The sequence below is a fragment of the Lepisosteus platostomus genome, chromosome 13 (assembly GCF_059453375.1).
Source record: "Lepisosteus platostomus isolate fLepPlt1 chromosome 13, fLepPlt1.hap1, whole genome shotgun sequence".
NCBI classification, from domain to species: Eukaryota; Metazoa; Chordata; class Actinopteri; order Semionotiformes; family Lepisosteidae; genus Lepisosteus; species Lepisosteus platostomus.
In genome coordinates this window covers 28,094,771-28,238,949 of record NC_142623.1, presented here as the reverse complement: position 1 = coordinate 28,238,949, position 144,179 = coordinate 28,094,771, and the positions used below count along the sequence as shown (strand labels likewise).

General features: G+C 36.7%; 5 protein-coding genes across 15 annotated transcripts; 1 reads left to right on the top strand and 4 right to left on the bottom strand.

The window, feature by feature from the left end:
• Positions 1-60,268: 60,268 nt before the first annotated feature.
• Positions 60,269-82,911, bottom strand: LOC148650312 (PRELI domain-containing protein 2-like). 2 transcript variants are annotated; one of them, XM_088603985.1, is made up of 7 exons: positions 82,695-82,911; positions 82,121-82,215; positions 79,062-79,119; positions 77,663-77,736; positions 75,794-75,954; positions 70,260-70,365; positions 60,269-62,117 (listed from the first exon to the last, which is right to left on the bottom strand). In XM_088603985.1, the coding sequence occupies exons 2-7, from the start codon at positions 82,193-82,195 to the stop codon at positions 62,061-62,063; spliced, it is 531 nt and encodes a 176-aa protein (XP_088460111.1). In that variant the 5' UTR covers positions 82,196-82,215; positions 82,695-82,911; the 3' UTR covers positions 60,269-62,060. The 2 variants fall into 2 exon arrangements, with proteins under 2 accessions (XP_088460111.1, XP_088460110.1); XM_088603984.1 differs by lacking the exon at positions 82,695-82,911 and having other exon boundaries at positions 82,121-82,346.
• A 652-nt stretch (positions 82,912-83,563) lies between these two features.
• grxcr2 (glutaredoxin and cysteine rich domain containing 2) lies at positions 83,564-86,645 on the bottom strand. Its single transcript, XM_088603983.1, has 3 exons — positions 86,111-86,645; positions 84,634-84,852; positions 83,564-83,871 (listed from the first exon to the last, which is right to left on the bottom strand). The coding sequence occupies exons 1-3, from the start codon at positions 86,522-86,524 to the stop codon at positions 83,698-83,700; spliced, it is 807 nt and encodes a 268-aa protein (XP_088460109.1). The 5' UTR covers positions 86,525-86,645; the 3' UTR covers positions 83,564-83,697.
• sh3rf2 (SH3 domain containing ring finger 2) lies at positions 83,767-117,133 on the top strand. 8 transcript variants are annotated; one of them, XM_088603976.1, is made up of 10 exons: positions 83,767-83,892; positions 88,614-89,038; positions 99,029-99,298; positions 103,021-103,311; positions 109,726-109,859; positions 111,314-111,484; positions 112,660-112,916; positions 113,383-113,705; positions 114,028-114,305; positions 115,546-117,133. In XM_088603976.1, the coding sequence occupies exons 2-10, from the start codon at positions 88,655-88,657 to the stop codon at positions 115,754-115,756; spliced, it is 2,319 nt and encodes a 772-aa protein (XP_088460102.1). In that variant the 5' UTR covers positions 83,767-83,892; positions 88,614-88,654; the 3' UTR covers positions 115,757-117,133. The 8 variants fall into 8 exon arrangements, with proteins under 8 accessions (XP_088460102.1, XP_088460100.1, XP_088460104.1 ...); XM_088603974.1 differs by lacking the exon at positions 83,767-83,892 and adding an exon at positions 87,123-87,374; XM_088603978.1 differs by lacking the exon at positions 83,767-83,892 and adding an exon at positions 87,127-87,374 and having other exon boundaries at positions 99,029-99,247.
• plac8l1 (PLAC8 like 1) lies at positions 116,968-120,518 on the bottom strand. Of its 3 annotated transcripts, XM_088603987.1 has the most exons (5): positions 120,054-120,518; positions 119,315-119,372; positions 118,791-118,950; positions 118,264-118,400; positions 116,968-117,948 (listed from the first exon to the last, which is right to left on the bottom strand). In XM_088603987.1, the coding sequence occupies exons 3-5, from the start codon at positions 118,915-118,917 to the stop codon at positions 117,817-117,819; spliced, it is 396 nt and encodes a 131-aa protein (XP_088460113.1). In that variant the 5' UTR covers positions 118,918-118,950; positions 119,315-119,372; positions 120,054-120,518; the 3' UTR covers positions 116,968-117,816. The 3 variants fall into 3 exon arrangements, with proteins under 3 accessions (XP_088460113.1, XP_088460114.1, XP_088460112.1); XM_088603988.1 differs by lacking the exon at positions 119,315-119,372; XM_088603986.1 differs by lacking the exon at positions 120,054-120,518 and having other exon boundaries at positions 119,315-119,746.
• A 133-nt stretch (positions 120,519-120,651) lies between these two features.
• Positions 120,652-142,751, bottom strand: lars1b (leucyl-tRNA synthetase 1b). Its single transcript, XM_088603973.1, has 33 exons — positions 142,736-142,751; positions 142,308-142,414; positions 141,080-141,201; positions 140,384-140,471; positions 140,014-140,094; positions 139,743-139,880; positions 138,932-139,093; positions 138,597-138,709; positions 138,150-138,213; positions 137,996-138,063; positions 137,319-137,544; positions 137,145-137,232; positions 136,444-136,520; positions 135,482-135,535; positions 135,141-135,281; positions 134,751-134,828; positions 134,347-134,432; positions 133,537-133,602; positions 133,195-133,277; positions 132,945-133,083; positions 131,676-131,888; positions 130,605-130,662; positions 129,597-129,660; positions 127,613-127,796; positions 127,291-127,381; positions 126,875-127,015; positions 126,465-126,605; positions 125,714-125,824; positions 124,399-124,509; positions 123,259-123,363; positions 123,009-123,104; positions 122,346-122,478; positions 120,652-121,617 (listed from the first exon to the last, which is right to left on the bottom strand). Exons 2-33 carry the CDS (start codon positions 142,311-142,313, stop codon positions 121,415-121,417), a joined length of 3,531 nt encoding a protein of 1,176 aa, XP_088460099.1. The 5' UTR covers positions 142,314-142,414; positions 142,736-142,751; the 3' UTR covers positions 120,652-121,414.
• Positions 142,752-144,179: the final 1,428 nt, after the last annotated feature.

Genomic DNA, 144,179 nt, shown 5'->3' with positions numbered 1-144,179 from the left:
ACTTCACAGGGATAATCCCTTATTTAAACCACCCAAAAAGCCACTGTGTATTGCTTCAAAACCTGTAAATGGGCAACAACTGCATAAATACCTTTCGCTACTTTCTGTGACAGAACAGTTTAAAGAGGAACTGCAACACTATTTTGATATTTTAGGGTTAGAAGGAACCAGCATTGATGGGCGCATTTGAAACCACAATAAAAGTAAAATGTAAACAGTAACTTATAAAACCTCCAATTTATATCACAAAATAGACCAAACTTCCCAGTATGCATAGTGCCATATTCTGCAATTCAGAAAAAGGCAACAAAACTTCCAGTAACATGAAGGGGCCTTATTATGTCATAAATAAGCAGGCTTGTGAATACATGTACATCTCTTTTTATCCAATAGAAATATTGCTCTCGAGTTCAGGATGATTTTGCCGACAATAACTTACTTGTTAACAGATCACATTGAAACATTTCTGCGGTGAAATGTCTGCTGCATAACCTGTACTTATTCGTACGGAAACCACATTAGTCGTTATGGTGACTAGTGAGTGGGAAGCGGCCGCTTCACATCACACTTCATGGAAACTCTCACTCTTACCTGTGACAAGACAGGGGTTTGCATCAACATGGGGACCTAAAGTACTTTCACAAACTTCACGATTTTGTGCTTAATTCAAAATTTGTCATTTTTTCTATACTGTCAATTAATTCATTTTGTTACCAGGATTTAATAACCAGTCTGAGAAATTGGGACTGCAGTTCCCCTTAAAACAGACAGTACAACTAGCCATCTGCTATTCATACTCATGGCTTCACAGCTGCACCAGGTACCTACAGTATGTAATCAATATCTCCAATTACAAACTAATTACTGAATCACATCAATCTTCTACCATAATTATTAACCAATATGGTTAGAATTGCCCATTTGTGAAGCAAAACTATTTGCAGAACAAAAGAATTAGTTCCCAAAAGCATTGTTGTGTCTACTCAGTTTTACTTACAGCTTTTCAGCCTGATAACATTTCAGATACTCACTTTCAATTATAATGAATTAGAAGACGCAAAGGTGGTACCCAGAGGAAAACTATTACTCTGCATTCAAATTACCTTGGAACAATTAAACCTGGATTCCTCTTTGGTTGTGGAGCCTTTTAGAAGTAGAAGTAGAAGAACAACCTTCCTTTTAGAAACATACCCTGAATACACACAGTGCTTTCAATTCAGCCTACCTAGAAACTCAAAATGCCTGTTTCACTTATTGCTCTGCTTCCTGTGTGTGTAATGGGTTGTGACATTTCTTGTGTCTGTGCTCTGTACTTTCACAACAAAAATACCTGCAAGGGATTTTATCTTCAGTTGTGTCAACCAGACAAAGTCATACATGGATAGATTTTAAACTGCACTCTTTTTAAAGTGTACTATTCCTCACAGCTCCCAATGTGAACACTGCATTAGAAGTGCTCACAGTCCAACGAGTGAATTTCCAGTGCTGCTAATCTTTCCAGATACTTTATCATTGTGTTATTTTCATGCACAATAAATAAAAAAGCCTGCCAGAGCAGGTTTAAGCCTTAAATCAGGCCAAATTTTGAAAGATCACTTTAGCAAGCTTCCTTTTTTGGAACAGTTGATTATTGCAATTGATCTTTGGGAAAAAATCCTTGGACCATTATGACATTGTAATGTTCTGCAACAGGCCTATGCAGCTCATTGAAACCAGAAACTACTGGAGTTTTGCATAGTTGAATTATAAATTTGTTTATTTTTTGGCATTTATTGTAAAAAGTCCAGATTTATAAGCTCTTTCCAAGAGGATCATTACTCCCAGACAATGAAAGCAAACAAAATGCATGCCAGAAAATTACTTTTCAGAAAACAAAAGTCTGTAGAATAGGCTTTTGGAAGACATGCATCAAAAAGCCGAATCACTAAATGTCACCAGTTTACAGATTTATCTGTAAGTGAAGCCATATCCCACTAAATGGTGTGCTCTCTTATATAAAAGGAATACTACATTTTTAAATCCCTAAAACCAAACAACTGCAAAGTGGTACTAAAATTTACATTCTGTACAGACATTTTACAGTAGAGAATAATATTTTCCCTTCCTGTCCAAAGCCTCTGCACAGGATGTGGTACATTCTATGATTCCTGAGAAATGTAATAAATATACAATAGTAGTAGACCAGGCATTTTCCTCTTAGAAAATACCTATTGGGACAAATAAGCTAGCAGAAAGAGGAAGCGGTCTTGCCCTTAGAATCAAAGGCAGTCTTCAGCTAAACTAGATCTTGCGAGTTAACGATTTACTGACTTTGTGCCACAGAAATACTGTACAGTTTGTGGCTGACATTGAGATGTGTGGCTGCTGCCAGGAGGAAAGGTAGGACGGAGAAAACAAACACCTTTGTCATTGTTTGTCTTAGATTTAACCTTGAGGATGAACAAATGTCAAATCAGCTCAGTGCTCCTCTTTTTCTCTTCATACAGTACATTGCTGTAACATAAATATCCAATAATTGCATCAAGGTTTTTTTCAGAAAACCCTAATGATAGCTTGTTTACTCTTTTACATTTTGTTTTGCGTTAAATGCATGGAATAATGAAAATAAATATTTTGGCCTCAAATGAACAGCACATTGTCATCAGCACAGCAAACAGTCAGCAGGACTCCTGCAGCACATCTGGGACCTTATTATTAAATCTAGCATAAGGCCAAGTACAAAGTCATCTGATAACAATGACAGCAACCCACAGAGGTGTGTCGGCCTGTCATGTGTTACTTACAGCAAGATAACCATGATGAATTCACTTGGCCTTTGGATTTCCAACTGTGGTGGAGCTGGCCTATTGATAAGTAAAGAGAAAAAGTCATATTGTGAAAATAAATGGGTTTGCCCAGCAAGGAAGCAATAGAGTTACTCTATTTATTCTATAATTCTTTCAGAGAAATAAAAAAATGTAAAAGTTGCCTCATTGCTTTGCCAGATTCTTAATGTGGGTGAGATACAGGGTGAAAAAGGAAATGATAACTTTTTATTCCAGAAAGGAAACTGCTGTGAACAACTATAAAAATATCTAGTCTTTCTGTGTGGATTATACTGTATGTGCAAGATCATGTGGAAAAACAATTCCTCATACCACTTTTTAAAGTCAAGAAAAATGAGCCGTTCCTTTGTTTATTAAAAGATAAAGAGGTGTCTCATAAAAGAGAAGGTAAAAACAAATTATTTCCATTGTGATCAGCTTACAATCTGAACTTTTTCTGTTTATTACTTTTCTATTAAGTAATCTTAAATTCAGGATTTCCTCATGCATGACTACATACCCAGATCATGAAGTCAATAGGAAAAGGAGGCAAAAGGAAGTATACATAATAAAAAGGTACAGTATTTCAAAACAGCCTTACATATATAGTTATTGTTAGGTTCAGACCCTATGGCTCTTAAAAAATAGTTGTCCATTGTACATAAAACTAGTTCTTATTTTATGTAAGAAGAAATTTCTATAAGACATTTCAATTTGAAAATCCCAACAGATGTTTACTATTTATTTGTAAATACAAATGTTCTGAATCCAAGAATTTACTCAAATATAATCCTCAACAAAGTCAGGAAAAGCAAAAGACATTAAATTCCACAAGAACTCTTCACCGTTACCATGCTACCCACGTCTGTTTGGACTAATTATAATTTAAATTTTGGGCTGTTGTTATTGTTGTAGTAGATAATTGGTATGTACATTCTCTCCAGAATTGTGGTCTCCACTTCTCTTCCACAAGATGACTTGAAATAAATAAACAAGCAATTTTACCCTTGATTCTTTTCCAGTTCCCAAAACACACAATCACAGAAAGTCCAATCCTACAAAAACTAACTATACACAACCTGGCATGGCACAGACAACAGATGAGAGAATTTGTCTAAAAAAATGTACATTTCAGCTGCATGGCTCTACAGTATGGGCTGTTAGTTACATTGTCTGGAGAGCTCTGAAATGACAAAATCCTCTGCAGTTACCTTGATGTGACGTTTCCCAAAGCATTACCAGTGAGCTAAGAAAGCACCTCTAGCCGGAAATGCTAGCTGAGTGCCAAATACAGACTTAAACAACCTTTTCATAAAATGCAATATGTCACAGATTGGTTTCCATTTAATTTCAAACTTTTAATCAGCACATACAAAAATAACTTGCTTTCGTGAAGAAAAAAATAGTCTATAGTGTATAAAAATTCAATATATTCATTTTATGCAAACCCTTTTTTCTCTAGGAATTAAAAACATATCAAATGACACATTTTTTTTAGCTGAACTAAACAGAAAAGACAACAGAAGAGTCCTGGGAGAACGCTATAAGCTATATTTTCTGCTCACTCTAACTCCCATCTCAGGGGTCATATGCTGTATTTGGCCCCAGATAACACCAAACCTTCAAATCACCTGCCAATCACAAATTCCAAACGTCTCATTTACTGCTTGTGTTGTGTTTACCAGAGGCCTTTCTCCTCTACTGTCACAGAACTGCCAGGTACTGTATACTGTATGGACTAGTTTTGGAATTTGCAATTAGGAAGCTGGGTTGGAGTTTGGATATTGTTCAGGCCTCAGTCATCAAGCTGCTCCTAATGAACAAGCAACCGGATCCAGACTCTACAGTGCTAGAGTGTGCATGTGTCAGCACTGGAGGCATATTGTTTGTAAAAAAAAGTGATCAATTAAAAGAATACAGCAGTTGCTGACTAGATTTATATGAATATGTATTGTAACCATTGGCAAACCATCTGGAGATGCAGCATTTAGTTCAATTGGTAAAGCAGGGATACTTTTATATGACGGACATACTGTACAATTCCAATTCTCAAGGGCTGAAGGAGCTTCTGGTTTTTATTCCATAGTTTATCTTAATTACTTAAATGAGCTTTGAAAAGGGTGCCAAAATATTGCATTTTCAGGTTCATAATCATTTCTTAATTGAAAAGCACCTATAAAACATGGAGGAAGGGACTAGTTATTTTACTGTAATACTTACTCATTTCTCTCAATGTAATGAAAGATACAGTAGCTACAGTATGCAATTTGATGTCTTTAAAATGATCTTATATAGGATCTTTTTTTTGTTAATTTTGATAAAATTGAAACATTGGATAAAGTGAAGACTCCTGGCTAAATTTTATAAAACACAACAGGCCTGTTAATATTTATGATAGTATTGAATACTAATTGGCTGAGAAGTGAGAAAAAGATTCATAACGGATCAATCATTATGTTTTTATGTTTTGACTGGAGTTTGAAAAGTCACTTTGATTAGAATATGACATTTTTACCTAATTCTTCCAGTGGGTGAACTAAAAGAGACATTAAATCATTTTATAGTTAAAATTAATAAACCTAAATCTAATCCCTCAAATAAAAGCTAGTATAGAGTACTTGTATAGAAAGGAAGAGCATAATAAAGTTCTAATACCCAAAAGAGGATTATGAACGATTACAGAACATCTTTGTAAGTAATTGTTGAGCATCTGTAGAAGTTCTCACTAGACCAATGCAGCTTGTTTAATTAAAATTCTGGTGAAAAGCACAAAAAGGCTTTCTGCACTAACTGCGGCAGTTATAAGTTAATTTCTAGTTCAAGTCCCTCATGTGGTTCAAATGCGAGTCAGCAGAATCTTAACTAGTTTCAGAGAGGAAGAGTGAAAAATAAATTCAGCTAACATTTCTCATTGAACAGAGGTAGCCCCCAGATGTGCAATACATTCCATTAGAAATTTTTCACATGAGGTTTAAAAATGATTTCAGCTGACTGCAGGACTAACCTCTTTATTCTATATTTGTAAGAGAGCCGATTGATTTTGGTACAGAGAAGGAGTAACGAGACATGCATAGACTAATGTGTTGAAGAAGGCTTCAGCTTTTCCAGCCAGATGAAGCCTGTTTTACTGCAAAAGCCATCTTACATCATCACTGGTTACCAGTCAACTAGAAGCAAGAAGTGGCAGAAAAATTCACAACCATTTTAATTAGAATGAAAGGGAGTAGAATCTGAACAAGTTCTTAAAAAGATCTACATAGGAATTAGAGTTAAAAAGAGATCTCAAGGGATAAACAAAACATCAATGAATTGGGTGATTAAGTGCTTCTACCTAAATGCCAGGAGTAATACCATAACAATGCAAGAGATAGAAACTACTGCATTACCAGGTCATTATGATGTAATTGGAATCACCGAGGCATGGCTAACAAAGACTAATGCTGAAGAATACGACATTAATGGGGGGCTCAGCATTCAATAGAGACAGGAAAGACAGAAGAGATGGAGGTGTCTCATAAACTATGAGTCAGCCTTATATAAACTTTCAAAGGTCATAGCATTAGGAGCAAGCTACAGACTGTCGAATTCAGAAATCAATTAAAATGCAATCTTCTAAAATGATAGTTTAAAAAGAATAAAATAAGAAAATGTTATCATGGTGGATTTTAATTTTCCTCACATAGAATGGGAAAAAGCAATAGGGGCATCAACAGCTGAACCTGCAATGGTTTAAAAGGCTGATAATCAGAGCATCTGCTAGAGGAAATGCCAGTATTAATCTAGTCTAAGAATGGTCATACTGATCTTTGGGAAATGGAGCTGTCAGATCTATTACCAAACTGTGATTATAATTTGGTATACATTGAATTATAGTTTGAAACTGTGACGTCTGCATGGAGTCAAAGAACCAGGTTTAAATCAGCAGAAAATAGACAACAACATTTTAAAAATCTTCTCCATAAAGCACAGAACACAGTCTTCCCACAACTGAGGAGATTAAAGTTAAGAACATAGTGGCCCAATGGTTTAATAAATCAATTAATAAAAAGTTAAGCTTTATCCTAAAGGAGTATACAAGTCTGCAGCACGGTGATAAAACAAAACAAGCACATAACAGTACGCCGCTGCAGAAACACTGCTTGTGAACTGCTTATCAGACACTTTGCAGTTTTTTTATTTTTATTCTGAGGAACAGCCTAGCTGCCCAGAGTACTAAGGGAATGATCAGAAACGTTTGAGGCAGGCTTGGGTGAAGTGGGTTTTCTTTTTTTTCACACTGTGATTTTGTGCCTTGCATGCACAAAACAATCTGGGTCTCAACGGGTTTTCGAGAGAACCTGGCAATGTCCAGAGTGTTTTACATCCAAAGGTCATTAAGCCAGGCGATCACACATCCACCACTAAGGATAACGGCTGCCAACCCTTCTTGTCTTAATTCTGCTCTTGGGGGCCCCGTGCAATTTCTATTTACCTCAGAGCTGTGCTTTGAACTGCCGCAGATTTGTTCACCCTGAAGTGAGGCTCAGTAACAGGTTCGTGTAGGATCTCTTTTAACAGGTTTTACTTTTATAATTAGAAGGTCAGCCTTCCTAAAAAAATAACGCACAAAAAGAAGAATAAAGGCATTCTTAAATTCTTAATATGCAATTATCATGCACATCAATCCATTGGTCTAAACTGAATACTAATATTTTATGAATCTACTCCACAGTGTCCATAAGTTAAGGCTCGAGTTTTTTCATCTTTACATTTAAGCTTGGAGCAGACCCCCAAAGGGAAACCAATTTGCAGCTGTGGAACAGTGAATCTCACAGTCCTAAAACCAGAATACTAGAGGCTTTCAAGTGGCTTTTGACAGATGGTAGTCAAAAGAGCGACACAGACAATCTAGAAAGTTGGCGCAGACATACAGTAAGATTGGTAATGACTGCAATTGAAGTGCAAGTATAGTCATCTAAAGAAATGGATGTGTAGTACTTTCAAGAGAGAACTTCTCCTTTTACAGTGTACATACAGTAAACTGGGCTGATTAGAAATTCGCAAGAGCAAACTGATTTTTAATTTGACTTTAATAAAGTCTGCCTTCATGGTGCTTTAGTAATTTCAGTAATTAGTTGTTGTAGTGCAAGTTGAAGAAATCTTTACTGTTTTTTGACACTGTTAATTCTAATTGTGTATTTAATTTTGATGCTGCACAAGTATGGTTTAATGAGTTCCAGATGGATTTGTATAGAGCTCTTATATAAATCAGGACAAAGGATAATATTAGACTTTGCTTCATTAAGGAACAATCGTGCGCACACACAGACTAAATACACTGTATGATTTGGAAACATTTTGAAAACTATTGTATTTTTGTTCATTTTCGTGTTAAAACAGGGGCTGGTATTATAAAACATATTTTCTTGGGTTAATATCACTGACAGTCAGAGCCTCACACTGTGTAAATGATTTAGGTACTGTACTTTTCTAAAACAATTACAGCAAAAAACACAATCACAGAATGTGACACAGAATAATTTTGTGAAAGTACTCTGGGAGGCCTTTTGTTTGATTTCTTTTTCTAGGAATTAAAGTCTGTTGGGAAGATTCCTGAAGCCTGACAACTTTATTTTCCAACAAGCTATAGGACTTTTCTGTATCTCTGACTCAAAAGTGCTCAGCTTTTCACACCTAGCGTGCCACAGGACACTGCTTCATTCTCTTACTCAATGACTGTTCTACTTGTCTATACAGTCACTGCTAAGGAATTAGTCTACACTCTATATGGCTTTCCTTTTGTATTCTAAAATTAGCCCTCTCCATGGTATCTCTACGTATCTCAACTAAACCATAAGGATGGCAGTTGTGAGTGACATGCAGTCTGGAATAATACTTCTAAAACGTTGCTAATCCATTTTAAACTAGGAATGATAACCACTGTTCTAACTGGTCTGAAGCTGAGAGGAGACTGAGATACCTTTTATACCTTCTTGGTTGCATTTCTTTACTTACATTGTTGTTATGGAAAGAAATGCAACTAGATTACATGCTGCTAGAGCAAGATTTGTAACAGCATGAGGTGAGGGGATGGCAATGTTCAGGCAAGATGGCTGTTTTGGTCACTATATTACCAGAAAAGCTGTGGGGAACGCCCTGCTGTCTTCAGTTACCTGACCATCTGGGAGAAGAGAAGTGGTCAGGCAATGATTTAAAGGTCACCAGGAGAGAACAGAGGGACCCTGTGTGAGGCAGTGGACAGTGAACAGTGGAGAGTGGACAGTGGACAGCTGATGATAAGCAGTTGAAGGTGGACAGTAGACAATGGACATCAGAAAGTCCCTGTGTGAAACTGTGAGTCTTTTTGCATGAGTATCTTACGAACGGTCTTGGAAAAAGAGAGTTTTTGAGAAGCCAGTAAGCCACTAAGTAGCTTACCTGTCCAATATATATAGTGAGGGAACAGAATAATGTTAGGAGCTTAAAGATGAGCTTTGGATTTTGTTTTGTGTATTTGTATTTTCTTTGCAACACTGATGGAGAGGACCAGTTCTGTACCTTACAGCTGTTTATCTGTTTTTCTGAGACCTGCCTATTAAATGATACCCCTGCTCCTGTGCTGCAGTGCCCCAATGCTGTCTTGATTCCCTTTCTTCTTTTCTAAGTTTATTGAGCACCTATTGTATATCATTCTTTTCTGTATATTGTCATTTAAAAAAAATCTGAAACTACATTTCTAAATTTCAGGTTAAACTCTCATCAGTACAAAGCTTCTTAGAGATTTTTTGCCTTTATCTTTACAAAAAAATAAAATGATACAGCTGAAACAAATGTTCAGTAAATACAAAGAAACAATTTAAATTGTCTTATAAGTTACAAGAAAAACAAATATTAATTTCACTATGGTTTTGTTTTCTGACAGATAATCTGATCCCTAATGTTTTAAAAACAGTATTTTACTATCTGACGAAAAGGTTTGAGAGCTTTTAGGTATCCATCAAACTAATTAAATCAATAGATAAGTCAAGCAGGGTGGCATGGTGGTGCAGCATTGCTGCCTTGCAGTACTGGGGCCCAGGGTTCAATTCCTAGGGTGCTATCTGTGTGGAGTTTGTATGTTCTCTGTGTGTTTTTGGTTGTCTCTGGGTGATACAGTTTCCTCCCATGGTCCCAAAACACTGGTAGGTCAATTGGCTTCTGGGAAAACCGGCCCTGGTGTGAGTGTGTGCATATTTGTGTCCACATGCAGGAGGCACCCTGCCTCATGCCCATTGCTTGCTAGGATAGGGCTCTAAATCTGTTGAAACTATGAACTGGATGAAGCAGTTAAAAATGGACAGATGGATATGTTAAGCATATTTTTACTGCATATTGTCAAAAAAAGCTTGAAGGATGGAAGACACAAATTCTAGGTCCAGACTCCAAAACTTCCAAAACCATTGAAACATATTTCTGATTCATTAAAGATCATTTTAAATTGACCACTGATACAGTATGCCTACAGTATATGTATATTTGTATGTGTATGTGAAGTCAAGCAAAACCACTCCTACCCGAGACAGGTATCAATTGAAGTACAATGTTTCTGAAGATGTATTGAGCAGAAAAGGAGTTTTGAGAGAAAAACATAAAAAATATTCAAAAACCACATTTCCCTATCAATGCTAAAATGTTGTTAAAGAATAAGCACAACAGTGCCATCTGTAGGTAGGCTGATGGTGTTACAGCTACATTTGGTGCTCTAGGAAAGGCCTCAGTGGGAGAATAAAAACAAAATGAACTCATGTAAATATCATGAATAACAAAGGAGGAAAGATCACAGAAACTTTAACAAGACACAAACCTTAATTTCAAGAGTTATTTGGATTTGTAAAGATTCCCATCTTATAACTACCAAATTGTTGTTATCATGGAAAGAACTTGTAAAAGTGATCAACAGTGGCAGGAAAATATAAATGTTCTGAATCAAAGTGATTTGATGGGGACGTGCAATGAAAAATGACAATTTAAAGTGAAGTGAATACGATGTGACTAAATTAATGTCACAGCTTCCATACACTGTTTGTACAGCCTTGCCAGTCATTTTGTGTTACATATTAGGCCACTAGGCCATCTACATGAATTTAGGTCTACAGGAAGCTAGGTCAGATGAAAGAGAATAGCATGAGAAAGCTTTCTGTTAGGAACTTGGTTTTCTAGAGTTCCTGCTCTGCCCGAGCTGTAGAGTCACAGGATAAGGAACAAGAATATGTCACCTCAGCCACCTAGGAATAGCTTTACAGTATTGGTACAAAAATTGGAATTGCTGGCTATGCTGGCTTTCTGGAGATAGCTTTTGAAATATTAAGTTGCCATAAACCCACAGGGATATCTATCAGTAGACTAATGCTGCCATGAAGCCTGTTTTTATTGAGACAAATTGCTTTAGCACCCCAGACCTGCTTTTATCCTAGATGCGACACGTTTCAAAATTTATATCCTTCACAGCATCCTCGTCATATATCTTTGTTTTGAAAGTAGAACATTTTCTATATCAAAGCCATTTGCTCTGTGAAGTTAGAGTATGTGGGGGAGTGAGAAAGGGGACAACAAAAAGCAACAAAAAAACTAACCTGAGGTCTGAGAACACGTGGTATATTGATAATAATACCATACTTTCTGTGCTAGGAAACCTTTAGGACCAGTTAGAACACAAGATTAAAAGTTTTAAAAAAGTCAGGGTACTGAGTTCAAGAATATAGCTGGGTAGATTTTGAAGCAATATGTAGATGTATTGTAGCTCCGGGTCTCAGTCTGTCATGTTCTGCCCCTTCATTTCCACTTGTGTCCCCTGTTTGTGCTGCACTGCTAGTCCTGAATACAGTCTTTGGCAATTACAACATAAGAAAGGTCTGCTTGCAAGAGAGGGCCATTCGCCCCATCTTTTGCATTTGATAGCTTACAGACGTAGTCAAGTGAATCTAAAATATCATCCAGCTGTTCCTGAACTTCAACCACCTAGCTTGGAAGTATTACAGTATATCTGTAGCACCTCGTTTTTAAGTATTTTAAGTACTTGAACCTGGTATCTTCATAGTCTTCCCTTCTCTGTTTAAGATTGACAAGAATGAGTTCCTTTAACGTCAGTATAGGATATTCCTTCAAGTCATTTAGGACAAACTTAGGACAGCCTTACACAAATGTATTTTCTGTAATGTAGAGACCACCAATGTACATGGGATTGCAAACGAGGTATTACTATTTTTTATGGGAATATATTTTTGCATATTACCATGGCTAGAGCCAGGCAGAGCCCTCTTCCTCAATGGTTCAAAAGGGAAATGGGGCAACAGCCAGCCAGTTGTTGGAGAATTTGGCAAAGGTTTAAAAAATGTGTCTTTTCCCACCCTAGTGAAGGGGGAACAGCAGTAGCAGGAGTTCCAGCTACGAGATCTCTGGGGCAACGAAAGACTGCACAGCAAAATACAAAATACAGATCAGAGAAGCCTGGCGATGAAAGTGACTTTTTATGAGTTTGTTATTTTGGCTGTTTGTTTTCATTTGTTATTTTTACTCCGGAAACATGAGAGTGCTGGGTGAAGATTTGTTTTTTTGTGTGTCTTTTCTTTTGACATTTGTAAGGCTGCTGTCTCACCATGAAAATAAACAGCACATTAGTGTTATTTTTTCAAATAAGTGATGTATAAGCTTTTCCTGAGCTTTAGTTGTCACAGTGACTATGTTTCATTTCATTTCATTTCAGCATATTCCCTTGGTTTAAAAGTCTTCACTGTTAAATACTTAACCAAAATTTAGTTGGTCCTTTTTTTATTGCAATCCAACATTTATTAGGGGTGTAACCCCGGTGTGCTGGCCAGATTTTCCATTGGCCCTTACCAATCATGGCCTCCTAATAATCCCCATCTATGAATTGACTTCATTACTCTGCTCTCCTCCCCACTAATAGCTGATGTGTTGTGAGTGTTCTGGCATACTATGCCTGCCGTCGCATCATCCAGGTGGATGCTGCACATTGGTGGTGGTGGAGGGGAGTCCCCATCACCTGTAAAGCGCTTTGAGTGGAGTGTCCAGAAAAGCACTATATAAGTGTAAGCAATTATTATTATTATTATTATTATTATTATTATTATTATTATTATTAGAAAGGAATTCATGTGTCATTTTAAACTTAAATATTTTTCTGTTTCCAGCCTCATAACATGTGGAAAAGCAGTATCCATCTATTATCAGAAACCTGAATATTCCTAATATGCACCACAGAAACCTGGAGCTGTGAAAAGAATTGGCATATAGCATATGCAGTAATTCTATCAGAACTGTTTAATGCTGTAATATGTGCCCTGAATGTGATGCATGGTTTTCTTGTTTTTTTGTAATTACAACATTCTTTGTTTAAATAAACTGATAATTGCTACATGGTGTAATCTTGTAGGAAGATAGTTTCCCTGTGAATATCTATAGCACATAACTATCAATCTACTGGGAGAATATTATGAATATGGATTAAAGCAAAGACAAAGAATACTTTGTATGGAACATGTTTGTCTGACAAACATGACCCCAACACTGTATATGTCATCCTAATACCATCCATACTAATAAAACAGTCCTATCTCTATAAACTTGTTGTTCCCATGTCAGGTATTTCAATCATTAGTTATCCAAGGCCATAAATTGCTGTGACTGAATTTAAGGGAAGACTTATATATAGTGAAAACACTTCACAAATTGCAGCTGCAAATAAGCAAAAGAAGATAAATGAATGACAGGCCAAAATTAAATACAGTCCTGCCAGCAGATTTAAACACCAGCTTGCCAATTTATCAACACACTTGTTAAATAAATAGTCAGTGAGGCAAACAGAGAACTAGAAAGAATGAAATATTTTCCAGAGAATTTAGCCATTATTTCACTATGGCCAGAAAATAATGAAATCACTTTAAAGCTATTGATTTAACGTTAATGTGCAAGGCTGCAACTTCCTGATGCTTATCTGTTTTAGGGTCACATTTATACATTCTCTTACAGTTAGGCAAGAGAACATCCATTAGCTACCATGAATGTTTAATGAAGATTAAAATTGGCATAAATGACTGGCCTGTGGCAGCCAATGGTATTTACTGTACTACATTAAGAAAACACAGAATCATAGACAAGAATTGTAGGATTTATTTTGGATTGACCCAAACTTAATTTTGTGGAGACTATATAGTACTCTACTGTAACATTTTTGTACTGTTGTTTTACTACACTTCACATTGTATTACATCAGTCTACATGTTGTTGCATAACTGCTGGACTGTTCTCTTACGGGCAATACCTGTGAGAGCTATTTACTTTACTTTATAATAACGGTTCTGAATTACTGTATAAACACAGGTAGAAAATAAAATATCTAACGTTAAAGTCAAAAGAATGCTGCCTTGGCTGTTTGCCTTAAAATAACAAGTCAGGCAATAACAGTTAAAAAGAACTGCCAAGATTGTCAAAATCCATTACCTCTAACTCCTAGTGGCTGTCTAGAGCACAACCAATAATATCCCCTACTTAAGTCTTCTCCCACTGACCAATTAGCTAGGGAGCGCCTTTTATCTTAGGTTAGGTTCCTACACACTGCTTAAGACACATTCATACGTCCAACAATCCAGGCATAGATTTTCTATCCACTTCGTTCAACACTGGATAGTGGGGAAGCCAGAGCATATCCCAGAAAGCAATGGGTTTTAAGCTTTTACTTCAGATAATAAAATAATATTTTTAAAACATTAGGGATCAAGTTATATTATGTGTTAGGAAAGAAAACAATTCCTTCTTACAAAGGGTTGTAATCTCTGCTCAACACTACAGAAACTCAGATGACCTGATGGTCTAAACCACTGTAAAAGTACAGACTTTTACTTTTACTGTTGATGTTATTAATACCCCTGTGGATGCCACAACTCAATATTATGGCTACTGGGTACTATCAGGAGTATAGTTCACTGCATGTCTAGCTAAATATAGATGGTTCTTATATAATTATTCTTAGAGGTAATTGTATTCCATTTAAAAAAAAGAAGAATAATTTATTGAGAACTGTGTTCGAGAGTGATGAATTAATACATCAAGATGGTGTAATCTGCATTAATAACCCACCACTGAAGTCAACGGAAGCTGACATTTTTTTGTTACTGATGTACTTTCCTTTCTCTATAAAATGAATGACGTAAAACATAATAACTACAGATCCGTGCAAAGGGCACGTCATTAATGAATGCCCATTAACTACGAATATTTCATAAGTAAGGTCTGAATATTCATCGATGCATCTCTGTAGCAGTCTACTGTAATCTGAACCTACTGTATAATTAAGATATTTTAAACCTTACCATTGTTTATCATGAATTCCTCCAAATATGGTAAGATACTAATTATTGCAAGGAGACAAAATGAACCTAAAAATGAATAATTGGAAGAATTATTTAATTTTTCCAAAACAAATGAATTAGTATTTACTTTAAATTGCTTATCTAGACAAATATTACAGCATGAATAGTGAAAATTAACAGCCACTCTACATATTTAATCTTCAGTGCAATAAAAGCAAGAATTCCTAGTGTGAAAGACATTCTTTAGAACATCCAGAATTAAATGGTACTTATCTATCACAACAGTAATCATGTTTTATAATACACTAAACAACAATGTCTTGGACTGGTTATGCAAAGAATTCAGATTATTCAGATCTTAAACTGGGTTTGAGTCATACAGTACAGTATGTTACTTTGTTTCCATCAACGTCAGGAAAGAGGAAGACACTGAAAATGTGGGACTAGAATTTTCCAAAGATTTAGATCCCATTTATAGTTTTATATGGAGGAGGGGAGGCAAGGAAGGCTCAGTTATACTGATTCATCTCTGGAAATACAGAAATAAAGATTACATCACCATAAATCTAAAAATGTTGGCACAGATCATAAATCTGATATGGTTTTAGAGGCTCTAAAAGTGAGTGTGTTTTTAATAGATATTTATATATTCATTTTAATAGCTGTTAAGCAGGGAAAGAATCCCTCACTGAATTAGATATCTATTCTTTTAAAGTGTTAAGCCTGTTAGTTGTAGGAGTGTGTTCTTGGTGTCTAGTCATCTGATTTGGTGTCATTTGCTGATGTAAACTGAAGAAAAAATAAAAACACACACACAAACATATTGATACTTAAGGATTACCAAGGTTCACCTCTCTGTAAATGCAGTAACTATAGAACAAGATGCAAGCTGCCTGCTGACAGGCTTAAGCGCTGCAACTGGGCATGAGTAATATTACAAAGCAGCAGTATCTTTAATACCTGGAACTGTAGTAATCTGTCCTCAGAATTTGTCTATACAGAGTGCATCTCATGCTGGCATTTGCAGAGGAGTGTTACAGACATAACTAGGTTGATTTTGTAGATGACTGTGAATCAGTGAAGTGGTTTAAATTAAAATGCAAATTCCATCATTCCTGGATTCCTGAGGAATTATGGAATTTGCATATTTCCTGGTCTCAGCGTTAGTTACTGTATACACACACTTTACTGAATTGGCTTCAATTGACTAAACTTCAGTTAATACCAACAGATTTTCCTTAAAGCGAGGTTTATAGGCCATCAACAGCAAAGAGATTTAGTTAGGGTTCTGGACTTCATATAGAAGTGTTAGAGGCCCAAAATCTGTAATTCAGCTGTTATACTTTGCTATATAAATGTGTTTTAATTTGTAGCAAATATCAATTCATTTCATGTACTGTATCTGGTTAACTAAAGTATTAAATTAAAAAAGACTGAAATATCCATTGTTTTATGGCTTGGTTGTAAATACAATTTGATGCATTGTATAATTACTAGCACTGAAAAGATTTGTATCAAAATACAAATAAGAAATCACACTGTACACTTCTAAAGGTGCAAACTAAAACACTAATAAATAAAAATGTCAACCTATAGTATCTGCAAATTAAAATGTATTACCTGATGTTGGCCTTTAATTTACAAGAGTCTCCTACTTTCTGCAAAGTGAAAACAAACAAATATGTAAGTACTGGTTTTGATTGGCAAGTGACTTGGTATTTTGATTTAACACAGACGTTAGTGTTGTGTATGCACGTTTGCAAGGCAATATCTAAATTTGCAAGGATCAGAAAATGTTGGTATGAGGTTGCCTGTGTAATCCGGAATTGTCCTGAGGGACCTTGAATGAGTGTGGTGTTAGATATGTACTTGCAGGTGATACAGCGAGCTCTGTTGCAGACGAAAGTACCTGGTGTGGATGATTGTTGAGGGCGGTCAAGGGAGCTGTGAAGAAGAAGGTTACGCAGATTAGATGGTCGGTGATATGAAATGGTGGAGCGGTCAGAAAAGAGGGCCCCAGTGATCAGCCTGTAGGATGGAAAAGTTGTCGTTAATGGTCCTGGGAATAGAAAGTGTGTTGGGATGGAAGGGAAGCACCAAAGTAATGCGATTAATAGGCCGGGGGTACCTGATCGAGTTGATGGTCTGGGGGCTATTTTTGGCTTGGATGAGGGCCCTGTCAATAACATGGGTGGGGTTGATGAATAAAGATGCAATTTGAGTGCTTGGTTCTGGAAATCTATGTCATCACTGCAGAGTCGTCTTAGCCAAAGGGAGTGTGAAAAAGGGAGAGAGTTTTTAGTGTGTTTGGGGTGAAATGAGCTGTACAGGAGATAGTTGTGTGAATCCATGGGTTTTTAATACACTGAAGTAGAGAGAAAGATGTTTGGTAGCTTTTTCAGAGAGAAAACTGAAATCTGGTCAGAAACCATTTAATCCATAAAAAGGGAGGATAATGTCATGATTGTTATATTTAACATACTTCAAATTAATTATACCATTTGAATAAATAGGTTACACATTGGAAGAGGCAAAAAGGCTATATAGATCCAACAGAATAAAAAACGTCTAGGCTAGGACAGTTTGCCCTTTGGAAAAATCTATACTAATAGCTGCCATTCAAGACTTCTGTAGTTATTATAAATGAAATGTCTTTCCAAGATTACCTAAATTGTTTTTGTGATATTCAATTAAATAATATAATATTACTTACTGTATGTTGATTTTTGGATGCTGCAACTTTGAATATTTACCTAATGAAGGATTAGCTATCAAAAGAACAAGTGACCAAAGTCAGGATTGTATTAAAATAATGATTTACATTGATTATTTTCAGTTCCTAGTTTCCAAACAGGTATTTCGGCTACTTTGAACTACATATGGTAATGACAAGTAGAAAATTACATGAATGACACAGTACACAAAGTGATGCATATGTCCTTTGTGAAAGAATTTAAAAGTGGTGGAAGGGTGTGGTGTTGAACCATAAAAAATAAAAGCAAGATTATAATTGAACAGAATCTAAATAATTATTTACTTTGAACAAAAAAAATGATTTAATGGTCTTCCATGTATTTCAGAGTTTTAGACACCACTGAAAATGACTGTATTTTAAGCCTTTTACAAACCACCAAGTCAGATGAGAGAAAGTAATGTACATTTTCCCAAAACAAAATGTACTTTCATTACTCCATGTTTTGTAGATACTGTATGGCTAAAGTATTAACATCAGGCCTTAAATTCTCCTATTTTAATCAGTACTGGTTTTATATTTGGATGCTCAGTTAGTGTGGTCTCAGAGGGTTACAAGACGTGTTGTTTTTTGAAGAATGGAGAGCAGATTGTGTAAGAAGTGTGAGTGAAAGGTAAGATAACTCCCCCTGTCACTGCAAGGTTATGAAAGTCGCTTCTGCAGTCGCTGGGCTCTCGGAATCAATGAAGCAGTCATAAAAGGAATGAATGCAGATAAGTGTAACCTTTATAACTCACAGGAAGAGGAGGCTGATGAGACCAGAAACAAAATTATCGTGCATTACATGAAAACTAAACTCGCCCATTGATTTGAGCCGCCGTCTGCAAGTGAAGACAAGAGGAAGCAGGAGGAAATTTTTGGTGAAGTGCTTCACTTACCACGGAAATCACAATTGTTTTCCTTCTCTCTGCGGTCTTGATCTTCATTCCATGTGCAATCAAGAACACATCATGGCGTGAAATTTGTTTTTACCTCATGATATTCCTGAAAAAGTGAAGACGCATGCCTGTCACTTACTGAAGCTATTTATTATTAAAAGAGGTCTAGAAATGTTGCTGTGAAACAGCATATCATCGTGTCATATACTGTACATAGGAATGTACAATTGATTGCACTGCTTCATACTCCATACGCCCATAATTCCCATTTTTAAAATTAACACTTTATGTGTAAGGGTCATTCTCCTCATGAGAAATACCACAGCAATTTGCATCCTAATAATTTAACACAAAACATTATCATTTTCTACTAGCAGAAAATATCCAAAAATATTCCTCTTATCAGAAAACTATAGATATCAAAACAGAGGAATCAGTTATTATTGTTTACTTATTAGCCTATTCCAAATTTGGAATGTTTGTTAGCAGTTTCCCTAGAGAGGATTTAGTAAGCAACACAGACTCAGTTTTTAAGCTAAGAAAATTAGTTGCATTACATTGTGCCAGATATTTAATTTCAAATGGTAAATTCATTTCTGTCACTACTCTTTAGCATATACAATTTAACTCATTGTATAAAAAGCTACTGCATTTAAGTTAAATCCTTGTAAAGAAACGGAGCTGTACATCTGTAAAGAGATCTTTGAATAACATCAACACTTGCAAATGTTTAGGTACTGTACAGTAGTTCAGATGCTCTAAAATATAATCATTTTAAAATGGTAGCTATTATGGAACCCCTAAGTACAATGGTAATACGTAGTATCTTTAAGTGAATTAATAGTCCAGTATTCTACAGCTGAATGAGTATTTTAAATATTGTACAGCTGAATGAGTGTTTCAAGAACATAAATTTAAATATTTTTTAAAAATACATAATGGTAATGCTGAAGAAAAGTGAATGAAAAGCAGGACTGATTTGTAAAGCAATAACTGGGAAGATACAATAAAAACTGCTGAGTATCTAATCAGAGAACATCTTCCTAAGTGTAATTATTTGGATGATTAATTTATTAGTAGTCATGACACCATATGATTAGAAAAACAGAATCATATGAATTACAAAGCATATGTGTCACGACTATAGTCCCCCCTCCTTAAGGGTGTTCCAGCCCTTTCACTAAAGACTTCATTCCATGCACCTGCGCCCTATTCCCTGCCCACCTTATAAGCCAGGCGCTGACGCTCTTCCGGGCTCTGCATCTGATTTCCGTATCATGCGAGTCCGGGACCTGGAAGCGCCTGGTCCCGTTAAGGTTTTAACCTCCGTTCCTGTTCCTGTTCCCCGTCCGCCGGTTCCGACCCGGCCTTCGTGGTTTTAATTCCGAGTTCTGATGGATCTCCTGGTTTTGGACTTACCTTCGTGTTTTGGATACTCTATGGATTACTCTTTGGGATTGTTAGCCTCGGCCACACCTCCCCCGTGCACCAGCGCACCTTGGACACGCCCCCCTGTCTTCAGCCCCGTTTTCCTGCATGACGTTTCCCCAGTGTTCCCCCACTTCGTCGGATTGTGTCGTCCGCATAGGGTCCAGAAAGAACTGTTCGTTACAATATGATTTTCTAGAAAGCATTTTTTTTCTATTTGTATTATTATTTTCTAGTCACCAAATAGTTCATTTTTTGCTTGTTGAATTGCAGGAGGCAGACATAGACAAAGGTAACAATAACTGATATGTCTTCTGACAATTTTCTTTTTTTTTCTCTGTATGTCGGACAAACAAAGCTGTGCCAAATGGTAATTCAGGTATAGCAATGAAAAGAAAGCCATAATGGCCAATTTATTCCAATGGATTTCAACAACTGGAGGATCTAAAAAAAAACATTCAGCGCTGTTTATATTTGATTACAGCCGCTGATGTTATGGAGATTTCACTGAACATATGTTGGTATATTTCTTCATAAAAATTGTTAATTATACCTAGTCTTTTCTTTCTGTTCAATAAAAGCAATCAGTACTCTCTGATTGTAAAGCACTGCTGTCACGGGCATTCCCAGATAATAAACGCAGGTGCTTTACTATCAGTTCCATCAGCCTTACTGATTGCTTTCTGAAACAGACAATTTTGCTCCAATAGAAAGATTAATCATTTAAATATGACTGAATAAAGAATGCTGAAAAACTTAATAAGGAGCTCATTTCTTTGAAAACCAATTTTGGGCCCTTATCCGGGACCCACCCCCCCCAAAGAAAGCCTGTTTAAGTGCCATAGTGTAGAAGGAAATATTGAAATATTTAATTCTGTATCAATGTAATTTTGGGTCACAGATCTTATATCATCTTATAAATCCATTCATTTTCTAAGCACGTCTTTCAATTCGTGGTCGTGGGGGAGCTGGTGTCCTGGCAAGCAATAGAACAAGGCAGGGCACACCCTGGATGGGATGCCAGTCTACCACAGGGTACACACTGACACAAACATGCACACACTCACACCTGGGCCAGGTTTCCAGCATGGTTTTGATCAGTGAGAGAAAACTCGCATGAACATGTGAAGAACATACAAACTCCACACAGGCAGCACTCCAATCTAGGGCCCCAGTACTGCGAGGCAGCAATGCTAACCACTGTCACACCATGCCCTCCATATGATGCTTCCTTCTTTTTAATGTTAACATTTATATTATTCATTAATTCATGAAATCATAATTGTTAAATAATCACATCACAGATTATTACAGTGCTGTCAAAATGCTCAAACAGCATTTTTCTAATATCACTTCTGGCAAAGTGTAAGATGTAAATTATAAACGTTATTTGATGTTGAACATCACATTCTCAGAAATTAGATTTCACCTGGCTTTTTCTATTGCTGCTTTCGAAATCTTAGAAATACGGAATGGCTGCACATTGTGAAATTGGTAATCTTGAACATTCTAAGAATATAATCGAATTATAATAGGCTTGCTGCAATGCTGTTGTGCACCAAGCACTTTCCGTTTCTCCAACAGTTTATATATCCATTGGACCTTCAGTTGTTCAACAACAATAACCAAAAGCTTTCAATTTAATCTTCATGGAGTTGAAATGAGCAAATTATGCATTTCCAAAGCCAGTTAATGGAATACAAAAATATCTGTCTGTGCAGCATGGAATTTTGTATGACCTACATGGACATAGTATTTTTTAAATCTCAAATGAGTGCTGCCATACTTTCAGTCTAACACACAAATTTAAATAACTACAGAATAAAAAAGGTGTGGGAGCTGAATTGTTAATCTGCAGCACCAAAATTGCATTGAGGTTGAAGGATTATGATTCCTTACTGCAAAAATGAGGCCAATGTTTCAAAACAAGGTTCACAGTCTGGTTACATTACTATGCACAACACCATGGCTCAATGTAAACACTTATGTAGAAGGTTGAAATTTTTACTGTGGGCATAAAACTACAATAGTACAAATTGCATTTCTAGCATGCACAATTTAACTTGGCTCTATAAAATACAAAAACAGCACAAAATTGTGGTCATCATATCAAAATGAAATACCCTGCTGCTTTGTAATCGGCCCAGTAACTGAATCTCTTTAGTCTTGAATGGGGGAAAGTATGAAGGGGGCTTGACTCAAGTTTTCAAAATCCACAGAGCCAACTCTATGTCCCTCCTCAAGATCGAGAGTGAAATCTGAACTGGATAACAAGGGTGAGAACTTGGGCAAAAATCACTCATACAACAGAAGATGTGGCACTGCTGTTTTACTCTTCTTGAGCAAGGTTCTTCACTCAAATTGCTCCAGGTCAATGCCTAGCTGTAGAAAATGGACACAAATTGAAGTCATTTTGGATAAAGGCATCAGACAAATTAATAACAATAAAGTGTCTGGAATAAGCTATTGAGTAACATTTTTGAAGCAGGTACCCAGGAAGTCTTTATAAATGAGTGGATGAGATCTACTGTAGTGTGGCCAGATGAGCCAGACTGGATGAATGACTTCTTCTCATTTGCAGCCTTCATTTTGGTCTTCTGAGGATGTAATCTGCTATGTTGGCAAATCAAAGTAAAAATCAATATAATTTAACGATTGAAAAAGTCCCAGGACATAATTGGAAGAACTCTTATTTCAGTGCAATCTATGCTACACTCAAAGACGTTGACCACATTGGAACTGTGAATCAACTTTCTGCTAGTGGTGCTGACGTGAAACATGGATCTTCATTTGAACAAATACTCATGTATATTATATTTTGTCTCAAACCACAGCCTTGTTCCACATTCCAGAAAACTTATGACAAGAGACTCAGACACATATGGTACTCTGCATTATTTCTCCAAAGTGCAATTGGAGCTGAATCAGAAACTAAACTAGTAATCTAGCCTTTTACAAAAAAAATAGTTTTTGCTTGTTCAAGACAAATACATTCAAGGTTCTGATTTTCCTTACACAAAAGTCACATTTGCAGCATTCCAAATACATTTTTCACTTTGAAATGTGAGCCGTGGTATTCTACAAAACAGTGGGAATACATCCCTCAATTTTAGCAAATGTAACTGTAGGCCTGTTCCTCTTTTCTTGTCAGAATCAAAGTCGTCTCTATTGTCTTTGCATTCAAACGTAGAATTCCAATTAGTGTGTATTCAGCACAATACATTTGAATGGCTACATTCAGTCTTTTCTTCACCTAATTTGTAATAAAAAGAGATCCCCTGTAGTTTATTACATTGCATTTCTCTGCAGTTTTTAGTCTTCATGCAGCCAAATGATTCCCCTTGTGTTCCACAGGAGCTCTAGCTTCCAGCATTGGAAGCATACAGTTCCCCTCAATGATAGGCCACAGACTCTTGCTTTGCCTAGGGGGTGGCTCACAATGTACTGATTTATAAGGCAAGAATACTTAAAGGCAAAACAGTGACAGTCACTTGAGATGCATTAAACTTGAAGATCACATTGCCTGACATAACCTCTCTTTTTCCCCACTGGAAGTGGATGGATAAGACTGCTTAATGGTAGATTTAAATTTTGCAATGTGTGACCTAATATATATTTTTTTAAGTATGGAGGTTTGTATTTCTAAATACACTACAGATCTTTAGTGAAGTGATAGAGTAGAGCAGCATAAAATAAAGATTGTTGAGATCTTAACAGTGGAAACTCACCCTATCTCAACAGATAATACTGCCTTTAGGCTGGCAATTTAATGAGGATAAGAAAGGATCCATAAGAGAGCTCCTGTGAGATACTTTGAATAGCTTTGGAAACTGCAGACATTCCCTTTCCTCTTATTAACAAGCAGGGACTTTTTGGAAAGATAAAAATCTCAGAATTGCACAATGAACAGCCAGACAATTGAGTTATGCGCAGGAATGACTGAGTGTTGGACTTTCTTTTTAAGCTTCACAGACAGCACATGCATCATGGGAAAGGCTAACAAAAGACGATTGGGCATATTCAAATCCAGACGTACACTTAAAACACTTATTATGGCGAAATACAATAGAGCAACCTACACATTAGATAGATATTTTATTAATCCCTTGAGGGAAATTGCAGTGCAACAGCAGCCTGGCACAGTCAACACAACACAATGTAATGAAATTATACAATAATACACAATACAATACAGTAAGTACAGTCAGTGAGTAAACGTAAAAAAAAATGGAGTATAACAGAATTGCTCACAGAACAGAAGAAACAAGACAAGCCAGAATGTACAGTACACAAAAGATGTATTGCACATTATAAATATATTGCACAAATCCTTAGCATATATTGCACAAAAATCAGTTGTAAACAGGAAAACCAGCTGTAAACAGAGAATTCATGTTTAGCCCAAAAAACAGGTCAATGTTGCCCCTGCCCAATCAAGCAGTGTTACGATCCCTGCTTCCCGGCAATGGAGTTCGGTCAGCAGGAGAAGGCGTAGACCACTTTGAATTAGGCAACCTATCGCATCACTTATTCACCACAATCTCATTATATATTTAAGCACAGTCTTCCCTAACCTCCTCACTCAGTATTGGTTTTCTGTGCGAGCTTCATTGCTGCTTTACACCTTTTTCTTCTTTACACCTTTTCAGTTTTGAACTGCTTTTCTCCATTTGAACTATGGCTTTTGGATTATGGCTTGGCTTTGAAAAGTACTCTCCCTGTTTTCAGACTTCTGTCTTTCTCCATTTAACTACGGCTCTCAAATTATGGCTTTGACTCGGCAATCACGCTCTCTCGATTTAGGATTACTGGCTTCCCCTTCTGACTTAGTTTTTGGAATTGTGGAAAAGATCTTTTGCAGGATTATTTTTCAGCTCCTGCATTAGAGTTCACTTGTTAGTTTCAGTTTTATTAGCCAGACTCTGGATACGGATGCGTTGTAGACTCTTATGGCAGAAGGCAAGAATAACCTTCTGTAGATCTCCCTGTCGCACCGTGGTTGGATCAACCTATTGCCGAACATGCTCTTCATCCTCAAATGCATGTAATAGAGGGAATAGGAGACGTTGTCCACTATTTTGGACACCATTCTCCTCTCAGCCACTACCTCCTAGGGGTCCAGATCAGACCCAATGACAGAACTTGCTCTTTTGATGAGTTCGTTCAGCCTGTTAGCATTCCCTGCTCAAACCCCAGAGCCCCAGCATACCACCACATAAAAAACGGCACTTGCTACAACTGTTGATAGAACATATGAAGCATCTTACTACACACATTGAAGGACCTGAGACTCCTAAAGTCGTCGGCTCTGGCCTTTCATGTAGATGGCCTCAGTGTTCTTAGTCCATTCCAAGCTATCATCGATGTGAATGCCCAGGTATTTGTATGTCAACTATCTCCACACCACTCCCATGGATGCAGACAGGAGAAGTTGGACCCTCTTCCTCCTGAAGTCTATCACCAACTCCTTCATCTTTGCCACTTTCAATTGTACATCATTCTCCCCACACCACTCCACAAAACTGTAAATCAGTCCTCTGTACTCTTCCTCCTGCTCACCCTCAGTACATCCCACAATTGCAGAGTCATCTGAGAACTTCTGCAGGTGGCATAACAAAGTATAGAGGGTGAAGAGGAACAGAGAAAGAACTGTCCCCTGAGGAGCCCCTGTGTTACTTACTACCTGTTCTGACACACAGTTCTGCAGTCTCACAAACTGTGGTCTGCTCATCAGATAGTCGGTGATCCATGAGATCATGGAGGTACCCACTTGCATCTCCTCCAGTTTTCTTCCTAGCAATAAAGGCTAGATAGTGTTGAAAGCACTGGAGAAGTCAAAAAACATAATCCTCACAGTGCTGTCTAGTGATGAACTAACCAGAGTGGGCCAAGACGAGCCTCTCCAGTGTCTTCATGACATGAGAAGTCAGCACTACCAGTTTTTATAGTCATTGAGGACGGTGGGGCGCCCTTTCTTTGGGACCAGGACCAGGCATGAGGTTTTCCAGAGAACAGGGACTCTCTCCAAGCACAGGCTCGGGTTGAACAGTCACTGAAGCACTCCACTCAGCTGATCAGCACTAGCCCTCAAAAGTCTGGGGCTGTAGCTGTAGGCGGCCGTGGTTGTGGGGGGGATAGAGGAGGTGTAGTGCAGTCACAGCTGCGAGGGCTTAGGGAGCGTGTGGCTGCGGGGGGATGGGTGGTGAACCACAGAGGGCCCTGAATCAAATCTATTAAAGAACTGGTTCAGCTCATTGGGCATCTCTAGGTTCCCCTGAGTTACACCCCCAGTCTGTTTGAAGCCAGTGATCTCTCTCATACTGTTCCATATGTCCCTCACCTTATTCCTTTGCATTTTGTTCTCTACCTTCCTCCTGTAGAAGTCCTTACTCTTCCTTAACTTCTGCTTTAGTTCCCTTTGTACACGCCTAACCTCCCTGTCCCCCCCTCCTAAAGGCTTTCTTCTCGTCATTCAGAAGAGCCTTCAGATCGCTGGTGATCCAGGGTTTGTTGTTGGGAAAGCAGTGCACTTCTTTGGGGGGAGAGGTGTTGTCCACACAGACGTTAATGTTAATCAGTAACACAGTCCACCATGTTGTCCATGTCATCTCCATGCAGCTCGCAAAGCACATCCCAGTTAGTAACATCCAGAGCACCACATACTGTAGATCCTCCATAGCCTCGAGACCATCTCCTCACAGTGCTCATGGTCACAGGTTGGCGCTGGACAATAGGTTTGTGTAGTCGTGTAAGCAGGACAAGGTTGTGATCTGATCTACCAAGGGGGGGAAGGGCAGTGGAGCTATATGCATCCTTATCATTAGCATATAGTAAGTCCAGTGTTTTATTGTCTCTGGTTGTGCACTTAATAAACTGGTGGAAAGTAGGCAGAGTGGTGGAAATAGAAAGATGAATAAGTCCCCTGAAATAGCCATGAAAGCACTAGGTGTTGTGTTTGTAGCATGGCTGTGACAGTGTGTATAGCGACACACGCTGCCTGTGCATTTGCCATAGGCAGAATGTAAACAACAAAGATGACGCATGTAAACTCCCATGGCAGATAGTATGGACGCAGTCCGATAGCAATCAGTTCAATGTCCAGGCTGCAGAAGCGCTCCTTATGTGTACTGTGTGTCCAGGATTACACCATCTGTTGTTAACAAGCACCGCAAGCCTCTTTCCTTTCCTCTTGTCGTTCTCAGTGGTGTTTCTGTCCGCCCACACTGTCTGAAAACATTAAACAATACTACAAACTAATTTTAGGGACATCTGGTGAAATTCTGCATCAAGTCATTACAAAGTTCAAGATAGTGGTCAATACTATCAAATGTGACATGCAACTGAGTCTGGTTCAATGCTTTCGCTCCCCAGTTCAAAGGCAGGACCCAACTGCTTACACTACACGAGAAACAGTATGGAAGTTCCCCTTTTTGTGTCCACTGCAAGTGTGCTGAATAAGAATGATAGATACCCCAGGAGACTTGGCATTAGCAGAGAACAGCCTCTTATCAACCCAACCAGCATTTCTTTATGTAAATTGGGTGAAGTTAAATTATTAAAATGGATTCAATTAAAATGAAATTATGGGTCTTGATTCTTCTTAAAAAGACAGACCCTTCAGCTTTAACTCATTGATTTAATAAAATACATTTAATTACCTTTGAATAAAGAATAACAGGACCAACAATAATATCAGGTAAAATATTTGTAAAAGCTGACATATGTCACTAATTCTGCACATACTGTATGCACAGCAGTCATCTTCATTTAAGATTCTAAAGCAGTTGCTGATTATTATATAAAGTTTAATTTGAACTGAGCTGTGGATTTATATAAAGACTATTATGGTTACAATACCTTGAGTTCTTCAAGTGTGTGTCTGTGGTAGAATTCTGCCAGAATAGATCAATACGGGTGTATGGGATGGCCTGCAGTACAAAAATAAAGTTTTGAAAATTGATATTTCAGTGCAAGTGTACACAAAAATCCTTTTCAGCATATTCTTGCTCTGTTCCCCTTGATCTCATGGGAGCTACAGCTCAGAAACAATGTATGCTGAGTATTTATAGGATTACATTGCTCACTGACTTCAATTCATCCGAGGTTTAAGATAAACGACCAAGCACCCAGCTCTGGTCTTTCAACGTGTTCATTATTTTCTGAAGTTATTTTCCCTGCAGTACTAATTCTGTTCTTATAATGGGGTTGTAATCGACTAAGTCAGTGAATCCATAACAACATGTTGCTGTAAATTTAGAATCGAGGGCCTCTTTTTGTTGTTAAGGTTTTCATAATAAGCCTCATGCCCTGGACACAGCATGATCTCGCATTGCACTTGTTTAAAAGGTCATTAAGAAGGATATATAAGACAGATGGTTGTCAAATTAAAATACTGTGTGGACCATTAGAAATCCTAAATACAAAATTATATCTAAAATGATGGAGCCCCTTACATATGTATACGTACAAAAATGAAAGGGTTGCACACTTTTCAGTTGACATATAACTATAATCCAATGGCTGCAAAAAAAAGAATGTGTTTATTTTTCTAGAAAAATATTTTTTTGGAATGAATTCACAGGTGATTTTAAGAATATGCTGGAAGTTGTGCATGTTTTCATCCAGTACTTTTATTGAATCACATAATGGCTATGGGTGTTTTGTACATAATATAAAAGTCCAGGTAGAATGGGATATTTTAGAATATAAATACATAATCAATAATGCCGCATTGTTTGGGTGAAAAGACTATAGAGCAATTTGGAAAATATTCTAATACATGAATGGAATAAGATACTTTCTTTCTGTGCTCAAGTTGTTGTTGTAACTAGCTAAAAGCATGAGTAACCTAGGGTGTTCAGTGAGTAGGGAGTAACTACAGGCTTTCAGTGACTGTACTCTTGCAGACACAAAAAAGCCATTGCTAGAGTTTAGAATTGGCCTGTACTTTGCTCATTACCACATTCGTCATTCTGTTGCAATATTATAAGGATATTATATATTAGCATATAGATGCCCACCTAGAAAGACAAAACAAGATTTATGGAAAGTTTAGTTCCACCAGGACTTGCATGTGAAGAAACTAATGAGGTATAGTGTCACGCCATGTAGTTGTCCCCAGGCAGCATTCTTATCATCACTCCTATTTGTAGGATCAGTACACAGTGCTGTGAGATTAGTACCTGGAGCTGGTAACTAATCGTGATGCTGCTTACAACAGGCACATTGTATCTTCTTTAACAGAAACTGCAAAACAAGAGTATTTTATTTTAATGGAGTGGAATGACTTATTTTTCCATTCTGCACAGGTAAATGACAAAGCTTAGGCTCTTATATTGTCTCTCTGCAAAATAGATGTTTTTTTTGTTTCCTTTGGAAGGTTGGTGTTATTAAAAGTAGTATTGTGTGTGTGTTATCAACAGAACTTAGAGCTCACTGCCGAGGTGCACTAACGTTTATAGAAACCTATTTAACGGCAACAATTTGTTTTATTTCATGCTATTACGAATGCTTTATTGCTAATATAAAATCTTCAAATTGGTACAAACTAAGGCCATTGCAAAACCTGAACAATAAATAATGAATAATGCCATATTACAGTACATATTGCACCATAATGCTTTTTTACATGGCATTAATTTATTCTTGTAGAGTACCAGCTTCATCTCCATCTCAGAATGTAGTTTACAGCTGAACAAGAAAAATATCCATATAAATAAAGCATTGCAGTACAACACTATACTACAGCCATAAAAGAAACATATAAAAACTGGAACTAAGCTAGAAAGCAAGAGTATATTAATTTTTCTGTCAAAAAAAATCAGAAGCACTTTCTGCTCAAAGATCTATTTAAATATATTTTTGATATCATAATTATTGCTTAGGCTCCAGCTCTCCTGCAACCCTGTATTGGATAAAGATTTTTTTTTTAAAAGATGGAGGGATAATTATTGCTTGTCTGATCCCCACAAGAAAAATCTTCTTGAGCTATAGTCAAGATGTAGATTCAGTTGGAATAAAATAATACTGCAAATATATTGATTCAGCCTATTAAAACACTGAACCATAAGTAAGCTAGAAACTTCCATATCCCATTGTACTGATAAAGTCATTAATACCTTTTTTCACCATTTGGAAATATGTTCTTGCATATTTCAGAGAAATTGTGAATCACTGGAAGTATGATTTAAAGTACAATAATTTAACAGTATTTACATTTTTAATCAGCAACTTTTCTTACAGTATATAGTTGACACATGCATCGTAGTACTTTCACTTTAACCCTGACCAATTTCAGCTCTTCATTTACTTTCAACTGGATATATATGTTCACTATTTTTTTCTTCGTAATCCAAATATTGAAGGTAAAATATTTGAGTTCTAGGATTTTTAAAAGTGGAAGGATCCGTTTCAAGTTTAGCTTTGTTTTTTTCTTTATTTCTTGCCAGCGTGACCTATATAATTATGCAACACGTTTATATAAACAATTCAACTGAGCTATTTCATTTATTATTTACAACAGAAAAGATTTAACAGACATTTTTTCCAGCTTTTAGCAAACACCTATTGTGCACTACAGAAGAGGACTGTCTGATGCAGTAGAACCAAAAAGCAAAACTCAGCCTGGGAGAGCACTTATATAGCCAAGCCATTTTTCCAGTGCTGAAATTCATCCATTTTTAATATCAGAAGTAAAATGTATCCCATTATAGCCATGCTGAACCCAATGGTGATGCATTTCAGGTCAGGTTAAGATCAAGTATGAGATAGTTAAATCATTGAAAAAACACCTGAGCATTAAAGCCAAAGACTAAACATGTAGTAACTGGGTCAACAAATATAGGATTTCTCTAGGTGACTGAATGTGATGTTTGTTTTTATTCTGCTTGCCTACAAGACTTGTACCTTACATTTTCTACCACTGAATAGTGTAGGTGTGCATAAGTTCTTTATTTTATTGTGTTGTATTTGATTAAATTAAGAGCTGGATTAAATTTTTATCTTTCCAAAGATGCATTTTTACAGGATTATGTTATACAGTTCAGACCTGCTAAGTGCACATTAAATTGCAATGCATACTTTGATTCACATGATGTTTGTTTTCAGTATGAAGACAAGAAAAAACAAGCTAGCTACATGCAATTCATCAAAATTCCTTGCTCACTTAAATTCCCATGTTAAGTTCTACTGCCCATAATTACATAAGTGCCTTGTTCAAACCATCTTTCATTCATGCTTACATTAAGCAAACTTTACTTTGTAACCCCTGCTGATTTTAAAAGAGTTTAAAGTGTTTTGTGGTGGGCAGACACACACACAGTAGTTTTTTTAAAGCTTCATTTTGACTGAGATCTGAATATTGTGGCATATCATCATAATAATAAACTTTATTTTATATAAAGCCTTTAAAGGTGGCTTCTCAAGGCGTTTTACAAAATTAGAACAATAAATAAAAAGAATACACAAGATAAAACACAATTACAATATACAGAGGAGGCCGTGGATGGTGGTACTAGGAAAAGCGGAGGGGTGAAGAATGGAACCAGTTAAGTAAAGGCTCTTCTAAAGAAGAAGGTTTTGAGTCTGGATTTGAAGGAGTTTAGAGAAGGTGACTCTGATATCCGTGGGCAGAGAGTCCCAGAGCTCGGGGGCATAACAGGAGAAGGCCCTGTCACCCATACAATGTAAATGGGCTTGGGGGACAGTTAGGAGACCAGAATTAGAAGATCAAAGGTTGTGAGGTGGGGAGTAAGGCGATAATAGTTCAGACAGGTACTTAGGTGCCAAGCCATGCAGAGCCTTATAGGTAAGCATGAGGATTTTAAAGTCCACACGGAATTTGACCGGAAGCCAGTGCAGGGACTCCAAGATAGGAGTAATGTGATCACTTGCACTAGACCTGGTCAGGATCCCGGCTGCTGAATTTTGGACATACTGCAGTTTGTTCAAAGTAGATTTAGATACCCCAGCAAGTAGAGCATTACAATAGTCAATTCGGGAGAATACAAATGTGTTGATCAGCTTTTCAGCCACAATTAGAGATAGCATAGTGCGTAGTCTAGCGATATTTCTGAGGTGAAAAAAAAGATGTTTTGACAATATGTGGGTCGAATGTTAAGACAGAATCGAATATCATCCCAAGGGTTTTAATTTTAAACTGAAGCTCGAGTACATTGTAGAACCATCTACAGATAGGGTTACAGGATTGACTTTACAAGTTGATGGTGGGTGCCAATAAGCATGACTTCAGTCTTGTCACAGTTAAGATGAAGGAAGAAGGAAATTTGGAGTCATCCAAGTCAGGGATGCAATTAGATAGAATAGAGACAGCCACATTAGTGTCTGGTTTGGTATGGATGTACTGTATATTTGAGTATCATCATGGGAGAAGGTGTTTTTCTTTGTGTTCTTAAGACATCTTACATATCTTTTTTTCATTTCTAAAATAAGATGGTGCACTCTGTAATTTATTCACATGGCAGTTTGACTATGAGACATGTTTAATATAATTATTTTTCTAATGAAATATCAGGTCAATTGAGGTTTTCTTGTTGAGGACAATCTAAAACAGACTTCAGTTTAAAAGCACTGAAAACATCATCCTAAAAACTACAGTACTTATTTAGGTCATGCTTGTTTGTCTGACAATTATCTCTGCAGTTCTGTCAAAATTGGAATAAATGAAAAGACAAAGATTATTTATGTGTATCCCTATTACATTTTGAATATAATGGCATAGAAATGAATTGTTGAATCCAAATCTTTCAAACCATCAAGGAAATTGTGGTATTAATTGTACTTCTAAAACAACCAACTACTGTAAACTCTTATCCTAATTAAATAGATCTTTAATTCTGTTTTAAAAGAAGATCAGTTTGTTTCCAACAGTCTGGGGATGTGTTTCTAATAACCACTTACATATGAAGGTGTAGCTGAAAATACCCAGGTTATTGTGGGTTATAAAACTTAGCTAGCTAAATGAAAATAACGGACCTGAATCAACTATTTCTGGTTTATTGAATGGAGCATGTCCTACACTCTGAATGAGGGTCTTTAGAGGGGGAGACATTTCTATTCTATAATGCTCTCTCGTAGGTTCTATAATGCTCTCTCACTTTTCACCAGGCAATCATTTGTCTACATGGGACTGGTGACAATCTAATATGTAGAACTTCATCATTTGCCTTCTGGAAATTTAAATAGACACTATCATGGAACAAACTCTGTTTATATCCATCACTGCTCTTGCTTGCTCAAAGAAGTCTAAAAAAATAGTTAAACAGGATACTTTCTAAACCTTTTCTAAAAGGGATAATGTTGGTGAGATACAGTAACTACAACAAATATTCTGCTTTCTCTGGGTACAACTGCTTCTTTCTCACATCAGCCCTGAAAGATCTTGGCTTCGAGTTTATGAATAACAATTTGTTTCATTTGAGAAGAACAGGGAACAGATATATCTTCTGGCCCTAATGTAACAATTATTTAAAATATTTGGCTTTTTTGGTCATCTACAATTTCCCCTTTACTGTATATCTTTATCTCATCTCTCAATGTGCTTTTGCTATTATAATGCTAGAAGAACTGTTTTATATCACTTTTGACTTTGCAATATTTTTTCAACCCCTTCTCTATTCTTTCTAATGTCTGTTTTGATCTGACCTTACAGCTGCCTAAACTCTTTGTTTCCGCATTTCAGCTTTGTTTCTTCTTGATTATTAGAACTGTTATAACATTTAGGCCTCCTGTGCTTTGCTCAACTCAGGTCCAATTATTTCTCTCAGGGCTCAGACATGTATTTTAGAATACCAATCACAAATAATTTATGACATGGTCCAGGCTGGGGCAGCACAGTGGCATGGTGCCTCGCAGTGCTCAGGCCCTTGGCTCAATAGGGCTTCTGGGAAAACTGGATCTTGTGTGAATACAGTACATGTGCATTTGTATTTATTTGTGACATATGATGGACTGGCTTCCCATCCAGGGTGTATCCTACCATGTGCCTGTTCCTTATTGGGATAGGCTCTGCCTCCCCCACAACCCTATATTGGAGAATGCAGTTAGAAAATGGAAACATGGTCTAGACTGCAACTGGCAGTATTATATCTGCTTTATGGGGGTGAACCCATATTCTAAATGAACATTTTTAGTATCCAGGCCGTCACAGAAGCATCACAAAGAAACCTTTGAGAGTAATATTAGAAGCAGTCATGTGAAAGAGTTTGGATAAATTAATACACAGCAGCGTTGTGAGGTCAGAGAAAATAATCTGTCATGTTTGAGACTTCCAGAAATGTGGCTGAAATTAGTTGAATGATGAACTAGGCAGATACAGCTTAGGGGCTCAATTAAGAAACATTTTGCTACAGCATATGGATCTATACTGGCTCATCTGGGCGCAATCTAAAGTGCATTTTACAAGCTACAGCGTAAAAAAAGGTGTTGACCAGTCAAAATAATAATACATGCATTCGCACAGGCTCAACTAATGAATATAAATTAATCGCAGTATTCATTTTTTAGGTCAGTTAGCAGCATGAATCATGCCTCAGATATTTTCATAGATCCAAGAGCAAGCCATTTTAAATTAAATCACAGAAACACACTTCTACTCAGATTAATATCACATTCATAGACACATTCCAAGCCATGGATTTGCTTTTTTTCAAAAAAAATAAAATCCCTCTAGTCATTGCTGCCTGCTCATAATGCTTCTTTTAGGGTAATAATAGCAAAGTAGGCACCTCAGGCAATAAAAACTAAATTTACCAGCTTTGTTATATTAATCATCATACATTATAAGTAAGGGATTATAATTATTAATTAATGCTCTGTTGGATTTGAGATTCCCAAATCAATTCTAGAATGTCTCTCTTGTTTCTTAGTTTCTTATTTGCAGTTTATTGGAAGACCTAGATCTATGTCTTTTATTATGTATTTTTAAGGTTTGGTAGTCCAAAGTGTTATCTCAGCTTGCTATTTATGCCATTAAATCTTCTGCAGTGATAGACAGTCCCCCCTACTGATTCAGAAACCCAGTGACACAATTAGTGTGAAGCAATGAAATCAGATGTACAGTAGAAAACAGAAATCTTCAATGAAATACACAATACAATTAAAAGCAGGTAATTACAGTAAATATTTATCCAGTTAGTTGGCTTCAAGTTACAGTAAGTGTAGATGGTGGATTCTGTTTAAAACATTTACCTCCATTTTGACTTTTTAGTGACACCTGACATTACAGCCTCATAAAAAAAAATCATTTTCTGTTTCTTTATGCTTCTTCTAGAGCAATCAACAATATAAATGAATCTTCAATTGAATGAATACAATAATTCATTTTTACCTCATGGTTCTTAGCTCAATTAATTTGATATTTCCTTTTATAATTAGCCTAAATTCTACAACTTTTGACTGGAAAAGTTTTGAAAATGTTTTACTTAATGAACATTAGTTTAATTACAATTAATTAACTGCAAATTTGCCAGGCACAAAAATAAAGGCTTATCAAAGTCCTGAATAGCATAATGAGGAAGCCCTATTTTAACAGAAGTTACCCTGGTTAAATAGAAATACATGAAGGAAATGCAATTCTTAAATGGCCACAATATCTTAAAATGTACCACATTTTCTTTAACATAACTTCAACATGTTTGCCAGGATATGTTTTAGACTCAAAGAGGATGTGAACAGGAATATACTCACACAGTAGCAAAGTACATCACTGTAATAGTACATCCTCATAGATCTGGAGAATGAAACATAGAAAAGAAACAGACAAAAAACTTGAACTTGGATTAATACTTGAAATGGGATCCTGCTGAACAAAATTGATTGAAAAACAGTTTGACATTGCCCCCAGACACTGTCAGACAAGATCGCTAGTAGCCCTCAAGAAGTCTTCTGAAAAAGTCAGATGAAAACATGAAGGCACCAGAAACACCAGAAATATGACTACACTGTATCAAAGAAAAAGATTAAAAAGGCGAAAATAAAATGCAAACTGTAAAGAGTTGGTGTGTATATGTGCATGTAGAATACAGGTGTGTTAGTTATTTGAACAGCGATAGTGGCAACATTTTAAAATAATGAGAAATGTTCACTATGATTTGTAGGATGTTTGTGGTCACCATCTGATCAACTGAATTTGTTGCCAGAATGTTTTCAGAAGTCAGAAGAAATCCCCAATATATCCAGGTACTATTCCTATGATATTTATTTAGTATCCATTACAAACCTGTGGCCATTATTGAAAGTGTAACCTACTGTATATGTTTGAGAGTTATAAAAGTAATATAAGTGTGTGTGATATTTTAATTACTATTCACTATGGCATTTTCATATTGCTCAGCATGGAAACACACACTACAGAATGTACAGAGTAAAACAGACAAAAATGTATAGTTTAGACAGCACAGTTGGACAAATTCCATAAAGAGCATCTCTCAATTCCACCTCAGGATAAGAGAGACAGAGCAAATATTTTGTTCAGAAATTGTAATCAAAGAGTTGTTTTGTAGATTGGGGGAGGTGGATTTGGATGGTTGAAGTCAGCAACATTTTATTGCACATGCTTTATTCCTTATAACTCATAGAAAAGACATTACTCATTATTTAACTGCTGCATTATGTAAGGATTAGTGACTAAAAAATGTACATTATTTATCAGGAACTATATTTTTAGATACCATGGAGAGGCAGCAGAGCAGTCAGAAGACTAGAAGAATGAAAGAAAAATGGATATGAAAATGAAATAACTCAACTTCACTATATACATAAACAAGACTCAATTCTTCACCAGGAAGGAACAAAATTACACACATAGTCTTGCCATTAGTCTTTATGTCACTCCCTTATTCACTATCAACTACAACAACATTTATCGCATCTGTATCGTTCCAGTCAAATACTTAAGTATCTTTTGAAGTGAAATTCTGCTAAGTGTAGCAAATTGGATGCCAGTTTCTGATCAGAATCTCAGGCACTGAGTAGCTGATCCAGATAAACATTTCACCCACCACATCCAGAAGAACTGTCTCTTGTTTTACAGTTTGAATGCTGTTGTGAATCTAATTCAGCTGACTTCTTACATCATATGAGTTCGTACACCCGGGAAGGGCATCATCCTGCAAATTAAGGTGAGATTAGCATGGAGGATAGTATTATTTTTTGATTAAGTTCTAATTTTCTGCAATCCTACCAGCTAACCTTGCTTTTCAGGTGAAAGCTTTCTTCTTTCCCTTGAACCATAACATAAGTGGAGCTTTTGTCAAACCTAACAATACAAACTGCAGAAGTGTGTCCTAACTCCCAAAATGTCACAGTTTTATTACGGATTTCTTTATACTTCAGCTGCACACTTAGTCGAATGAGAGAGGACATAATTATCTGAAAAGCATTAGGATTTGCACATTGCCAATACCAGCAAGATTAAATATGGCTTCTAAGACCATTCAAAATATATCTGCAAAATTTAGGGCTCACAAAATGCTAGGATTTTATGTCACATGGTGAAAACGAATGTGTTGCCAAGAATCTGCAGAAGCAGATTCACCAATATGGCTGGACTGCTTGTTCCAGACCTCCACAACCTTTGTGTAAAAGAGTATCTCCTGTTTTCAGTCTGAAATGCATGTCTGCAAAGTTTTCTACTTCTATGATACTTGTGTTCCTTTAAAGAAGTCCTCGAGATTGATTTTGTCCACGCTGTTTATATCACTAGACTACTTAGATCCCTTGTAAGTCTTCTCTGTTCAACAGTGAAGAGCTCCAGTTATTTTAGGCTGTTATCTGTTCTTTCTTTCCTGGACTGACTCCCAAGAAGAAATCTTTTTTGGAACAAGGAGACCAAAATTATACAATATTCTAAATTAGGTCTCACTAATCCATAGTCCAATTTTAGCATTAAAAAAACTTGAATATAAATGTTATTTTTTCAAATACTGTACATGTCCTGAGACTTAGCCTGTTTTGGTGAGGCTATAAAGGCCAGTGATGGTCTTCCTCTGATAGCACTGTAGATCAAGCAGGTAGCTACTTCAGCATGCATAGGCTGTAAAGGAACAAGTAACAGTTTATTCCATGCTGAAAAGAGAAGAAAGGAAACAACGCTTTGGCTGTGGAGCTTTCTTCTGGTGTGAGAGACAGAGTCAGCAGAGATTATATAGCATAGGAAAACAAAAACCGGGAGTGGAGAGGAGGAGGGAGCAGGAGGGAAGCAGAGTGGGCACTCAGGTGGTGCGAAGTCAAGAGGGGTGAAGAGAGGTGTGAAGTCAAAACCTGTAAATGAACAGAGAGGATTAGAAGGAAACACTGTTGTTGAGAGAAGGGGGAAGATGTGAACCTAGTTTCAGGATAATTTTGGTTTCGGGTGTCTTTCTGCTATGGGAGTTAAGAAACCCTTCTTTGAGAACGTAGATGGAGAGATCAGTATGATACTGGCTGTTAGAAGTGAAATGAGAAATTATAGGCTTGGAGGAATCTTTGATCCTTAGTGCCCTAACATGTTCTCTGAAGCGGTCTCCAAGTCTCCTTCCTGTTTCCCCAATGTACTGTAGATAGCTGGGCATTTTCTGCAAGAGATGCAGTAAATATGGTAGCCGGAGGTACTCTGAATTGTCCAGAGAGGCCTTGAATGAGCCTGGTGTTAGATATGTATTTGCAGGTAAGGCAGCAATAATGTATTCAGTATGAGGACCAATTCAGCAATTCCTATATAATCTCTGCTGACTTCCCCGTCTTTCTCACACCTGAAGAAGGCTCCACAAAGGAATAAACCTTTACTTGTCTTCCTTTGATTGCAAGGAAATGTATATCTTTTGGTTTTATTGAGCTAAAAGAGAGGCAGTAATAGCGAAACACAGAGGAAACTCTTGTACTCAGACTTTCCATGACTGACTTCAACCAAAAGAAAATATAAGATAAAAAAACATCACATACAATATAAACAAACATAAAGGTTAGTTTACACATACTGAGATCTAGAAAACTCATAACTGACTATTTCAGAGGTGAATTATTTTTATCATCTCCAGCATTCAGCTTCAATTTAGTTAATCTATAGTCATATTGTTTCTTCCACACTTTCACCATATTCAAAATACATATATCTGTATGGTGTGTTTTGGGAAATAATGCAGAAGAAACTGTGACTGAGCTTTACTCGGTAATTGCTTATTTTCTTTAACATGTCTACAATATTTCCTTAGCCTCTATGTAAATGCATTTCTCAGACTGCATTCACTCACATACGGTATGAGATGTTTCTGCTGCTAATCCCTAGCCACCTTTCCCTGACTTCATAAATCAGCAGCGATTAAAATGTCCACATGTCTTGCATGTGAATTATGTGACTTTAAGAACTGTATCTATACAATTCTTCACATTTAAAGGAAAAACATTGAGAACCCTTTTTTAGCACAAGTATTAAGAGAAGGAGTGAGCATATCAGATGTTGGAGAGCCAATTTCACAATTGCTAATTTACACGATACCTTATTTTTAATCCTTTAAGTACTGAGATACTGTACAGGAGTCCTTTACATACTCTGAACATACTCTCATTTGCAATGGCAACATGGATAATAACAGTGGTGTTTTACTGGAATAATGTGAGCAGAGTACCTTGCTCCCACCTGGATCTGAACCCAAGAGCCCCCAGTCCAGAAGCCTAAACTACTACTTCCCCAAGATGCTACCCTGAATAAGGATAGTCATTCCTGGCTCATTGCTTCTCATCAACCACAATAAGCATTCAACAGAAAAGTTCAAATTTGCAGGCCCCAAAGTCTGACAAAGTCAATATAAGACCTTTGGAATTTTTTTTTATTTTACTGTTTGTATTCTTTCTCTTACTGAATACCAGTGCATTGTACAGGTATGCATACTTAGTCTTGTTGTCATAGACTGAACAGGTAATCACACCTACTTGATGTATACGTCTTTCATTTTATTTTCTTTTACAAGAGCTCAAAGGCAAAGTCTAATCCAGGCCTCATTGCAATAAGTGAACTGGGAGCATTTGACTGTTCCCTTGGATGCTGGCCCATACTCATACATCTGTGTGGATTGAAGCAAATGTAGCAAAGTACCCTTCTCGGGGGCACAAGGATGCCTTTTAGTATCTACAGTGGAGACTTGAACACATAACCTGACAATTATGAATCCAGAGGCTTACCCTCTACTCTGTGCTGGTCCCCCGGTGGATGGGAAGGAAGATTAAATATAGAATCCTTGCGTGCAAGACTTTAGCATAGCTGCATAGAAATTATATGGGTCAATTAGGAGTGTTAAACAAAATACTGCGTTTTCCCTGTGGAAACACATTGGAAAAAATGTCCACCTAATGCAGTTACTATAGACTGAGCAGTTTCCCAACAGTTGGCATATATGGAAAATTAAAGACCTTTATTTTCACGATTTTTTCACAATGTAGGGGCAGTCGACAGCATCTTTATTTTTTTGCATGATAAAATGGCTCAATCAATGATGGTTTTACAGACAATTAGGAATACCTAGGTGGCACTAGCTTTGTAACAGAGGCCTGCTGTTTAGCAAACTGCTAACATGATACCAAGCCAGCAGCAGGAAAAATGAACATCTTTACCTTATTAGTATAATGTATCTTGGAGCTCTGGTTTGTATACGCACTGCACATGCATCTAAGAAGAGATCCTGTTTTTTTACAGATACTGTATGTTATACAAAGTTATTTGTTCCCATTTACTATGATATTAAGATATAATCAAGATTAAGCTACAAAGGCCTTGAGGCTTATTTTTATAAATTAAAGGCAAATTCTTTTTAGAAATGAATCAACCACACTGATGCACCACACGCCTTAAAACACTGCAGGCCTTTCATTTCATTAATGTAATATATTATTAAGGCTGTCAAATAGAAAACCCATTACAACTTTTTAATAGATTTCTAAACTGTTGCAAGGGTTTGTGATTTAAAAGACATATTGTAAACTTTTTTGTAAAAAAAGACATTGGACAGGAATAAGGCAGCATGGTGGTGCAGTGGTTAGCATTATTACCTTACATCACTGGGGATTACCTACAGTACCTGGTACACTATCTGTGTGGAGTTTGCATGTTCTCTTGTTTGCGTGGGTTCCCTCTTGGTGCTCTGATTTCCTCCCGCACTCATACCAACATATTGGTAGGTTAATTGGCTTCTGAGGAAACTTGCCCTGGAGTGAGTGTGTGCTTATTTGTCTGTCTTGCTTTGTAACTGTTGCTTGCTGGGATAGGCACTAGCTCCCCTGCAACTCTGAAGTGGAAGAAGCAGTTACAAAACTGATGGATATGACAGTAATGACGTTCCAACTTCTAATTACAGAGTAATTTGTTGTTTAATTACCTGTTTGGCCTATTACTGCTGAGTTTGTGTATTTCATATCTACACAATACTCCCAATGAAGCATCTGGTTACATTCTGATACAAGCCAGAGACGTCCGATGGCGATTTCCAATGTATACTCTTACTGGTTATGAATCGTCACCTCAGATACTGTATTGCAGCTGGCTGAGGCCCACTGGTGAGGACAATAATGCAGTTTTTGAGATCCACTTACCAATCAATGAAAATTATACTTACACTAAGAAAAGTGAAGTGATATCTTGGGATTTGGTGAATGAAAGTGGCATGTGAAATACAGAATGAGCAAAACCAAAGAAAATCTTGCAATATCTATGGTAAGGCACACTGTTGTAGATGTTTAATACAGTACCTCTTATCTCTCTCAGTGTGTTCTGCAGGTTAACACATACTGTATGACCATTCTCAGAGAGCTGCCTGCAAGGGAATTCTAGGCAGCAGAAGTAAACAATACTCTTGGCAGTTTTTTAAGACCATTTCTAAGTAGATAACCTCATGTCAGCTTAGTTCCACCATCTGGTATAGGTTCACTCAAGGGTGATTATGAAGCATTAAGATCTCCAAGCTTTTTATATGCTAATTTCTTGCATCTCATTGACATCATGATCCTCATCATGGCCATTTCTACCCTTTAGAATTTTGTTTGACTAAAATATACTGTTGTTTTTAATATATTTCATAGGAAATTTCTAATAGAAAATACACCATGCTTTAATAGATAAGAAGGGACACCGCAGTACACAAAAATAACACAAATTTAAGGAGATAAGATGTGGGAAAACAAGCATTCCTCACAATATCCACAGTGTATCCTTGTGTCAAGGCTAATCACAAAGAGGTCATGGCCAAGCTCTGTGGGCTTGGTTCTAGTCACAGACTGCACTGGTGAAACACTAGACACTGCGCAGGGCACAGCAGGAGTGCAGAGGACAGTGAGAGACAGGACATGCATGAGACATGGAGGGTAATGGGATGTACCTATTTAGGGGTGAGGCAAGTATAGTAGTTGCACATTTGGAGGTTGCCAGGGGTCACAGGGGCATCCTGGGCAGGAACACTGAGCCAGAAGGTGTGTAACAGCTGTGTTGAAGCAGCCTGAGGAGCAAAAGTGTACGGAGGCCTTGTCTCCACATACTGCAGGATTGCTGTATAGTAATCAACAGGAATTTCTCCAAAACCAAGATCCAGTGAGCAGAGTGCAATGCAATGCAATGCAAGGCCAGTGCAATGCTCCCTTTTATGAATGGAATCAAGTAAGAAGAAAGAGGCAGAACATGCTTCAGGTGAGAAAAAAAGCAAAACAAAGGAAGAAGAATAAAATAGAGAAATGTTGAGAATTTTCTTTTTTTTTACTTAAAAAATCTTTAGTCATATGTCTGAAAGAAATTATATCCTTGTTTGAGAGTACAAATATAGTTAATAATTATCAGTCTCCATAGGGTTCTTCATAAGCTATAATTAGGTAGAAGTACATGACTGATATCAACTATTGATGTTCTGCCATCTACGCTAATATTGTGTCGTCAAAGAACCACCGACACCATTTCTTCGTGAATGCTAATGGAAAGGTAAGCAGAAAGGACTTACTAATGCTTAATTTTGAAGGTACAGTATTGTGCCTTCTGTGATGGGTATGTCATTTGTTTCTCACAGAAGCTTTGTGAATTTCTGTTACACAGTAAACATGGATTTGGTACTACAGAAGATTGCGATGCCTTTGCTTCTAGAACATTAATGTTCAGCAACACCCTTGGCAGAGTCATAGGAAAGCTGAGAGATAAAGCTGTCTCTCTGACAAAAGTGCTCCTTCAACAGTGTCGCTATGGTAATGGACTGAGAGAAACGACAGTTATTTGGCATAGTGGCATCTGTCAACACATAGCTTACATCGGGTGGGTTGAGAGTAATGTTTTTAACCTTGAATTCCTGTTTCTGTTTGGATGGAGGCAATTACCCAGCTAATCTAATATTGTATCATGTGTATACAGGCAGCTTTTCCTTGATTTGTCGTCTGTACAAATATTACTACAGATAATCACCTGCTCTGTGGCGTACAGAAGATAACAAGTAACTAAACTCCTCCTGTTGCTGCATTTATCCAACAGAAAATATAACTCAGTGTAGATTTTTATTCTTTTCATTTTTCTCTATCAGGGCATTGCTTGGATATATTTAAAGAGCTCCTGCTGGTATTATTCTTTAATTGTAGGAAAAACAATGGAATTTATGCAAGAGTGGGGAATTATTGTGTTTCACACTTGGTTAGTTAGGGTGAATTAATGATTATTTAATAAAGTTCTGGAATTACAGAAGGCAGAAGATATTGTTTTGTTTGGTTCATATCTTCAGTACATTACTCTGAACCCACATTTGCCAGATGACATGGATATAACACATATGCAGCAGATGCTGTACTGGTCTCAGGGGAATAATAAGGCCTGTTCAGATAAATAAGAAAAGGTTTTGAACCAAAAATAAGATTTCCTTTTCCAGTATAGTGGTGTTATATTATTTATGATGCAATGAATGTACTGTAGGAGTTTCTGAAAATTAATTTTCCAGCAGAATGCATAGTCAATTCTATGCACCTAATGTTGTCCAATTGTATTGTTTTTATTAATATGCCACTTTGAATTAGAAGGGAAAGAAACTACAATTTCCTGCTTTGTTAAAACACTAAAATATAAGAATAGCTGGTGCCATCTAAAATGCTCTTCCTTGTAGTTTCAGCTTTTGTTTTCCAGTGCACTCTTCAGCATTAATACTACTGACTTTCCCAATAAGTTTGAGGATTCTGGGAACTTGAATTAGATCCCTTTGTAATTTTCTGTCTTCAAGACTAAAATATTCTGATTTCTTTTAACCCATCAAGTGCAGGGTATTCCTTTAAGCCCTGGAATGTATCAGGTCCCTCTTTTATGGACAATCTCCAGTGCAGCAATATCTTTCTTGCAATCCTATGACCAAAATTGCATATAATACCCCAGATTTGCTCATCCTAGCCTATATTTTACTTAGCTTCCTTTGATTTTCTAGAAGCTTCTTACATGTAATACTCTGCACTTGTCTTCATTATCATCACCATCATCATCAGGTGGGTGACAGACATGATTGGGACGGATTTAGACAGACTAGACCTCAGCCAGGCATTTACCAAGTCTATACAGTAAGTCTTTCAGAATTTTCTTTACATCCTCCACAGCATTTTCTGATCCTCCTTTCTTGGTGTCATCTGCATGCACGTCTGTTTCAACAAACTTTACTTACTATACAAGAATACAGTATATATCACTGATTTAAATTAAGAAGAGCAATACTCCACTAATTACAGTACATCACCCCAATCTGAGCATTCACCACTTACTGTATCCTGTATGTTACTGTATGTTTTCTATCAATTAACCAGTTCATCAATAAAATATGTGCAGTTCTTTGAATGCCTACCGCCTGCAATTTTATAATTAAAGCCTTCTGAAAATCTAAACATAAAATATTCAATATAACAGTAATATACGTTGAAATATATATATATGTGATGAATATATATATATATATTTAATATGCTCTTTGTATCATTTCCACTGTTGCTTGCTTAAAGAACTAACAAATTAGGTCAGCAAGACCAACGTTTTTATACATCCATGCTGACTATCAGTTAGAATCCTATTGCCATATAGATAATCCTCTCATTTTGTTTTAAATATATTTATGTAATAGAAGTAAGAGATTCTGGTCTGTAATTAAGTGCTTCATATTGTCACCCATTTTATGGATGGTTACAACATTATTTTTCTAATCAGTGTGTATTACCCCAGTCCTGAGTGACTGTTGGAAGAGTAATGGTCTATGAATAATATTTCAGGTTTATTTAAGTACAATTGATAGAATACCATCAGGCCCTGGAGGTTTGTTTATTTTAATTGCTTCAACTACCTGCAGCTCTTTGACCTCTTGTACTGTACTAAGCTCACACAGGGTGGTTGCTGGTAGTAATATAATCTTACTAATCTGCAGCTCTCTTACTGAAGAATCTCATGTGGCACTGTTCAGTTTTGGAAATGGTATGTTTGATTTGCTAAAAAATATTTTACATAAAATGAAGTATGCTGTATAATTTGGGTGTAGATATATTTCCTATCAGGAATCATCTTTAATTAGAAGAATGGAGCAGCTCAGCTATCATGTTATCTGATTTACTGATTTTGTTTATGCACACTTTGTGAGATTTTCTGAAACACCAACTCTGATTTTTCTGCTCCAGGGAATTTTTTAACTTCTCATGTGGGAGGGGTAGTGTGCCAAGACTGGGAAACATACCTCCTGGTGAGAATTCTGATTTTGTCTTAATTACATGGCAAATCTCTCTCTCCATATACAAATGTACATACAGAGAGACTCTACTGTGCAAGCAAAGATAATTCTTCTTTCTTTTACACTTACCTAAGGCACACTGTACACAGAATTATGCTTTGTATTAATAATGTATTGATACGGATGCTGGTACTGTGCTTTTGGCAGGATTTCAACATTTTTCTGCCTCAATTTCATTGTTTGCTTCAAGCCTGCTTTCCAATTGTCAACAGAACGATCCTTGTTAAATGTGATTAAAATGTGTAACAACTTCCAGCAACATTCTCCAATGAAAGCTCAATTTTCAAACGAGCAAAATCTTTACAGTTTTTTTTTTGTTAAAGCTAATTTTTGTTAATGCTAAAACTTGCCAAAAGTGAGAATTTAAATGCACAGCTGAATGAAGACTCACAGCTGAAAAAAATACCTGGAGTCTCAGGCGTTTCCTTTTTTGTCATCTCTTCCTTCAGAATAAACACAGGATTTACTGTTCGCGTTTCATTCTGTCAGATCTGAGACGCATCATTGCCACATACTGTCACTGTACCCACTAACAACCATGAGTTTTCTTTATTCTTTACTTTAACAGCTACCAAAATAAGAATAAATTAATATATAAAAGATACAGGGCCCTGAATGAATACATACATAATAAAACTAAAAATGATGGAACTAAATACAGTTTCATATCTAATTTAAGATGCCACACTGAAACCTCTTACTGATGGCAAACCAGATGATGGCTCATCTCATTGCTTTTCAACAAGTGACTCTCCTGGGGTGTGCTGGCTAGTTTAAGTATTTGCTGGTTTGGTTGGGTAATATCAATTCTCTGCTTGTCTAAGATTCTCCATAATTTGCACTTCATTAACATGTCCACTTTCTCTGCACCCACTGCTTGTGTTGTGTAAATCTTTGTATTCATAAAAAGGACCACAATGTATTCACCTCTGACCCACTGCAATCAGAAAAAATAGTGGATCTTTAATTCTCCAGTACAATCACCCATACAAATATGTCCAGGACACTACCATTTCTGGAACAGCAGACACTGAGCAATATATCTTTTAATGCTTCTATGAAATACAAATTACTTGAGGTAATGTTCTGAAATGGCACAGAAATACATTTTTTTCTGTTTGGAAATTATGGAATATTCCATCATTTGTTCTTATTTTGTCTGCAGGGTTCCTATAATACAACTTACTCTGGCATTAGAGGAATTCAGCAATATTCTTCTTTACTAAAGTCATTCAATTTAAATATAATTTACAAAGTTATAAAACAAATAATACTGTTGTTGCTGGGAGAGATAAGAATAACTTGTGAGGACTGGAGCAGTATAAAACACACACTTTACACTTCAGTGCTGTTGTGAATAGTGAAAAACAACATCTAAACATTTACAATATGTGCAAATGAAACATTTCCACAGTGCTTTTAATTTGAAATCACAAATTCTTTCACTGGCTAGTCACAAGATTGTTTTTATTTCTAATTTAGGTAAGTAAACTGTGAAACTCTTCCGATGTTTACATCAATATTTGCTTATAATTATTTACAGAGAATTAACTCGTCATCGTTGGAAATTAATATTTTCATAAATGATTATTATGTGTCTTTCATTTGATTTAACATTTAAAAACTATTTGCTCATCTTTACAACTCTTTTACAAATAATCTTTAAAAAAATAAATTGAAAAGTACATACAGTATGTGACAAAATATGGATAAATAAAAATACACTAAAAGGCTTTATGCCTCAATTATAATGTTTTATATATGTATAATGCAATGTTATACATACATTGCATTACATACATACACAATGTTAATGTAAGAAGTATGCAACACTGTCTTTATGATGTGCTGTGAATACTGTAGAGATTCTTAATGTTTTCATTCAAGGAAAACCAGGTTATATAGTAAAGAGGAGAGCTGAGTGAGTAAAAGGCAATTCCTCCCAACATTACCTGTAGAAATTAAATGTAAAATGGTTTGAAATAGTTAGATGCTTTAATTGCTATTCCTGTTACAGTTAAACACCCAGGGAATTCCATGAAAGCACAACAAACATTCTTGACAAATGGTCTGAGGCAAAACTTCATTGTGGGAAAGGGAGAGAAGGTGTTATCACAGGACAGGCAGCAGGTGCATCTTTCTTCATTCTAAATAAATGAGCAGCATGGTCTAATTATAGTGATTAGTGAAGCAGTCGGGGGAAAGGAGGGGGGGGGGGCTCTCCTGTGTTTCTGGTTGACACAATAGATAATGACATATGATGAGAATGTTTGAATTCGTTAAGTAATTTTAGTCCTCTTCTGAGCAAGGGAGATGATGCTGAAGCCCTCAGACAGGGAAAGGATGTGAAGCATCCTTATAATAATTGCTTACACTCCACTCAAAGCACTTTACAGGTAATGGGGACTCCCTCCACCACCACCGATGTGCAGCATCCGCCTGGATGATACGACATCAGCCATAGTGCGCCAGAACGCTCACCACACACCAGCTATCAGTAGGGAGGAGAGCAGAGCAGAGTAATGAAGCCAATTCATAGATGGGGATTATTAGGAGGCCATGATTGGTAAGAGCGAATGGGAAATTTGGCCAGGATGCCAGGGTTACACCCCTACTCTTTTCGAGAAATGCCCTGGGATTTTTAATTACCACAGAGACTCAGGACCTCTGTTTTACGTCTCATCCAAAGGACGGCTCCTGTTTACAGTATAGTATCCCCGTCACTATACTGGGGCATTAGGACCCACATAGGACCTGCTGGCCCCACTAACACCTCTTCCAGCAGCAACCTTACTTTTTCCCAGGAAGTCTCCCATCCAGGTACTGACCAGGCTCACACCTGCTTAGCTTCAGTGGGCTGCCAGATGTGAGTTGCAGGGTGATATGGCTGCTTATGAAAAGGCTAACGTGGTGCATGTTTTTTTGTGATTTTTTTGTTCTTTTACCACTGTTGTACCTTACCTTTGCTGTGACTTCTTATGGTCTTACCATATTACTCAACACAAACCTATAAGAACTCCATGGTGCACTATACAGTAGTAACATTTTTTTTCCCAAACTTTTACAGCAATAAAATGTATTATGGCACAGTAGGACAGTATGCTAACACTTTCTGGAAATGTGGTCTCATGTACCCTGGGTAATACCTTCAGTGAGGCTATATAACCATTCAATAATATCAATCATAATGCTTTCTAACCATTTTTCCAAAAGACATAACGGGTACATAAGTATGTGATTATAAATTCACATATGGCCTGTACTGTATAAATGCGTTTTGCTGACTGCACAAGGCCCCATAAAGATAGTGTCACCCATGCTATTTCTTCAGGGCCCAGTGTGGTTCAAGCATGTTCCAACAGAGAGCCATCACAAAATTAAAGTAAATTTGTCAGGCCTTACTATTCTCTCGTGACATTAAGATGAGCCTGCAGTGGAACATTCACTTTGTATGACAAAATGGATGTGGTGGAGGTGGAGCCCACAACCTACTAATCTACATCCACTTCACAACACATCACAGGAAACATCTCCACAAAATTAAAGCACTGTCACCGAAGATAGGTGCTGAAACAAAACATGCCTTCAAAATGAACGATACAACGAGCAGTTGTTATTGTTGATGTTTCTCTTTCTATTGTTATCTCCCATTATGCTTCAGACTTCATCAAATAACATCTCACTTGGCGGTGCATGAAATTAATGGTTGAAGCAATTTAATAGCAAAGCCAGCAATTGTACAGTCTTGAATAGATCATAATGGCTTTTTTCCCCCAGAAATGTTTTAAAGTGTCTTCAGTATTGTTGTTCTAAAATTGAGGGAAATATTTGAATGTATTTTTTTTTTATTTTACAAGTTTACAAGAATAAAAATGCAAGCGTTTAGTGTGTTCAGGAATTAGGAATGCAACCTTTATTGTCATGAATGAGCACCAAAATTTTTTTTTTTTTTAAAAAGGATATAAATATATTGGTGCAATCTCTAAATCAGCGAGGGAGAAAGTAGGTCCTATTTACTTTGGCGCAGTACTCAAGCTCTTATATAACAAGCAAAGGGATACGAAAGAAGAAAAAAATGGTCTCGGAAGAGGACGAAACCATGGCACTGCTGGATGTAATGTAACCCTTTTTCTTCTCTGTCAAATTACTTCACTAGGGGTTGGTGCTTTTCTTTAATGTCGAGATACAAAGAAGAAAAAGTCCTAGAGGGCCTTGCTTTTGTCATCTTGACAAGCGCTCTTTTTTATTTCCTGGGCTTACAATGAACAGGCAATACATTAAAAGCCAGCCCTACAAAGCAGCATTAGAAAGAAAATCTGTGCATCATGGGTGGCAGGGGGCTGGAGAGAAAGAGGGTCAGAATGTTGCAGTGTAACTATGTATTCAGGCAAGCAATGGCCATTATCTTCCTTTGTGCCATGGTTGAAATACAGACATTTTGTTGTCCATCCAGCTAAAGGAAAACGTCATCTCTACAATCTCTACAATCAACACAAAAGAGAGCAAAGAAAGAATGTAGCTGAGATGACAGAGTACATTGTTTCTAACACTGCTTTCATACTACTGGCTGATTCAAGTTTACAATTAACTGCAGAAATCTCTTGTTGATATTGCATGGAAAGGCATTTTTCCCCATATATTTTAGAGGGGTGAATGCTGATCACATTCAAACTCATTTATTTTGGCTAAATTTATAGTGAAAAGCTGAATGTTTCAGTATTCAAAAAGCTGGTGTACTATGACTATGACTATGGAAACTGTGGTAGTATGTAGGGGCACTGGCCTATCTGGAAAGCTTAAATCCATCTTAGCTCATGTATGAAATAAGGGTTGATGCCTCCCAGCTTGTATACCCAACAGATTTGACAGCATAGATGTTTGTGAGAAACAGACAACAAAGTAGAGGAGCGAGTAGGAAGCGTTTCCTAATCTCTTATCAGTAAGTCTCCTCCGGGGCAGGTTTGAGGCTATTTCAGAAGAACTTTTGACTGTCATTGCACCACCCATGCACTAATACAGTTTTAAGAAAAAAAAGGTTTTCCTGATTTCACCAGAAAAGCAATATTATTCTAATGGGAAAATTGGCTCTGTATAATAAAGGTAAGAATAAAATATACTTTACTGTGAACTCATTACAATAAATGTAGACACAAAGTACAGTATACAATGGCATGGTGGTTAATAAGGCTTCACAGCTACATGGCTCATCCCCATCTTAGGGCACCTGTGTGTGGGGAGTTTGCATGGTCTCCCATGTTGATATACAGTTGGTATAGAAAGTCACCACTCCCTTTCAAAATTTAAACCTTTTGTTGTATGACACTCTGAAAATTAAAACCAATTAAATTAGGCTTGCTCCATTGTTATTCACACACAGTAACCCACATTAGCCAAGTGAAAATAAAATTCTAAAATATTCTTTAATTAATATAACAGTAAAATACCTTAATGAGTGAACACCCCCCTTACAATTGCATTTGTAAACTTGCTCAGGTATAACCAATCACCTTACAGATCACACAGTGACCTAATTGGTTCCCACCTGTGATCAATTGTGGTGATTGATTAGTTCAGAATAAAAGCAGCTGTTTCTAGAGGAATCTGCTGCTTAGAAGTGCATTTCAAAGCAAAGAATCCACTATGGGTGGAAAGGCACAAGTTAGGAAATGGGTATAAAAAGAGTTCAAAGGCTTTAAGTATCCCATGGAGCACAGTCAAGACCATCATTAAGAAGTGCAAGGTGTATAGCACCACCCAGACCTTGCCTAGATCGGGCCGTCCCTCCAAACTGGATGACCGAGCAAGAAGGAGACTGATCAGAGAAGCTACCAAGAGGCCAATGGCAACTTTGAACGAGCTACAGGTCTTAATGGCAAAGACTGGTCATCGTGTGCATGTGACAACAATATCATAAGTGCTCCACAAATCTGGCCTGTATGGGAGGGTGGCAAGAAAAAAAACACTCCTTAAAAATAGCTGCATCAAGTCTTGTTTATGTTTTTCTAAAAAGCACCTTAAAGATGCTTTGGTCAGATGAGACCAAATGGAACTTTTTGGCCAGAATGCAAAAATCTGGCAAAAGCCCAATACGTCTTACCATCCAAAAAACACCATTCCTACAGTAAAGCATGGTGGTGGCAGCATCCTGTTGTAGGGGTGTTTCTCTTCAGCTCGGACTGGGGCACTTGTCAGGATAGAAGAGAAGATGGATGGTGCAAAATACAGGAAAATTCTTGAAGAAAACCTGCAGCCCTCAGCCAGGAAGTTGAAGATGGGAAGATGGTTCATCTTCATTGTCATCATGACAATGACCCAAAGCACACCGCCAAAGCAACTGTACAATGGCTGAAGGACAGGAAGGTGAATGTCCTTGAGTGGCCTAGTCAGAGCCCCGACCTAAATCCCATTGAAAATCTTTGGAATGACTTGAAGAGGGCAGTCCATCAATGGTCACCACGCACTTGGACTGAGCTCAAACAATTCTGTAAGGAGGAATGGGCAAATATTCCTCCCCCTAGGTGTGAAAAGTTGGTAGAGGTGTATCCAAACAGAGTCAAGGTTGTAATTCAAGCAAAAGGTGCTTCCACCAAGTATTAACTCAGAGGGGTGTTCTCTTATCCAACTAAATGATTCTACTTTTTTTTTGGATGTTGCAAGGTACAATTTTATTTGTCTTCTTTTTGTGCTTTAGGGCAACAAAAGGTGAACATTTTGAAAGGGGGTGGTGACTTTCTATACCCACATTGTCCATTTTAGTTGAGTGCTTTTGTTTCATTTCACCTCCCAAAAACAAGCAGATTAGGCTTACGTGGCTATTCTAAACTGTCCCTTCGTAATGGGGTTTTCATATACTGTAGGTGGTGGTAGGGAAAAATGTATTCTATATTCTATATTTTATTAAACCACGCTGGCTATAAGATCACAAAACAGAATCAAATTAGAATGAAGGGCTAAATGGCCTCCACTCATTTCTTGCCTGCCTTTCTGATGTCCTGATAATATGTAACAGCAAATACAAAAAATAGTGGCTTTCTGCATTATTTAACCATTTTCATTATAAAATTGTTCCCCAAGTTCAAATCCAGTTGCACCGAGGGAAGACCTTTTATGACAGCAATATAAAATAACTAACAATACTGACTGTAGCACCAGAATTCTTCCTAATTCAAGAAATGAAAATGGGGAAATAAAGTATACACTTTTTCTCATATTACACTTTCTGAAGGATGTACGCAGTCAGCTGAGGAAGAACTGCTACAGGCTGTGCACTGCTTATTCTGGGCAAGAAAAGGAAAACCAAAGGCTCCCATGTACAAAGGAAAACTACAGTAATTAAGGCTGAAACACAATTAAAAAAAGTGAATAATTAATGATGCCCCTAATTAGACTCTTACTGGAAGAATGTAGCTTTGATGTCGTTTATCATTTCAAATTGATAATTAAACCAAATGTAGCACAGACAAATATATGGTTAGGTTCAAGGTCACAGTTGCTTTTGCCTCTATAATTTATTAAATGGTTAAACACCTTAATTTCAGATGTCCATTAAATTCATTTGAGCCCTGTCATAGAAGAAAAGGCAAAATCTCTAAACTACTTTTTTTTTTCTTTTTTTTGGTCCAAAAACAAAATGTATGATATTAAACACTACATCATAAATCAAGGTTACATCGTCCTACTGTATTCAAAAATAAAGCTGTAAATATGAACACTATATCTCTTGTACATCTGGAGGAAGGCTTAGATAACGAAAATAATGGATAGTGTCCTTTCAGTTACTTTGTCCAAGGTACAGTTGGATGCTCCCACAATCATTTATATAACGTTTCCTATTCTCATTTTTAATTGCACTTCCCTGTAGTTTCTACTTACAGTATGTGCTCTGATTCATGTTTCATTGATCAATTTGAAGAAATATTCAGTTGACTTTGCTAATACTTTTAAGAGTTTTGAATACTTGAATTGCCTGTTAGTCATCTTTGTTAAAAACTATAAAGATACAGTTCTTTCATCCTGTAAGTGTAAGACATTCCTATAAGCCTAGAAATGTACTTTAGACACATTCTATGCATTGATTCAAGATTTGCAATATATTTTCTGTAATGCAGTGACCAATATTCTAAATGAAGTCTTACTAATCCATTGTGTATCAAAAGAGTCTTGATTTTTGACAGCGGTGTAAAATAACTGTTAGTAATAACTTAAATACTGTACTATACTTATTTTACTTTGTATTGATGTTTTGTGGTTTCTTTACATTGTTTAAAGGAGGAAAATTATATGTTATGATAGTTTAGTAATATTCTTCACCTATCTATATTAAAGGAGTGCTGTGAGGTTTTTGTCCAGACTTGAACTGTCACTTTGTATTTAGTTTGTTGTTTGTACAGTATTTGCTGATTCTTTCCTTGTGGTAACAGCTATGAACCTGAAGGAAACCTGGTCGCTTTTCTTTTCAGCATGAAATAAACCTTTACTTGTCCCTTTGCAGCCTTCACACCTTAATGCAGCTCCCTACTTGAACTTCTTCAGTTATGAACTTGACTGGTTTACTGACTACTGTTGACTACAATCTATCATTGATGGATCTATAGATTAAGAATCGCCATACTCCTATACAGTATTCTACCGCTTATCTTTTTTTCTGTCCATTAGTCAATTTTCAGTTAAAATACTGAACATTTATTACAAAGGGTGCCTTCTGCCTCCAATTTAAGAGTTAATATTTTATGTAGAGCTTTATCAAAAGCCAGCTGAAAAATTAAATATAGCTTCCATGGTGTTTTCAAATGTATTCATCCATTACTGCTATTGCATTTTCAAAGAATTTAAGAATGACATAATAATTACTAAACCCTTATCCCTTAGAATCCCATTAGCTTTAAATCTCGTGGTCTCCATTACCTTCCAAACTGTAAGTCACTATTTTTGCTGAATTGGTTTCACCAGAAATTATAATTCCTTTTTTTTTGTGAAGTATTTACTGCATTTGTAATCTGTAGAATAATGTGTATGAGACTTGTTTAAAAAAATTAAATGAGAATTTATTTTTTTACTAAATGACATGACCAAAACTGGTATTTACAAAGAAGTGCACAAGAGATGTAAAAATTTACTCCTTAAAAAAATAAACTAAAAATGTCATAAGCAGCCTAAACAGGATTACTTATCCAGTAAAATACCATGCATAGCAAATGTACCACTAGTGACACTCTGAAAAATGCACGAGGCCCTTTGGAAATCATTGTAAATAGGCAAGGAAAGCTCTTTTGCAGCCTAATTAGTTTTGACAGCAGTTCTGGTGAGGGTCATTAAAGCCAGTCTTCCAATTCCACCTACTAATAAGCCTAAAACGAGGTGGTTTATTGCAAGTTTAGTCCAAGCATATCCAAAGCATACAGATCCCTAGAATGCTGAGAGGGTACTTGCAGGTAGCGAAATAAAACCAAAGAGTAGAAAAAGAGTTAAGCTTTTAAAAGTCAGCAAAAAGCAAAGAATCCTGAAGATGGAAAAGCAGTTGGCTTCATGTCAATCCTATTTTTAGGTTAACTCATGCATGCCTTCCATTAAGACAGCTGTCTAGGTACCCTAGCAGTTTACACTTACGATGCTGATAAACCCTTTTTTTCCTGTTTGTGAAAAAGCTGATATCAGTAATGTAATGATCTTTAAGACTCTCAAACTCTAAAGGGAAAGAATAGAGGACGTTCCACTTAAGTACACAGATTAAGCATATCAAACAGGGGACCAAGGGTTTAATTTCTTTTGTATCTTTGTAATACATTTGTCATAGCCAGCAGCTATATCACCCTGTAATTCACATCTGGCAACCCACTGAACCTTAGCAGGTGTGAGCCTGGCCAGTACCTGGATTGGAGACCTCCTGGCCTGGGAAAAACTAAGGTTGCTGCTGGAAGAGGTGTTAGTGGGACCAGTATCTAGTGGGACCAGTAGGGGGGCGCTCACCCTGTGGTCTGTGTGGGTCCTAATGCCCCAGTATAGTGATGGGGGGGGGACACTACACTATCCAAAAGATAAGATCTTTGGATGGGAAGCAAAACCAAGGCCTTGACTTCCCGATGTCCTTAAAATCCCAGGGTGTTTCTCAAAAAGAGCAGGGATGTTAAAGGGGGACTGCAAAGTTACTTTTATATTTTGGGGTTAGAATGAATAAGCACTAATGAGTGCATTTTAAACAACAATATGAGTAAAATTACACAACATCTTGTAAAACCTCCAATTTACGTCACAAAACAGACAAACTTTCCAGGTATGTGCAGTGCCATATTACCATCATTGTCCGCAATCCAGAACAAGGCAACAAAACTTCCAGTGATGTGAAGCAGGCTTGTGAATACATCTCTTTAAATCCAATAGAAATAGTGCACTTGACTTCAGTGAAATACTACTTGTTTACACATAGATCACATTGGAACATTTCTCCTGCGCAGCCAGTACTTACTGTCTGTACAATGGTGACCATACAGTACTTTAACAAAGTCCACATTTTTGTGCTTCATTTGAAATTGGTGAATTTTTTATATACTGTCAATGAATTAATTTTGTTACTGAGATTTAATAACTGGCCAAATTTACCCCTGGCCTTTACCAGCCATGGCCTAATGTGGTGAGCATACTGTGTGGACTTTAGCTGCGGTTGCATCATCCAGGTAAATGCTGCACATTAGTGGTGGAGGGGACTCCCCATTACTTGAAAAGTGCTGTAAAAGTGTAAGGAATTAATAAGACATACTACACATATAACAAGTTTAAAGTGTCATTAAACTTGGGATTACATTGCTTTAGTTGCAAAATTCTCAATATTAAGATGAAATTGGCAAATTTGTCTAAAGCACTAGATTTTACCTTTTTTGCAAACAAAAAATGTTGAAAATGAGTTTGTGAAGGAAGGAGAAGACAAAGGTTTTATCATGACCAAAACTGAAATTTAAAACCCAATTAACGAGGCAAGTTATTCCATTCTTTATATTAATATGAACAGTAATATGTTTGTTGTATTATTTTGTTATTCAAGGCTTTGTACTCTTGGTAATGACAGAGGTCAAACAGTTCTAAAAACTCCTCACAGGCAGGTGAAGCTCATTTTCTTTGTGTAATTGATTGATGTATTTGTGTAGATAAAATGTTTACTTTTAATTATGATATCAAAAACTAATCAGAAGATATGACAGAGGATTGTTCAGTATTGGAATTCAAATCAAAACAAAATATACTATATTGTGACAGAGGTGCCTGTCACGAGGTACAGGTAGCATGGGAACTACACTATTCACACATCTTCCATTGAGCGGTTGCTAGATAAGTTCCTGAGGGTGGACACTCAGGGCTTGAACAGTAACTGCTATTACTTATTATAATATACATTCACATACTGTACATAAAACACATACTTAAACACAGGTATGAGTGAGTATTGTGGTGTGAATGGAGAGCACTCTCAAAAAAGATGATACTCACTGTTTGTTTGGTGTTGGTACTTCCAAGGGGGCATGGGGCAGGGGGGGGTCAGCCTATGGTGGCCTCAAAAGGCCAAACCTAACCCCACTTCTCAAGGTTTATTTATGGAGATGGAAAAACCACATGCATGTGAAGAAAGGGAAATGTTATTGTTTGTATTGTTTATTTTCTGTATTGTTTATTTGAACTGGGATCAAAAGAACTGTGTTATTAAGATATGTGATGTTCTTTGGTTAGAAAGGAATTAATTATGAATGTATAATTTGTGAAATTATTATGAATTGGGGGGGAGAGGCTTACATGCTATTTAAGCTGGCTCCTCAACCTAAAAGGGAGTTGTTGTTGGTGGTTGGCAAGTCAGGTAGTGTGACTTAAATCAGAGTGAAAGCAATAAGAAAAGGAGGATTTGTCTTTACAAAATCTCTCCCTCCTTCTCCTTGTTCATTTTTGGGGGGATAGTTTTCTGGTGTGGGGGACTGGGAGCACTGTAAATAAACTGCACTTATTTTATTTGAGTGCTTTGCGGCAGAGTCATTCTTTTACAAAATGGATCTACTTTGGCCGTCCTCAGGCCATTGTGTGACATATACAAATAACGACAAGATCCTTTAATTTTTTTTTAGTGTTTTCATTTTCTGGAAAAGTGTTTTTTCTGTCCTTTAGAATTATACTGTACTGAATGTTTTTTGTTCGCATGTTATTCAGAAATGTTAAATGTAAATGCGAAAACCCTTTTTTTTTCTTCACAGCTCAAAACCTTTCATTAAAAAACATGGATGCTTAAGTCAGTTATGCTGGTAGATGAATACCAATAATGATTAACACAGTAATCCTTCCATGTCAATATAATGTGAGTCAGAGCACTTTACCTTTAGACCTTAGGCAGTCTGAGTTGTCAAGCTTCAGAGCTAGATTTGCACTTACCTGGGCCAAATTTTTAGGACTTCCAATCAGCAGTGGTTAGTACACGATTATGTGCATCAGAGAAACATCTTTCTTCATGACTTAATTTTTCAGAAACTTGGTAACAAAGTCATCAAGTACTACGGTCAACTTCAACTTTTACTGGTAGGTGTCAGGGGTTGGATCAAATGCAAGGAAGAAACATCACTACATAAGCCACTAGTGCGGAATCTTTCGACAGTGCCTCTGATCTACATAACTAGATGACCTTCAGATCAGGATGAGTGAAGATATAATTAGGTGACATACAGATCAGAGCGTAGACATGTAAAAAGAAGGTATCATGTAAAAAGAAAGGCTGGAGAGTACTTGTAATAATAAGATGACATGGAGATCAGAGCTGGACTAGACTTGTAACAACAAGGTAATACACAGATTGGAGCTAGGATAGACTTGTAATAAAAAGGTGACATGCAGATCAGAGCTAAACTACACTTGTAATAACAAAGTGACATGCAGATAGGAGCTAGAGTAGACTTGTAACTACAAGGTGAGATGCAAATTGGAGCTAGGGTAGACATGTAATAAAAAGGTGACATGCAGACTGAAGCTGGGTAGACCTGAAATAAAAAAATAAGACATGCAGATAGGAGCTAGGGAAGACTTGTAATAATAGGGTGACACACAGATAGGAGCTAGGGTAGGCTTGTAATAACAATGTGACATGGAGACTAGGATAGACATGTATAGGAGTTTTGTGCATGCACTGGGACAATTATTAAATGTAGCAGTAAATCACAAAATGATTCTTCAATGGCTATTGAAAATCGACCTTGCGGAACAACTCAGCAACACACACACATGGATACTAATCCACAAGAATACATTTATTAATCCATAAAATGTACATATAAACATAACAGATCTTATAGTGAGGGTTAGCAGAATACAAAAGGGTTTGTACACATGAAAAGTCTGAGCAAGTCACACTCTTTAGACGGGAAGAAGTCCGGTTCGTTCCCGATGTAGCGCTAGTCCTGACTACTAAGGTTCAGCTGTCGACAGCTCCGACCGTAGTTCACTCGTTGATCAGGTGAGCGGTCCCAGTGGGTACCGGCGGTTCACGAGGCTTGCTGCTGGGCTAACCTCAGGTGGATCCTTTGGTTACGTGCGGGCAACCTCCGGTCTCGACTCTTAGAACAAAGTAAAGTCCTGGCACTCAGACACACTGGCCGTCACGTGATTGTCCGAGCTGAGTCTGAGAATGTCCTGGAGGGGCACCTTCTGGGCCCTGTGCTGCCTCTTTTATCTAGAGGAACTACGGTCGTTCATTGCTTAAAAATTTCGCAGGTATTTGAGACCCACGTGGGGTTATCCTGCCCTACCAGTTACTGATTGGCAAATCAAGGTGGAGGATGAGTAACAATGCTCTCTGACCTTAGGACTATAAACACTTTGGGATGAGACTCTCCCTTGGAATCTCCCAGACAGAAAGGCACCAGAGATGACCACTCATTGGGGTGGCTGGAGAATCTCAGCCCTGGGAGTTGTGCTTTATCAGGAAACTCTATGAGACACAAAAATACCTTAAATCTGAACCACATGGAATGGCCTCTCTGTGTCCAGCACCACTGAGATGAGAGAGAGAGACTGGCAAGGGAGCAGCAAACTTAATTCCTGTATTATTAATAAGCATTGCCGCTACACCTGAATTAAAAAATGTGACCTGCAGATGAGCTTTAGGATGTGAACTCCTGATCTGTATCTGTATCTGAATGTATTGTTTATAATTAGCTTGATCATGCTTGCAATGTATCAACTGTAGCATGAACATAACTGTTCCTAAATACTGGGGGATATTTTATCATTAGTCAGTAGTTGATATATTGATAGCTTAATTATTCATAAAATCAGTTTCCTTAAAGTGGCTTAATTGACATTTTTATTTTTCAGTCTGAATTAAGCAGGTAATGCTAATCTTGCTGTGTAATGTGCCTGATGTTTTCACATGTAGCATACATTTCTTAGCTGTAGAAAGAATGTTCTGAAAACAGTTAACAGTTTATTTCTCATAACATGAAATGGTTAAAATACGTTTTAAGCAATGTGAATAGACAATAAAAATAATTTAATACACAACATCTCTGTGAACTTTTACAAAGTGTGTGACTCTCAGCCCATAATTTCCAATGCAAAATACACCCACATCATTCCAATATCTTATTGCACAGATATGAAAATGGTTCTGTGTCTATGTACTACCGAAATAAAAAACTGGATGTGCCACATTCATTTTAAAATGTTTTATGTTTCTAAAATGTTTCATTACAATGCTGAAGGCTCCTATTAATTTTCCTGATAGATGTAATAGTGCTGTTGAAGAATGCTCTGCATTTTCACATGGTGCTGTAAAATGCAAAACTGCCTTAGATCAATTTCATTAACATAAATTACTGCAATGTTCTTTTTTATTCAGTTTATTGAATCAAAACAGCCTCCTGCACCTTATTCATTCAACTTATGAACTGTCTGCTTACCTGCTTTTCTAACACTTATAATTAATAACTTATAATTATAAGGAAAATATAATTCCTTCTTCAGTGGGGAAAAGGAACCAATACTTGGAAATATTAAAAAAAACAGAACCTTACCATCTCATTAGCCTCTAATAAAATGCTCACTATATCACTGCTGCTTTCAGGAGATCAAAAGGTCACTCCTGGGCTGATACAATATGAGTAGATATGAATGGCACCCCAAGTTGAAGTCAAGTTTATTAGCAATACTAATAAATTAGGTAATTCAGTATAAAGAAGAATCAGGTCCAAAGGTTTCTAAACTGACAAGTGACTTTTAATATGGTCTGCAGATCACCAGATCCTTAAAAGGTCGGAATGTCGAGTCTCATAAGATTGAATATTAGTAATTCTGTTATTCTTTTAGTTTTTCCTGAATCTTTCATGATGTAATCAAACCCAATTTTTACATATAACAACTAATTTCATTTTATACACCTCCAATTAGGAATAATTAGCTCTGCTTTACCATTTTAACACCTATGCTATCTCGTGGTAGTGAAGGCAATGCTTTCTTTCCCCTGAAATGTGCATTTGTCACCTTTCTTTATGTTCTCTACCATCTCTCATCTCTCAAAGTTCCCCATGTGTTTACAGGATACTGGCTCCCCGATAGCACTGCAGGCACCCAACAACTCTGTGGTGGCCAACTCCAGTGCCGTCAAACCACAGAGTTCTCTGACAACTGTGTTTCAGGGCTCAGCCTGTGCTCTGAACAAGCACCCTTAATACCTGAGACAAACTCAGGAGCCCCCTGGTTAATTAAATTCACGTCTGGAATTATTACCCCTAACATAAAAAAAAACTAACAAACAAAAACAAAATCTTCAAATTCTGATTTCAGAAAGCATACAAGCATATACAGTAAGAAAGGGCAGAAATAAGCAGAGGCTATACAGTTCATGATTCATACCTGAAGAAGTCTCTGTAGCAATATAGGCTATACTGTAGGTTGAAAATGGCAGTGCTATGTGGATATCTTAATTGGCTTCTCAGTTACAAATAATTTGACTAAACAAACTGGTCCTGGTGTGAAGAATCAGTCAGAATCCACTGTGACAATGGAACAATTTGAATTCAGTTTGAAAAGATTTTGTTACTTCAGTAACAGCAGGATAAACAAGATCAGTCTTATTGTTTTTAAGAATAAGGACGTCCAAATCTTTGTTCCAGGATGGTCTCCATAATACGAACACTCTGTAATACAAGACACAGATTATATATTAATTTGCAGCTTTCCATTTTAACAATAAAGATTTTTATGTTGATCACACTTACAGAGTAAAGATTTGCCTATTCACCTCAACATTCTTGCATTTAATTCCAAGCCATATTTGAGAATATTTTTATAACTTCTAATTATCTAAATCTTTAAACTACTGGAACCTTGAATAGAAAACAATGTTCAAAACACATTTTTATTGAGCGGTTAACTGTTCAATTTATGTTTCCAGAAAGGCTACTATTTACAATTTGAGGGTGATGATGACAAACTATTTTATATAGTGCCTTAGGTGGTTACCATTTCTCTGTTTGTATACTAATATTAAAAAAGTACACTAGCTGCTTTCAAGTGTAAACTTCTAACCTATCTTTAGTCAATGGGAGCAAGGAAAATAAAAGGCTTAAAGAAGTGTGATATGGAATGGCTACTTATGTACTGTATTAACACTGTAAAGAACCAAATCCAGCAGTAGCCTGTGGGCAATGATTGTATACTGAAAACCTACTGCTGCTAGATGCTGCTAGTCTTTAGTCCAGTAGCACACTGATACTACAGTAATTAAGAATGAGGATCTCTAAACACTGGACAATAGCAGGTACATGTACAGAATGGGTGAGAGCACAGATGTTTTGGGGTAATATATTGATAATTCTTGCTGACAGGTAACCAAAGGAAATGGGTGGATTAGTGGAAATAGAAATGCTATGATGGTAGGGCTTTTTCAGATTTAAAAATGTGCATGTACTATTCTTAAATTTAACACTTAAGTGGTAAAGGAGAAAACACTGCTCTTTACTTCACTACAATTTTTAACCTTTAATGCTAATTATAACTTCATGTTAAACTAGAATCCTCTCTAGATGAAAGCTTGTACTGTACATCTTTAAGATGTAAGATGTGTAAAGATTTTAACATTAGAGAATGCATAGTGTAAAAAATGCTTTCTTTGTGATTTTTGTGCATTCATTAAGTTTAGTTTGCTTTATAATAATCATAAACAGGTGAAACCACATTTTTCACATTGAAAACAGATTTTCAATTTCAGCCATTCAATCCTTTGACCTTGTACTACCTTCTCTGAAAATGTCACTTTTGATGCATGGAAAACACATCAGTGATGTCAGATTCTTAACTCTTGGTTTTGATCTCAGGTTGAAAGACAAGCCATTAGACTGCTTTGCTAAGTTCCCAAAACATGTTCTTTGAAAGCAAAGAAATAAAAAAACACTTGTAAACTTGTTAGCTCTTTATATATACATTAGCTTGTGCATTGGAGATGACATATCTGTTAGACTTTGTAGAATTTGCCATCATGCAAGAAACATACTTTAAATGGATTATGGACTATTAAAGGATAGCTGTGGGTCACAGGAGGGCATTTTGTTAAAGAATGACAAAATCAATAAAAAAATATCAAAGCAATTCAATCGTTCAGCCCTCATGAATCTGAGATTAAAGGAACTTAATTTACACTTATTATGTGACAGACATTTAAAATGCACAAGAAAATTATCTTGTGTAAAACCATCCATTTTAACATTTATTCACTTTAAAACCTTTTACAGATGGCCTAAATAGCAGATTAGTTTTAGAGAAGGTCTTTAAGTGCTAAAGAAAATTATACTCTACATCAGCCCTCAGGGAAAAACTCTTCTAAGAATTAAAGCATGAACAATTAAACTGAGGAATAGGAAACTAGAATGCTCTGCTGACCAATATTTAAACATTAAGTCTAAAAAGTAACACTAAAGAAACACTTCAATGTCAGGAGAAAATAAGATATGAAAATGTTGAAATCTGTAGTCATTACCAAAGAAGGCTTTTTGCAGTTCAAATTATTTTTCCCTTTTACCCATTTTATTCCTTTGTATCAAGCCAAACAAATGCAGAGATTACTGAAACAACTTTTAGCCCTGCAATTTTAAAAGATATTGTGACACTTCTTAAAGAATGTACTATAACTCACATTTACAAGACACCTTTTACAAGATTCAGGAGTCCCAACGGAAAACAATACAAATGTTATGTTTTTAAGACCCATTAACCCCACAGGTAATTCCATCAGAATGGAACTGTAAAAAATGTTTCTGGAATTTTCAAAATAACAATACCCGGTACAGTATTTCTGTGTTTTACAAACATGGATTTGAAAGATTCCAGTGTGAGATTTGTATTTACCTCTGCTTCATGCTCTTTAATTCAATCTAGAAATACACAAATACAATAATGCTATGCACTGAAGTTTAAACAGCTATTCTCTATCTCTGTTAGTGTGGCTGAAACTCTTAAAATGATTAAGGTATACAAAAAGAGAAGTTTCCAGAAATAAAAGTATTTCGATACAGAAATACAGAAAAAATGCCTGCACAGAGCTCATATTACAATGTTTCTTTTTTTCCAACATTATGAATCAGATTTGAGGTGCTAACCTGCACTGGAAATAAAAATACAAAAACATTTAATTGAATGATTCGTAACGCAAACCTTTTTCAATAAAATATAACAAACAGTGGGAACACTGGACTGCGCACAAAGTCAAGGGAGTGTTGAAAGATTGCACTTCATGGGATGCAAGTGTATTCAAAACAGGTACATGTTCAAATAAATTTTCACAAGTAATTTACTCCGAGGTGGAAACTAATTTAATCTGCTGCCAGCGGAAAGAATACAACTCTGTTCTGCAAATTGGGGTTTGTTAAACAGTGGCTTGACAGACTTTAAAGCTATTCTCTCAGCAAGTGACTGCATTATACATGGATATTAAGGACATTTGTCAGAATTACACCTATCACTAAGCTAACATATATTTTGTTTCCAGATTAGAAGTAGAGCTTTCTGAAGAGCATGAAGACGTTTATGCAAATTGACAATCCTTGCTATTAACACAGCAGATTGTTTTCTAAAGGAAGTTTTCATCCATCTTGAAAATAATACCTATTTAAACTTTTGGCCAGTGCTGCTGCTCTTTGAGAAAGGTTTCTTACACTACGTGCTATATCTTGTTATTTGCTTATTTATTTGCTTTTCTTGCAGATAAATGAAAGTACACAGCAAGTTATCTAACTATAATGTTACATTTCAATCACATGATGGTCAATTAACACAATTAATTCAAAGATTTTTAGTATTTAAAAAAATACTACACACACACAGACAGCCATATTTTAAAACCGGATCATCCACTGAGCTCTTCATACTTGTTGAGATATACTGTATATCGGAGTACGAAACGGTCTGAAACTGTTTCAACGTGGTGGAAATAGTAATGTCACTGTGGGACACATGCATTTTCCTCAACAGAACACATTAATTACATTCACATAGACTAAATAAACTATTATTAGATGCCCTTAAATCCCCATTAACCAAGATAAAAACAACAGGGTTTTAACACCTATTGTATATTGAATGCCTACCTCAATATACATTAACCAGCAGCCATATCACTGCAACTCACAACTGGCAACCCACTAAAGCTCAGCAGGTGTGAGCCTGGTCAGTACATGAATGGGAGACCTCCTGGTAAAAGCTAAGGTTGCTGCTGGAAGTGGGGCCAGCAGGGGGCGCTCACCCCGCGGTCCATGTGGGTCCTAATGCCCCAGTATAGTGATGGGGAAACTATACTGTAAACATGCGCCGTCCTTCAGATGAGACGTAAAACTGAGGTCCTGACTCTGTGGTCATTAAAAATCCCAGGGTGTCTCTCGAAAAGAATAGGGGTTTAACTGGCAAAATTCCCAATGGCCCTTACTGATCATGGCCTCCTAATAATCCCCATCTATGAATTGGCTTCATTACTCTGCTCTCCTCCCCACTGATAGCTGATGTGTGGTGAGCGTTCTGGCGCACTATGGCTGCCGTCGCATCATCCAGGAGGATGCTGCACATTGGTGGTGGTGGAGGAGAGTCCCCATTACCTGTAAAGCGCTTTGAGTGGATTGTCCAGAAAAGCGCTATATAAGTGTAAGCAATCATTATTATTATTATTATTATTATTATTAACTACTGTCCTTATATTTTACATTTATAATGGTATTTACTGTATATCAAACAATAAAGTTCATTTTTTTTAATTGTAAATATAATTTCATAATATAATTTGTTTTCTCTTCCCATTATTTGTGGCAAGATAATGACATTCTGTGGCAAAACAATATTTTTTACTTTGCAGTACATATACAGTACGTGACTCATCTGCATTGCAGTAACTGGCATGAGCTATGTAATAAAAACAAAAACTGAATACCTTTCATAGAGAATTCATCAAAGATATACAGGTAAAATTGACAATGTTCTGTACTAGCTTCATTACGATCATAAGATCTGGGGGAATACCCCTGGACTCAAAAGTTTTGAAACATCAACTGCAAAATGAAATAATTGCCAGGTGCCAGAGGTATTTTTCACAACTGTGCTGTTCCTGCTGTCATGTCTGCTGCATTGTCACTCATAATTCCTTTGCAATTAGCCCATGCTAGTTTGTATTTTCTACCAACACACTCACTCAGTGCTTTTGAATCTCTGAGGTCTGGTTGTGTTTGTTGGTTCAAGTCAGACAATACAGCAGCTCCTCCATAAAATCATCTTGCCACATGTGTCTCGCAAAAAAATAAAATGTTTTGCACAGTTTGAAGCATCAGTATTCTTGTCAAGCTGTATAGCAATATCCTTGGTGAACTGTAGCCAAGTAATAAGCTGGGCTCCCAAATTCACGGCTATATCACATATTCACTGAGACGTCATGTTATCACTGAGAGCAAAGCTTTCCAATTTTTCAGCAGACTTCTCATCGAAAAGTTTACACACCATATTCAGAGATGCTGGAAGAACAAGTTTTTTGACAACCACTTGGGCTATTTTCTCTTCTTTTTTTGCAGACCCTTATCGCAGAAACCAGTTAACCAACTAAGAACTTGCACTTATAACCTTAGTGCCTTCGTTTCTCAGTGTTCAAAATGCTTATCCTCAAGTTCCATGTGTTTTTATTTTCAAACTTCAACAGTTTTAAACCTATTTACAAGCACCTTGCTACTGTACAAATAATATGCTGCAACTGTGGATGTTGGTTTGTGTTCACACAACTGACTAATCCCTATTAATCCCCTCAAAGGACGTTAACAAGGCAGAAGTCCTGTTCACTACTTTTTCAGTTTTCAGATGCAGATGCCATAGATGATCAAACATCCAAGTTCTATTGTCATACTAGAAACCTATTCATTTTTTGAGCAGGAATCTTTATTTATGTATGCTTCCTGACTTGTTACTCCATAATAAAAAGGTAGTGTGTGGAAAGTAGTGTCCCAGCTGGTTACATCCAAACAGCTACAAGACACACCGTTCTTGTGCCTGCACAAACAAGTTTCTCTTACCAGAAAAGAGTAGCCTATAATGTACTGATGCAACACCTCCTCCTCCACACTCGGGCCCTCCCATCTGGGTGGAACAGGCTAGAAGGTGCGAGCAGAGGTCCTGTGACAGGTCTCCTTGCTCTAAGGCCAGCAGGCATTGCGGGCATTGTGTTTGCCAGCAGTTTCAGCAGCTGTATGGGTGGCAGATCTGAAACAATCTCTCAGATGGACCAGTCTGATGTGTCAGTCCTGCTCTGTCACTCGCTCTTGGATGGTCATCTGTCCTGCCGGTGTGCTGAAACCTTCTCTGCAGTTGGGACACAGTGGAGAGGCTTACTCCATAGTGTCTGGCAACACTGGCACATGACATGCCTGCCTGCAGCATGCCAATGGACCTCTCCCTTGCTTCTGGTGACATTCGAGGCATTATGGAATGCACAGAAAACTGACTAAGTGTGACCTTTTTTTTGCAGTGACCTAAGCTTTGAATTAAGGCCTTTTTAAAGGTGACCTGATCAGGCATTGTTCCACCTGGACCTCGTTGGGTAAAAGTGCACCTAACGAGCTTTCATGTGATTGGCAAGTTGCAGTGCCTCACTGCACAAGCTGTATTGCTGGTCAGAGGCCTTAAAACAAATTGACAACTTTTTGTGAAAGTACATAAGCTACAACTATAGTATTCTCGTTTCAGAAAATGTTTCGCTTTTTTCCCCCCATCAGTATATATTTAAAATTACAAATATACTGTATACTGTTACAACTTGAAGGGGTGGGGTGCTCAACATTTAGCAACTGTCAACAGTGTCAATTTGCAGTTTTCAGGTTTGAAAGCAAGTAGAAACAATGTATGGAAGATGAGGTGTTTGCAGAGCTGTAGGTGGTCTCTGAGACACATTGATCAAAGAAATTGGTTAGTTTACTTTAGTTAATTAAATTCTTGGTAAATCATTAAGAGTTTTCAACAGGCCAGCAAAGCAGGTTAGAAAGACAGTTGGAGAAGGGGACAGAGAGAGACATGGGAAGGACAGAAAGACACAAGGAGAGAAAAAGGAGTGCCTGGAGAGAGGTCCTTTTTCCGGATATGCCTTAAAAACCAGATTCAAGTTAAGTGTTTGAGCCCCGTTGAGAGAGCATTTTTAGAATAGGGAGATAGGGCCTTGTTCATTTTTTTGCAACTGGATTTATAGAGAATTAACATCATGTTGTATTCTTTTTTTTTTTCAGAAGGCAGGTTAGTCTCTCTTGTTGGAATGTATACTGTAGTTATTATGCAGGAATTTTAATAATTAGTAGTTGTCTGAGGGTTTTCTGAGGGTATGTAGGCCTCTGAAACATCTTTTGTAGATAGAATAACTTGTATGTTGTGTGTTGTTTAGTTAGCGTCATTGTTAATAAATATTTGTTTAACCCAATGTGCCTGATGTATTAAACTTTGACCAAAGTTGTGCCCAGGGAACAATAATTTACCAAATACCAAATAGTCTGGATATACTGGCAGAAGCTTTACAAGTTGGGGGTTAGGATTCTTTATTTTAATTATTGGCTATCCTGTCCAAATTTACATTTGCAAGCAACTGAGTGTCTAATATTTCACAAACTTTAATAGCTTCTGATAATAATAGATTATAATAATAACAGAACAAAGTTTCTGATTTGTATTATAATCTCACTTTGGAGGATAATAGTAAACAGCACCATAGGACACACAAATAGATAAAGAGAACAAAGATAAATAAGGCCCAAGAACACAGCACAAGAGAGAGGGACACTGAGCCATGAGACCTGATCTCCATGAACTCTCCTTGCTGCTTCACAGAGAAACCAGATTCATATCTTGTCTATGAATAGAGCAGATGCTATCAAGTTATTCTCACGTCATTGTGTGCGGTATTAGATATCTAATCTGCAGTAATGAATAGAAACAGGTTTATTTTGACTCATTTAAATCGTCTCTTTAATTTCACATTAAGTATATAAAGTACGTAAAAGGGTTTAAGAAATTTACCAGGGTTAAAGGAAATTTATACTCACAATTTCCCTAACAATACACTTAATGAATTTCTATCTCAGCTGTTTGATGCAGGTTGACCTATTGAAGGATTCACAATGCAAAAGTCTAAGAATTTCCCGATGAGTGCCAAACAGAAAAAGAAAACTGACTGCCCACATAGATTTTCGCTTGCTGCTGTCAACGGAATCCCTCTTGACTATGGTAAACCCATTTTGTCTGCTAAACATAAATAACAGTGGAGTCAATGGAATAAAGAGAGAGCTGGTAAAGCAGCATGTACTGTACCACAAGACAAATAGGAGGCCTTGTTTGTGTTCCGGACATTTACCTCCTGTTTGTTACAGCTTGACAAATATTAAAATGAAAAACGCTTTTAAGAACTGAGGCATCTACATTAATCTTTTCAAACTCACAAATCCTGACGTGGAGGCTGCCTTGAAGTGATTTTAATAGAATATTATAGAACATCTTATAGCTTGGGAACACAATAATAAACAAATTTACAAATTTATTCATGTATAAATATGTGCATACATACATCGTTTCCATTCATTTCTATTGGATTTGTATCTCAGAGGGTTCCAAATATTACTTTTTTATCAGGTGTACAAATTCAGAACGAGTAACTGCACAGGTGCACAGTAATATTACAAAATGATATGTTAGCATTCTTATAAATACTTTACAAAGCATTGCGAGCACAGAACAAAGACAACACACCTGAGAGAAAAATAAAACAGGACAAGAATCCTTACCTTCTTCACTCCTTCACTGAAAAATGATTTAGCGAACACTTCAAATAACCTGTTGAGTTTCCCTACACCCGTGACATTGATGCTTCCTTCCTGACAGAATTCTGTCCTGTAAAAAGCATACAAAATGTGATGACTTTATCCCTTTTAACTACTTTAACAGAAAAATGGGTCTGTACATTAGTTTAATACCTGTGTCACAATCAGGGAATACAAAATACATCCACACATATGTGCACATGTTCATTCCAATCGTGCTGTAGGTCTATTCATTTTCCTAGAAATAATTATTTGACATACCCAGTTAGTAGATGTCCGAGAACTAGACAGCATTTTACATTAAACATCAAGGCCAGACAGTGTGACATCAACAACTCTATGTGTGACGGCCAATAATATTTCTGAAGAGCTAACACCCACTCTTAAGATTAGATAAGATAAGATCATTTTATTAGCCATGTACAATTTCTTGCATTAGGAATTTGTCTTTTTGCATACCCCAGCTTGCTCTCCATGAGACACAGACACATAGACAGGGAGAGAAGCTTGGGGTCAGAGTGCAGGGTCTGCCATTGTATAGCACCACTGGAGCAGTTGGTATAAAGGGCCTTGCTCAGGGGCCCAACGGAGTAGGATTCCACTCTTGGCTGGAATACAAATCCGAATGATCCGAAATATTACATTAAATATTAGAGGCTTGTGTTCTTCTCTCAATCCAGCTCTCATAGCGTTAATACTGTATATTGACACTGGGACTTGAAGAATTCTCTTAAAACAACAATTTGCAGTAGGTCCAACCAAGGCTGTTGTGTGTGAACCAAACAAGTTATTTAAAAAACACAGTCAAACACCACAGTAACATTTCAGTAGAGATGAACTGGCCTTCAAAGAAAAACTAAAGGTGAAGTCACCCTCACCAGAAACCTACTGTACTAATAATGTCTAAGAGCCTAAACTATTTCTTTGTTGTTCAAAATTGTTTCTTATTCTGCTGGGAACAACCCGGTGTTAGGCAGTCCTAGCAAAACTGGGGTCATGAATGGCATCCCTCTTTGCATCTACAGCAGCAAATCAGGAAAAGAACTGATCATGCTTTTTAACTATTTTAATTTCCAAAAACATATGGAGGGGGTTACTATTCATTCATCACAGCTACTCTTAATATGCAGAGGGTATTACAAGATGGTCCATTATGTCAGTATGACCCTATAGTGTTTCTCCAGCTGATGCTTATTGCATGGTTTGGCAGAGAATGCAGCTTCTTAAAGCCAGAAATTCTGTATTGTATTTACAGTTTCATAAACATCACCCTGGCAGGCATCACACATACCTCTAAAACAGGGACAGAGATGACACTTAAAACGTACCATTAAAGATAATCAAAAAGACCCATGCTGGGACTGCCTGTTCAGAATGACTGCTTTCTGCAATCAAATGCATTCAGAGGTAGAAATTAAAGGCATTTAAAATTTTAACATCAACAATATGCTATCAAACTCTCATAGAATGCAAGATGGGAAATTGTTTACTGTGAATGCAGCGATCACAATGAAAAAAAAACTATCGTAGAGCCCTTCAAACGTGTAAGGAATAAGCATGCTTAATTAGCATCTTACTGATAAAGACCAATTATGTCAACAGTAACTAATTAATCCACCTATTCAACATTTTATAAACACTTCAGTATCTAGTAAGATGATAGCCTTTTGGTAAATCAGCTGCTAGATTTGTTGCCTGCAGGTCCTGATAGGATTCCATTTCATAAATGAATTTATGTACTTATCTTCCAGAACCAAACACATAACGGAAAGATGCTCACACACAGTGTAACACCTATAGCAGACTTCACAATTTGCACTTCAACTCTGAAATGAGGTCAATCTCGCAGGTTTTTTGAAACAGTAAACCAGATTCTCTAGAGTTTACATACCTAACTATGAAAACATGTCCAGCTGGTGTCTTAATATCAGTCCCACACAAGAGAAATGTAAGTAAAGACATGAATATCATTAAATGATGTTATTTCTTTAATGAACTCTCCTGGAACAACTGAAGGTGTATTATCATACTGTACTATAAACAAGAGTTTAATTTAAAATTATTTGTTTAATTAAAAATGATATTTGCAACCTTTCAAAAACAACTGCCCTTTAAGTTTTAGCTTGTAGGTTGATATTTACCATATTAATTTAGTTAAAAACTCTATGATACTCTATGTATCCATCATGGATAAATACACTACATTATAAGCTCCTGTGTGATTCAATCATGGGAAAAGCACTGCACAGCCCATTGACAACTATACCATCACTGTCATTTTTAACTACCAGAAAATTACAACCTATTACATGAGCCATTTGAGTGGCAAAGCAAACTTGTCTTTTAAAATGCTTCATACAGTGATGTGTATTTCAAATTCCTTTCTGTGCAAACCTTCCTGTGTCAAATCATACTTCTCCTGACAGGTTTTCTTTATCTTAGTTTACATCCATAGCAACATAAAACTGTATAATTACAACATATAGGTCAAGCAAAAAGAAAATGTTATTATGTGTTACAAAAAATGTTCAAGACACTAGTTTGTTAATCTATTTGTTAAAAGGTTGGTTGCAATTCATTTTTTCCACCCTTAAATAATAAGTACATAATGTTTTTGCTTATATTACTTCCTGGAGCACAATCTCAATATCAAAGAGCACATTAATGTAAGAGACTAAATGTAGATTATAATAATTAGGCCATTTTTATGAAGGTAATATAACTTGAATCAACCACAACACATCACCTGAGAAACACTAATGGAAAATACTAACATTAGTTCTAAAAGAGCACTTAGTCTATTCTTCAGTTCCTTTTATAAGCCATCAATGTTATAGCTGACAGTTTGGAACTGTGGATTATGTCCTTGAATATGTCTGTATTATAGAGATCTACGTTTTAAGCATCAAGCAATACAGAAAAATATCTCCAATGTATTCATGTATAAACCAACTTTGAGACACTCCTTTAGCCTTAAAAGGTTTGCATAAGCCTAACAATACAATATTAAAAACTCTTATTTACTTATCAAGATCCTCAATGGGTCTACAGTTGTTGATTTAATGATGCATTTAGCACTTTCAGGAGGCAGCATAGTTTAGTGGGTAAGCCACTGGATTTATAACCAACAGACCTGCAGACCAGCTGTTGTACTTCACTCAAGGTACTTTACCCAAGTAGCTCCTGTCCACCCAGCTTTAAACTGTAAGTGGGGACCAACATTGCTGGACATGATCCCTGTGATGGACCAACAGGAGAAGAGTCACTAGCTGTCGAGTTTGCTTAACACTACATAAAGTAGGACAAGTTCTGGCTTAACAAGCTACTGTGACATTTACTTGAATTTTTTTTAGTTCTTCAGAAAGAGCAAGCATGTTTCAACATGGGATGTGTCACAGAAAATGACCTCTTGTAAACACAACTAAATAAATATTCCTTCGTCCTTATCTGCAGTTAATTTATTTGTGGCTTTGCATATTCATGGTGTCAGGCCAAACCTGACATGAGGCATTATTCTAGAAACTTCCAGAACATTCGCAGATGCATGAAGTGTCCCAGACATTTTGCTGCACATTATGTCATTAAGAATATTCCTTATCCCAACAGAAAATGATGCAGTACTGTATTTATTTTCAGTCACGTTGTTTTGTTATTTGGAATATTTATGTTTTTATCTTTTGTATTTACAGTATATACAGTACACAAAATGTTTTGTATAGTAGAGCTTTTTCTGGTATACACATTTACATTATCCAGCAACAGTGCAGCATTGTATCGCCTGTGAATAAGAAGGACTGTGTGTATAGTTATTTAGAAAAATAAAATACATTCACAACATCAGTTAAAATCAGTACAGAAAACGAGATGGAGTGAAAGAAAAGAAGCCTTGCTTTCTTTTTCCTGACCACTGAACAGACTGTGTCATCCAATTAGTCTTGTCAGGAAGAGGGTGTTTTGCCACTAAAATTAACAAAGTGCAAATCTTTTTTTCTAAATTGTTTGACATTGAAATTCAGAACATAGATCTTTGGCAAATTACTGAATCAGATTAAACCATTTACAGATCCTAACAAATAAAGGTATTTTATTTTGTGTTAGCAGGTTGATATAATTCCTTTAAGACACCATTCCTTTTTGATGCCAGTACTGCCACTGATGGAAAGTGTTTATTCATTCAGCAAGTTTCTGTAAAATAGGTTGCTTGTACCATGCACAAGAAAACAGAAAAGACAAAGGGTTCATGGAGAGTACTGATCAAAAATCAATACCTACAGTACAAAGTCAACCAGTCTGCTTCATTAGGATGACCGAGTTACACTAGGAAGTCTATTAATGAAAGCCATCTGCTTAAATATTGAACACATTCAAGGAACTGATTTCTCTTAATATTCTGCCTGAAGCAGTGTAATTTAGGTGTCACTCCTTTGCCTGAAAGACGAAACTAAATAATGAACCATTTATTGGAAAGCTTATGATTATTTCACATAGAAATTACAGCAGTAACAGCTTTGTAAAGAATATCCAGCACGCAACTAATTACTGCACCTTCGGAAAAAAATAATGCCCCATGTTCAAATGAATCTAAGTAGGAATTTAATATGCTTAATATAAAAACTAAGAAAATTAATGGGCAGAAAATTTGGAGAAGCAGAGGAAATGCTATTGTGCACACAGTATGTGAACAAACAGAAATAGCAGGCCTAAGAATCCAGGACACCAGCTGTCTTAGGCCTTGACTTTCACTGGGCAACCAAAAGTGTTTTATTTAGTCTATCACAGTTGGTTTATGAAGCAGTAATTTAGTCCATCAGTGGAAAACCTCTTTGCTAGGCAACAAAATGCGTGACATGTCAAGACCAAAAGCTCCATTAACACTTTGAAGTAATAATTTCCCAAATGGAACAGAAGATAAAAGATAAAGCCCTCTGTACCATGCATAATACTGATACCATATGAATGTATTTATTTCTGACATCTTTAAAAAATGTTATATGTAACATTGGCAGAACCCAGAATTTCACCACATGGATTGTAGAATTTATTAAGAAGGCTTACAAACAAAAAAGGCACATCTTTAAAGAAACTAGGATATTGACTTGTACAGCACGACTGGGTATGAAGGTTGAGCTCTTGCTCGATAACCCTTTGTGCAAAGAAGTGCCTTGTGTTTTCCTATTTTCAATTTTCCCCCTTGGTTTCTGTTTGTGTCTTCAGATAAACAAGAGGAAGTTCATTAGGTTGGCTTTGTCAGTAGCTTTGAAGATTTTAAATCCATGTATCAGGTCCCTCTGTAGTCTTCTTTGGAAAAAAAAAAAGTATAAGTTCTATAAACCTGTTAGAACAGGACATTCCTTTGAGACCAGGAACTCACTCATCTTTGGACTGAATCCAGAGCGACAATATTTTTCCGGAGAAAGAAAACCAATACAAAAATATTTACATATTCGAAATTTTTCTGCAACACAGTCACCAGAAAAAACAACAAAAGAAACACTTACCAGTTTGGGTTAAGTGCACTTTCCCTGAAAACAGATACTTCATGTAAGGTAGCATACTGGGCCCATGTGAGACAACGGCTTTTAATATTCATAATCCTATGCTTCAGATCCAGCCATGACTCCTCTTCGAGGTAAATGTCATTGACATTCAAGACGTGAATCTGAAAAGTAATCACATTGCTTCACTCAGAACAGTGCTGTCCTTATTATGTGTATAATCAAACATTAAATTATTATTTCTGAATTCATTCATGCCAGCACTGGAACCCAATTGTTAAATAATAAACAATAATAGCAGTTGGAATAGGATGGAATACCTTTTTTGCAAACTCCATAAAAGAAGAGGTTTATATGTATACATATAAACTTTATAGTTTATAGAAATACAACTACGTATAATAATTTTCACTTAATAGTGACTATCCTTAACGGCACTGACAGTCAACCCAGTGGATTTCGTCAGAATTGACAGCAAAACAGGAATGAGGACACATGGAAACTACATGAAAGTGCACTTAAAACCAAGACAGTCGCTTACCCAAGGGGATGGGGGAGAAAGGAACAATCTGCCCAGCCATGTCTGGAATTTTTCAAGAAATGACTCACTGAGATCCTTGGATCAAAAAACTAATAACCACCATTTGAACTCCTCTTTTTGGTAACATTTCTAATGCTCTATGTTCTTAATAACTATTTTAAAAAACAGTTTTCAAATGCTTATGCATTATTTGCCACCTGACAGAAGAGGTAATGTAAACATAAGCTGTGTCTGAATATCAAGGTCTGGTGAAGGGGAAAGGAGCACATACCCAACAGATGAATGAATGAACTGATTGATGAATGACCAGACAGAGACAAACATACACCGTTCATAATTTTGCAATAAAAAAGGTAATTTCTAAAGGTACAGAAAGGGAAAATGTAATGCTTTCACAAAAACATATCACATAAAACAAAGCCACAACTATCATTGCTCCATGTATGCATTTTGTGAATTGATCAATATTTTAATTTATTTAGAGCACTCAATATCAGATGTTTCCAATTACAGTGGAAATGTAAATGTAAAAAGGTGTATCTTCTGTAAATGATACTTTGCTATTCACAAAAGGTAATATGTGTATAAACAGCCAAACTGACATCATGATTCTTAGGATGGCTGCGTTCATAAAATGAATCCATGTTTCAATGTGATTATTTAGACTGGATTAATAAGAAAAATTCATAGTTAAAAACTGTACACTTAAGATTGCATTAGTGTGCGTACAGAATTTTCCCTTTTCTTCCTTTAGCAATGAAAGACTACTCTAAACTACCACTACAATGAAACTGTCACATTTATGAACAACTAGGCCCACACCTCTCGAAGAGACATGGAAGAAGCAGTTTAATGTTTTTCACAAATGTTTTTCATCAAATGAAAATGTCACACTATCTATCACTGTGACATGGCGTAAACTTTGTTACAGGTGTGGAACCATTAAAGTAACTCATGAAGTTAAGTGTCAGCACCTTTGACAACTAATAACACCCTCTGGCCAAAGGTCAGTGTGTCAGTGATAAAATGCAATACTTCTCCTGTCATAAATGGATGAAATAATGCCTTTATATATGCAACTTAAAAAATGTACACACCAAGACATAAAAATATATAAAAAATACAAAAGGGTTTAAAGACAATAAAGACACAGAATATTGCTAACATAAAAGTTTTTAATCTTTACAAACCAGAAGAACTTATTACCCATTAACAAAAACAATATTTCCAGTATTCTAATGTTTGCAAGTGAGAGTATTGTTCATCAAAATATTCAAATAAAACAAGTTTATATTTTTTATAAAACAAGTGGAAAAAAAAACTCAACATACCTTTCTTAAGAATTTAGGGATGACATTGTTGCAGGTCGCTATCCTTCTTCTATATATAATTCCTGAGATCTGGTCTATGTAGAAGGTAAAAATAAAATAATGTAATAACTCCAGCCTAGCATAAGTTCAAAAGAATTACTTCCGATACCTGTCTACTTTCATTACTTTGTAATACTCTTTGTTATATCTTACTGCTAGCCAATAAATGTTCTGCACACAACACATAAAGCTATGTGCTTTCTAAAAATTATTTATAATTGACAAGCAAACATCACAAACATATAGATCAAAGTTCCAAGAACAGAAATGAGCAAGTAATTTCTCTAAATGACTACTCAATGCAGATATGAAAATAACAAAAGCTACAGTTATTAAGACTTGTACCACACAGAAAGCTTGCTCTTTTTTCCTAGACTTTGAATGTTACTGTGCCAGGCCTAAATAACTGGAATATAAGCAGCACCATCTTAAATTAATAATCCTTTCCTATATCTTTCTGGGAAGAGAAACAGTTTAAATTACACATATTTTAAAGAATGCTAAACTAAGCAAAATGTTTTTGAGAAATTTGTGTTAGAAACACATGGACCAAACAGGCAATATGAAGCACTAATCCCCTCCTTGTCTATAGAATGCTAAAATCGAACACTAAGCCCTTCTGAAAAATTGCAAGGCATGAACAAACTTCACTGAATTTGTCAACAGGACATACAATAACATAACTATAATGCCTGCACAACAAATCAATAAATAACAGAGTAAAAAACTCTCGTTATTTAGCAGAGAGGCAATGCAGTTCAATGAATATACAGGGGGACTGGAGAACAAGTAAATTATGTACAAAAATAGTTCTACCTTATTAATCTTTTTATTTGTGTTAATATTTATCTGACTGAATTGTAAAAACAATATTTCACAGTACTTAATTTACATCATATAAAGGTCAAATACAAAAAGAAGAGATTTTCATTATTTAGCCTATATTACTAACAATTCAATTTATAGTTTACTATGAAGTTGTTCCAAGTAGGTAGTTGCATCGGCATGCTTGGGCTGCAAAAGAACGAGTTAACGTTTTGGCTGTGGAGCCTTCTTCACGTGTCTAAACCTTCATCATGAAATAATCTTTTACCTGTTTCTATAGTATAGTATGGCCGCGAATATTAAAGCCCAGATAAAGACCTCCACTTGGAAGTCCTTGGTGAAGACTTCAGTAAGTCTCCTTTCTATACATCCTGCTTTTTATATTTTAAGTTTAAATGTTAAGTACTATTCAATAACAAATAACAGGACTATGACTATGTTAGGTGTGCTTTTTTCTTTAATTCAGAATTTTAGTGGGCTAAAGTGAGAGGATAAACTAAACAGGGTTTATTAATATTGAACATACTGTACATACCTGTTTTTTCTTCTACAGTTTTAATTCCCCTGACATGTTCCTCGAGAGGAGTAGGATACTGTAACATAAATGATATTAATAAAACTTTTCATTTTCTGTAAAGATATATACATATTATTTCATGTGTTGAGTGGAAGAAGATATCATAGTTATAATGAATATCTTAACCATTCTCTGTATAACCAGCATTGGCAAATAGTTCCACGGAGTGCAAAAAGCAGTTTTAGCATAGGTTAATATATCCCCTTATAATTCAAAACAACCATAGCAGGAAATGGCCTTTGGTTAAAACACAAAAGGAGAAAAATATTAAATGAGTTCAGCTGTGCCACTGATTGGTTTGTCTTAAGATAATTACATTATGGTGTGAAATATAAAAAACACATAAGCAAAACAGAAAAGCATACTTGAACTTAGATGTATGTGTTCCATTTTACAATCTTTGGACAAACTTTACAAATGTTATGATCTCAGCACTGTAAGTGATGAACCATTCCCACCAGCAACACATCCAAAGTTTAAGAACTTAACTGAATGTTGTATGTTGTACGACTGTATCATAGGGATTGGCTTCAACTAGATATGGATAGAAATGTGCTGAATGTCCTCATGAAGGTACATTGTGCAGCCCAATTAGTGATTTTTGTACAACAAATATTCATGGCAAAGTTGGCTAACTCATGACCAACTAAAGAGGCTCGTGTATGCTGCCATGAAACAGTTGTAAACCACTCGGATCCTTCTGTCTTGTCACACTTACAGTCTCTCCACGTGGTTCCACCAGAACAGAACACAGAACCTGAAGGTCACATTTTGAAAATACTGTAGCCACATAGATTTGCAGAGGAACAGAGGTCCATCCATCCTTTTACCAATTGCTTCCATTCAATTTAGGGTTATGGGGAAAGTCAAAGTTCATTCGGGAAAGCAACAGACGCAAGGTGGGGTACATCCTGGGACATGATGCCACTCCATCACAGGGCACACACAAACACAGACAAGCACACACTCACACCAGGGTCAGCTTTCCCCTTTGGTTAAGCCAATTAACTACCCTTATACCGTATGTTGCACTGTGGATGGAAACCAGAACACCCAGAGAAAACCCATGCAAACGTGGAGAAAACATATAAACTCCACACCGTTGGCACCCCTTATCCAGAATTGAACCCAGAACCCAATCAATTCTAAACACTGCATCACCATGTCACCATTTGAGAGAGATCTCTATTGTGCTTGATTAAAAAAGATCACTTCAATGTAAACAGTACCTTCAATGTAGAAAATCTGTTTAAATTCTGCATACCTTAAAATAAACATTAGGCTTTTTGTGTAATTATTTTCCAGACATAAATACTTTATATGTTGATATAAAACAGGAAATTAATTTTCTAATATCCTATTGACATTTGAGTCTAAGAAGGGCCAAAATGAAAGCATCTTTTAACTTCTTTCACTCTGTTTACCTCTCTTAACCTGAAGCAAAGCAGCTGTACAAACACCCACTTAGCACACAGTACAAGAACACTCTGGGTAGAGGCATAAGCATCACAGAGCAGGTTGAGATCATGCTGTGTATCCAAACTGCCCTGACAAGACAACAGAAAAGGCCTGTTTTATAGGTGACAGCTTGTGAAGATGAGCCTGTCAGCGTTTCAAAGATTGCCCGTATCTAGTAAATTGGAAATGTATGCATTAAGGCACTTGGCGTTTATTTATTGTATGTGACATTATCTAGCCTGAGGTCCTGTGTTGGTTCTGCAGCTTTGTTATTATTTATCTTGCCTGTAAAAGATCCAACGCTAAAATACCGGCACACTTTATATATCAATTCACATAGCATACTATACAAATGACAAGTACAGTACTTCTTTGTGGGTGGTGGTAATTAAACCAAATAAACCACTATAGATTTTTTTCGTGATCATTAGCTCTAGATGCCATCATTAATTTTAATTACCTATTTAATTACATACAATTAGTTTAAATCTGATGACATTTTGGCTTGCAGTATATTCAGATGCTCAACTGTCCTAACCTTATACCACAATAAATAAGGCATTTGAGTTTTACCGAATGTTGTAACTCAAAGATCATCAGCGTCCTCAAGTGGCTACATTACTTTTAAAAAATAAATAATCTGAGTTTTACTTTCTGCCCCCATGGTTTGGGTGTTGTCCGAGATGAGCACACGAGCAACAAAGCAACGTTTATCTAATCAATAATTTGTAAAGATAAAATTAAGGATATATCGTCACATAGAACTTATGTGAAAGGGACCGGTTTAATGGGTTTATACTACTCATGTGACAGTATTACTTATAAACCCTCATCTCTAACTAAAATGCAAACTCCACGTTTGTAAAGTACTTTGTTTTAGTGTATGAATACAAATCAACAAAGAAACCCGTTATATTAAGAGACTAGAGACGAATTTTCAGTTCACTTCCCGGATTCCTCTGGTAAGCGAAAATAACTCTTCACCTCCAGTAGAACGCTATGAAGTGAAATGTAACTCTCAAAGGCCTGTCATAATTAAATTCCTGTGCACGGCTGTCTGTCCTGCATAATATTATATCTTATTCGACGGGCAAGTAGAGAAATATTCCTCTATATATATACGTCTTAACTGTTCTGTCCTTCGTGTAGCAAAGCTTTAACCGTACTGTAAACATTCGATACTTGACAAGATAATGATACTGCCCAGACCAGAAAATGACATCACAACACATCCTGGGGTTTGTAACCTATTCGCTGTGCCAATATAGTACAAAATGAAAAAGTCGATTATATACTATATATAAAAAGAAAAAGTCAAAACTGTAATGGTGGAAATGTGCAATGCTCGGGCTCCCGTTCAGTTACTAAGTGTTGCATTTAATTTGAATTAAATACGATAAAGGAAACCAATTCCTATACCAAAACAGTTAACCCCATTTAAAACAGTTATAGTTTATCATCAGCTGCTGATTTTTCAAAATCGATTAAAAAATAAACTACTGCGATGCGATACCACTATGCTCCAATGGATACATTATTGTTTACGAAACATACAGTACCTTGTTTAAGTGCATATCTACCACGCGTTCAAAGGGATATTTGTACAGCTTTGTTGCGTCCACCGTGATAACCATGCTTATAACAAATATCGGTTCTGCGAAAGAAAATAAAAAATATATTTTTAAAACTGTTTTGGTAGAATCGTTATTATCCACTTTTGGGACGTTTTGCTCGACTCCTACGTAATGCCTATGTAGAGGAAGCATGCATTCTAACTAAATCTATTGAATAACTTTATTGGTTACCCTAAAGCTGCAGTGCAGGACGCCACGTAGAAAGAGATTTACATAATACTAGTAACACCAGACATTTGCAAGTAAAACACTAAATCTAAAACATCCTATGAAAGTTATTTTGTTTTTTTAATATACATCCTATAAACAATACTAAATCTACGCAATAACGAAGCGAATGTATTTCAGCCCACAAAATGTGCTGCTTCGATCCTGTACATACACCTACCCCTACTTTCATTACAGTTTTTTTTTAGTTACAGTATTTAGTGTAGTATTTGTGATGTTTGTAGCACTGAAGCGATACAACAAAATACATTTAGGGTTGAAAAAACTGTACCTGTAGCTTTCCTTTTGAGTGGTGGTGCTAGTTACGGATACGGCACTTACTGTAAGCGGAAATACACTCTGCTAATACCTAGCACTACTGTTAAATACGCTTTCCGCCGAGATCGGCACATAGTTGGGAAAGACATATACAGTAAAACATTTCGTGCAACACATTCAAATATCATGTTCATCTGACTGATATAATTAACTACTATAGGCCATCCAATCCTCACAAGCCTGGAATGACGTCACCCCCCGAATAGATCTAAAACTAATACCATACTGTAGATTAATCAGATGCTTTCTCAGCAGCGCTGCTGTACACCAGAGTGTCCTGTTATATACACGTTTATACTATTTTGTACTTTAATACAGATATATTAAAGAAGCCATATTTTTGGTAAACTGATATAAAGTTTATTATGAACGTGCCAATTATGAAATATATAGTATTAGTATGCAATTCGTGTAATGCATTGTACAGTTCATGTCTGAAATGCTGTTATCTGTCACCACGTTGTGACAAAACCAGAGTTGTTGGGGGAGCAACCAGGTGGTCGAATGCTGCAAATACAGTACATTTGAATCTGAATGAAACTTGATACTGGTGGTCAAGTTATTGAAATAAATTGATGGGTACTCCTTTAAAAATCCTCATACTGTACCATTACAGTCAGATCAGACAACCTAAAAAAAAAGGCAGACAAAACTGAACGTGGACAATCTCAGCATTGCACAAAACTGGGGTCCTTCTTAAGTCAGTCATGTTAACTTGACATATTATACATGCAATGTGCACAAATTTCTTTAGTTTTGTGATTCAAGTGGTGCTTTCCACGTGTCACATTAGGAGCCCTGATTTAACAAGAGACAACTCTGTAACCTGATGTTTTTTATTCTTCTTAATAATTACATTTACTTCACAAACCTTTATTTACACAGTATAATTTTTCCACTTTGCAGTGTTCAACAACACAATTGATACAATCTGTATATCTGTAGGTCTAGCTTGCTCAGTGGGCACAGGACTGGCAGGGTTGCAGGCCATCCGCATTGCACGCAGGACATCGCAGAGCTCTGATGGATTCGTTGAAGCGGTTGGCCAGCATTGAGAGCTTGCTTCCGTGGCACAGGGAGCAGGGACAGCACCCTGACCCCCCGCACTCCAAGCATCTGGTCACCTCATCCTAAGAACAGCAGAAGAACAGGTCAGCTCCTCTGAATTCATCCACTAGGGGGCGCATACTGGCAAGGGCTGAACAACACCTGCCATGGTGCAGAAACTGACTGGGTTGCATTCTAAAGGCAAATACAGAGGGGTTTGTCATTGAAATCCTCTGTTGAAAGCGTTCAGATTGCATTATGTATTTGCATGTCACATACTGCATGGTACTGATGTATAATATCACATGGCAATGCAAGTTCCCACTAAGCTTTTATTTATCCAGTTTCCATCCATCTACTGTATAATTAACTTACTCCCCTGCTTGTGACCAAGAATGAGAATTTCTCGTTTTTTTTTCCTTTGTTACAATGGAGCCCATTGCGTTTTCATTCACTGGGTTATGATTCATTTCTCCTGCTATTAAAAACTCGCAAGTTGAGATTTAGCCTCTCCCACAGCATTTCGGATTGTCACCCAGATCAAATGTCCTCTGAATCCCAAATAATCCTAGCAGTTCTGGAATAAAAATCCAGGAAGCTCTAAGGACAAGAAGAGCTAAAGAAACAGCACACAGAGAAAGACCCAAATTTATCATATAGATTGGTAATTGTGCATATTCAACTACCCTGCTTCGGGAGAATGTTGAGACTGTAGAAAGATATGTGGTGAATAATAAAAAGAACAATTTATCTTTGAAGATGTTTAACAGCAGAGTCTTTGAGTGCAGGAATAGCTGCTGAACAGACTTATTTTTGTTTGATGAGTAAGTATGTATTAGTATTACCTTGCTGTTTGCAGTTTCATTAGGTTGATCTTCCCCAAGAACACCATGCGCATAGTCTTGTCCTTCTTTACCACCTTCATCTGTTCTTGAATCCCTATCTGTGCCGTCTCTGTTCTGAAGAGAGCTCTTTGTAGATGCCTTCTTCACCCAGGGAGACCTGATGATCCGCAGATTGCTAGTGTAGATTATTATCTTTCCAAAGTCCAAAACAGATGATGGCTGGAAGACACAAAATGAAAGGCATTCAGGTCACGGATAAATAACTGAAACAGAGATAACACATAAACTGTAGGTGCCCCCTTTTTGTTCAACCAGTGTGGCTCGTTGGTCTAGGGTATGATTCTCACTTAGGGTGCGAGAGGTCCCCGGTTCAAATCCCAGACAAGCCCATTCCTTTTGGGCGGAGCGGTGGGTCTGTGGCTAAGGATCTGCGCCTGTTGCTACTGTAGTTCAAATCCCGCAGCTGGCAGAGGAATCCTACTCCGCTGGGCTCCTGAGCAAGGTCCTTAACCCCAACTGCTCCAGGGGCACTGTACAACGGCTGACCCCGTGCTCTGACCCCAGGCTCTCTCCCTGTCTGTGTGTCTCATGGAGAGCAAGCTGGGGTATGTGAAAAGATAATCCCTAATGCAAGAAATTGTAAATGGTTAATAAAGTGATGTTATTATTATTATAAATGTAGCCCTACTTTGAAGGAATCACATGATATTTAAATGTGTATTTATTGGAATACATTGCCACGCTGATATATTTTAAAGAAACGTTTATACCGAAAAATGGTGGGTCTATAATATCCAATTATAAATCTTGAAAGCGTTTGCATAAGGTGTCATGTTACTGGCTGTTAGTAATAAAACCTGTTCCTTTCGGGTTTTTGACAACAAACCACTAGAGGGAGATCACCACAACACAGAGCACTGAAACTACTGAAAATGAAATGACTTGTTCTGTAGAGCGTTTCAGACACTAAAATACACACTTTTTTAAAACATTTGATCTTATTCGCTTCTATATTCTGTTAAAGCTTTTTATTAAAACACAGTACTAAGTAGACAAGGGTACTGAAGATAAGTAAATTAAATGCAGGATATACGGCCAAGAAGATGAAGCAAAGTGTACATGAGTAAAATACACATTAAGGCAACAGTATATAGCAATAAGCAAATTACATTTGTTTTGTAGGTGTTAGGATGTTGATAAGTCAGAAAGACAGGGATCCCTTTGTATATATTCAGACATGTACTACAATGGTGCAAGATAGGTTTGCCTTTTTCTAGTTTTAGTGTGATTGCCAGGTTTTCTTATTATTTATTCTATTCTAGTTTGTTCCGGTCATTTTGCTAAAATACAAATATAGCCATTAAACTGTGAATGACTTTAAAGTTATTTTTTTATTACTGCATTGTACTTAAATCTGAAAAAAAGCACTTTACATGCCATGCAAGATTTAAAAATGAACCTTTAGTTAAGTACTCACTTTGGAGCTCACTGAAGATGGATCATCGAAAAGGGATGGTTCACCTGTGAGGCTGTACTTCCCACCTCTGTACACATTGATCCTTTCAGCCATTAAAGGAGGTGGCGAGAACAGTTCTGGTTCCCTCAGCTCTCCAAATCCATACAGCTGTTCAACCTCTAAATGCTTTGGGAGTTTCCCATGGATAAAACTATGTGGATATTCGTCTTCTGGACTCTCTAGCTCTTGCCCATCTTCATAGACATGCTTCAAAACTCTCCCACTGTAAGATGAAGCGATTTTAAATCTCACTTTCCTAGGTTTCCCTTCGAATCTCTGATTCAGTTTAATTTGAAGTTCATCCATTTTGAAAATACACTGAATGGCAGGATCCTGTATAAAACACTCCCGTCTTACACTTAAGGGTTTTAACATTATGGTAACATCAGCTTTCCTCCTGTCCCCGGTCCCTTGAATTATTTAGTCTCTGGATCAGGTATACAAAAGCAGTGACCACAGTGATACCCTTTCATTTCATTGTTGTGCTTAGCATGTATTGTAATGGTCATATTTTTAATTAAATTAAAAATACGATTTGAGGTAGTTAAATCTTTTAAGACTTTAGAAAATAAAAAAGAAAGACATGGAGAAATAATTTATTATAAAGGAAAAAATAAAAGAAAAATAAAAAATAAGATTTGTAGGAACAGGTGACCCTGTCATTTTCACTGTTCTCTTGAAAATAAAAGAAAGTGATGTCGGCCTAAAGCCAGTCAGAGAAGATGTGTCTAACTTAACAACGTATGCACTTACAGCTCCATATTGTTAGATGTTGTTTTCCATATCGGCATATTGCTTTGCAGGATCATGCTATGATTAAATCTTGTGGAAAACGCTTAACATTGAGATTATTAATGAATGGTGCCAATCTGTGCATATAATAATAAAACCATTACATAATCTAAGTGAACTAACGAAACATCCATGATTTAATGTATTTAGAAAATAAATGTGTATTACTAGAAAAATCCTTATTCCCAATCTTTGTGCTTGTTAATCTCCGTTTGTCGTAAAACAAAATTCTAACCTTGTTAATAACTAAAGAATATTTATTATTTTCATTTCCTGGAAATACTTTATGCATTTGGCTTTAAAAGGGTTAACGAGTGCTGCCTGAAAGTTGATACGAGTACAATAAGTGCATAGTTGTTCTAAACTTGTTCTATGTGGTTTGGAGCTTTGTCTCCAGTCCTGTCAAGTACCTGACCGAAGACAATAACACAAGGTTAGTACTTGTTATTTGTGCTTTAGAAATCTTTAAAAGATTGCAATTTCTGTTTTATTTTTGTACATGTTACTAATTTAAGTAATTTGTAAAACTGATTTTGGTCTTCGTAATAATTAGGTCGTTTTATGTCTCTTAACTCAAAACGTCAATGTTTTCATCTTTTATCACTGTTTAAAGGTACAGTTTAAGAATAGCTTCCCTAGCAATCCGGGACGTCTCTGTTTAGATTAGTTTTTACTATTTGTTAGTATGTTCTCATGCGTTATTATTGCTTTGTCTTAATAAAATGCACTACGTACTTCATTTCTTATTTTTGATGTTGTTTATGATTACTTTTTTTCAGTGTTTGTGTGATTTAATCCCTAAATTAGATATTGTTAGATATTATGTTATTTTGCCAAGAACGGTGTGTTTCGGAGACCAACAATGGGAAATTCCAAGTACTGCTTGGGTAATCCGCATTCTCGTGTGTAAGGGAAGTTACACAGCATTTGCAACGTGACTACTAGTAAGGGCGTGTCGATACTAGAAGGTATAAAATAACACCGACACCCGAGGAGGTGTCGATGTCTGCTTGCCATGGAAGTAATTAGGAACTGCTAGAATTTCTTGTCTTTATAGATGGAAACGATTCTGTTTACTTGGCGCAGTATCACACTTACCGATATGCTGTACAGTATATCCTTTCTGAGCTCAAGACAGTCTTTCAAGAGCTATCATACTGTCAGTTGAGATCTGCTTTTTAACTTTGTTGAAATTACTTTTTAAGAAGTTTACAGTGATACGTTAGTGGCGATACATTTCTTTAAAAGGCACGTTTAACTCATAGGTAGAATATTATTACTTATTAGTGTAAAGCTTGTCAATTGTCAAAAATTGTATTACAATATACATGTGCTGTATACAGTATATTTAATTTACTTAAGACATTTTTAAAATCTCATTAATGCAAGAATTTTCAATTTCTCTGGTTATGTTCTTCTAAAACGTAAACATGAGTTAACTAAACATCATACCGTCATGATTTGGAAAAGTGCAAATGCAATTTTGTATGTTTTAGTTTGGCAGCAGTATATGAACTGGATTTGCAGGTGAGGATCCATATTTCACCTGATATCCACAATAAAATTCATAGCTTTACAGAATTAATAGTTCTGCTTTCAGGGTTTGCAAAATGTTTAACATTCTGATCATCATTAATGCTGTTTTTAAAGTTGCTTTTTACTGTGTTTTAAGAATGCAGTAACCAGTTGAATCTGCAATAACCCTGGAGGAGGATGGGGGACTTAGCCCTGTTGGACCTGTTGGAGTGCCCACTATGCTTTGAAAGACTGGACATTTCTGCCAAAGTGTTACCGTGCCAACACACGTTCTGCAAGCCATGTCTTCAAAGGATGGTGTACTCCAAGGCAGAAGTGCGCTGCCCTGAGTGCAGGACCCCAGTTTCCTGTGGAATGGAGGAGCTGCCAGCAAACCTCCTCCTGGTTCGTCTTCTGGATGGAATTTGGGAAGGCTGCCAGAATGGGATGAGAAGGAGCACATCCCAGAGACACATTGTTTCTATGGCCCACAGCCAGTCAATCAGGAAAGGCAGGGATTCCAGGAGCTCACAAATACCCCAGCGCAGGCTGACGATGAGTCGCAGAAGCCCACTGGATGGGGCAAGTATCTCTTTCATCGTTTACAGCTCACAGTGTTACCTGTTCTTTTGTTTCAGTGCCAAAATCAATACCTTTCTTTCTAGGTCAGAAAACACAATACATTTCAATGCACCTCCAGCTGTTTAAAGGGTTTTTTCTTATTTGGCAAAAGCTGTGACAAAGCAAGAGTTGCTCTCTGACCCATCAGCCTCAAGATCAGTTTAAGTACATCAATTAATTTTATTAATTGATTTCTTGTATTAAGAATATAATAGAAAAGAGTAGCGTGTATATTATATTGCATTGTATGATTCAAGAATTTATTAACCATAATTTGTTTTTGTGTTACACAGTGACTGTAACATGTTGTTTTATTTAAATACAACCTACACTGTATTTGCAATATTTTTTAAATGTGTACTTCAGCGAGTATGAACAATGAACAATGAAAACTAGCACGTTGAATTTAGAAAGATTTTCTGTGTTTCAGAATGGCTGATTTCATAGCTGAAATTGGTATTATTTCTTATTTAAAAGCAGATTAGCTACACATTCAGCATTATAAATTGCAATCCTGCGAAAAAGGCTACATACTCTTGTGTTAGTTAGTTTTTTTGTGGGTACATTAAAAGCAAAAGAAAAATCTCTTGGGATATTTCTTTTTGGAGGAAATGGGAGGAAGCTAACCAATATAGAATAAAATAAATACAGGAGAATAGAAGAAAAGTTTGTATAGTTCCATTCTGTGGTTTTTTAACAGTTTTTTAATTACATTTTTCTAAACATAACAAGAACTCAACAGATGAATACTATACAGACAATGCAGAAAGGATATAATCAAAGAAGCCTTTTAAACTAAAAACATGGCTGACACAGTTTGTTATGTCTGTTCTATGATCTGCCTGTATTTCAAATGAATTGCACTGCACATGAGCACAATGAAGTGTGATTCAAGGGTATTCTTTCTCCACTCAATGTCACAGAAAAGGTTTTCAGCTACAAATAGACTTGCCCATAATAGGCACCATGCTTGAAGATGACTATTAACCTGGAAATCGTCAGTGAGCAGAAGCATTTGAATGCTCAAAGTCACAGGATCACATATCACATCTGAAAAGGGACTTCCAGAATTACTGGTGCCAGTTATGCCTTGAGTGCATCTATGACAAAGAGCTTTGGAAACTATCAAATGCACATGGCTCTATGGTGTTACACACATTCCATGTGTAAGTTTAAATTGGATTAAATGGTGTGTTAAATTTGTAGAGGATGGAAAACCATTATCGAAGACCGCATCCCGATCTGGACTACTGTTGGGCTTGTCTCTATCCTTGAGCTTGTTTAGCTCTCTATCCCACATAAGCATCATTGCATAATAAGCATAACTACCCAAACTCTGTCTCCAATATCGTCTGTGACTCAAACTTGCACTCTTGCTCGTAATCGTTTGGGTATGTCTGCTTCACATTGGTTACAGCTGCTTTCCCTCTGAAAGGAAATGTTTGATTGTTGTCCCAGCATGTTCCCTGGAAAGGAATGTGGCTGTTACCCTTTTCAGGTGACTCCCAGTTGGCCTCACTAGGTTTGCCAAAAATCAAGTCCAGTGTTCGAGAGAGAAGAAGGGTGTGACTGGGTGGTGCGATAGGGTCTAGTTTGATGAATGTGTTAAAAGTGCTCTGCAGTCGGGCAGTGACATGGCCCTTTCTCATTAGTAATGACAGGTTTCCTTTTCAGGGACACAAGATTTAGACAATATCCCAATGTTTTTTCTTACATTAGCCTTATTATTATTCATTTTTTATTTGTTTGTATTCTGGCACAGCCACGAACCAGGTAAACGGCAGCAGTGGGCTTAACAGCACTTGGTCAGTATGAAACAGTTTAACCACACTTATATAATAAGTCTTTGAATTACTGGTGAAAGTGCTTTAGGTCATAATCAAGATCTATGGTCTCACAATCCAGTTCCTCAACTATTTGGTATGCATGATACACCTTCATTTTTTGAACAATGTGTTTGAATTGTGGGTGTTAAATTAGTTTAATTGGCTGCTAGGAAAACTGGCCTTGTGTAAAAGTGTGTGTTCCCTGTGATGGGCGGTTGTCCCATCCAGGGCGTCCACTGCCTCTCACCTGTTGCTTGCTGAGATATTCTCTGGCTGATTTGGATGAAGCAGTTAGAAAACGGATGAATGTATTTGAATTTGTGTTTCATCGGGGGCACAGTTTGCATCAATTATTTACCTTTTCTCGCAGATGCAGTATAATGTAATCTTACAACTCAATATCATCTTATGCTTTGAAACAGGTCATTTAGAATGGTCTTTTAGAACAAAAGTGATAGGTCAACTGAGAACACATTTTCTTGAGAGCCCTTGTAAATCTCCTACTGTACATTATACTGAGAATTTTCAAATGCCACCTGTTTACTGGTCCTTATTTATTAAGTTTTTAATGAATATGTAGGAGGAGGTAAACCCCTAACCTCACCCACTTCCACCTCTTAAGTATAAATATCAGGATTTTGGCACACCTACCCGTGTATTATCATTTTACATTCTTCCCTCCACCCTGTCATTACCCTAGCGGAAGGTCTTGACTCATCCTGTATATAAAGTGCAGTTTTACCATCAGGTTGTCTTTCCATAAGCCAGGAGTATTAAGCCAATAAATCAATCTAATTCAATTTCATCTTAATTATGGCCTTTCCAAACTACTGAACTTACATTTGTTGTGTGTATTCCAGTGATTCCATCATGAGCTAACATGAGAAGCTTAATTTTAAAAAAAATACAATGACCTTAGCATGGAAGAATAAGCTTAATGAGTATGGGCACACTATACAAAAGTGAGGGAAGGTTGAATGTTAGCATTGTGTATATTTCCAGGAAACAGTGAAGCTTTCTTGTTTTTTATGTTCAGTACCCTTCATATAAGTCAGCTGTAAGAAGTTTTTATCTGGGATTTTTTTAGAAGCTGAGAAACTCTATTAGTTTGGGAAATACTACTTTCAGTAATATCTAATCACTTAAATCACCTCAACAGGATGTGTCATTCATAAGACATAGAACAGTTGGCTATGCAATCTACCTAAACGTCTTATGTCTGCAGTAATCAGCTTAGATCTGTGTCTAGGCCAAGTTTGCTAGCAAATTTAAATTTAGATTTAAGAAATAGCAGTTAACCCAAATGATCTCTGAAGGTAAGTGTATTACTTCTGCTGCTTGTACTTTGTGGAATTAATATGCCTGTGTAACTGATCTACTTCTTTGTTACATTTATGTTTTTAAAGTCTGAAGTCCGTTAATCAAATATGTAGCAGAACACTGGGGTCATTCATGTGAGAAATTGTTTTGGTGTTTCCAAAGAAAAGAGTCATTTAGTTCTATAATGGCATTTAAATTGTTTTAAAATGGTCCAGATCCCACAGTGTCCCTGAATACCTTACAAACTCTTGCACCTTGCAGCAATATTAACTTTAGCTATATGACTATTGCTATTTGTTATCTTTTTTGTTTTTTCCTAATGACTTGTTGAAATTCTCTAGTTTTTTGTCTCTCTTAAAATGTTAGTGTTGGGGTTTGCAGTGTCTACTGTTTGAAGTGTGAATTAATTTTGCACATGGGAGGAAGGCTATCCAAACATCTTCCTGAGCCTTGAGTTTAATGCTAAAAATAAAAAGCACTTGCTAAAAATATTATGATGATCCCTTATGTTATTTACCACTAAATGTAAGTAAATAATTCCACTTATTCTTACACTTATATGACCTGCTTATACTCCGTTTCTCAACCTTTGTTTTACAAACCATGGACAAATTCTTAATGCTTGAAAATATCATTTTTAAACACTCATGAAATCACAGTTGTGGGTATGGTACTGTATGTACAGTATGCATAAAGAAGGTATTTCCATCTGCTGGTTTTACCTACGGCCCTGTGAATTGACACTGCACTTTTACAACAGTGTATTTTCCAACAGTAAGGTTATCATCTGACTGATTTGTTCAGGCACCAAAAGACTTCACAAGGCTAAGTTTCTGGAAGTTCAAACATTTATCAGGCAAAGGACAGTCTAATGAATGCCTTCTGTGTGATATTTGTGCCTTATGCTTATTTTAAACTGATGCTATGAATGCCATATGCTCTATTTATAATTAAGCTGTATATGAATTTGGGGGTAGATGCTTTAATCTATCTGCTTTAAAGAATTCTAGAAAATATTGACTCACTCACTTACAATGGACTATTTTTAAACCAACATTTTATCTAATTTAATCTGTGATACACTTCAACAATGCAATTGTATAGACACTTTAATATGCAAACTCCCTCTCATCTAATGAAACAAAAGGTAGGTCAGATAAGAACTTCAGAGTCTCTCTGGAGACCACGGTAATTGTTGTGGCAAAGTAATTTCAGACTTGCTCCTCTGTACTATGGTGTGAAAAGTATTATGGCTTTTTTGTGTTTTGTCTTTGTATTACATGAAGATTAGTAGAGTAGAACTGTGTTTTAAGTCTTTCTCTGACTCATTGCTCAGGTCATCTGCTTCACATTCTCAGGCATATGATCTGAGTGATAAAATAGCATAGCAAAACATAGACAGTTAAAATGCTTCCATTGGAATGCACATGTTTTGACTTCGTATGTTTTTGAAAAGAAAATAACTGTCTTGAGTGTCTGCACTCCTTTTCAATGATCACTGTACCCGTTTCTTTGTCTCTTGTGTCTTGTATCCATTATCATTTTTTATATAAATGTATCCAAAGGTTAATGAGGTAATGTATTGTCAGTTATATTCACTTTAATTTGTTTTAAATACATACTCCATATTAAGATCTTCATCTTAAAAATTACAGTGTAAACCATACATTTTATGAGAGTTTATTATACTGTATATTACACAAAAGGCATTGTGCATTTAAATACATGTTTGATTAGGCTGAAAAATAATATGAAAAAAATGTTGGGTGAGGAAGAATGTGGTGTTTAGACCATTTTTTTTTACTTAGTAGACTGTACATTTATGAACTGTCCTGTCATTAATGTTTGCAGTCCTGCAGTATTTATTTAGAATATGACATTTAATTTATTGATATTTAAGTCTTATTATTTTAACTCAAACAAGAATCAAGTAGTGGGAGGTGGCACGTGGTGCAGTGGTTACCATTGCTTCATTGCAGCAGTGGGGCTGTCTGTGTGGAGTTTGTATGTTCTCCCCGTGTTACCCTGGGTTTCCTTCGGGTGTTCCCATTTCCTCCCACAGTCCAAAGACATACTGGTATATTAATTGACTCATGGAGAAATTGGCCCTGGTGTGAGTGTGTCTGCATCTGCATTCCCTGTAATTGACTGGAGTGCGGTCCAGGGTGTGTATCCTGCCTTGCACCTGTTGCTTGCAGGGATAGGCTCAGGTTCACTTGCGTCCTGATGTTGGATGAAGGGTTTTAAAATTAATGGATGTCTGGAAGAATCGAGTATTATGAAATAGTGTCCAGTTACACACTGAGTTCCTTGTAAGATCAACGATACTGTCCATTGCCAGGTGTAGGTATCTCCATTTTAGTGAAGAACCAAATGTTACATGTGGAATGAAAGTTGCCTCAGATGAATAATTGATAAGTAGACAAAACTTTCTCAGTTTAGTCTAGGCCTACAGGGTACATACAATACACTGTACCCTGTGTGGCAGATGTCTGTGTAAGATAATGAGCAATGCTTTGATAAAACTACTTCAATAATAACTAAACTTTGTTCTGCTAAGACAAATCATTATATTATTTATGCTGTTTTTTGACGCTGCATATTTTTTGTCTGCTGTCTTGTGGTTTACATTCCATACTATACAGCTTGTTTCCTAGTAAGAACATTAGAAAAGTTGCGATGAGAGGCCTAACTAAAGTAGCTCACTTGGTAAGTAGGTCTCTCAAGGGTATTTAGTAATAAAAGTTTGATTTACTTAGTGACAGAATGTAATGCACATCTAAATTAGTAAGAAAGCCACACAATACCTTAAAATTGATGTGTCCCATACCTGCCTTATAGGTAGTCATTAGAGGCTTGCAACAGAAAAATCAAGTAACAATCAAATCCTTTACAGGCCAAAGAATTACATGCTAGCTTGGCAATCAGAAGAAATCCTAGGAGAGAAAGGAGTTTGATACTTACGGGTGTGCTTTTCATTTAAAACAATAATAATAATGGCTATGCTTTGTACTGTAGGTGGAATTAAAAAAAGCACAGACAGTCTCACTGTGCATGTCCTTAGTTTTCATGTGTAGACCTCATCTCATGGTAAATCAAGTAAATTATTAGGTTGGAGTGGAATTGAATGAGACTGCTGATGGTAATGAAAGACCCAGAAAATCCTCTTCGAGACAGATTTGAAAATGATACAACGTTAGAATGAAAGATATGAGACTTGCAAAGAAACAAAGCTTGCTTTTGAAGGTGAAAAACAAAAATGATGCCAAAGAACGGTTTGTTCAAGCCAAGCAATTGTTGTTGTTTTTTTGCTGGGAAGAACACAAGCCATTATTTTGATTTCTGTTTTTCCTGTAAAGCAAATAGTTTTAAAAAATAAGACATTTCTTCTCCCTATTGAGAAACTCATTTGTGAGGCAGGCACTTAAGGAGAAGGAATAGGTTGTGGTTTATGTGGCATAGACATCAAAAGACAAGAAGTTAACAGCACAGGCCTCATTAAAGCTGCCAAAAGATTATTCCTTAGTGAGTCCCTGCATTATGTCTGGACCTCTTGTAGACGTCCCTAACATGGAAGTATATCATTTTTGCATATTAGAATGACTTCTCTCAGTCTGTTCATCCAGTGTGCAGAGAAAATGATGATACTGCGAAGAGAACTCTCCAAATAGTAACAGCAGTTCAGTTGTGGCAGAACCACTGTAGCAAAGCATGAAATATTCATATGCATTTTAAATTACCTATGAAGTAAGCCAACATATAATAAGTCAGGACTGGTAATTATGAGGTAGCATTTCAACAGTATTTGATTGATGTAGGGGATGTTCATTTTGAACATTAAAAAGAAAATGAGGCTCTAAATTGCAAATCTTGATTCAGCTGTTTGTACAGTATACTTATGCAAAGCAGCAGATCCTAAAACATTAAATATTTAACCATTATAAGACATGTCACTTATTAGACTGGTAATATGGCATGAATAAATAATTTGCTCATCAAAGATTTAAAAAGAAAAGACTGATTGCTTCTCAAGTGATAGACTTTTTTTTGATTGCTTACAATTTCAGAAAGATAATAGCATTTTTTGCAAAACGAGAAACAATCTGATAACCAATCAAGTGACAAAAAGGTAACAACAACAGATAGATCAAAAGTAAGTTCTCTTTGGTGGGTTTAACAAATACTTGCCCTTGCCCTGATTTGTATGCTACATTCATTAGATGGTTGTTAAGTTGTGATAATGCAATAATACATATACAGTAAGTGTAATATAAACCCGATTTGTGATTTGTCATTCTCATTAAAGCCCTGAAAATGTGGCTTACAACTAGGATTTTACTTTGAATTGGTGATCTTGGAATTGTGAACGTTGTACTTTAAAGAGCTGAAATATCTCTCTGATATCTTGCTGGTGACGAGGCACAGTAGCAGGCAGCCAAGAAGCCAGCATTCCTAGAATAACCTTTAGTTATGATGTTTGCCAGGGCTCATTCTCTCTCAACTGAGAGCAGGGACTCCTTATTAAACAAACATAAGATATTAGGGAACTGTTTTCTATCTTAAACATTGAGATGATGTGAATATTAAAAAAAAGCTGCTGTATTGCACCTTAAGAAACCTGCAGGTCCCCTGATCCAGCTTATCACATTTTACAAAAACAGAACAAACTGTTGAATGCGAATGTTCATGTGTCCTTAAATGTAAAATGCGTCTGTTTTTTGAAGAATCCTGAAATGTCTCTAGTGATCCTGCTACGTCTCTCGTGGTAGGTTTAGAATCACAGGCAATCTGCTAATGGTTCTTTTATTTTCTATGATTTAAATCCAAGCCAATGCAATAAACAAATAAATATGATAATTTGCTGGCAATTCCTTGTGAGGTATTGTCATATAACCACAAAGCAGATATTGTATGTTAATATGATCGAAGTAGGCTGAGTAGTTTTGAGGCTTCATTTTCTTCCTGCTTCAGGCTCCCAGTTTGTAGTACAATCTGTGAAATGTGGCACTCCATAGTCTACTTCACTCAGACATACTCCTGGATCACGTTTTCTAAATGTATTCCTTCTGTACTCCACTGGTTTCATATTGCATTCTGAGTTTGTTTTTAAAAACTTAGGGACTTATAATAATCTATTGAAGAGCTCTGCAGTGTTGGCTTGAAGTGATGTGTCTCTGTGCACCATCGCGTATCCCCCATTCTAACAGAGACTTTGATGGAAACCCTCCGGCGAAGAGTTCTTTGTAAAGCAGAGTGTGATTCTAGTTATTGTTGTTACAGTAAGTTTAAGAAAAGACATTTGTATTAAGCACAACACTGAACTGCTGAACATGGTAGATTTAGCCTGTTCAGTGCCCATGGATGAATTCCCTGTGTACTATACATCCATAATGTGCAAATGTTAACCTCAAAAAAATACCTCCATACCTACTGTATATTGGTATTGCAAATGGTATAGTATGGTAAGCCTGACCCCACAGTAGTTGTATTTGACCTTCCAAAGCCTCTCTTGGGGATGGGGGGGGGTCAGATATGAGTGCTCTTTTATAACTTTAAAACAAATGCGAACCCTTAAACCTTGAACAATGAGACAGTCAGAGGGTTTTTTGAACGTTTTTTTAACTTGGTACAGGACACAAGTACAGCAGCTAGCAGCTGGGAGCTAACCTCCTACCTGCACGAGGACACTACTCCTGACTCCTGTGCCACCACCTTGGCACCTCATTACCTCGTCTCCTGGTTACAGTAGCTTAATTGTTTTTGTTGCATTAGTCTGGGCTTCCATTATACCAGCAACCCTTTTCACTTTTCTTTTTTTGAATTACAATCTTGAATAATTACATCAATTATTTATTTTGTGTTTCTGTGGATTTTATTCATGTTTTATTAATGATGGCTTGTATAACAGACTTTAAACTGCTTTACCTTATGTTTACAGGCAAACAGTGTCAGGGGTTGTGTTAGCTTTTGCCTTGAGTGTACTTTATTAATCTCTGATAAGAAATGTTCCCGTAAATACAAACATTTACCGTGTGTTGTTTGGCTGGAAAACAACTTGCATTGCAAAATTACAAAAATGCTTTGTTTGAACGGTATCTTTGCCAACAAAAACTGTTACAAGGGAAGTGTGTTAAAGTGAAATGATATTCACCAAACACCCCAAGAAGTTTCTTATAATGGTCTCTAGACTTTTGACATGCAAAACAATGAACTGCATTGAATCTTCTGGATATAATGCCTTACAAAACACACATTGTTGTATGTGACCTTTATCTGAATAGCCTAACCTTTGTATACAGTAAATGCCTTCTGAAAACAATTCAGGCAAGCACAAGCAGGGTTTCCTCTGTCAGCTGTCGCCAAAACAGTTGTTAACATTTTTGGCTTCATCCAAGCATCAGTTCTTTTATTGCGTGTGTGGTATGTCCTGAGCAAAGAAAACAGCTTTAATTCACCACAGACAGAGCCAGGGAGGGCTGATGTTTCCACAGCTGCTGTCTGAGTGGGAAGACCACAAACATTCCCTTTTGGAAAGACCATACATTTTGAATAGCCTGTCTGGATTTTCCTCAACTTCAGAGCCGAGGAGTGTTTTATGCTTATTTTCTTTCTGAAAGCATAAAATGCCCTTGTATGTTTAAATGGCTACCACCGTCCTAGTCCAAGATGGATATTTGATTTGTCTCTTTTACTTATCAGCCAATATTTGTCCAGTATATCTCAGGGAAGGGAAAAATAATATATTTTATGAACCTTGGGTTAGGAAATATAATTAAAAAAATGGGTTTTCTCCTTTAATTTCTAGGTTCCATGCGCACGGGCTTTATATAATTACAGAGGAAATATACCTGGAGGTTTGAACATTAAACTGGGGGACCTCGTCATCTTGCGGCAGAAATTAGATGAGAACTGGTACCACGGAGAAGCCAATGGGACCAGTGGGCTCTTCCCTGCCAGTGCTGTGCAAGTCATCAACCAGCTGCCCCAGGCCCTGTGCCCATCGAGACCTTCGTATGATGCTGACGTGGGGGGGAAGGACAGGGATGAAAATAAGATCACCCTGTTGTCTCCAAAGGTCTGTGACTGGTTAATGACATATGTTAATATTTATATTAATTTGATTTTCAGTCTGTGTTGCCTTCCAGTTACACCTGTGTGGAAAATCAAAAATTACAGAATGTGTTTCAGGCCCCCAGATTAGTTTGCAATTCTGTTTTCAGTGAATTGGACTGGGGTGTCAAAATAAGAACTCACTGCTATTGCAAATAAGTCTGTTAATAGAAATGATTAATAGAAAATGAGATTGAGTTCTCATTGGATTTCATGTTTATTCTTTTAAGTATTTTCTTGTTCTTGAAGAAGGTTGCATATGAAACATGCCACATCACTTTTAGCACAAGTCAGTTTAATGTGTTCAGGTGCTTCCGTTTATGTTTAAAGCAGAACATATAGTGAAGAATAAAATAGTGTAGACATAAAATGAGCATATATAGTACAAATATGTATATGTTTCTAAAAAGTCAACAGAGAAATCTCAGTTTCGCAGTTAGATTATGAATAGGTCATGTCTGTTGACAGATCATAAGAAATACAGCTTATGCTTACTGAAAAATCACTCTTAGCCCTTTTTTTAGACCCCGAAATAAAAGAGACTCATGTTAAATCATGAGTAGTTACTTTTTGCTCATTAATGATTGTCAGTTGTGATGCTGGACACAAGGCTGAAGATCATCCAGTTAATGTAATCCATTAAAACGTGAAAAATGAGGCAGAGTGCTTGTCTTCTCTTCCTGCTGCGGCATGTAAAATACTTGTCTTCTCACTGCCCCAAACTCCCTGAAGCTTTTTAAGTGGTGGGTTATTTTAGAAAAGAAGACCCAAAAGCACATGCGATTTCATCACATAATCTAAAAACTGGGATGAACGTGTCTGTTGCACTGGGAAAATTGAAAAGGCAAGACATGCATTTTGTTTAAAATAGATGGTTTTTACAGCTTTGATTATCATACCTGCTAATATGCAGTATTTGAGAATGAAAGTGCACTGGCAGAATACTGTGCTCATCCAAGACTCTTAACTATAAATAACTAGTTTGTTAATGAGGATGTTTGACACGAAGGATCTGAGTATTAAGGGTGTGAAAAGAGCACATATTTTTGTAACTCTGTAATTTGTTGAAGCATTGGAGAAACTTTTTTTGTGGTTGGAATCAGAATAGATGGTCTGTAATCATTTCACCTAATGGAAAACTATTATTTGTGAAGCAACGCAGGCATTCAGCTTTATCAAAACACCAGTTGCCTCTTGGGTGAGGATTTGAGGCATATAACTATAAGTCAGTGGGACATTCTTAATATTACCTACCAGCTACGTGGGCCTGATTCACGACCCTCCACTACTTTCAGTACTAAAAGCATCCTTATGTTTTAGCTGTGGGTGCTAGCATAAGCAGATTTTTTAGAATTAATTCATCCTTCTGGAAAGCTGAGGATATTGCAGCTCTGGTGTTCAAACCCCCTAGTCTGCAGTAATTCCTCATCTGAGTTTATGTCTTGTATCATGTCAGAATTACAGATGACTATCTCGAATCAAATCATCTCAAGAGCCTTGTGATAACTTTGCGTGAACACTATACATAGCTTAGTTTGGTATGTTGAAGTTAATATTTGTGCTTTTTGCTGTGTTCAGGTGTTTTTTTGTATTGAAAGTATACATTTTAAATCTCAAAAACGTTGTTTATAAACCTCAGTTTACAGTCAAAGAAACAGCAGCTTGATTAACAAATCATGATTAGTGATTTCTAGGCATTCACTGCATCAAGCAACATTATAATCTACTTGTGTCAGTTCCCTAAAATTCTGTTTTTAGAAGATAATTATTTGAATTCTAAACAGCTCTGTGCTTTGAAGATCAATTGTAAGTGTTTGCATTTTTGTCAGTACGAAATGCTACATTACCATCCAATTAATTGAAATCTCTTCAGTGATCTTTAAAGATACCGTATTGCTAAGGGTGACTTTTAAAGCCTAGAATAAGTAAAGTGTATTCATTTAAATTAATCACATTAGCTTAAAAAATCTAGTAAGCTATATTAGATCTATCAGGGTTATACTGTAGGTAAGCACAGTATTAATCATTTATTCATCATCTTACCTTGCATCCAGTTTTAGATGCTGCAGCTGAACAACATCTTGTATATATATACAGTATACATTACTTCTGACATATAGGGATGCAAAGCTGGAAACGTGATCGTTCAACAAAGACCATTTTGTCTGAGTCTCCCAATTGCAGTAACATCTCAAAACCCAATAGAAGTATAAAATATACAGTAATGCAGCCTGTAGCTTACTACTGTAGCTCTTATATAATTCTTCATCTAACCCTCCTACATTATTGGACCTCATGGAATCTGCTGAACCAACTGTTTCAGTAAGAGCTGAAAAAGCTTTTCTTTTTTATATTTCTTTGTTCTAGAAAAAAAACATAAGTTACTTGTTGCAGTGCATTTGATACATGGAAACCTTATTGAGGCATGTGCTACAGTATGATATCTTCTAGGTATTCTATTGAAGGTTTACAGCATAGGCACAGGCTTAGTTTTTTTAAAACACAAGCTAATTCCAATTACAGAATGTCGATGGTAGGCGGATGATTGTTATTTTATTGTCATTTCAATAATAGATGAAGTGATATACTGTAGGTCACATGCTACAAATAAGTTTGGAAGCACAAATATGACAGAATATGGAGATGTTATAATTTGCCAGTCAGTGATTTTTTTTTTGCTTACCTCCCCACCTCCATCCTATTAGTAGACACCTTGCGCAGAAAAACTGCTGACTTACAATGTGACCTTTCACAGCTATCGGATCAGATCGAGTTTTCTGCTGTTTTCCCCAAACTGGATTTGTTCCCAGCTCCTGGAGGTAATTGACAAGATGAGCTGATCCACCCTGCTGCTTTTATGATAAGAGCAGTTTTTGTGCAACTCACCATTCATTCTCACACAGCATGTGTAAAATGATCTACAGCTGTTACGATATCATTGGTTTTCTCCCTCCATAATAGACACATTTGTCATTTAAAAAGTAAAAAAGAAATGCCATTGTTCCTCACTAAATATGCCTACAGTCGTTCAATACATTCTGCTAATGAGGAGTTTCCAGCAGTCACAAAGAGCTAGATTTCATGTAAAAGTGATGTTAAAGACAGAATACACTTTGCTCTAAGTTCTGTGCTGTTATGTGCTATTGGAGCCAAGACAGGTGAAATGCTAGTGGAAGTCATCAATGCCCATACATTTACCAACAGCTGCCAAATTTCAGATAAAAGGGTATTATTTTCAGTGATTGCTATCTTTATATGCATCACAGAGACCGCTTTATTCGACCAGTGCTGGGAACTGGCGTGTTAAGACACAGAAATGCTTTTTTTTTCCCTTGGTGGCACACCAACACATTAAGGGAATGCATCAATCCAGACTGCCTGTTTTAGTTATATGTGTCAGTCCATTCTGCCTCTTTAAGTTAACAGCACAAGGCTTGCCCTGCCACCCTCAATTAGCTTTGACTTTTAGAGCAGAGGTAAATGAAAGGGCAAGATAGCATATCAGCTAAATCCCTAAAGATTCTGTAAAGAGCTGGGGAACCAAAGGTATCGGGTAAAACGGAAAGTAGAGAGAAGATGAAAGTAGCAGAAGAGCAGATGGTAAAATATGAAATGCAGTTTGTCCTGTAAAAGTCTCTCTCGGAAAATAAAAGGAGTCACAACATTTTTTGTTTTGCATATTTTTAGACAGGATCTGTGAAGCATACCGAGACGGCAAAGGCAAACGACTCTCCAGAAACTCGCAGCAGATTTGGGGATGGCAAGACCAGCGCTGTGGTTGGCCACACGTTCAGCAGCACAGAACCGCGGAGTCCCAGGGAGCTCTTAATGACCAACGCCCTGAATCAGCTGAACAGGCTATCCCAGAACCCCTCGGTGGAGCGTCAGCCTCATGAGTTCAGCTCTCCCACCTTCGGCAGCTCTAGCAACCCTGCTCTGGTGACACAGCTGAGCAGGTGTCTCCCAGAAGACTCACAGGTAACACTTGCTGTGTTGTGCTAAGATGGGGGAGGGAAGATTCCAGAGACATGCCTAAATATCTGATGCTCTGGAGCTGAATAATACACTTACAGGTAGTAGGATTTTTCAGAAAAAAACTATTTTTCCTGAATGTTGTCTGTTGTGGTAAAAATACATAAACTGATTTGAGAAAAAAATCTTTGTTTGAAAAATGGTTTTTAGACTAAAATTAGAAGGAGTTAAATATGTGTAAGAAAATGTGTATTGTTATGAGATACAGCATACTCTCATGATGGCTATTAAACGGCAGTGACAGATGTATATGGTCTAAAAATTTTTCTAGAAGATAATACAGTATGAGCTGAGAGCATTTCATATCTGCAACAGCAATATTTATCTGTGAATAGTATTAAAATACAGTGTATTCATTTTCTTAAACTATCTTTGTTGCAACTACCGAACTTGTACTTTCATAAATCGGCAGTGCTTTCTTAGTCTAGTGGATGTACTGCCCTCATATTCTTTCTAGGTTGTACTGTATATGGAACAACAAAAAGAATGTGGTTGGAGGCAATACTCATTGAAGTATGGTGATAAACATATGAAATATGTCAATTTTGTTGAGTCTAGGAACAGCTTATGGAGGCAAAAGATAAAGACAGAGATAGGGCCAGGCAAAAATAAAGCACATTTGTACATAATCCAAATTAAACACAGTATATTAAACATTGCATAATTTGACAGTCTATCCAGGCCTTTCCCTTCACCTTGACAGCAGACACAAATCTCACCAGTTGCAAGAGACTCAGCCTTTGAAAAGCTCAATCATACTCTCATAAATGTAGTGCTTTATTCTTTTTCGCCTTGCTTGATCAAACATTCATTTATGCCTAGATGTGTCAAAGCACTCCAAAAGATCAGCAGGCAAATTGTGCAGGCCTAGAAAGCTCCAGCCGTTACACTTAGGACAGAACGGCAATTAAAACAAAATAAGTGGTTCAAATTACATTTCGGATTGAGTAGTGGGCTTTATCTGTCAAAGCCAGTGGGTTGAAATAAGCAATTTGCAGGTTTCCAGCCACCAAAAAATTATGAAAAATTATGTGGAGATCTTATCCCAGTTCCTCTAACAATGCAATTTCTCTTCTCCACCTCCGCCTTGCTCCAGGTTTGCACCGCTTCTAGGGAATTAGGTTTCACGTGTTGCACAGAAGAAGGAGGAAATAAACTAGTGCACTAATGCAACTCTTCTTTAGTTCAGCTTTTGATGTGAATAGTCAATTAGCACTTCCTGAAATGTGAAGATAAATGTGAGGCTTTGCAAAGAGTAAATACAAGTCAAATGTCGTACACATCCAAGCCTCACTTTTTGGAGAGTTAACTATAATTTCACTTAACAAGGAAAGGGTGCAAAACATAGTATGGTGAAGTATAAGCCAGACTGAAGAAACTAGCCATCCTTCTGTTTTAGCTAACTTGGTGTAATATAGATTACAAAGATGATTGGCTGCCTAATGTAGTTCATATAATTATTTCACTGTTTCTTTAAAAACAGTTACTGTAAGTTGCCTTTTGTAAGTTCCTGAAGAATGAAGGAAGATCGGTATAAACAAAAACAATATTATTTTTTATTTATCCACAGAGTAAGATTTTTAAAGTGTAGAAATCTTGGCATTTCTACGTTCTTTGGTCAAAAGAATTACAGTATTTACAAATTGTCTTGCTAATTATTAATTACTGTAAAGAACTGGGAAATTGGAGACAAGCTAATACAATATCACAGGGCTGCATGTATGCCAGAGATACATAAATAGCGTGGGAGGGACACTTGCTAGTGGAATAAAAATAAAAGCTGCCAACAAATCCTAGGGCTGATACTCTCAGCCTGTCAGAAACTGTTGGGGAAAAAGGCCACTTTTGTTTTCTCGTCGGTACATTACAGTCTGCAAAGCTATCTGCATTTTAATTACAATCCTCAGTAAGAATTGGAAAACGCAATACGATGTGTATATACAGTATATATACAGTAGTAGGTTTGTTTTTTAATAAAGCTTTGAGTGAGTGAAGAAAAGGGGATTTAGTCAATCTAAGTTAGACAGCTAGATAGGCAAGAAGTACATCTCTTAAGTTCCCATGAACATGTTACAGTCTAAGAAAAGTCATTTTGTTGCATAAGTGTGTTTATAATGAATACAACCAAATTTCTTGTGCTAGAATGGTTTGGGGAGGCAGTAAAGTGTTAGCATGGCTGTCTCGCAGCGCTGGGCCTCTGGACTGCTGTCTTCGTGAAGTCTGAGATGCTCTGGTTTCCTCCCACAGTGCAAAGACATACAGTACTTCCCTCAAAGACATGCAAAGGTTAAATGGCCTCTGGGAAAACTGGTGTGAATTTGTGCCCTGCCTTGCACCCAGCTAGTGTAGGATAGGCTTGGATAGACTCCGGCTCCCCCTCAGCCCTGAATTGGAAGAAGCAGTTAGAAACTGGATACATGGATAGAATGGTGTGCAGTGCAAAGAAATTAAGGAGCCATTAAAGTATCGAAACCAGGATGGTTTTTAGTGTATCTGCATTGGCATGCTGAATGTAAGAATTCAACTTACATTTTCAGCTTTTTGTTGCTGCAATTATTATTGACAGTAAATCGTAGAGATTTTATAGGTAGAAGAATGAATATCAGTGCTTTTAAAGGTCTTCAATTTTGTGGCTTTCTGCTGCATTAAAATAAAGTGATCTCAACTTTTACTTATAAACTTTTTATTCTTAATAGACTTTTTGGCTATTGTAGTTTTCTGCTGTGAACTACAAAAATGGTTTAAACAATATTCTACAGACATTTTGTTGCATGTCTGCTGTTCCCTCGTTTAGTAGATATTTCAAGGTTTTAACCTCTGTTTACCTGTGTGTGTAGTTCACAGCTACAACTTTCAATGAAAACATCTCTTGGTGTAAAATAATCACATGTTGATTTCTTGGGCTTTGAACTCACATTCAAGGTAATTTTATTGCTTCTCAGCAGTTTATACCAAATTTAAGTTTGGCTGGTTTTGAAGAGCCGTAGTAGTCAGCAAAATGTCTTTTCAATTTTCGTTTTTCAGATGAAGATTATAAATACTGAACCCCAGTGATAAGGAAAACCTCCTTGGTGACTGTTTTTATAAATAGTCAAACCCTATTTCAGTTCAGCTCCTCATCCTGATCAGGAGATGTATACTGTACTGTAGCTGTAAGATGTTTCTGCATTGATGTCATGTCTGCTGATCCCAATGCAAGCAAGCTGCTGAGTAATCTGTCTTAAAAAGCAATCATTATTCAACATTAAAACATTCCCAAACAGTTTTTTTTCCCTGAACCTTTAGGGAATAACATTTCTATTAAGACTTTTAAGGAACGTCTTTCATTTTGTCCTGCTGATCTTGCTGAAACATCATATCCAGTATAATGTAAGATTGACGGGATTGTGAAAATAGTGATTAACATGTCTGTGTTACAGGCCTGCTGACAGTGCATGCACTAAATGACCTTGATCCCCTGAAACAATGAAAATTCTCAATTGTATTTGTGAGGTTTGACAGTGGGGTGTTAACATATCATAGAAAAAAGTCAGCTGTATTTTATGAATATTATAGGTTGTATGTTTTATTCTACAGGCATATCACTCTTGTCTCCTTTAATGGTCAATTCATATTGTTGTGCTTGAATCAGTTTATCTAATCATTACATTGAGATTGCATTGTACAATGTGTAAAAATTTCCAATTGTTACTAGCATACTGAATTCAAGGTAAAATTTCTTTTAATGGGCCTTCATCTTGGAGATAGCTGTGTCTTTTGACCTTTAGACAGTGAGTTTCTGGCTCTAGTAAGGTTTAAAATGTTAGCAAAGTGAACTTTCCTCAAAGATTGAGGTACTGTAGATGACCAGTACTGGGTAGATGTCAAGCCCACTCTCGTTATAAACGTCATGTGTCATTCACTTTCTCATAGATGTGTCCGGGACACTTGTGACTCCAGCTTGAACCCAATTGTCATAGGTCTGATGCAGGTCTTTTCACTTTTCAGAGTAATTTTTTAAAACTTTGCCCATCATCAGTTAATGCATGTACAGTATAATAGTGTGTCCCATGATTGAAAAAGAGTACTTCACCAGGTCAAGAAATTGGGTGGCTGGGATTCAATGTTTTTTTTTTCAGTCATGTGATGTTGGTTGCACCTGTCCAGAATAAAATTAGTCAGAAACTTTTTACAGTATTCTCTGGCTGACCTTAGATGATTAATGCTCATGTTGACTGGAAGTCAGACACATGCACATCCCCTTCATTCTTTTTGAAGTGTACCATGTTGAATGGTCATGCTGCTTGTTATCTTTCTGATTTATATTGAGATAGAAAACCACAATGACCAAAACATATCTTCTGAGTCATACAGGGGGATCGACACCAGTACAAACATGTAATTTAATATCTGGTTCTCTTTCATTGACTTTACCTCTAGATTGCTTGGACTGGATTACATTTGTGTGAATTTGCTTTCAACCTTATTTCATCTGTGTTAGCAGAAGGATTTGTGCTCACTGGCATCATGCTACAATTGTGTCTTTCTACCATCATAGCCTCTACCTAAAAACCTTTTGCATATAATGCAATTGTATTAGTCTTTTTTCTGGTGTGAACCTAGTATTGGGGAAATTTTTTCTTTTGTATTTTTGTCTGGTTTTAGGAGAACATGGACTGAATTAAGAACACATTATGTGTACAGTATGGGAGCTTTATGTTCTGTAAATAAGAGGATAAAACCTGGTTATCTGCATTTCCAGTGTCCATAACATAAAAAATTTAAACCGTTATTTGTGATTCAATTACAGTATATGCATTTGTCTGATATACTTACAAGTCACCAGTAGCTTTTCCCGCTTTCAGCCTTGGGAAAACTGGGTTTAGTGTGGAGCAATAACAACAAAAGGGTCCACTATAGTGGCTCTTCCATGATTTTTCCCCCCACCATACACAGCTTAGACACATCCTTCACAACACATCCTGTGGCTGAGATGTATTTACAGATCATTTATTTTAACTCTCTTTTGGTGACTTTAATTGTTTCTTTCCTCATAGAAAATCAGCTCAGGTCTGATCAGCAAGAATGAGGAACAGCATGTTCAGTTAATGATAGTCTATTCTGAAACAGTAGAAAATCAATTCACCTCTCTTCCTGAAATGTTTTAAGGTTTCTGGGAATGACATATTAGTGCTTCCAATTTCCTGTTGCTGACAAAGCAAAGGGGGCACAGACAAGTCATTGCTTTATTCTTTTGAGATTTTTGTGATCCACAAAACTATAACAAATCATACAAATGATGATAATTAGAATAAGAATATGTGAATGTGGAAAAAATTCAAGAATAAAAGGAAAATGTAAACCTATTTATACCTGTATCTGAAGGCTATGTCCAATTCTTTACTTTGTTATTTTTGTTAACTTTATAATGATTTTGACATCCAGGGAGGCACAGAGGTTAGCATTTCTGCATTGAAGCAATAGGACCCTGGGTTTTATTCCAAACTTGAAGTGATATCTGTGTGGAGTTTGCATGTTCCCCCATGTTCACATTGGTTGCCTCCTGGTGCTCCAGTTTTCTCCCACATTCCAAAAACATACTGGTAGGTTCATTGGCTTCTGGATAAATAGACACTCACGCCAGAGTCGTTGTGATTGCCCTGCAATGGACTGGCATCCCATCCAGAGTATATCCTGCCTTGCACCCATTGCCTGCTCTGACTTCCCTGCAACCCTGAATTTGAAGAACCAGTTAGAAAATGTACAGATGGATTTTTCCTTGTGCTGAATTCACCAACATTGTTTCTTAAGGGATGTGAAACACAGAGGTGTTGTGAAATATATCTTGTTGTTTTCTGTATCCAGGAAATACTGCTTCTCAAGCATTGCTTCCTTCACTATGGCGAAATTGTAAACCACTCTATTTTGGAAAGTGTCATAGATTTGTATGGGGAGTACACCAGGAATTTTAGGAATTTCTGTTAAAAAATGCAGTTAGAAAATGGTTTGCTTTTTTCTACGGCCTTTATAAAGCACCGGTAACTCCTGCAAAGACAAATCTGTAAGATGAACAATGTTATTGACTGAATTCCTCAGAATTTATTGTTTTATAATTTGCAAGACATTTTGAAATCTCAGAATGTACGCATTGAACTATTTTCCTTTTAGGTTGTTTGCTATATATTTTAAGAATGTTCTCTTCTTATTAAAATATCCATTACTTACCTTGTTTAAATCCTATAAAATGCAAGTCCTGCTTAACTCTGACTAACCTTTTTAACAGCAGTATTTGTAACTATATTTGAACAGTGTATGATGCAGATAAGGAGTGCATAGCAAACACATTAAGAAAATGATCCCTCTTTAATGTGTTTGATTTAGGTACCTAACAGTCCTGTTGAAGGAACAATTGTCGCAGATTCTGCACCTGCTTTCACCATGGCTTTCATAAACCCACAGTCCCATGCTACTTCTGCAGAGAATAATCACTCAAGGCAGCAAATTTCCATCAGTGTGTAAGTAAATCTGACCATTTAAATGTGTAAAATGCCATGTGGACACAGTGTCCTGGTGAATGAACTCCCTAAAGAATTCAAGAATTGAATTCACTAAGAAGGGTGATCTTATTACAGGCTGGAAAAACCTGGTGATGATTCCTTCAGAGGAATGCACAAGAACTAAGCATGTTGTAACATAGCCAAATTAGAGAGTTAAATCGGCTGTGCTGAAAATCTCCACAGTTTAACAAATGTAATTTCTTTTTTTAGTTATAGCTGCCTTAGGATATTTGGTGCGGTCTGTTTCTTATACTGTGTGCCTACGTTTTGCAGAAAAATGCACATCCAAACAATAGTTAAAAGAAGGCATACAATTTTCAATAACGACATTATAACAACCATATACTATGAATTTTTATGTCTAGAGACATGAATTTGAATGCATTTTCAATAGTGTTGTGGAAACACTAAGGAACAAGTGGGTTAAGACAAGGAATGATACAAGATATAGATTAACATCTTTTGTGTAAAATTAAAAAGTTACTTAATAAAATGTTATATTGATATGCTAGTGCCATTGTCGGTTTACAAAAGTGCCACTCTGCCTCATGGCCTACATAAGTATAGGCAGTGATACTATTTGTACAAAATTTGTATATGTAGTGAGCACTATGGGTACTGGGAAGGAAATCTCGCATAACAAAAACCAAGAAATGACATCATTAGCTGATGCAGGATACTCCAATTGACATATTGCAACCCAGTGTCACATGTAAGCTAGTGCTGTATGTAAAACTGTGTGATTCCTTTAAGAATTTGTTTCTACATTCCTTACTATAGATGAGCTAAAAAGTGAATTTGTTTTTGCTTTTTAAACTGAGAAGAATCATCCATAATTCACCCCAGCAGTTCATCACCTACCTACACCCTTGTCTCTCTTTCCATGAAAGAATAAAAATATACCTCTTAGCTGTTCCTTTTCACCTTTACAAAAGCATTATACACCACATGGAATATGACTGTAGCCTTTTATGTTTATTATATAAAGTCATTTTTTGAATGTCAATATATCACTTAATCTCCTGTCTTCTAATATTAAAAGCTTCTTTGGAAATAATTTTCTGACAAATTTCTTAGCACCTTCTAAAAGGTCTTTTCTGTTCTTTTACAGTAAATTAGTTGTCACTATCTTGTGTATTGTAAAATATAGGTATTGCTCCCAAGAAACATCTCCAACGTGTTGTAGTTAAATGTTTTTACAAATAGTCTACTTTGTAATCCTTTCTCTAATGGTTAATTGATCATAAATTAGGTAAAGGTTTAATTTCTGTAGGACTTATGACAGTTGAGCTCATTTAATAAATGAAACAAATAGATGTTCATTATTTTAAGGGAGCACGATACGTTTTGGCTGTGCTGTGGGTTCTCTACAGAAGGGCAGTGGCCTCTGATGCTTGATGTGTGTTTTGTAGCTGTGCTGTCTTGTCCTCTTACAACCCCCGTCGTCCCGAAGAGCTGGAGCTCCATAAGGGAGAGATGGTGGGGGTTTATGGAAAATTCAAGGAGGGGTGGCTGAGAGGCCTGTCTCTGAGAACAGGGAAAGTGGGCATCCTGCCTGGCAATTATGTCACCCCAGTATTGAGGTAAGATAACAGGTTTCATGGCTTTATATAGATTGATACGGTGCTCTCACTAGGGAAGATCAAAACTTATGCTTACTGCCAGTACATAGATAAAATGTAACATTAGGCTGTGCATGTATCTCCCTGTCAATAATGTCAGGAATATGTGATGTCTCTTTGGAACACGGCCAGCTTTTTGAGGTAATAAACTATAGTCTACCCAAGAGCTGTTTGAAATTGTATCTCTGGCTTAATATAGAGAATATTGAACGAAACATTTGCTCAGAGATAAATCCTCATGTCTATGGCATGCCTAAAGTTGGCCACAAAATCAACCAGCCTACATTATCAGGCCTATGATTTCTCTTGATCTGTTCAGTTAAAAACAATCCAAACAAAAAGCTGAATTTGGCTGACCTGTAATAATCACCACACCTTCTCCAATGGATTCTGTTGTAGTTCAGGTTAAGTATTTTACTGTTGTGCATACAGATAATATGGTCACACTTTGAAAATGTGGGAAGAGTGGAATTTGACGTTATAGCATTTGTAGGACATAATAGCAAGGGGGAAATCAGCCTGTCCCCCTTCTGATTTTAAGCAGCTTATGTCTGGCCAATTGTCCTTCTGCAATTTTAATGTTATTATCCAAATAATAACATTATTTGTTGTTATACTCTTCGGAGAATTTTCAGAGACCTTTTTTATAAATCAAAGAGAAACATCTTTGAAATGCAACAAATATAGCGGCATTAAAAAGCCCACTCTCTGTAACAGATTATTAATTTGGATCTATAAAAAATAGTGTGATAGACAAGACTATCAGTCTTTTCTTATTTACTTTAATAAAAGTTACAGTATATTATCAGAGTCCATGGTCTACATTTTATGGTATACTGAAATTGTTCCCACAGTAAAATGGCAAATCTGTAATCCAGATAATTACTAGACAGGTTTTAACAGTTATGTCTGCCTCTCTGAGCCCTCAGTCAGGCAAAGCAGGTTCTTCTTTCATTAAGGGATTAAACTATGAAAGAGCATACAAAGAGCAAAGTTGTGAATGAAAATAATGTATCACAAAGTGAAATTTCTCAAAGCACTTTTTTTCGTTACTTAAATCAGAATGGTTTCCTACTGCAATTGTAAGTGCTTATCTCGAACAGTTAAACCCTCTAATGCTATTGACCTCAAAACAGAACATCTGCCAGGTTCCTTGACCTCAAATCAGTCCCTGCTCAGGCCGGAAAGAGGTCTCTGACGACTAAACCTCCAGTCGCAGCGATTGCCCTGGATAGAATTACTCCAAATGGGACGACAAGGCCAGACTTCCAGGTACACTCTGTTGCCATGCCAACCCTCGTGCTGTCAGCAGGCGCAGCGAGAGCAGCAGCCCAGCATGAAGGAACAATGGGGAGAGGCACAGTGAGGCGTGCCTTCACTGCTCCTCAGAGGGGTAAGCACAATGGGAGCAAGCTTCGACAGGCATCGGCCAGGGTGGAGCTCTGTGCGGCTCCTTACTCTAGAGGCAATGCAAAAAGCCTTTTCTCCTGGATCATGCAGTACATTTCTATTGAGAAAGCTTGGCCTAGATATATGTTAATTTAACATGCAGCTAATTTTCCTCAGTCTGAAGACTTATGAATAATTTGCATTAGAAAGTAAAAAATACTTTCGGCCCTAGATACTTTTTATGAAAGTATGAATACTAACCGCAGAGCAATATGCAATATCTATTAAACACAGTTGCATTCTTTCTGGGATATTTAAATCAAGTTCCTATCATTTTGATCCAGCCACTGTAAAGAAGCACAGTTTGTTTCAGTACATACTCATATGAGATATGATTAAACTAGTTTGTTGTTTCACAAAGCCCCTTACATATGGCAGTAAACTGAAAGAATGTTTTCATGTGTTGTCAGGATCATCGGTAAAGAGTAATAGTTCTTTCCAGAAGTCGTCCACTTTGGTTGCTCGGCCCCAGCAGCCTCACCCCTCCGGGATCACAGTGCAGACACACAACATCGCCTCTGCACCTGTTACAGCTCTAATGAGGCATAACCAGCCTGCAAGCGCTGCTCGGATGCTGTACCGGGTTTCTGAGACAACATCGCCCACTGCTGGCAGCTCTGTGCTACTGGATGCCATAGAGTCTGTTGCTAAAGAGCTGCCTAGCAAATCAGTTTCAGCAGCTCCCCACTCCATTTTGATTAAGCCAGACTCCTACAAATACAATACAGAAAAGGTAGCTATTTTGACTCTAAACTAAGATATGCCACTCCCAAGCTCTGAGCAACACAGTTATCGGGAACAATAACTTAAGAACAATACGTTTTTCTATTTTAATATATTTACATTCTTAAAAAAAGATTTTTCTCTGAAACAATACACATTTGTCAAAAATGAAAATGTTGTGGTTTAAGGAGAGTCTGTAACAGTGTTATTTTAAATTGTTTTTTCTAATTGATACTAAAGTGAAAAGAAACAAACTACTGTATAGCCTCAATTTTTTTTTTCATTTTTATTCTCTTAATGGAAACATAGTTAACAAAATATTTTAATTGCAGCCTACAAAAACAGTGCGATTTCAGACCCAGGACTCTCCTCCCTCAACAAGAAGCAGCTCCCAGCCACCAGCAGGACAGACAAACCTTCCCACAAGGCCAGGAGTGTCTGCACAGGACCAGAGAGGCAACCCAGTTCCTGCTGGCTACCACAGTCGTGGGGGCTCAGACAGCAAGATACCACTATACAGGAAGGGCAGTTCAGCAGATATCTCCAGTCCAGATGCCCCACTGCAGGGCAAGAGGCCCGCTACTTCAGTGTCCCAACCTAATGCTAACAGGTAGTACATCTGATTTAATTGCACCAGTGCTGTTTACTAGTGTGAAAAACAGGGTTCTGGACTTAATGGATTGTTTCTGATGGAAAAAGTAGAGGCTAATTCCACATTGGAGTTAAAACTAAAGGTGCAACACCTGAAACAGGCACCACAGTCTAAATCTTATGTTTTTTTCTTTTTGCTTGTCAGTGTGGAATTAACCTCTGCTTGTTCATTTGCAGCCAACGCGTGCTGACACAGTTCCCCATTCAAAGCTCTGTTTTTGAATGAGTTGCATTTGAGGATGTAAGCCAAGAGAAACAATAAGAGGGCAGCAATACTTAGTTAAGACATAATTATTCTTCTTGCAGTGCTGGACTTTAAGCAAGACTAAACTAGTCCAACATGCTACAAACAAGACAGATCAGGGTTAGCTAAGGTGTGGTCCTTGAAGGGCTTTTAATTATTGTTTTCTTATTATCAGTTTCACTGGATTAGTCATTGTCGGAATCAGAATCATTTTATTTGTTCTGGTTAGGATTATTTCATAACATGCACTTTCACCCACAGTTATTTCAGCGTTGTTTCACTGTACAGACTGAGTTTTAATATGACCTGGAAAACACAATAGCCCTCTAATGTGAACAAAAGTAACAAGCAGCACATTGTAGAGTTAACTAAGCTTTAGCTTTTCCTACTTTTGACTTTTAGATTATTGCCACGCACAAAATAATATAATGAAACACTAACTTTTAAAATTGTTTTGCTTAAACTGACTTTGACGCATGCTAGTTTTCTTGATCTTATCAGAGGTCTGAAACCTTTTCTGTTTAAGCTGATAATTATCAATTCATTACACATTTTGGTAAATTGGTCCTTAAATCACTTAATTTAGTGACTGTGGAAAATTTAATCACTGTGACTTTTTAGCCTTAAAAAAGGGGGACTTTTTTTTTCATTAAACACTTGCATTTTAAAAAAATATTTTAATTTAGAAATCTTAATGAATCTCAGCTGCATTATTAACTTTAGAAAGTAAAGATCCTTTTTCAATTTGCCAAGTGCTGTCTTGCTTTGAGAAGTTAAGTGGAGTAAAATAAGCAATTATAATAAACCCAAAGGATTTAAAGACTGGTGTTTTTTACAGTGTTTTGTGTGCAGCAACATTATAGACTTAGTAAAGGAAGCAAGCCTAGTTATAACATGAATGCATGCGGTATGTGCTAGTATTCTAAAAGCAAGGTATTTTCTGTCTTCGTTACAGGTACAGAGTGGTACTGCCCTATGCAGCTCAGTGTGATGCAGAGCTGAACCTGAAGGATGGGGAATCAGTGCTGGTACAAAAAACACGACAGGATGGACGGTTCCTTGTAACCCAGGAAAAGAGTGGACAAACAGGGCTTTTCCAGTGCAATATCCTGGACTTTCTTGAGAAACAGCTGACTAATGGTCAGCAAGAGACCTGCCAAAATTAAATTGTATAGAATGCACTGAGTGTACTCATCTTACTAAATGTTAGTTACAGAACACTGTACAAAACATCTCCACAATACTAAAAAAAGTAGCCCTTTATCACTTTAGAACACTACTGTGTAGTCTAAGTCTTTGTGAAAATATTGCAGATGAAAGGCAGAAATCTGCAAATAAAAGCATACAGTGTATGCTTAAACTCTGCTGATGATTGATTGAATTACTGCCATTGGTAAAGAGATGGTTTATACATTTTACACAACTTTTTCTATTTTAGACTTAACATAGGTCACCCACAAATCTTTTACAATTTTGAAGCAAGGCATTGCCTGCATGTACGCTGCTGAGGGGTTTCTTAGTCAAAGCACCAGACAAACTTTCCTTCATTGTCAGTTTATTCATAAAGAGCTAAATAAATTTTAATCTGTTGGACAAATAAGATCCAGGTGACTTCCAAATATTTCAAACATTACACTGATTGAGGGATATTAAACTGCACCTGATTTTCATACTACAGTATGCACAACATTTGATGTTTTAGCATTGTACTGGACACTGGTTTATTTATATTGTAATGTTGTATACAGGACTATTGCTTCAGTCCAATAACATTTTTATGTATAATTTAGAAAATGCATATAAGCCTTCTATATAGTGTAAACAATTCTAATGACGCATTTCCAATAATTGTCTGGATATTCAGATCAGTAGGTTTTATAAAATCCATAACTGGGTCAATATTTCAAAGAAAATTGAAAGGCATGTCATTCTTTTCAGTACAGACTGTAGGCTTTATAGACAATATGAGCCTTTTGTGCCTAGCTTCATCATCATGAATTTATGAAAAGGTACTCTGGGAAACTCTGAATTATTAAAAGTAACAATGCAATATTTTTAAGAAAGAATAAAATAACGATACCCCCATCCTTACTGTAAAAACCGTGTGACAGGTTTTTACAATAAAGTACTTAAAGTTTTCCCATACCAAGGAAATGTGCCATTCTTAATGTGTGCCATCATTAAAGGTTTAGAGTGAATTTAAGTTACTGCATGTGCCATATACCGTATCTATCCAAATGTTAAAACTATCTTCTACCAGAGAACAGAACACAATATGGAGCGGATACTGGAGAACTGTTTTGGTTCAGAGGAGTGAAGAGCTATCAGTACTGTACATTGGATAATATAAGGTTAATGATGACAAATCAAGTGCATAAAAGTAAATACTGTTGGTCAGTGTGTTGACTTCATTTTTTAGGTAAAACTGTACAAAAGTTTTGCACTCCTTAACTTGATTCTTGGACTGCTCCTCTATTATGCTTCATTGATGGTAAATGAAATATATCTTTATTAATTATGAAAAATAAAATGATATCTCCCAACCTGATTTTGTACTTTATGGTTTATAGCGTATCTGATATATTTGAGTTTTTCAGTCAATTTTATACCTTATGAAAATATGTTACAATTTTATTTTTCATTTAACATTCTACACCTGGATATTAAAAGTGTAAATTATTGACATTATAAACCAAAACTGTCAAGAACTTTCTTAAATCATGGTTCCCAGGGTATACTGTCAGCCACATAAGAGGAATTGAAAGCCGCAAGGTAATTGTCAAAAAAGGTTCTTAATTTAGCTAAATCAAGGATCACAATATATGATCCTTCTTCTAGCAAATTTATGATTTACATGGCCATAAAAGAAAGGACCCTTCTTGTGAAATACAGTATATCAAGTGTTCTCAGCCAGAGATCTGGTACTGCAGTGTATAAAATCAAAAATCTGTTCTGCCAGTGCTTAGACTGGACAGAGAATGGTCTGCAGCTCTGCTTTTAATATTTCATGCTTGGCGGCAGCATTTTGTGCAATAATTTGACACTTACTGTAAGTTTGATTTACTTTAACTTAGAATCCTGAAAAGGGGTCCTTCAGCAATAGAAAACAACACTCAAAACTGCTGACATAAAAAAATGAAAGAAAATTTAAAAAAATATTGACCCGCAAATTGAGTTATTAACCTTCAACACAGGAAAGCAGTGGTCAATTGACAGAACAGGAAAATCAGGAGCTGTCTAGAGCTGTCGACACTTGGTACGTCTGAGACTTCAGCCTTCGCTTCAACTCTCGTATCATCTGGCACACAGCTAACGGATAGCAACAGTACACCACAGCCCAGTCTTCACACGCGCTTCCCTGAAAAGGATGGGTGAGGAAAACAGGTCTGTAGCAGCATCTGTGGTGGTCTAGTCACACTGTACTTATCTGAAGAACTAAAATTCCAAAAACTTCAAATCAGTTGGCTTTATAACTGCAATCTAATGTAATATACTGTAGTGTGGTGTGAAGTATGAATTTAGCCATAATGTTTTATTTTTTCCTGTCTAATCACTACAAAAAGTTACACAACTGCCCTAAGTAAAAGACAAAGTAATTATGTTGCTACTAGAAAATGCATTCCTGAGCATGGCGGTCCTATCCATATACAGTAGGTCTGTGAAACAGCCTTACCCGTATTTTATATTTCTCCCTTATCCCTACACGCATTGCAAATGTAGATCCTGGAAGCATTGGTAAGCACAGGCACTCTCCGTACTGATGGGCAAGACTGACATCTAAACAGCAGGGAGACACTGCACCCACCAGACCTACAAATGAACCAGAAAGCTGAAAATAACCAGGTTTGAAAACCCTTTCAGCCATGTCCTCAGAGTCAAAAATGTACTTTCAGACAGTAAGGGGGACAGAGTAACAGATTAAAAAAAGAAAACATCAGCTGTTTTTTTTTCTAAATATAAAAAGGACATAGGTTAACTTTCATGTACAGTATCCCCTCCATTACTGCTGTAAGACTCACGCCAATTCCTTCCCCTTACCTCCGATCCAGAAATTACATTTTAAAATGAGTTAAAGCTACTATATCTTAAATGTTGCCCTTGCAAACCAACAATGGTCGTTCTAAGGTTATTGACTTTCCAAATGCTACTGCTACAGGGCCCTGCTGAATCAATACATTTGAATCAATAGAGTTTGCTTACACACAGTTTTGTCACTGCACACGTTGAAGAGACTTGTGCTCCAGTCTCCACCTGTCTGTGTTATGGTGGTTATGGTTGTTGTGGTGACTCCCAGGCCAGGCTGAGTGACGACAGGAAATTCGGCCATGGTGGTGCTCAATTCATTAGGAATCAATTAAACCTTCAAATCCAAAGGGTAGTGAAACATCATTCTTTCAGACTCAGACTTTTGAGTTAGACAAATAAAATAAATTTTTAGAACACAAACGATGCTTTACACGAAAAATCTTATTTGAAGGTGGTACTCAAGAAACTCTGAAGAAAATCTAACACTGTAAGGGAGCAAAACTAAATTGCTGTTTGACTACAACTCTCTAGCATTATCAGTTCTGCTTTAAGTTTGCTGTTGTCAGCTTTAATATACTGCAACACAAAATTTCATGAAGTAAGCAAACATTTTAACAGGTAGTTCATACACTGTACAAATATTTAATGAAAAAAACAAGCCTATGTCATATAGCATGAAATAACAAAAAACCACTTACTTCATGAAAGGTTTTGCAGATTCACTAGCAGAAAAACTGCACTTCTAAAGACACAGACCTTTAACAGAAAATAAGGAGAAAAAGGGAGCAGTGAGATGAACAGAAGAGTAGAATGATAGTCTCCTCTAGGAACAGGGTGTGTTTCAACCGATAACACAACTGCCATGTTGAGTTATTCTCACGGCTGGCCGCAGAAGATAACACACGTCTTCTACTTCTCTAGGGGACTAATTGTATAAAATATATAAAAAACTAAAAATAACCAGACTATCACATATTGCCCCTTATACATTCTTGAGTTTACATGGAGAAAGCGACAATCCTATGGATTTTTGAGTGCAGATAAGAAAACCAGATTTGAAAAAGCAGAGACTACTGCACAAAAATAAGCCTAAACCAAGCATTTGTTAATCAATAAAAAAGAAGACTTGCTTTGACAATATTCACAATAGTTAGTGAATAGTTTATTTTTTGAAAAGCAGAGATAGTGAAGTGGAACTATTATAATTTCTATAACTGAAAGCTGAAGCAGACAGAAACATTATCAGGGACAAGATCCTTGCTTGCAGAGACAATAAGGCCAGCGTGCACTATGTTTGGCTACACAGTAGCAGCAGTGAAATTATCCATAGAACATCTTAAGTGCAAATTATAGAAAATATACTTAATAAAACACTTAAGACAATAATATTTAAGAATAAAACAGTTTTTTTAAAGGAAAAAAAGAGGGTTGACTTACACAGACCAGAAGAAATATTTAGGCTCCTCACAAATTGCAGGTAACTACTCAAAGCACCCGAGACATAAGCACGTACAGTTGTGGTATTTTTACTGAACCATTTCCTTCCAACTTGCCTGCACTCAAATAGATCACATCACCTTTTTTGGCCAGTTCAAGCGAGAGCTTAAAAGCCACGCAAGCGTGCAGTATGAAAATGCACGTCTTTGTCTTTTTCAGTCGTCAAAACAAACTCCGCCAATTGGGTTGATGCTTTTCAAAACTGAGTATACTGTATGAAAAATACATTTGGCAAACAATGTATATAGAATACCTTCTTTACACAAAAAAAGAGATGGTCCTTGGCAACAATTTTAGGTACTGTAGGAGGAGGACCTCAAGAATAATATTGAGAGAATCAAAGGAAACTCTAATGTAATAATGTGGTGCACACCAAAGTTTTTACCAAGGTGTAAAAACTGCACCCTCTAACATGCATGCTGTTGCTCAATCTGGTTTTACTGATGGGAGCCCCAGTGAGAACATGGGTAAGATAATGTTATGTAAAAAACCTTGGTAAAGTAATATTTTATTTTAACATTGTCACACAGAGAGTGAGTACCTTTAAGCTCTTTATTTAACACAACTGTGGAATAGAACCATGGCAGATGATCACATACAGACTAAGATTGTGTATTATCATTGTAAGGCAGTCAAGACATTTTTTTTTTACAATTAGGTGCAGTTAAAACATACAGCAAATCAGAAAAACAAGAAAAAGATGAAGTGTGGTTGCTTAAAGATTTTCTTGAAAATGTCAGTTTCAAATATTGTTCAATACATGGCTTTTTAAAATTTAAGGTCCCTCATTAATGACCATACAGCACAAACTCATCAAGGTCCTGTGGTCTTCTATTACAACAAGAAACAACTGTTTTGATATCAAATTGCTTTCTGAAGTCAAAATTACTTTTTACTTTCTGCTTTCTAGTGTTAGTGTGGGTGGATTAAAAAGCCAGGCTTAATTCCATTTGATTATATATATTTTTTTATTCTCTGGGAAAAAGAGTTTTGCATTTCTACTGCTCATGTTAAATGCCCTACTGTACATGTTTTCTTGCTAGTTATACTTGAGAAGAAAGGGGAAAAAAATGAAAAAAGGGTGGAACAATGCAGGGAAAATGAAAAATTGACTGCAGTTTTAAGAATGTAAAAAAAAAAACATTCAAAGTCTTAGAACCAGGCTTGGTTTTTAATTGTGAATGAAAGCCAAGTGGCCACTGAGTGGTTGAATACTGTACTTGAAGTGATGGATTCTGTCTGAATCCCAGTGTGTCAGCCCTTTGTATTTCTCCTCTATTATTTTAACCGTCTCTGAACTTTTAAGCCAGGTAAACTAGAGTAGTTCCCACATCCACTGAGAGGCCGTTATCTGTAATGTGAACTTTCTTGGCCCCCAGGTCGATGTGAAACGTGGACTTTTCCGAGATGACCGTCTTCCCCTGCTCCTCCTTTCCAAGAACCGGCACTTGACGAGGCCCGAGGACTGGATCATCGTACCTCATCAGCTTGACTTTTGACACATCTGAAATGTCAGAGAAGAAAACACCCACCTTTAAACAACACATACATGGGAAAATAGGCTCCCTGATCTTAGGAGTTTGGTTTTACATCTGCTCTAACTACATTCCATCCATTCATTTTCTAACCAGTATAGGGTCCCAGGGGAGTGAGAGCCTATCCTGACAAGCTGTGTGAGTAAGGCAGGATACAGCCTGGATGGGATGTCAATCCACTGCAGGGCAGACAGACAAGTACACACAGTCACACCAGGGTCAATCTCCCAGAAGCCAATTACCCAGCATGTCTTTTTACTGTGGGAGGAAACCATGCAAAAAACCATGCATGGGAAGAAGACAAAGTTACATAGTACCCCAGGAATTGAACCCAGGGCTCCAGTGCAGCAAAGCAGCAATGCTAACTGCTGCACCAATGTGCTGCCCACAACCACATTCATTCCTCATTTTTGTTTACCGAAGAATACATGTGCAATTAATTTCAAAGAACTTCATGATTTTATAATAAACCATAATTTAAACATCAAAACAATATAGAATTCAGGAACTGTTTTTTTATTTATAGAAAAACAAGACCTGAAAGAAATGAAATCTGATTTGCAGTAAGTAACTATGATTGGAGGCATCTGAAATCAGATCCAACACTTGGCTGCAGGTGAAAGTGTCTATCTTTCCTTACTTATTTTTGCACTTTAAAGCAAAAGAGACTGAGCTTGAACAGGTCCCGAGGACATACCTTTGATAAGTCTGTTCATTTTGGCTAGCCGTCTGACGATACTGTTCTTGTTGTCTCCTTGCCTGATGTCAATCTTGGTAGAGAAAAGGCCACTGGCAGGCTGGGGATTCACAAAGGACACAGGGACACCAGGCTACAGGAAAAAAGAGAAACACAAGTACAAGAGTGGGAACTGAGATGTAGCTTTGTTTTGCCTCAATATAAACAATAACACTACAGCAGATATTTAAATACAGAAATCATAATGTTCTCTTTCAACTGCATTTTAAAGCTACAGCCAAGTCACTTCTTTATGTACTAATAACTGTTACAGAAACATACAGCAAGTACAAAGATACACGGTTTAAAGTCTCGATTTTAAACCCATACAAATAATATCTTTTAATATGACATTAATGAAGGCATCTCTTGAAAATCAACAATGCAAAATCCAATTCAACAAGACAAATAGGTTAAAGCTGGATGACATACACATTGGCATGCCAACATGTTTAATCGAAAATTAAATTTGGATTGAAACAAGGACATAAATCATGACAATTATGAAATAAAAAATGCATATGGTCTTTGCTATTGGACAGTAGGTAATCAAATGGGAACTCAAGAGAATAAATGAAGACCCAATATTTAGCAAATGATTAGTCACAAAAGTTTTTAATATACCTCTGATCTGAAGACACAAAATGGATTCCCTGGACAACAATCTTCCTTTATTTTCTCATCTGCTTCTGAAGCAAAAACCACGTCAATCTGCTCAAGCTGGAAAACAAGTAGAAAATTGTCACCCAATAATAGACAAGACTGTCAAAAAACTGAAGCACAAGACCTATATGGCATATATATATAAAATACATTGAATTAATCCATTCTTATTGCTAAAAAAAAAAGAAAAAATCAATATAAAGTTAATTACCTCAAGGGAGTTTGTTAAATAAACAATATTTTCAAGCAACACTGCCCGTTCATCAAACTCCAGTTCAAGGTCCAGCACCCGGGCTCCATTCTTTTCCAGGTTTTCCTAAAGAACAAAGCACCTTTTAGTTCTTTGCTGTTTAAGAACACAAGAAATACAATTAAAAATACATTAAAATTACAATTGACACAAAGCCATTCAGCTTATTTAGTATTTGGATGCTTATAGGTCTGAGGATTTCATTTAGCCACTTTTAGAAAAATGCCAGGGTATCTGCTTCAACTACGTAGCTGGGTAGTTTGTTCCACATTCTCACAACCTTTAAAGAAGCATCTCCTGTACTCAATTTTAAATACTTATTCCCAAAGTTTCCACTTTTGCCATCAGGTTCATATGTCACTGTTCATTCTGTACAAATCTACTGCGTTGACATTGAGGATTTTGTACAGTACTTATATCAGGTCCCTCCATAATATTCTATGTTCATGACTAAAAAAAGGTTCAGTTTCTGACAGTCTGAGTAGGAGAATCCCTTAAGATTTAATAAATCTTGTTTCTCTTATCTGGACAGATTGTAGAGCACATGTTTTCTATAATGTGACATCCAAAAATTGTACACAATAATTTAAATGAGGCTTCACTAGCGCAGTTTGAATTGTTTCAGGTTTGTCTTTCTTAAAAGGAAGTAGTTAGGCTTAAAAAAAAGTTGTGAATGAATTCATTAAACTTTTATCTTGTTAAATCTTTCTCAGAGGTAATTCATCAGCTTTAGCATTATTTTATGTTACTGTAACTAAAAAAAATCAAAGGTTTATTAAAATCCTGCTTAGTAAAGATTTAAATTATTCATATCACTCATATGATTTAAGAAAACCAGCTGAAAATAAGGAAGGAACTGTTACTTGATCAAACAGAGCAGATGTTATATAGCACATACTGTACTGTACATAAACCTCGATTGTATGAAACTATAAATTGGGTGTTTTCTCATAGATTAATGTTTAAAAGCACTATCTGCTTCAGGACAGGATGGAAAAAGCTCAGGGAATTTAATCTGCCTGAAATTAACTCAAGTTCAGGACTCGGTGGAGTTTAAAATAAGGCAATTTTCGAGAAAATTTACATAAATGCTTAGCTTACCTTCATCATAGCAACAAAAGGCATCACCCTCTTCATATATTTTTTCAGCTCTGGCAATGTGCTCAGTTCACTTGCTATCACTTTATTCTCTGGCAGAGTCCCATTGTTTGCCTGAAAATATTTGAACAAATAAGGCCAAACAATCACACAATTGTACATAAAATCAAACAAGAAAAAAAAAACATCAGACAACATAAAAAACATTAGATTCAAATCTGTAGTCTTGCCAAACAAAACTCTCAATCACATATCGTTATTCCTGAATTCTATTAGATGTGCTGGAAGACTTTTTTTAATGAAACATTAAAGCCCTCAAAGGCATGTGCGCATGGAAATCTGTTTTTCAAATGGCACTAATCTTCAGCTCATTTTGTTGTTTGAAACAACTCTAGTGAAAAATAAACTACAGGATGATATAAGAAAAAATGTAATAGATGCATTCATTTTTGGAACATTTGACACATCTGCTTTCTTTAATGAAATATTACTTTGTTAAATGGTAACTATTTTCTTACAGCTGCTTCATCAGCTTGAGCACTATTTTAAGCTTGGTAAAATAAAATGTCAATAAAAGGACAAGTAAAGGTTTATTCCATGCTGAAAACAGAAGAAAAGAAACATATTTCAGCTGTAGAACACCTGAAGAAGGCTCCACAGCCACCTACAGTACTTGAACTAAATTTCATTAAATCCTACTTAGACTTAAAATATTAATTACTCTAATAGGATTTAAGAAAATCTGCTTTTAAAGTATGAGAATTAGGACAGAACTGTGGAACTGAAGCTACATTAACCACCTATTATAAAATGTTGGAAACTAACTGTATAACTAAGAAAAAATAACAGCTTCTGGTTGTATTGGTACTTTAGGACAGGGGCTTTACACTGTTGAAATACATGATTTTTATATTATATATGCTATAGAAGCTCATTTGTAAGGGAAAGTAAATAGTCTTGTTTTCAACCAAACAGAATAATTAAGGAAGATATACTGTATACTCTAACATTAAGTTAGACTGCAGGAGCAAACTTAAGAAAGACTTCAAAGTTTTTATCTGCCTGGAGACTGAAATCCAAAATGTAAACTATGTACAATTTTTCATACTCTACATGTGTTTTTTTATTCAAATCTTCACCATTATGCAAGCATGACTGTTTGAAGTTATTCTGTCTCTCAATATTTTAAGACCCAGATGAAAGGAAAGGCTATGTATAAAAGACTCATCTAGAGGATCCAGCCTCAGAATACTGAGAAATAAATCAATTTCCCCACTCTAGCTGAGCAGGAGAGGAGCGGTCGGAGAAAGTGTCTTGCCTGGTAATGCTTGCGCAGCAGACTCAGAGTGCTGTGTTGCCAAGGTGGGTAAGTCTTGGCCACATAGATGGTGCAGTGTGAGGGTTTCGAAGGTGGCTTTTGGTCTCCTTTCTGAGAAAATCAAAAAAGCATGCTAGCTCATTCATTGTAAGATGACAAATGCAGCCTGAGAAGTATTTTTAATTTGTTATGATGCCCATTACAGCAGAGCTTCAGAAACACAAACAAAACAGGAGAGCAATTTTAATGATTCATAAGCCACTTTCATACATAAGCATTTTATGTAATGTACTGAAAACTGGAGGCGTGTGTTCTCTTAAAAGCCCTGCAAAAAAAGCACTTCTTGCTGTTAACAAAGCTTGGGTATCCGTAAACTCATTTTACATGACAGCTGTCAAGTTGTTTTACATCACTGCAGAAAATTGTTCACTGACTTTCCTCAGATGAAAAAAACTAACAGAAAACTCAGTCCTGACAAATGTTCCAAAGGAGCCGATGCTGACTGCTGCTGAGAACTTTGATATTACACAGGGCAAAAAAGACACATTGTAAAAAACATTTTTTTTATTAAAAAAAGGCTAGCAATCAACGTGAAAGTGTTAAATTATTTAAAGTGAACAAATGTAAACCAGAGTAAAGAAATGAAAAGATTTAAAAATGAAGTACAAATACTTATGTGCTTCAGCAGTGTGACAGAGATACAGAATAAATTCTCTTCTGGTACACAAAATAACTTTTTGCCCTCTATTACCTTTCCCTTGGCAGGAAGCATATAGTTCTTCAGACGCAGACGCAGGTCGTGAGCGGTTTCCATTAGATACTGAGAAGATCTTATCAAGATTTCATCCACAGGGCCAGCAACAGGCCAGGCAGCCTTCATTAGTGATCCGCTCTGGAGGGAACAGCGAGTGATATTAGTGGAAGGGGAAAAGACAAGAAGCACGTCTCATCACAAAAACATGCACACCAGACCTCAAGAGATCCTCCATTTATTTCATCTCACTGCTCATTCAGCTGTTTATCAGATAATCTTTACCAGTTCTTGGTTCTCAAGGAGCTGTCTAATTTCGTTTCGGGAAACAAGCTGTCTGCTTCTCCTCAGAATTCAAAAGTGATTTATTTTAACCTTTCAGATCAGTTTTTTTTCTTGTCCAGCTTTACCTTTCCAAGAAGCGTCCAGGTGTATTCACACAGGTGAGGGCAGATAGGAGCCAAAAGAAGAGTCTGAAACTCTATAAACTGGAAAACCAGGTCTCTGTGCATCCCTTCAATGGCAAGCTCACGGTACTTGTCCTTCGCTGCCTAGAGAGACCACATTGTAAAGCATTAATAAGCTGAAGCTGAAACAAGAGAAAGTTACCACTCCTCTCTTTTTGACTTTCTGTTCAAAGCACTGCAAAAACTATTTTGCAAAGTCCCAAGAAAAAATAAAGAACACTATCCATCCTGAATGAGAATATAAGCTCAGCATGTGACACATGAGAATGAACTCCTCCAAACCATCACTTGCACTTTTACAAAAGCATTTCCAGCTATGTAATAAAAAAGTAAAAACCCCATAGAAAATAACGACCCACCTGGAATTCAAAGAAGCCAGATTTCAGAGCTTCTTTAAACATCATCTTCTCATAATGCTGGTCTGTTCTGATGATGCCTGCATTCATTTCACTTCACACAGAACAGAAAATAATTCAAAAATTCACTTGGTATGTTTATTAAATGATCGTGATCATTTTAACCAACAGATAAAATAATCATTTTAAAGCACAAGCATAAAAAAAGCAAAGGAGAATGGCAAGAAAAGGAGAAATGCTGGCTCTGTTCCTGAACCTAGACATAACCAAACAGGCCAGAAAGACCCATGCAAAGGGAACGCAATACAAAATAAAATCTCAGTACCTGGCAAAGACTCGGTCATTGAAAGTGTTGGCAGGACCACTCCTCAGGCTGTTCTGATTGGCTATCATCTCCTTCACCCACTCCACCCAGGTGTAGAGGCGCAGAATACCCGCGTCAGCCATGGCCTCCACGAAGTTGGCATCTTCCACCGTGTCTCCTGCGTCCGCTAGGGCCAGGCGCATTCCTGAGGAGCACGAGACAAAAACCTGTTAGACCCCCTTCTCCCCAGACTAACTCTACACCTCTAATTGCTTGCGCTTTTTATAGCACGTACAGCCCCAGAGGATTTACTTACAGAAAGCTGAATTTCACCCAGCAATGAAGTGCAGCATCCACCTGGATGATCTGCAGCACAAATTATGTACCAGCAGCCCCACTACACAGAAGCCCACTTCAATTGGTTCCTCAAATTCTAAACCCAATGCAGAATTTAATGCAGGAGGTGCTTCTTTACCCTAAAGGTTGTGGGAGTATGGAACAAGCTACCCAGCTACGTTGTTGAAGCAGATACCCTGGCATTTTTCTAAAAGTGGCCAAATGAGATCCTCAGACCTACTGTATAAGCGTCCAAATACTAAATGAGCTGAATGGCTTTGTGTCAATTGTAATTTTAATTTATGTTTAATTGTATTTCTAATGTTCTGTGAGATTAACAATGATTATGAACAATGCCATGAAACCTGTGATTATAATAGTCATGACCTCAGTTTAACGTCTTATCCAAGGGATAAGGGATAAGTGTCTGCTGTCGCCATACTGACAGGTGGCTCAGGTTGGAAATTCGAATCCAGTTGGAAGAATGCCACACTATCACTCCTTACTAAACAAGTACCTTCCTAGTGCTGAAAAGGTGTAGTCTTTTCTAGTTTCTGAAAAAAAAAATCAGGCTACACAGAGGTGTCACCCCTGTTAAACCAATTCACACATCCTTTAATTCCTCCATGAGAATAAGATTGTGCTTTTAATAATATTAGATAAAATAATATTTTATCAGGCTTAGCCAAGTGCTTTTTTGGAGATATTCTTTTAAAAAAGGAAACTGCAACTCTAACTGCTATAAATGCAAATGGGATAAATATACTCCGGGTGCCAGTTAAAACAGAACTGGTTTTGCAGGATATTGTAAAAGCAAAAAATATTCATGAATATAAATAGGAAGTGGCACCTCAGGGGGCTGTCTGGTTTAAAGGCCATTCCTAGATTTACAGTATATAAAACATCTAATGTATGGGTATCCTATATTTATGAGGAAGCCCCATCCAATCCCATTGGTAGGAAGTAGCCAATTAATTAGAAAATCTCATCCAGCCATTTCATGAAATAAAATAGACTTTTGGCTGCATGGTTGGGGCATCCTGTTCTATACTCCCACAACCCTTTGTGTTAAGAAATACCCCGTTTTCACAAGTCAACTTTCATGTAGTTTAATATTTTTACTTGAACAGTAAAGTAAGTAACTTAAAATAATTATTTATTTTAAAAACCTGGAAGCATTTTGTTCCTTTTAAGAAAGAAATAAAAAACTGGCAAATTCACCACCTCCAGGTGTGAAACCATATGGTTGCAGCTTTATCTACACCTGTAAATATTATAGGTCATAGATGAAAGAAACCTAAAAGAAAGCAGCATAAATGAGAAATGAGTCAAGCCTCTTGAAAAATCTAAATTTAGGTCAGTTGAAATTAAATCTGCATTAATATTCTTTGTAATGCAGGGTCTGGCTCAGATCTAACTAATACCAGCTTGTGGGACTAATTTAAAGAATTCTTACATCACATTGCTTTGAGACTGTGATAATTAATAACTGAGGAATATACTCCAAATATTTATAGAAAAAAAACAATGTATACTAACAGCATGATTTTATTTCATGTAAAGCACTACATGAAAAAAGCTATAAAAAAAGGTTATATTCACAAATTAATAACGGAATACCAGTAAATGCAATGTGAAAAACTTCAAAGGCCCTCAAATCTCATCTTACCATCAGCAGAGAATTTATTGACAGCCTGGCTTAAGGTTAGAAAGTTCCCAGTGGATTTGGACATCTGAAATTAAATAAAGCAATCAAAATCAATTACACAAATAAGAAAATAGAAAGGTTACAAACAAGAGGAGGCCATCAGTAGTTCTTAACTTATTTATCCAATGATCTCAGGATATTCATATAAGATACTACAAGGTATAAACTGTATCTTGAAAGAAGCCAGGCTTTAGGGTCTTAGCTTCATGTTCCATTCTCCCACAACCCTGTAAAATAGTACTTAGATTTAAATACACTTCCACATAGTTTCCACTTGTGACATACAGTCTGTTTTTGTTGTTTCACTGCTGATTTAAAAGACGTTTACTACGATGACTTTGTCAATCCCTTTGAGGATTTTGAATGCATGAATCAGTCTCCTTACAGTCTTGTCTGTCTGAGATTGAAAAAGTTCATCTTTCTTAGCTTGTCAGGACATTCTCTTTAGTTCAACAATGTTACTGGTTGCACTTCTCTGGAGATTTAATTTGGACTGACTGTGACTATTTTACCAACTACAACAAATGACAGACAATCAATATCAATTAGGTAGAGCAGTGGCCCTAGGACAGATCCCTGTGCAACTCCACTAATTGCATCACCCCAATTTGAGCATTCTTCCCTTATCTGTACTCTCTGTTCTCTCAATCCTCAAACCATTTCACCATCTATATAATATAAATAAGATATTGGTGTGAAGCTTGAAGAATACCTTCTTCCCCGATTACATGCAAGTGACATTGAATATCTGTCTGGAGTAATTGCAATATTAAAGTCACAAACATTTGATTTAAAAAAAACTCATGGTGACTTTTTAAGGTTCACATAAATGCTATTAGAGAATATATTACAGTGTAGAATTATGTTCTGGTAAATCTTGACCACCTTAAAGATAACAGACTGGCTGCTTAAATTCAGGTATGCAAAAAACATTGTAATTATAATACTTTCCTCATATTAAAGACATACCTTCTCAGAGTTCAGCAAAAGATGCCCATTGGCTCTGACCGCTACAGGCCATTTTCCACTGTGGAATTAAAAAAAACAATTTCCTTAGATTAAGAATAGAAATACAGTATGATCTCGACATTCATTAGGATTCGATGCAGAGAAAATAACCAAATCCACCCCATAATGCATGGTTAAAAGACATAAGTAAGCCTCCATTATATGATAATTCAAGTACTAATAGCTGGACAGTTGGACAGAAATCTTTTGCATTACAAAAATAAAACTGTCAGCCTGAATGAGAAGACATTCAGAGGCACTTAAAGTGGAAAGACAGATGATGTTCCAAAGTAGGTGTCTGACAAGAAACCATGCACTAATGTTTTAGACTTAATACTGTTTAGCATTTAGTTTCACAACCTTTTGGTTGCAAGCAGAGGACAACAGAATGCTGCCGTCACTCAAGACCTTTATTTAGGGCATTTACAGTTTTTTTTTCCATTCTAATGGGTTTCAAAAAGTCTGTATTTTTCATTTTTCTAAAGGTCATTTCTTCCTTATACAGTACATGTCAAAAACCTTACTTAGTTTTAGTTAATAACTTCCCTTTAACTTCTTTGTGAGAAAAGTTTAACTTTTTTAAAAGTTCCAATAGCACAGCTGAGAAATTTATTTCCTTTGTGTAACATTTTCTCAGATGAAAAGAGTAGACGCCCTGACAAAAGTACACAGGCCAAAACCGTACAGAGCACACACACATTAAGCATCTCCAATTATTAATAAGTGTATGTATAAATCTTGCAAAAAGACCATTATAAATCTTAATAGTCTGTGATTTCTAGTCTTTTCATGTTTTTTATAAATTAGTTTTCATAAGCATTGCATTATTATTATTAATAATAATCATCATAATAATTACAATTACAATTGTGGCACTGAGTCACCCATCTGTAAATATTGTCTTCACAAAATTACAATACAGTTTTATCAGGGAATTACAGTATAGAATATACCTATACCTAATACTAAAGGTTTCTGCATAGGCTTTAGTGCTTTACTGTCACAGAGACAGGTGTACAGTATGCTGCTCACCTGTCTTCAGGCCACATGGCCACATGGTTATATAGGTAGTATGAAAGGTGATTTGGCACCAGGTCCTTGCCAGATGCTCGCACATCAACAGGATACCAGTACTCAAATTCTCTCCTCAGCTTCTGCAGGTGCTTTTTGGGAATCGTTGTATTAGGGTAGGGAGAGTTTTTAAAGAAAATATAATCCCAGACTTCTTTTGTCATCTGCTCCGGCCTGTGTAAAACAAAAGAAAAGTATAAATGGATTGAAAAATTCCTTTGAGCATACTACTCCTGATTCAGTAACAAAAAATTCCTAAAAGAATCAACATGATCTTTCTATACCCTCTCCCACATAGGAAGCAAAACAATAAAACAAATTAAGCATGATAAAGAACTACAGTGTTAGGTGGCATTTACCAACTAAAATTCTGTATCCAGTACAAAATATCAAGCCGTAAACTAAGCACCTAGTTATTTGAAATGCAGTTCTTTTCACGTGAGAGCTCAAATCACAAAATGGAGTAAGTTGAGATTTCCCCTTTAAAGAATAATACTCAATTTTTACTTTAACCTTTAAAAAAATTAATTTGGTACAGAACATAACTAGGATCTCCTCTTTCTATTTCCAGTGCAAAAGAGCTGGTTCACACCTTTGTCCCTCTCGTACTGATAACTATTATTCTCCAACTACATCGAGTGACCAAATCTCAATCTTAAAGTTTATTTTACTCCTGTTCTAGAATCTTAGTATTGTTTTATTACTGAGTTTTGTACTGATGTTAAACGTTTAGTTTTGACATTGAGGCCTTGTATAATTTTACTCCTAGACATTAACCTGTGGTCCACATGAGACAGGATCCTTCTGTTCCTGTACTTATAAAAAGTGGAATACCCTTCCCAGAGCAATCAGTGAATTTGATTTAAAACTCACCATTGTTCAGTTTGATTTGACTTATTTGTATCTCAATCTACTCTCTGCACTGTATGTAGTGTTAGACTGAATTTATATGCGTTGTGCTTTGCAATGAGCAAATGGCTTGTCATGGAAGGTTCTTTATAAAATATTGACTTTCATTATTATAAACGGTTCTATGGGCATAATATAATGAGATGCATTAAAAATGCAACATATGAGTATTGGAACCAAGAGCATTTGTTGAATTTTTAATGCCCCTCAGTATATTATTTAGCACTGGTCAAAACAATCTATTTCCTTTAAGAGGCATCTTGGAGTAACCACCGTATGCTGTTAATCTCGTAAAACATGCACAATGTTAACAAGCCCTACTTGATGCTCAGAGGAGAAGGGCCTTGTCCATTCAGAACGTCGCCTTGGAGAAAATGAGCCACTGTATAGTAAGCCATGTATATGGTGGAGTCTGAAAGGGACTCGATCAGCCACTGCTCATCCCACGGTAAACGGGTTCCTACAAAAAAACAAAAACTAAATGAAAAACAAATTAAAGAAGATGGTTTGCATGTAAAAGAAGCAATTTTATTTCTGTTTTTTTTATTACTACAATCCACTGTCAGCTCACCTAATCCATAGGTTCTGGAGCAGGCATGTTCTTGCAGCCAAGCCAGAGTCGCTTCAAAGTTCTTCCTGGTTTCATCACAGAACCTGTACAGGTTTGACATGATATTACTTGGACTGAAATTGCTCAGCGCTAATGGTTGAGACCTGGTGATGATGTACAGTTTCCCCCCAACCAACTTCAAATTAACGAGTAAGAACCATGAAATAAAATATTCACCTTTTTGCATAAAAAGAAAACTCATTTGATTTTTAATATTAATATGTGGATTACCAAAAAACTGCATTCTTTAATTCTTTTCCTTATTACCGTCTTCATACTGCGAAAAAAAGTGAAAAGGCTCACGTTTCTAGATTTTTCAGGGAGACGGAGGCTTGTTCTTTCCACTCTTTGTCTCCATAATCCAAATACCTGGGGAAAAAATAGTCTGTCTGAAATGTACAATCACCAGAATTGGAATAGATGTTTAAAATGAGCAACCAACGCATGTACAGTATTAACTTATGAACCATCCTGGACTCTAAACCTGCTAAAACCCTGTTGTTGCACATCAGGTGGAGACTGGGTTAAGGTGCTTTTAAAACCGGGAAGAGGAAGCTCTTCTTTACACAAAGGGATGTTTTATGTGAAACCAGTAAAAAAGCTTCTTTCAAGAAGAGGCTGGATGAGATCAATTTGCTACTGACAGTGTTATGGGCTAGAATGGTCTCTCCTTGCTTACTACCTGTATTAACTTCTAGGACAAGATCTTTCTTCTTTTTTTCCCCATTATGATCCTTGAACACATTGTTTTGAAATGGAACAGCATTAATAATTATAAATGTACATATTAGAGAATCACCACTGGTATAAAATGGCAAAAAGCTTACAGAATAAAATACACAACAACTGCTGGACAAGTGATTATGCAGGCATGGTATATTTTAAATATTCTATGTAGAAATGAAAATTTTACAAGGCTGAGAAAATTCAACTGAAACTGCTTCCTTTTTTGTATCCAGTTGCTAATATTAAGACACTGTAAACTACAACAAAAAATAAATTTAATCTAGGATGGAATGTGAAAAGTTTTCACTTTTCACTTACGCAGCAGAAACTAGTTAGAGAACAAGAGTTCTCCTCTTTATACACAGCAGGATCGGGAGACACACTTACCACTGGTCACAAAGAGCGACCACACACTCGTCACTTGACCGGGACATCACTTGTTTTTCAGGCTCCATGTAAACCAGGGCCTCATCCTACAGGGTGACAGAAGAGTTTCACTTCACATGACTTTTTACTGTGGGCATTAACTGCCCATTAATTCATTAGGTCTTCTCTCCCAGTACAATTTGTTTGTTCGCACATAAATACTTAACTATTATAGGTAAGCCCAGAACATTAAAAAAAAATTCCGTAAAGGTCAAACGCAACCAATAAAAATTGAGATTACATACAATTCAACAACTGCTTTGAAGGAAGGACAACATACAATCATAGAATCAGACAGTTATCTGAAAAGAAAATAAATATACTGGTAGATACAGTAGGAAAATAAAATTCTAAAGCATATTTACATCCTCAACCATCTTCTTCTGAATGGCTTTCTTCACATCTTGTACTTTCTGCCCCTTGTACCCCTCCACCAGCATGACCTGTTGCAAAGATACAAACAATTTAGCGTCCAAAAGATAGACCAACTTGACACAAGCTTACTTACAACACATTTACAATTTCACACTTACTCTAATCACAAAGCACAGGTACTAGAAGCCTTTACAGCACCCTTGATTCTGTTATCCAATTCCATGAAGATAAATAACTATTTATTACGACTGTATTTTAAAAGAACAACTAAACACTACATGCAATCCATCCATCAAGGTATTTTATCCAATGCTCAAGCAGTACACTTAGCATATCTGCCAAACCCAAACTGTAATCTCTGTATAGCTACAAACACTTACTCCTTCATAAAATCCCTTTAGGTAGACCTTTTCCTTTGCTTCTGCCAGTTTCTCCCTGTCATTCTGACTCTGAATCTTCAGCTCGTCACATACTTGCGGAGCTGAGAGATTTCCATATCCTGGGATCTCAATGATGGGCACCTGGTCGTTACGGGACGGACACAAAACAGATAGATTAGATTACACATCACAAACACACATGCAAACCTGACTACCAAACCATGAAAGAGTCATACCACAAAAATAAATTTCACCCATTATACAGGTCTCTCTTCTCAAGATCTCCAGTTGAACACTAACAGTGTTCTTAAATTTAAAACGAATTTTCAATTAAAACTTACTGGTTCAAATGGTAGAACCATTTTGTCTGTGATCCCATATTTCTCCCTCAGTGCCTACAAAAGAAATTCAAATCAGCATCAGAAAAACAATTGTTGTGACCAATGTCTTAAACCTTGCACTGTCAAACCAAAGCACACAACACACCTCGAGCTCTACAAGTTACCAGAATGACTGCTCACATTAAGGTGCTGCAAAACAAAACTTTTTTACCCTAATAACAAACATCTTTATTAAAACTTGACCTTTCCTCCCTCAACTATTTCACATATAATACAGTAAGGTCTTGACATTCGTGAGGGTTTAGTGCAGAGAACCGTCATGAATAGTTGAACTCACATAAACCAAGTTCACTCCTAAATGTACTACACTATGTAGGATGCATGGTTAAAATTAATGAGTAAACCTCCCATACTGTATATGGTAATTAAAATACTATTGTATTGTCTTTTAGATTATTTAGATGACATAGATCAATTAAAATAACAGTAATCACAAAATTTATAGTAATCAGCTAAAACAAAAAACATGAATCAATGCTCTGTGCCCAGCAGATGCCTGCACTCTCTCTGGCTCCGCTGTAATGAAAAGGGCAAATAAACTGACATTGCACCTGTGAAGACACGCCTAGCCTGTCATTACCCAACGCAATACAGTGCACTCACTAGTTCGATTTGTCTTACGATCCTAATCAGTTGTGTGGCTAAACTGAAAGTTGAGCTTGACAACCTGCAGATCAGTTTCAACCTGCTCTTCTTCCATATAAGACCCATCAGCCCGATCGAATCACGAATAAGTGGTAAATTTATGGATGTCGAGACACTACTATACAGTGGGTCTACATACCAAGAAATTAATATATGAAATTAACAGGAAAGTGTTTATCAAAACCCAACAAAACTAAACTCAAAACATACTGTACAGGGCCCACTCAAAGGAAGGTCCTATCAAATATCAAACTCACCTGCTTCTTCTTCAGATCTCTGAGGGCTGCAATGTCATCAGGAGAATCAGAGGGAACACTGGTGACTACTCCAGTGCCTGGAATCACCATTAGGAACAGAGTCACAAGCAGCACAGAGACCTAGGACCTTTCCCTCAACTCTCAAATTACATGAGACTGCCTCTGAGTGGATGACCTTTTACTGGAAATCAAATTTGCTGGAAACGTCTGTTGGTGATAAATTCTATAAATTCCTGGTCTTCCATGCCCCAGGACTTTTAGGACATTAGTAATTTACACCTGACAAGTCAGTGAAGATGATGATCCTGGAGAGACAAGGGTCCATCACACTGAATTACAGCGACTCACCTCAGGAAATGTAGTCTGACTGCTACATGAAGTTTATTAAATTAACTCTGGGGTTTTAAATGATAATTACATCTTTTTTTCTCCCTTGTTCAAACTATTTCAGTCACAGTCTCACAAATTCTAAATAATACTGTAATGAGGATTGTATATCAGAAAAAAAGCATTCAACATGCAAATGCATGCTCCCAATTGAAAGCTCATTTGCAAGCATACAAAATAGGATTTTAAAAAATCTATGCAAATACATCGTTTTTGACACAATAGTAAACAGAACTTGGGGTATTGGATCACTGCAGAATTGTTTTATGGTGCAGAGCGTTTTAAGCTACAGTATACAGGAATAAGAACAATACCTTTGTCTTCCTTAATTGTAAGCATTGGCAGAGCATAGATGGTTTTGTACGACGTAAGGGGTGCACTTAGTGCACATCCAAGAACGTCCTGAAAAAAAAGAGAAGGACACACTGTTTTGCCTGTAACAAAGCTTTGAAAGAAAAACACCATAGTTTGCATTCAGGTTTGTATACCTGGCCCAAAAGTTCCATTATCACCGGCACTACTCCATTCTCTTTAGTAAAACCTTGGAAGGACATGTTCCTCGCTGATCTCCGGGTACAAATAAAAACATCCCCACTTGCTGTCTCAAAGGCGACGTACTTCATGTCAGGCCTAATCCAGCAGTTTGTTTGGCCAAACATGGTCTCTGGTCTGAGAGTTGCCGCAACCAAGAAGATTTTTCTATTTTTAAGGCCACTGCAGAAAAACAAAGGAAATAAACCAGGATTCACTGTTACCCGAACAAAAGATGAATTTTCAAACTCAGTACACACACAGGATTGCATGACTGTCTCGTTTCTTTGTAGATACATTTCTCCCAAAACTTTAAGACTTATTTTTTCTAACCGCTTTATCCAGTACAGTGATGCAGGGTACCATAGCCTAACCTGGCAAGTAACAGCAAGCAACACATTTAAAGACATGCACTCAATCACACCAGGGCCAATTTTCTCAAAAACAAATTAACCTACCAGTATGTCTCTGGACTGTGGGATGCAAACATGAGCAGAACAAACTAAATATGTGGAGTTCGTAACTGAGGAACTGAACCCAGGCCCCAGTGTTGCAAGGCAGCGATGCTAACCACTGCACCACTGTGCTGCCCAAGGCTTATTTTTAGTTGAAGAAAAAAACTATAACTGTGTACCTTAGTTTTGGGGGGAAGGGCTCAATCATCTTCATTTTAATTAAAGTGTACTCCTGTGGTCCAACTCCCTAGAAAGACATCAAAAGAGCTTTCAGTTTTGAAAGAAATGTACCAAAGTGGTTTAGAATTGACACGGGCTGTCACTTGTTCTCACCTCCCCTGTTTGTCTGTCGTGGTCCATGCATGGCTGTCCATCTTTAGGAGAATAGATGGTATATCTGTAAATACAGAAGACTGAATTAAAGCATGACGACGCAATAGACTAAATCAATTAAGGTGTTTGTATGTTTATGCATCACAATCTACCTTAAAAATGTTAATCAATGAGTTCTCATGATTACAGAAATAGCATCCTTATAATAAAATGCAGAAACCATTAAGATCACAATGCTTAACTATCCGTCAGACTTCACTGTTTTTTTTCTTCTATAATATACATCCCTTGGATACAAAAATTGACAGTAATGCATTGAAGATACTAACGATCCACCTTTCACTTAAAAAAAATTGCAAAGCCTTTTCTGAGATCTGAGTATCAGAGAAGGATCCGATATCAGCAGAGGTTGCATTGAAACAAAAATATTAGTAAAAATAGACTTACCTTTTCCCAAATTTGATTTTCTTCCTTTCTCTTAGAGTCACAAACTGCCATCTTACAAAGGAATCGTAGTATGGGTTCACATCGGTTGTAATGAAGGAGCGACGCCAGTCCACCTGCAAAAACAGTTCTATTAATGTACACCTAATACAGATGAAACAGTACATTTCTGAAAACATGGCAAATAAATCAACCAGGATTATTAAAGCGGTAGCCTTAACATGTTTACTTGTTTTTTTTTTACTTCCAGACTGTAACCCTATGAGTATGTCAATTCCAAGTATTTATAAATGGAATGACAAGGAGCTGTTCGCTTCTTCCTTGGAATAAAGGATTACCTTGACTCCCATGCTTTTCATGTCCTGAACCGCCAGTGGTGGGAAGTAATCCAGCCAGAAGTCTGCTTCAGCAAAGTTTGCAATATCTTTATCCTGCAGGCCCAAGGACTTCATGATGTCCCACTGGTATTTTGCACCTCCTGACTTCGCTGCTGCTTTGCTCTAAACATCACCAGTAGGGCCATGTGGGGGAAAAAATACATTTTTAAACTCTACTGTTGTTTGTAAAGTTTTCCTTACCAGCTGCACTGAAAGTAAATGTAAATCTTCTCACTTTTATACTATACTTTTATACTACAGTGTCTTCATAGCATTTGTAAATGTATTCTGAAATGGCTTCTTAGTGGGTGGGACATGGTTAGCATTGCTGCCTCACAGTACTGGTGCCCAAGGTTCAGTTCCTGGGATGCTATCTGCATGGATTTTATGTGTTCTCCCTGTATTCACATGGGTTTCTTCCAGGTGCTCCAATTTCCCCCCCACAGTCCAAAGACATACTTGTATTACTAACTGATGCTGATTGACTTCTGGGAAAACTGACTCTGGTGTGTCTGTGTGTCTGTGTGTCTGTGTGTCTGTGTGTCTGTGTGTCTGTGTGTCTGTGTGTCTGTGTGTCTGTGTGTCTGTGTGTCTGTGTGTCTGTGTGTCACCTGCGATGGCATCCCATTCAGGATGTACCCTGCCTTGTGCCCGTTTGTTGTTGGGATAGGCTCTGGCTCCCACATGACTCTGAATTGGATGAAGTGTTTAGAAAATGGATGGATGTCTTCCTAGTGATCACAGACATATGCGCACACACACACATACATACCTTCTTGCCCTTTGCCTTGTCCTTAATGATAATTTCTTCACCCTGTCTAGCTGGAGGCTCTTCTTCATCCTCTTCTTCTGGGAACACAGGAGGATTACCATAAAGTTCCATCTCCCTCTTCAGTTTGTCTGCACAGGCCTGGAGACATAAGCAACCGACTATGTAAGGTGCTAAACGCAATACATTTGAACTCAAACAATAACGGCATTTATCGAAAACGGTCACAAAATGGAATCAAGCCACAGTAAGAAAAAAAAAAGGAAACCCTTACTTTAATTGGCATTCCTGTGCAATGCAGCCCAAAGGGAAACAGGCACTGCTTTCCCTTCAGTCGCTGGTATCCAACTGCAAACTGCATACAGAAACACAGAGGTCACTTTCTTCCAGTACAGTACATTCACTAGTAAAACAACACAGATATGAGGACTGATTTATACTTCACTTGGGGACTAGCCTCACTGCAAAAGACAGTACAAACTTTGGCATCAATCTCTGATCTTTTTTATCCTAAATTGCTGTCAATTTTATTCCAGATCCATTTTATATTCATTAAATAAAACACTCAAATATACTCACCTGGAAGTAAACGTACTGTACATAGACATGGGATGCCAAGACATGCTGATATTAACTAATCTTACCTCACATTTGGAAAGGGAGAATGTGTGTCCAAGATGCAGCCTGCCATTCATGTATGGGTAGGGAAAGGTAACAAAGAACTTCTTTTTGCTAGGAAAGATAAAAACAAAACTTATTGTTAAAGAGATAGATACTTTATTGATCCCGTGAGGGAATCTGCAGTGCAACAGCAGCTTAACACAGACAACACAGCAACAGTGGAACGAATGATACAATAATAATAATACAATACATACAATACAATCAGTACAGTGAGACATGCACTAAGAAGAGTTACTCACAGTCCAGGACACACAAAGAACAAACCAGAACAGAACAGTACACAAAAAAAGGAGTTTTCATTAATATACAGTATATTCATGAAAACTCAACTTAGTAATTGATGCTTGGTCACAAAAATTCCAAGGGTAAAGAAAACTACTTAAATGCAAAATTAACCTGTCTTGGAATTAGCTGGATAAAGCTGTACAATACAATTACAGTTTCAAACAAAATGAAATGTGCTCATGCTTGGTTTTAAAAACTAATGCTACTCAGTAACATAATGCTGAAATAACATTCTATTTCTTACTATGAAGCAGTTTGATTAAAGATTTAAATTATTTCTTTCTCAATGACTCCATTTTGAGTACAATGTAACTGAATTTCACTGGTTTTCAAAGTCACCAAAAACGCACAATACAGTCTTCAAAACTTACCTTTCATTTCCATCATCACAGTCAGGGGCGTCAGCTTCAAAAGCTTTTTCCTTGTCCCATTTCTGCTGGATTTCTTTCTCAATCTTTCTGAGAAAGTCTAGTTTTGCAGTTCCCTTTCGTTCCTGGAGAAGAACACACAGTAAGTAAATGGATTCAAATTCAAGGAATGAAGGAACGAGCAAGAGCTGTTTCTAGAACATGAGAGAGGTTGTGAACAAAAGGAGGCCAATCTAGCCTGCATGGCACTTGGGAGCTAATTGATCACAGGCTATCTTCCAGTTATTTCTCGATAGAAGCCAGTATATCAGCTTCAGCAACATGGCTGGGTAGCGGGTTCCACACTCCCACAAGCCTGTGTGTGTAAAAAAGTGCCTTCTGCTCTCAGTTTTAAAAGCCTTTCTCTTTTTCTGCAAAGACATGTAGCTATGAAACAACAAAATTACACATGAGTGGAAAAATTCAACCTCTTTTTAGCCAGTTCTGGCTAAGTCATTCATCATCTTGCCCAAATAACTGCAATCCTGTTTTTAATTGTTTTGTTACCAACAGATATATGCATCAACTTTAAATATTAAAGATTTTTTAATAAAAAAATCTTCACATTACATTACAGTTCCCAGCTCTTATATTACTTAAGAGTAATAAATAAACTTTGCAAAATCAGTCTAATACTACCTTTCAATTTCAAAGAAAAATAAATTGGAGTATTTAGGCAGCTGCGTTTATTGTTGTCCTTAAAATTAGAGTCATATATAATTTTGCTATATATGTTTTGTTGCAGTTGTTAGCATGGAGCATAATTTAAAACATGAAACACAATTGCTTCCAAATATTTTTATGATTCGAGTAAACGTTCCAAAAGAATTGCAACATGCAAAATTATGTTAATATATGTTTAATATATTAAAGTTACAGTATAATTTTCTAATACAACCCTCTGTTTTATATTTGATATACAATTATTAAATGTTTCATGCACCGTGATTTGCATTTACTTTTCCTATAATATGCTGTTAGGCTTGCATTACTCAAACTTTAACAATCACAATCGTAGGCTGAATTAAAATTATATTATATCCCAATGACATATCATGACTTCACACAAGACATCTTGCTATGCAGTTTCTAGTTTTGCGAATCAGCTACAACGTGTAAGCCCTAGGATATGACATAAACCGGAAATTTACATCAGTACCAATTATAAATACTAAACTAAAATGGACCTTACCGTCATTCTTATGTCTCCGTTTGATTTTTTCTAAATTCGAGTCACTCCGGTTTGTCTCAGAAACGTGAAGTACCCACGCCAGTAGCTTGACTTGGAAGTAGCTCCTGCTGAAGACATAAAAAACCGAAGAAGTCAATGTGATTCGCTTTGCATTTCGGAAGTTGTAGTACGCAATGCGTCAAAACCCTGGCAAGTAAGACCAACCGTACACTAAATCCCAAACACCATTGCGAACCCCTTCGCACCTGGCGTGGTGGGTTTTTCGCAAGGCATTTTGGGAGCCGTGGTTTACTTTTCTTTTCGGTTTCATGCTTAAATTATTTTTGAAAAGCACACGTTTAAAAGAGCAGAGTGGTAAATCAGATTATGAAACTAGACTAATTAGACCGTAATATGAAGTCAAACGTTTGAAATCCGGATGAAATTACAGTGAAATAGTTGCATGCAACCATTCAGTGTTGCATCAGTCTAGAGCACGCTTGCTGAGGTACGTCACAGTCTGCGACTCTTCGTAAAATAGCCAAAGGCAAAGGTTTTAATACTGTACATTAGATCACGTGTCAATCCATCTGTGAATCAATGAAACATACTGTCCCGATGACTGGCACCCTTTATATTCCTCTCCGTAGCATTCATTTGTGGGTAGTTGTCATGATCTTTAAGAATTTTATAATAATTATGATTCCTTACACTTATACAGTGTTGTTCTGGACACTTAACTAAAAGCGCTTTACAGGTAAAGAGTACTCCCCTCCACCACCACCAATTTTATTTCCAGAAACCAATATGCTAAACATAATTATGTTATTAAATGCAGAAGTACAGATGTAACTCCAGAACATTTAATGACTGTAAAGCATTCTGAAAAATTAAGTGATGTAGCACCGGCAAAGTTCATATTCTTGATGAAGAAACGTAAAGATGAAGAAAGTCAATGACATGTGACTTATTTGAGCATTACTTAATAAACCTTTCTTCACTGTTAAATAAGCACACCTTTTCTTTAGTATAATATTGTAGAACTGATTGTAGAAAAACTTACAGAATCTGACGAAATAATACATGTTGACATGAAATTAGGATTGCAGTGTGTATTTCTACTTGGGTTTTTTTTTTCGAAACAAAACCGAGATGTTGTTTGAAACAGTTGGTCTATTTCGCCAACTCTCTAAAGTATGGCAAACAACGACTTTGAAGAATCAGAGGTTTCAAAGTTAAGAAGAAAAATAAACGATAAAACTGGGTGAAGGATATGAGTGAGGATCTGCGCCAGTGTGCATTGTCTGCAAAAAAGGTTAACGTTAAATCCATAAATAAAAGGAGAAAGAAAAGACACAAAGTTTCGGTTATTATGCCTTCTTCAGCTATGTGATGAAGGATTAGCATCTGAAATGTTGGATCTTTTCTTTCTACGTTTCAGGTAGGAATTAACATTTAAAGGCAAAAGATGACATGGAAAACGAAAAGCTGTAGTTCAGGGGCTTGTTTTGACCTACGTTTCTTTAAATTAATGTCACCTTTCTGTTACTGTCTGAATCCTGTCAGGCTGACATTAGTGTCACACATCTGAATATTTGATTTTCTCGGTTGGGGTTTCTATCGACCATACACTGACATGTTAAGAGTATAAACCGAGGCCCTGTTTGTAAGAAAGATTTACAAGGTGCGTAGTTTTTAATTGCTAGCCCAGAACGAATAAGGTGGGTAGAGAAAATAGCATTTCTACAGAACAAGCTGTGAGCCTTTAAACTAATTTCCTAAATAAAGGTGTCGAGTGTTTATGAAACCATTACTAACTGTACAACTAATTAGAAGTAAAGACGCTGGGATTTAACTGGAGAGCCTGTACATATGGTTAAAAAATAAAGCATC

Coding starts and splice junctions, on each gene's coding strand:
- grxcr2 (XM_088603983.1), bottom strand. CDS start 86,524: ATGTTAAAACCCTTAAGTGTAAGACGGGAGTGTTTTATACAGGATCCT. Junction 84,853..86,110: donor CATCTTCAGTGAGCTCCAAA/GTGAGTACTTAA, acceptor TGTGTCTTCCAG/CCATCATCTGTTTTGGACTT. Junction 83,872..84,633: donor ATGAAACTGCAAACAGCAAG/GTAATACTAATA, acceptor TGCTGTTCTTAG/GATGAGGTGACCAGATGCTT.
- plac8l1 (XM_088603987.1), bottom strand. CDS start 118,917: ATGGCCGAATTTCCTGTCGTCACTCAGCCTGGCCTGGGAGTCACCACA. Junction 118,401..118,790: donor GTGCAGTGACAAAACTGTGT/GTAAGCAAACTC, acceptor GTTCATTTGTAG/GTCTGGTGGGTGCAGTGTCT. Junction 117,949..118,263: donor GGGAGAAATATAAAATACGG/GTAAGGCTGTTT, acceptor CATCCTTTTCAG/GGAAGCGCGTGTGAAGACTG.
- sh3rf2 (XM_088603976.1), top strand. CDS start 88,655: ATGGGGGACTTAGCCCTGTTGGACCTGTTGGAGTGCCCACTATGCTTT. Junction 109,860..111,313: donor CAGCAAATTTCCATCAGTGT/GTAAGTAAATCT, acceptor TGTGTTTTGTAG/CTGTGCTGTCTTGTCCTCTT. Junction 112,917..113,382: donor CTTCACTGCTCCTCAGAGGG/GTAAGCACAATG, acceptor ATGTGTTGTCAG/GATCATCGGTAAAGAGTAAT.
- lars1b (XM_088603973.1), bottom strand. Junction 138,064..138,149: donor ACGACAGACAAACAGGGGAG/GTGAGAACAAGT, acceptor ATGTCTTTCTAG/GGAGTTGGACCACAGGAGTA. Junction 123,364..124,398: donor CTTTTGTTGCTATGATGAAG/GTAAGCTAAGCA, acceptor TTTGTTCTTTAG/GAAAACCTGGAAAAGAATGG.
- LOC148650312 (XM_088603984.1), bottom strand. CDS start 82,327: ATGCTTCCTCTACATAGGCATTACGTAGGAGTCGAGCAAAACGTCCCA. Junction 75,955..77,662: donor TCCCTAAATTCTTAAGAAAG/GTATGTTGAGTT, acceptor ATTACTTTTCAG/ATTCACGTCTTGAATGTCAA. Junction 70,366..75,793: donor AGTGCACTTAACCCAAACTG/GTAAGTGTTTCT, acceptor TGCTTTTTACAG/GACAGAATTCTGTCAGGAAG.